The sequence below is a fragment of the Solanum lycopersicum genome, chromosome 7 (assembly GCF_036512215.1).
Source record: "Solanum lycopersicum chromosome 7, SLM_r2.1".
NCBI classification, from domain to species: Eukaryota; Viridiplantae; Streptophyta; class Magnoliopsida; order Solanales; family Solanaceae; genus Solanum; species Solanum lycopersicum.
In genome coordinates, this window is record NC_090806.1 from 63904721 (window position 1) to 64047418 (window position 142698).

Sequence of the window (142698 nt, forward strand, 5' to 3'; positions counted from 1 at the left end):
TACATCACCAAGACTGTCTTAATGAATACTAATAGTATGGCAGACTCAGCCAGCAACTTTGAAGTTGACATATCACTCAATGTTATTAAGTCATATGAAGGATTAGTTATGTATAATAATGGAAATCAGACCTCTCAAATTCCAGCTCTAGGTATAGATAAAATTTTATTGGGGGCGTCTTCAAATGAGCCTTAAGATTTAAATTTAGTCCGACTTTATTTGGACTCCTGACATTGTTCGAATGCCACTTCTTTTGACATCAGCGTTTAAAAAATGTTTTTGGGTGAGTCTCGGGGCGAGCCGTATCAAAAACGCTTCGGGGTGCAAATTGAAGACGTAGTTCCATAAGGCGTAAGTCCTAGAATTTGGGGTGTAAGCCCTGAGCAAAAAACGTAAGTCCTGGGCATAAAATGCAAGTGTCAGACGTTTTAAATTTCTTTCTTCTTTAAATCATATTTTTTATTATGGAGTAATGATACTCAAATAGTAATATCTATCTCAAATAAAATCATAATTATTATTCTTTATATTATAGGTCGTTTATAAAAATATCATTTGTAAAATTATTGAAAGTTTCACTTTTACTTATATTCTTATAAAAAAAATTTAAAATTAAATATATACAGGATCACATTCTATATATCCTTTGAACTTACGTATCTCCACCGATTAAAAAACTTCTTGACATTATATTAGTTGATCGATCACTTGAAAGTGATAGGCTAATTAAGAAGCTATTATTGTCCATCTTCATAAACTATACTGACACTAAATTTGGACATCAAGGAATCGTAGCATGGAAGACATAAAACTCATTTAATTAAATAAAATATGTACCATCGTAAAAACCTAACCATTTTTTTTTCATTTATTATTTATAATAATAATATATATGTAGCGTAGATTTTTATTTTTTTTTATATAAGAAGACAATCTCTATGAATGGACTTTGTGTTCCACTTTTTGGCCTTCTTTATGTCTTTTTAAAACCTTACGTCAACCCATGCGCTAAGTGCTCTCTCCAAACAAATTTGAAATAACTCTCTGCGTAACTATCTATAGATATGAATTCTAATAAGTAAAATATCATTTTAATTGTTGAAATATTGAATTGAAATTATTTATGATGTACTAAAATGTCATTTATAAATATATCATCGAAATTGTTGGAATTAAAAAGTTATCAAATATAGAAAAAAATAAATTCCCATTTGAAACATATTTAAATAGAATTAGAAATTTATCAACAATAGAAAAGGAGAAATTACATAATTAGGTGTATTTTACTATCATATATACTATTATTATTATTTATATTTTTAAAATATTACATATCTTAACACTAATTAGGAGTTCTCTATCATATATTGAGAAAGATATTATTAGATACATGTATTTTTGCTACCTGATACACTAAAATAGGGAGAGAGACAAGTGAGATTTTGTTATGTATTTAAGATACAAATGAATCATACTAGATACATATCTGGTGTGATTCACATGTATGATGAGAGAAATAAATGAAATTTTCATTTGGATACTATGTATCTAAAACAAATTTAATTCATATATCGTGAAATAAATAAATCTGAGCGTACTTAAATACATCTAGACGCATTCAAATAATTTAAGATGCAATCTCTCTTATATCAATATGATAAAAAATAATTTTAAAAATAATTATTAGGGATAATTTAGTAACCGACTTTTTCCTTTCAAATTGATTGTCAATTCTCTAAATAAAATGAATGCCAAAAAATTAAATAAATAAAGTTCATAAAATACATCTATCAACTCGGTGCTCCTTTATCGAAAACCCAAAAAATAAAAAGGATAAAAAACTATTCTCTTTGTTTCAATAAAAAAGCAATTCAATTATGAAGATTTGACATTACACCAATCAAACAGTACATTTCTTTCGGTGAACAAACCAATTTCAATTATGGAAATTCATTTTTACCATCCCAAAAAAAATAAAAATAATTGCAACATATTCGAAATAGTAACATGTGAATAGTTCGATTCATGAATAAAGTTATTTTTAAATAATTTATTCACCTTTTGAATATAATAAAATATCATTAAATTTTTAAATATCAATTTCCCGTGAGATAAGCCATATCTTTAATTACATGGATATAAATTTAATTTTGAAATATTTCATCTTATTCATAAACGATTCGATTATAAATATACTATTATTAGTTATTGGAAGACAACTGTTTTATCTGCAAATTGAAATAAATAAAACATTCAACATGAGGATAATCTGGGATCTGTCTGAACCAGATCTCACCTGCTACATTCCTCTTTGTAATTATAATTAATTCTCTGAATAACCGTAATATTTAATTACTAAACCCTAGCAAAAAGAAAAACAATTTTTAGTGTATGCTTCTTTACTAGGAGGAGAATATAATCCAGCTGTACAATATTTCTTTGTTTTGTACTTAAAATGATACTCACCTTGTCCCAATTTACGTGTTACATTTTATATATTAGCGAGTTAAAAACAATGTAGGTTATCGCTTAAATTCATAACATATAATTATCGAACGAAGTTTGAATACTATCACATAAATTAAAATATGCAGAGCGTAGCTACATAGTCTTTAAGGTATTCAATTGGACATTTTTTATCAAAAAATTATAATGTATATATAAGTTAAATAATATACAAAGTGATTAATTAATATATTCTAAATAAACTTAGCACAAGAAGGTGTTGTAGTCTTGCGATTTAAGATACCTCGAACGAGTCGAACATTTAAGCTTTTGTGAATTTAAATTTCGCTAGCAATAGCTTTAAAGCCTCTTTTTTTTTTCAATTTTTTCATATATATATATATATAATAGTTTACCTTTAAAATTTTTAATACACTCATTCATACAAAAAATTATATTTATATAAATTCCTAAATATTCTTCATAAAATTTCTCACTTCACTACGGAGTATTACTAAATAGGTTGTGTAATATGGGACACATGCATGTTGAAGCTCTAAAATATATACTTAGTTACTTGCTAATAAAGTGTGTGCACTGTAGATTCAAAATTATATAAGTAGCTTTAAATAGGAAAAGCATAGGATATAAGGAGAGAAAAAAAAAAAGATGTTAAGAGTATGATGAGTGCGCCCTGGCAAAAAGTTGCAGCTGGCAACTGACATTATTCACACTATACAAATTCCAAAAACAAATGTAAAGAATAAAAGTAACCAACAACCCCACAACAAGCAACTATAATTTTATTTTTGAAAAACATATGGTACGTAGTAAATTTCTTGTACATATTTTTGAACAAACCTATAAACATATGATAAAATATTTTTGTTCAATACTTTCTATTCATATTCGAAAAGGTTTTGTGTGTATGTTTATAAGCTCACGTTACATAAATAAGTAGATTATATAAACTATAAAATATGTCTCCTCCTATGTACAAATCAACATCAATTTGATCGTGGATGTGACATTTAAATGAGTAACTTATTCACATAATGGGTATTTGAGAATATACATTTTAAAAATTTTGAATTGAAAATATTTAGGGGATGTTTTATAATATGTTCGAATACTCGATCAAAATTTTTAATATATAATTTAATTTGAAAATCTAATTATTTGCAAATTTAAAAGACTTATATTTCACCATATGTTCCTCATTTTATTTTCCTTCCTTCCGCTCTTTGTTATTCATGGGCCAACCTTAGGAAAAAGAATGCTTCCCAATATATATAAAAAGTAATAAATCTTCTAACGCGTTTAGCTTATCGTAATATCTATGATAGTTATTTTAGTATTAATATCATTTTTTCAGTAACCTAATTCATTCATTTCACTACTAAATAATAACACAATAACTACAAATCCACTTAATTTCACAAATCGGGATATGAAAGGATAGAGTACTACATACCTTACCATTATCTCTAGAAGGTAAATAGTTTATTTCCACAATACACTCCCCCCCCCCCCCACCCCACAAAAAAAAAACCACTCAAGCAAATAAGAATACTTATCAAAATAAAAAAACATAACATCTAGTGGCAAAAGATTTAAAGGTGTATATGCGATATATCGTCACATCAATAATTAGATACATTTACCTATACACAATAAATCATAAATAATACTCATAAACTCTACACAAATCGAGTTGTAACCAACCAAATATCGGAATGAGGTAGGAATAAGAACACTCTCACCACCTATTATATTTATATGCGACGTCTATACCTTCTCCTCAATAGTCCGCTAATACCTTATACCTTACCTCATCACATCTCCTTAATATAAAGATATTTATTGTGCGGAATTTGAGATAATACGAGAAAATATAAACGCAAAAAACAAGACAACAGTTTACGTGGTTCACCAATAAATTGGCTACGTCCACGGGAAGAGAGGGAGCAGTTTTATTATGGAGAGGCAAAAACAGAATTACAGAATAGGGTTTCCCATAGCGTCTATATATAGTGCTAAGCTACGCCCTAACAGGCTTGGGCCCAATACAACAACATTGTATACCGTCGGGCCGGGGGCGTCTCCGCCCCCCCGGACCCCCAGGCCAGGGGGCGCGTCGCCCCCCTGGATCCCCCGACTCGCTGACCGGGCAGCGAGACCCCCGTCCTTTCTGTTTGTAGCGGGTCCGATTCAAGGCATTCAACAATATTAATCATAAAAAATACAATATTGCCATAATACATAAATATGTCTTATAATATGGATTTAACGATACGCCAACATATAAACTTCAACCAAACATATAAAATTGATCAAATAAATACATATGAAATACGTGTGTACTTATAAACCTTTCTTGTACAAATTAAAAGAAGTGAGTGTCTTTTTTCACTACACGCGAATAGAATACTTAGCTTTTACAAAGGAAAAAGAATTTCCCTTTTTTTAAAAGAAAAAAAATCTGCTAAAGCCAAAATTAATAACAACTGTACACTGCCATAACCCAGCTGTAATATTCCACGTGTCAATTTCTTATTAGTCAAGTACAAGTACTCATCCTTTTCTCAACAGTGACTACACCTACTGTGCTGTTCCCCACCATGGGACCAACTTTTTTTAAATTCCAGCTAAGCCAATTACTGCTAACGGCTATACTCCTTCCGTACGTTATTATCTTGTCTATTTTATTTTTAAAGTTAAATGATAATAATTTTAATTAGTTTTTTAAGATATATATTTTTGATGATGTTAATATGTAAATTTTTTTTTGTAATTTATAGTACTTTTTATATAATTTTATTAGTATATATTTATTTATTAAAATACTAAATTAATATAATTTAATTTAACTTTAAAAATTAACCAAATTAACTTTTGAAACACGACAATGACACACCAGACGGAGGGAGTAATATTTTTTAATTTTTTCACTATCTGACACATCGACTATCTTGTCCTACGTGGACAATGACGTGTGACTTAAGTGTTTGTTGACGTGGCAGTATGATTTCTCATTTTTGCTATAAAATGCACTCCATTTCACCTTTCTTTTTCATCTTAAACAAAACATATATTCATAAAATCTCTGAAAATTTAAAAAAAATAAAATGGTGAGTTTTAATTGGGTTTTTTCGAGCTTTGTGATGCTGTTTATGGTGGGTTTGGTTAGCTCTGCAAAATTTGAGGAGCTTTATCAACCCAGTTGGGCTTTTGACCATTTGACAACTGAAGGAGAGATTCTTAGAATGAAATTGGATCATCTTTCTGGTACTTTCTTTGAGTTTTTCTTAATGGTGTATTGTTGATTACTTAAAGATATTTTTGGTTGCTTTGCTTATTTGTGAAATTTTAGGTACTGGGTTTCAATCTAAGAGCAAATATATGTTTGGGAAAGTTACTGTTCAGATTAAGCTTGTTGAAGGTGACTCTGCTGGAACTGTCACTGCATTCTATGTAAGTCTAAAACTAATTTCTTTAATGTATATTTTTAAGAATATAGTACCAGTTTTTATCTTGAATTTTTGAAACGAGAACATTGATTTTGGGAATGATTTTTCTTTGGGTTGCTACAACAACACTTATTTAGGGGTAGAATGAAATTTCTAATGGCAGACAAATGTTAGTAGTGTGTCATTATGATTATATCAGATTTTTTTCAGTACATGCATTGGCTTATAATTTTAAGATCTGTGAACCATGTTAAATTGTGATAAATCAAGCATTTAATTCGTTTTTTTTCTTCTAATAGATTGAGTTTAATGATGAAAATCATCTGTTGTTGTTGAAGCTGATTTTATGTATAATCTAATGGACTCTGTTCTTACTTGTGTTTAAATTGCAGATGTCATCAGATGGACCAACCCACAATGAGTTTGATTTTGAATTTTTAGGCAATACAACTGGTGAACCATATACAGTACAAACAAATGTGTATGTCAATGGTGTTGGTAACAGAGAACAGAGATTGAAGCTTTGGTTCGACCCATCGAAGGATTTTCACTCTTATTCCATCATGTGGAATCAACGTCAAGTTGTGTACGTATCTAATTTTTGAAACTTTCATTTCAAGTTCTTGAATATTTTTTCCTTTTAGTAACTTATTTTCTTAAATTTGTTGTAAACAGATTCTTGGTAGATGAAACCCCTGTTCGAGTGCATTCGAATTTGGAGCATAGAGGAATCCCATACCCCAAGGATCAACCAATGGGTGTGTATAGTTCGATTTGGAATGCAGATGATTGGGCTACACAAGGCGGGCTCGTTAAGACTGATTGGTCACACGCGCCCTTCGTAGCATCCTATAAGGGATTTGAGATTAACGGTTGTGAGTGCCCGGCAACTGTTGCAGCTGCTGAGAATACTCGGCGTTGCAGCAGTAATGGGCAGAAGAAGTACTGGTGGGATGAACCTGTTATGTCCGAGTTGAATTTGCACCAGAGTCACCAGCTGATATGGGTCAGGGCGAACCATATGGTTTACGATTATTGCACGGATAGCGCTAGGTTCCCTGTTGCCCCTGTTGAGTGCCAGCACCACCAGCACAAGACGAATCATAACTAGGTGTGGAGGAAAATTGGAGTTCAGTCTTGCATTGTATAAAAAGATTTAGATAAAAAAGAAAAAAATGACATGAACTCCATGTTACATATTTTTTGTGCCACTAGTATGTAAAAATTTTCATTGTCTCTTTGTTTTAATGTTTATGTTAGTTTAATGAAGTATTTTCATTTGCATTTTTCTCTTGGTCAAATTTTACTTGAAGATATTTTTATTATTATTGAACAAGAATGAAATCAACTTAATTGTCAACGTTTGATCATATGAGAAATTGAATCAAATAATGATTATAGATAATAAATTTAAATCAAAATTGTGGGGGTGTACGGAAACATGACCAAAAAAATGTATTTATGTGGACAAAATTAAGATTATGAGGCAATTTTGCACATTTCCATGTGATAATTGTGCATGATTTTGTAGAATTTTTTTTCTTCGTTGGACCCGCTAAGAACTCACGGGCTGCATCATGTCCCCTAGTGGGGACAAGAGAAATAAAATAGGTATAAATATTTGGGTCCATGGTGTCACTTCAAAATTATCCTTATGAAATTTTAACATAACTTTATGTGTTATAGCCATTAAAATTTATAATTATCAACTTTCACATAATAAGTTTGATTATTTTAATTCGAACACTCTTTTGCATGAGAAGATCAACAAAACTCGAATTGTAATATGTGAGTGAGTGCCTTGTATTCGAACTTGCTTTTTACCTTTAGATTGATTTAAACTTTTCTTAATTCGAGTCTGATTCTATTAAAGATGAAGAAGTATTTATCATTCTGTTATGCCTTTACGTTTTAGATGTTCGAGCCAAGATTGGGAAACAATAACGTAGATAGGGACATTAACTCTATTGAGGTTGCAAAGCAAATGAAAGATGCATTAATGTGGCTGTTGTATATCACATCGAATAGTCATTCATATTGAACACGAGTAGTAATTAACCTTTGAATTATTGTACCACAACCCTTCTTTTAAACAAACAAACAAGTGTAAACAAAAAAAATGAAGAAAATTAATTCATAAGACTAGTTAAATTACGTATACCTCTTGGGCATTTACTCTTTTGTTTATGTATGTTTGATAGGTAAAAATATTTTCTTAAAAAAGTGATTTTTTTAAAGAAAAATGTTTTAAAGGTAATCAAATTATAACATATATTAAAAGCATTAACATATATCATTTATATAAAATATTATGGAGGTGTGGGTGGGGGATAGAGTGTAGGTTGGTGAAGATGAGGTTTACAAAGAGTTGTGGATTAAAAATGAGATATATTCTAAAGTGAAGACGATAAAGATCAACGTTCAATGATGCTTATGCAATTTATTTTTTTATTTTCATTTGAAAGATTATTTTCTCATTTAAAAAAAAAATAATTATATAGAAGAGAATTTTTTTCATCAAAACTGGGAAGAAAAATTATAATGTGGAGAATTAAATCCTCACTAATAAAATAAAAATTCAGATTCTCAGATAGAATCAACTGAGCCATTAAAATTAATACTTATTAACGTAAGTGGCACTAATAGTTTTTGTCTGTTGATTCTGATGACCTTTATGCCTCAATAATTCAATGTTAAAAGTCAATTAATCTCTAACTAGATACCCTAATGAATATATTTATCACAAATAGGGCTATTGAAAGGCTCCTACTGCTTGACCTAAACTTTAAAATCTATTTTGTAATCCCAATATAATTATGACATTGCCACCTACTTAAGGAGTATTGATATCCACCAATACCATGCACTAATGTATAAGTGTGATACAACTGTGTTCATAATTATATTCCTTATATAAAATCATAAATATGCCATTAGCTAAACTAATCATTGTATAATGACCATCATTTTATATCCATTTTTACTATGATTAAAGAAATGAATTTTAAATATAATTTAACTCCAAAAGTTAGCTCAAAATTAATCAAAAATTGATCAAGATAATACCAAAAGAGGTTATGTAATTGATACAAAAAGCTGAAAATGAAAACCTCGCACACCTAGCCGCCTGTTAACTTGAACATGAACAATATAATATGATCTCAAAACTGATAAACAAAAATTGAGATGAATCTGACTGTAACATTATTATAAAGAATGCAATAAGAATCATCCAAAATCATATAAATAAACTATTACATCCTTTATCAATGGAATTATGTAAAATTAATCATTATCTACAGTATCTTTCATTTTTTTTATACCTTATAAAGCACTAAAACTCTATTAATAATATAGTGAAAGTAATAAAGAGAAACAGCTGGAGCCAGTGAAATTATTTATTACGCCTTCCAATCAAAGAGTTGTGGGGCTAATTTTTGAAATGAAATGAGTTCTCCATGGAGGGTACTTTTAAACTTCGAGACAAAATCAAAAAATTTAATTTTATGATTTTTGAATTTTACAACGATGATTTCAAGTGTTAATAATCAAATCATAAGTTTAATATTGTTTGTACACATTAAAAAATTTAAAATACACATACAATAATACTTAAACAAACATTATTGAATTCAGTTGAACTTGTAGGCCGAGTACCCTTGCTTTTGGATCATCCACAAAGGAAATATCATCCTTTGGGGAATGGGACAATCCAATGCTTTTGAATTTGTGCTTGGCTGACAACCCCAATTATTGACTTCATTGTGGACCTAATGTTTTATATATATATATATATATATATAGTGACAAAAGATGCTAAGGGGTAGAGGGGTGTCTAATCATACCAAAGGAGAAGCCAAAACTCTTATCTTTACTTCTAATTTGGACCACATCAAATATCATGGTTAAATCAAAAGTGAATTTGAAAAAAAAAATGGCTAATGTGAGTTCAATTTCAACACAGAACAATAGAAATGGGGACCCAATGAATTATTTCAGTGAGTTTGATTTATTGAAAGTGAAAGAAATAACCTTTAATTTAGATAATCAACACCATAATGTAACATTTTATTTGAAGCTATCTTTTAAGTGACTTAGTTCATGGAAACTTAATACTTTCTCTGATTAGTTCGCTTTTATTTGTTACATTCTGCTTCTCAAGAGTTAAACGGCATGATTTTGATCAAAATTATAAGATGTAGAAAAATTGCAGCATATAGTGTTTTTTTTTATATAGTTTGTAATATCTAAATTTTGAAATATTGAATTAATCTAGTTTAGTTTAATTTAATTTCAAATATTAATTTAATTGACTTCTTTAAGTAAAATTTGACAAGTAAAAAGGAACGAACGAAACATTTTTTGTGATGCATATAGGCCTCCCTAAATTAAGTACTTTAAACTAAAAACAAGTTGGAGAGAATAGTAGATTTAATCTTGAAGTACATGCAAGCACACCACGCATGAGTAAGGGGACTTTTGGAATACAAAATTGGTTGAGGCGGAAATTAGAATTTTAATTTTATATGTGCTGAAATTTTATAACAAAAGTTTCAAGTATTAATAATTGGATCCAAACTTAATATGTATACCTTCTTAATACAAACTATATGAACAAAAATTATTAAATTTGATCGAATCTGTATATGCTCGCTTCTTGCTCCACCCATTTTCAAGATACTCAAAAAAAAGATTATTTCACGATTATCTACATAGAATTTTAATATTTAATCATATAATAAACTCCAGAAATTTGTCATGAGTTTGAATATTTTAATTTGACCACAGTATGATTAAACATACAACAATTAATTGGATTGGGCTTCTCATAGGCCCAAATTCAACTTGAATGGGTTGCCACTATGTGTCAAATCAACTGTTAAATATCATAGTTGACAGTAAAAAAACCCAGAAACAAAATTGAGTTATAAATGGTTTGGGCTACTATTTTGTGTTGTGGCTGAGTTCTCATTCAAATGAAAAGAAAAGAACCAACAGGCTGGTCCATGAGGACAAAAAGAAGAAAAAAGACAACTTTCACACATAGCAAATAAAATTTTTATATTTGTACGCTAAAGAAAAGTTTCATAATTGCGCTCCATAGCAAACATATAAATTGTATAATTCGCTATACATATACAATTGAAGCAAATTGTATAAAACAAAGTGTATAAAACAAGAAAGAGAAAGACAGTTGGGCAGAGAACTATATAAAAACGAAATGTATGAAACGAATTGTATTATTATAAGTGTATAGAACGATTATATACAATTTGAATTTGTATAAAATGAGAAAGAGAGAAAGATAAAAGAGACTTGACAAGGAATATACAATTGAATCGAATTGTATAAAACGAGAAAGAGAGAAATTAGATACAAGTTGAAAATTGTATAAAACAAGAAAGAGAGAAAGGCAAAAGAAACTGCGCAGGTGAGTATTTTTATTGTATAATTATAAGTGTATAGGACGAAAATATATGTACTTGCATGTGTATATACAATTTTCTCACGCTTTATACAAACATAAACACAATTTATACATTTCGCTTCTGTTTGTATTAGTGAGAAAAGCGAGGGAGATGAGCGAGATTAAAGAGAGTGGCGAGCGAGATCTGGAAGAGGGGAACAAAAATATATGTAATTATACAATTTTCTCTGCTTTATACAATTAGAAACAATTTTTATACACTTGTGCTTGTATAAAAAGTGAGGAAGCGAGCGAGAGACTGGAGGAAAGTGGCGAGCGAGATATTTGGGAGAGAGGCGCCAGAAAATTTTTTGCAAACGTTTGTTATGGAGCACAATTAAATCAAACCCTAGCTACTCAATTTATTTTTGATTATTAATTTATTATTATATACAATTTTCCCAAAACTAAATTGAGTTTTTGGCCCAAAACACTCAATTTAAACCACATCCTTAAATTATCAATTTTAACGGAAAGTATTTTTTAAGTATTTAAAACTCAACCTATTTCATCCTTCTGTTAAATTTTTTATCAAATAATTAATGGATTCTACACAAAAACATGTACAGGTGACCGTAAAACTTTTTTCACGCAAGGATGAAAGTTGTTGAGTTTAAATTACTTGAAGGATGTGTTTTTGGTTAAAAATAATAATTTAAGGATGTAATTTAAGTTAAGGATATTGGTTAAGAATGTTTTGACCAAAAACTCAAGAAGAACTACTTAATTAAATAAATATTCTTACCATTTCACAAATTCTCTCCATAGTTTGAAATAATTACATATCAATAAACTAATTAATAATTGTATATCAAATTCAAGTCAAATACATCTGAATACATATTTTTTACACTATAAAGTATAAGAAAGTCAATGTATTCGAAAACATTAAATCACCCTAGATACATGTCATAAAGAGAGAGGTGCAAGCGAGAAAGGAGAGAGGCAAACGAGAGAAAAGAGAGGTGAGCGACCGAGTCGGTCATGTATGTGGTGACCGAAATCAATGATAAATTTCAAAAATTCACAAATATGGAAACCCCTTCTCTTAGTAATTAATTGTAAAAAAAGGGAGAAAAATTAGAAGAAACAAACAATTAGCAGTTAGGGCTTGCTTTCAAGCAAGCGCTTCATTAATGTTTCTTATAATCAGTTGATTTTAAGTCAAAAGGATAAACATAAGTTAAAAATCATATATTAAGATTTCAAAATTTATAATATTTAATTTATAAGTCAAAAACCTAAAAATCAATCTAAACAAACTCAAGCTAGTCTCAACTTCAAAATTTCTTACTCTAGAAACAGTATATAGCTACAAAATATCAAATTAGTTGTTTTAGTATTGTTCACTATCCCGTTATTAATATATATATATATATATATATATATATATATATATATATATTTCATATAATGTTATATCCATAGACCATACGAATTTTCAATTTTTAAAGAATTTATACATTACTAAGCATAAATTCTATTGTGAAGGGATAAAAATTAAAGACTAATAATTTAAAAGAAAAAATATCTAATTCGTAAATAAAGTTCCAAAATAGTTTCATGAATATGATAATTTTTTTATGCTAGTAAGTCTGCACAAACTATTTTTCCTATAAATTGGAATTTTTAACCAAATTAAGCCATTATATAAAATAAGTTACCAAAGTAATACATTTCTCTAAAATTTTACAGAACTAGTATAAACGTATTTCACGGTAACGTTTTAGGGTATATTTTATTTTTTAAAAACTAACAACATTAGATTGATGTACGTTACTTTAAGTAACGTTTTACTCGTAAAACGTCATTTTCAGTAACGTTTTACTCCTAAAACGTTACTCATAGTAATGTTTTAGGAGTAAAATGTTACTATGAGTAACGTATATCAATCTGACGCCATCAACTTTTAAAAAATAAAATATATCCTAAAATGTTACTGTGAAATACGTTTATACTAATTATGTAAAATTTTAGAAAAACATTATTTTGATGAATGACTTTATATAATGACTTAGTTTGGTCAAAACCTCTATAAATTGTATAGCTTACTTATATGGCATTGACTTGGATTTTAGTCCATCACGTGCCAATTGAGATTTATTGGATATTTATTATGGGTGGTTCACCTATGTGGACTAATCGATCCAATTTAAGAGAAAAAGAAAATTATCCTTTCCGTTTACTTTTACTTAATATATCAATTAAAAAACTAATTAATAATATAAGTATTTCACCCTATTAAATAATATCTTAGAAAATAATTTAAAAAATAAATATTTAATTCTAAAAAATAAAACATGAAAAAAATCTTTCAATATTTTAAAAGAACAAATAAAACTGAAAGTCTATATTAGAAATATTTAAATAAGATATAGAAATAACCAATATATTATTTAATTTTTTATATTTTAATGGCGGAGCTTTAGATATTTCATTCTTAAAATAATATCCACCATATTTAGCTTAAGATACTTGCCCAAACTTGTTCTGCATGATCAAGAAGTGAGTCCGGAACTTAAAGGATAAAATATTAACAAAAATTTTAAAATGGTATAAAAATTTAATTAACAAAAATGGAAAAATTGCTGGAACAATAATGATTTCTTCACCGGAAAAAGCAAAATCGCTGCTATTGTAGCGATTTTGCTAAATGTGATTTTTTTTAAAAAAAAATAAAAATCACTGCCTAAATAGCCATTTGAATTTTGTGAAAATGATCATCTATTCTATTGAGCCGCTCCCTAGTGTTCTTCCTTTGACACCATGCTTTGGTTCTAAAATATCTTAGTAGTTCGTTATTGTTATTTATGTAAATGAAATTAATTAAGATAGTGATCATTGTAGTTAAACATACACATTAATTAGGATCCCAATATATTCAAGGGAAAGTATCTACTACCTATTACAAGTAGATAAGAGGAAAACAAATCTCTAACCAGCTATAGGGTTCCAGCTAATTGATAGATTACCTCACTTTTAAACTACTTTGAATTTTACAAGTAGATATATATAGAGAGAGTATTCCACTTGCTCCCGGGGCGAAGCCAGTCAGGGACAAGGAGTTCATTCAAATTTTATTCACCATAAAATTATACTGTTTATATTAAATTTAATTTGAACCTAGCTACTTTAACTTCTTCATATATTTGTCTTTTCATATTTTAAAATTTTTACAAAAAATTTTGACTCCGCTACTAACTTGACCTGCAGGTGTGATATTAGATGTGCAGGTGATTGTTGCATCACAAATTAGTAGGGGTTCCCACATTCTTTAGGCATAAAATTAATCCATACCACATGCACAAAAAGCCAATGCCATTAATTGATTAATTATATATCTTTGTGTTTGTATTATTGGTTGCTAATAATATCTTCTTGTCCCCTTGAGCCTAGCCATGCTGCTATCTTGAGAGCACCAATCTTACCTACTCCCAGGTTTCCCATCTATTTTAGTCGTAGTGACAAAATATAATAAGTTCCACTAGTTTAAATTAGATTTTTAATTTTACTTGTTAATAACTAAATCGATTAAATATTTTTATTGATTTTCATATTATTTATTTTGATTCATAACTGGTTAGTTTTTAATTTAGCAAATAAGAAAATGTTTATAAAATAAATATATGACTTTTCCAATAAATTGACTTGACGTGACAAGATAATAATAAAACTTTACCAAACATTCATAAATTAGAAATAATGATAATTAACATGAAAAGAATTATTCAAGTGCAACACAGAGAAATTAAAAGGAATAAGGTTTTTATTTCAAGTTTTGACGTTTTGTATAATATGAAGTTATGCACTCAAAGAAAGTGTATTGAGAATTACAACTAATTGTCTATGTTAATAGTAGCTTAATAGTGTATTAACAAATTCTGTTAGTTAGTTACATTAGTTAGTTACATTTTGATTCCTTTCTAGAAGATTCTCAATCACATGTATATAGTGTATTGTTGATGTATGAAAGGGTAGTTTTTGCCTGGTAGAATCCACAAACACTCTTTTCTTCTCATTCTTCGTTAATCACCATTAATGGCTAGCTGTCCATAGGAAGCTGCATTGCACACTTTTACTCACTGATACAGTGGGTTTTGATATGGTATCAGAGCCACGTTGATTTCTCTCGTTTCTGCATCATCAAGATCTATTTTCGATCTATTTTTGTTGTTTTTCAATTCGTTGATTCATCATGACAGGAACCACTACTGAAGGAACTGCTACTAGAATTGATACAAGCAGTGTTTTCTATGTCCACCCTTCAGATAATCCAGGAATATCACTTGTTCCAACTCAATTTGATGGAGTTGGATACAGATCTTGGAGAAGAGGCATACTGCGAGCTCTATCTGTGAAGAACAAACTGGTCTTCATTGATGGAAGCTGTGTGAAGCCAGTTGATCCTTCTCAATCTCGTCAATGGCAGAGGTGTGATGATATGGTTACTTCGTGGATTTTGAACTCTCTTACAAAAGAGATTGCGGACAGTGTTGAATATGTCAACAATTCCTCTGAACTTTGGAAGGAACTAGAAGACAGGTATGACCAAACAAATGGTGCGAAGTTGTATCAAATTCAGAAAGAAATTGATGATCTGACCCAAGGAACTTTACATATCACTGTCTATTACACAAGGCTGAAGAAGCTCTGGGAAGAGTTGAACACCTTGAATGCAAAGAGCATATGCACTTGTACATGTACTTGTGGTGCCAAGGATAGTGTACACAAATCTGAACAGGACAGATGACTAATACAATTCCTCATGGGATTAAATGAGGTTTACACTGTGATTAGAGGGAATATACTCATGATGAACCCTCTTCCTTCCACTGCACAAGCTTTCTCTTTGTTGATACAAGAGGAAAAACAAAGAGAATACAGACCTGCTAGTCGTACACCTATGGAATCGATTTCATTGAATGTGAATGCTGGTAGAGGATCACAAGGTGGTAGAGGTTACAGAACAAATTTTTCAAGCAATAATGATTCCAACACCAACAACAACAGGAGCACTATAATCTGTGATTTTTGTAAGAAACAAGGTCACATTAAGGAGAAGTGCTACAAGCTGCGTGGATATCCTCCAAGGAATAATACCTTTAACAATAGAACAAACAATGCACAACAACAACACAGGCAAAATGACAATTAGAACTTCAGAGGAAGAAGAATTGTAGCCAATGCACATGGGGAAGAATGCTCACAAGAAAACAGTAATTCAAATGTTGTCATTACACAAGAACAGTATGGTCATATCATGAGTTTGTTGCAGGTACAATACTGTGCACTTCCTCTATTGACTTTGGTATTACTTCATGCAAATGTTCTAGATCAAGTATTGATTTATGGATCATTGACTCAGGAGCTTCAAACCATATGACATATAACAAATCTTCACTAACAAACATTCAAACATTACCCTATCCTATACTTGTTTCACTCCCTAATGGTTACAAAGTTAAAGTGACAGAGTATGGTGATGTACATATTTCATCTAAAATGGTTTTAAACAAGGTCTTACATGTTCCTTCTTTCAAGTATAATCTCATTTCAGTCCAGTCTCTAGTCTCTTCAATGAAATGCATACTTTCGTTTACTGATACAACTTGTCTATTACAGGCCCCTTCAATGAAGAGGCCTCAGGAAATTGGTAGTAGCAAGGATGGCATTTACTACATGTGTGGGAGATGCTTGAATGACACTACTCATACATCTGATTCTGTTTGTAATTGCATATCCCATAGTTGTAGGTGTTCTTCATTTCCAGCTTCATCTTATAACAAATCATCTGTTAAACAATCTAGAAAGGTTCCTGTAATCTTTGATAATCCTTCTACTAATAATACAGATGTATTGAACAGTTGTACATCTCCTGAATCTCTGAAAGATGGTGTGGATTTACTGTGGCATAATAGACTTGGCCATGTACCTTTTGTGAAAATGAGAAATATACATAATATTCCTATTAAGTTTTCTGCTAAACAGCCTTTCACATGCACCATATGTCCAATGGCAAGACAAGTCAGGTTACCATTCACTCCAAGCACAACACATTCTAAGAACCCTTTTGAACTACTTCATATTGACTTATGGGGTCCCTATCATGTTCCTACATATGACAATTACAAATATTTCATTACCTTGGTGGATGACTACAGTAGAGCTACATGGACATATTTATTAAGCACCAAAAGCAATGCCATACAAGTCCTTCAAACCTTTGTTAACATGATAGAGAACTAGTTCCAAACAACTATAAAGTGCATCAGGTCAGATAATGGTTTAGAATTCAATAATAATGAAACACTCAAATTCTTCCAAGCTAAAGGTATCACACATCAGATAAGTTGTCCCTATACACCACAACAAAACAGCATAGTAGAGAGAAAGCACAGATACCTACTTGAAACAGCTAGAGCTCTCCTCTTTCAGTCTAAATTACCTACCAAATACTGGGGTGATTGTATTCTTACATCCACCTACATCATTAACAAGCTTCCTTCCACATTCCTTCAAAACAAGTGTCCCTATGAGATGCTCTATAAAGAAAAACCAAAGTATAGTCAATTAAGGTCATTTGGATGTCTATGTTATCCAACACTACCTAAAGTTCATAGAGACAAATTAGAACCAAGAACCACCCCTCATATCTTTTTAGGATATCCTTCTGGAATCAAAGGGTACAAGGTAATGAGTCTTGCCACAAGGAAGATACAAATCTCAAGAGATGTGATTTTTCATGAGAAAATTTTTCCATTTGTTTTATCTTCAGAAAACAGCATTTTTCCTTCTATTTCAAAACCTTGTTCTACTGATTTTTGTGAACCTTGTGATACACTGTTGAACAACCATTTGGATGTAATTGATGATCATACAACTCTGTCTCTTAATCCTACATCACCATATTCCTCACCAACTACACAAACTGAGTTATCAAATCCATCTATACCACAAAGGAAATCCAACAGAGTAGTTAAGACACCTCATCATTTAAAGGACTACATTCTATCTCTTCCTAAGCTAAAAACCAACTCAAATCCTCTTTCCAACATCAACACCATTTCCAACAATAACCTGGCCTCTAATACATTCCTTAATAAACACCATTACATAAGCCCTGAAGTCATTGCTTCTAAAATTCAAGTATTGGTTGAAAGCATTTGTTGTGACAGTGAACCATGTTCCTATGAAGAAGCTGCAAACTATCCTGCATGGCAAAAGGCAATGGAGCAGGAATTTGATGCTCTACATGCAAATGAAACTTGGGATCTAGTTAAACTACCTATAGGTAAACAAGCCATTGGATGCAAATGGGTTTATAAGGTGAAACATAAAGGTGATGGTAGCATAGAAAGGTTCAAGGCCAGATTGGTGGTTAAGGGATACACTCAAAAGGCTGGGATAGATTACACTGAGACATATTCACCTGTTGTCAAAATGACTACTGTGAGAACATTGATAGCATGTGCTGTGAAAAAGGGCTGGGAGTTGTTTCAACTTGATGTCGACAATGCTTTTCTACATGGTGATTTGCATGAAGAAGTATATATGTCAGTGCCTCAAGGTCTTGATGTAGGTGAGCCAGGTCTAGTTTGCAAACTTAACAAGTCCTTATATGGCCTTAAACAAGCCAGCAGACAGTGGTATGCTAAATTGACTGAGGCATTGTCTTCTAGAAGTTACACACACTCACATTATGATCATTCTTTGTTCCACAAGAAATCTAATTCACTGGTGGTGTTTGTGGCAATTTATGTTGATGACATAGTTTTGACAGGAACAGACACAATCGAGATCAATCAACTGAAAATGTACTTGGATAAGACATTCAAAATCAAGGACCTTGGTAGACTTCACTATTTCTTGGGCATGGAAATACTTGATGTTGCAGGAGGGGTCCTTATTTCACAAAGGAAATTTGTATTGGACTTACTGAAGAAGTATGAGTGTTCCAACTACACATCTTTTTCATCCCCTCTTGATCCAAATGTTAGACTCAGGGCTAAGGAAGGAGCTCCTCTCCCTGATCCTACTTATTACAGGAAACTTGTGGGGAAGTTGAATTTCCTCACCAACACAAGAATGGATATAGCCTTCAGTGTCCAACAGCTGAGCCAGTTCATGCAGGATCCTAGACTTCCTCACTTACAAGCAGCTTTTCACTTACTTAGATATATAAAACAGGATCCTACATTGGGAGTTTATTTGTCAAGAAATTCTGATTGTAACATGAGAGCATATTGTGATTCAGATTGGGCTACATGTCCAGATTCCAGAAGGTCTGTAAGTGGTTACTTAGTATTACTTGGAGACAGCCCTATTAGTTGGAAGTCTAAGAAGCAAGAAACAATTTCATTATCATCTGCAGAAGCTGAATACAGATCACTTAGGAAAGTGGTAGGTGAATTGGTTTGGTTACAAAGACTGATCATTGAGTTAACTGTTCCTCATACTTCTCCTATTGCTGTGTATTGTGATAGCCAAGCTGCCATTCACATAGCACATAATCTTGTCTTCCATGAAAGAACCAAACACATTGAAGTGGATTGTCATTTTGTACGAGACAAGCTGCAGAAGGGGCTGATCTCGATCCAACATGTGCCTACAAATGAACAATTGGCAGATATCTTTACTAAGTCTCTCAATGGTGTCAAGCATGCTGCAATCTTGAACAAGTTGGCTGTAAGATCATTACCACCAACTTGAGGAGGGGTAATGAGAATTACAACTAATTGTCTATGTTAATAGTAGCTTAATAGTGTATTAACAAATTCTGTTAGTTAGTTACATTAGTTAGTTATTTAGTTAGTTACATTTTGATTCCTTTCTAGAAGATTCTCAATCACATGTATATAGTGTATTGTTGATGTATGAAAGGGTAGTTTTTGCCTGGTAGAATCCACAAACACTCTCTTCTTCTCTTCTTCTCATTCTTCGTTAATCACCATTAATGGCTAGCTGTCCATAGAAAGCTGCATTGCACACTTTTACTCACTGATACAGTGAGTTTTGATAAAGTGTGAATTGAAGGTTAAAGAAAAAAATAGTTATCAGCAAAATACTGAAATTAATATTCAATATATATATATATATATATATATATATATATATATATATATATATATATATATATATATATATATATATATATAGGATTAAAGTAGTTAATTACTATATTCTCAATAAGTTATCGATTACTCAATAGCCTAATACTAAAATTTAAAATCAAACTGACAACTTAAATAATTTTTTTATACAAAGCCCACCCCTCTTTTCCCCCCTTTAATGAAGGATCCTCGCCTCGCTTCCTATTCATTTGTGGGTCTGGACCCTATTTTTTTTTTCAATTTCGAGAAGAATGGAAAATTTTTCTCACAGACAATTATTAAAAATCCGTTAATTCAGTAATAATAAATTAATAACATTTTCGATTTGCACACCCCAGTATTTTACCATTAAAAATAATGTAATTTCTCACAATTCCCATTTATAAAATTGACATTATCATTATCAGGTTTAGAAATGATAATGTATCATAAATTCAATAGAAGTTTTTTTGTTTAAAAAATTATGTGCCAAAATTCTTGATACTATTTGTTTTATTTCTAGAATTTAAGAATAAACTATTTATATAATTGATCTAATTTTAAGTAGGTGTTTGGCCACGCATGTCACGATATGGAAGCTGAGATGAGATTAGTGTTTGGACACGTAATTATACATTGATTTTATTATACGATTTCATATCATTAGATGCCATTTCATATTCTTCAAAAATCATAATTTGAAAATTTTATATCATGATTTGAGATATTTATAATAAAAAGTTGATCCACAAATTTATACTTTGTTAAAACAACCCCACATTTATATCAATTAAACATTTATTTTATATGTAAATAAAATTTAAAATCATATCATTACTTTTTAAAATTTCTTATTCTTACCGATATAAAATTTATTATTTTCACTAACATATAGTCACTTTAACTCACACCAATCGATTTCTAATTTAGTAGTAAATTGTTCTCTTAACTTACTCCAACACCTAATTTATTACTTCTACGGTTTTATATCCAAGACAACTCAAAGTAACAATGTTGATTTGTTTTTTTAATCATATGATCGAGAAATACAAGTTCAACATGAGGAAATTATTTGTATTGTGTGGGAGGATTATATTAAGGACAAATACACTACAATTTATATTTAATTTTTTTATTTGAATTAAAGTTAGATGAAACAATTACTTAATTTATTATGCGATTTTATAAATTTTTATTTATTCGATAAAAGTGAATAAACAATTAAAACTATTTTAATAATTTTATAACATATCCAACAAGATTTTAATTTCATTTTATAATTTTATATTATAAAATAATATCGTAATTTCATATTATAATATAATATCGAGCGACCCAAAGAGTCAAAATTAGAGAAGAGTCTAGAAAAGTTTGGCGTCATGAATTTAACTCCATTTTACTTTTTTGAATACTTTCCTTGGGTGCCATTAATTGTTTTAATTGATGTCATACGTAGTAATTAAAGCAGATGTCACTCTCCTAACCCACTTGCCGTCCATTATTTTACGTGTTATTACAGCCCCCACATTACTAATCAAGAAACTTGTTTGTAGTCGTACAATTTATAAAGTAGCGTTTTGCCGTGTGATATTGTATCACGGTATGATGTTGTGAGATAGAGTCAGTATTTAAATATATTATTTTATGCTAATTTTATTTCATGTGATAACATATTCTTCAAAAAATATGATATGGTATAACATGGTGATTTCATATCATGATTTGAGATATTTTGATAAAAAAATTAATCCACATGTTTATATTTTGTTAATATCTAGTAATCATTTATTTCATATGTCAATAAAATTTATAATCACATCATTAATTTTTAAAATTTATTATTCTCATTGACATATAGTCAATTTAACTCACACCAACCGATTGTTAAAGTGATGAAATATTTATGGTCTATGAACATGAAAATATAGTTGTGGATGATATTGACCAACAAATGGATCAAAGTAACAATGTTGGTTCGTTTTCTCAGTCACACGATCGAGAAATGCAAATTCAACTTGAGGAAATTGTTCGTACTACGTGTGATTTATCCTAAAAAGTAGTACACTACAATTTATGTTCAAATTTTTTTATTAAATTAAAGTTAGATGAAACGATTACTTAAGTGAAGAATAAATACAATTAGATGAAACGATTACTTAAGTGAAGAATAAATATCTTTGTAATAATTTAGTATGCAATTTTATAATTTTTTATTTGATAAGGTTGAATAAATAATTGGGTTATTTTAATAATTTTACAACTTATAAGATTTTTATGTTTATGAGAAAATATACAACACAAAAATTTCATATCACATATTCAGATAAAACTTCAATTTCATCTTATAATTCCATATCATGATACCATATTACATTACTAAACGGGCCGTAACTTTCTTACTCTCGAGTTATGTGATGATGTTTGATTAATAATTTTCTTTTTATATGATAAATTTTTTAAATTTATAAACTAAAATAGATCTTCATGGTTAAAATAAAATAATTTGAAATTAAAATTATTAATTTAATTAAATTTAAAATGTATTGTTTTTTTATATTAATTAAAATAAACAATTAAATACACTTCAAAATTTGGAGTGATCTATTAGTTTCATACCTTAAAAACATTTAAGTTTAACTTAAATATACTCTTTATCTTGTCATATAAGTAAAATGCAACCTTAAATTTTCGTCAAAAATTTATGATTGTTTTCAAGTATCTTCTCTCTCAATAATTTTGAGATAAACCCTAATAATTTTTTTGGTTGATGATAAGGGGAACCTGCAATAGCAGAGAGGTAATTTTAAGACCAGAGTAAAAATGCAATAGCTCACAAATCACACAGTAAAAATAATTCACACTAGGCAAACACAATATGACAAGCTTGACTTAAAAGGCAAAATCTTACTTTTACTGGTAAAAAATTTCAAATTTAATACCTCCAAATATAAAAATCTCAAACTCGAGTCATCTAAAAAAAATGATAAAACTAATTATTCTGTATAGGTTAGAATATTTTGTGCTCCCAACCTATTTGTACAATCCTACTTAAAGAAAGCCCCAGCTGGAACTTCTCTCAACCTTCAATTTTTTATTTGTTTTAATTTTCACACCAACACATTCACAACTTGTCTCCTCCTATTTATACACAAACCCCTCAAAATCCCAATTTCAGAAAACTCAATATAGTATCATCCACACTCAAAAACACCTGCAAAAATTCACCCAAATAATGCATCGATTGAGATTAATGCTTTGTTACTTTCTTCTATTCGTAATTTCAGCAAACGCAGGGGAATTTACAATTACAACATACCCAAGAAAAATGATGGTTGAAAGAGCCTTATTGATTGCAGATCCGCCAGCTGTAAAGTCGTCAATCGAAGATGAAAATGAAAATGAACCCTCTTATTCCATTGTTGAAGCTCCAGAAACAGAGCATCATCATTCTGACAAATCTGTTGCTGGTGGAGGGGTTATTATTGGTGGACTTGTAACTGCTATTTTTGCTACTGTTTATTGCTATATTAGAGTTACTAGAAAGAAATCAGATGCACCAGATCATTAGAAGTACAATTTTGTGAATAGTATTTAGCAAATACATACCAAAAAAAAGAATTTTGTTTCAGAAACTTTGGATATATATTATTTATTACATAAATTCAGCTTTCCTGTATGAATTAGAGTTGAATGGTTAGTGTTCGGAGTCTCAACTAAATTTGTATCGCACAATATTAGATCCATCCAGTAGAATTTTTCCACTTTTTTATCAAAGGATAAAACAGTTCGATCAATGTATTAGAACTATATTGGTGAACTTAATAGTTAATTATTCTCTTCTTCGTCCGATATTATTTGTCATGATTTCTATTTTTAGAGTTAAATTATAAAAATTTTAATTAATATTTTAATATGTATTTTTTTTATCATATTAATATGCAAAAAATTACAATTTATATAAAAATTCATATAATTTTACATATTTAATTTTTTTTATTTAAAATGTCAAATTAATATGATCTGATTTAACTCTAAAATTTAATCAAATTCTTTAAAACAAAAAAACGCAATATAACAAATAATACGGAAGTACTACTTAATGTAAATATAGTGTATTTTCGCGGACTGCGCCTTAATTTAAGTGAAGCTGTTAAACGACTGTCCAATGTTTTTCTTGTAGGAAAATTATTTTCTTTCTCCACTAATATATGTCTGTTATTTGTTGAAATTTATTATTTATTTTATTTTATTAAATTATATATAATAAAATTATATTAATTTAGTGTAAATAATTAATGAGAATAAAATTTTTTTCCCTCTTTTAATTTTCTCATTCTCATAGGAATTTATATGAAAAAATTTTACGTCTATATATTAAGATGATAGATATGTGCAAGTTCAAGTATCTAAATAACAAATAAAATAAAATCAATTCATTAAATTTAGGTAGGCTGAGTTGTAGGGGCCTAGTGAAGGAACAATGGAGAGAAGGAAATGAGAAAAATGGATACACTTACGCGTATTGCAATATTTGAGTTGTATTTATTCATTGAAAAATTATGTAATCAAGTGGCTTAAAATAAGTTAAACTTTTTTAATAAATTATTATTTAAATTTTTACAAAAAAAATCATTTTTTTAAATATGTGGATACTTCACTCTATTTTTATCAGATACATTATAACATTGCTTGTGTACAATCACTATAATTAAAATAACTTTTAACACCATTAAATATTAACATTAATAAATAGTGTTAAATTATTTATAGGTATTAGTTAAATGCCATTAGAATTAATATTGCTAAAGGTTTTTGAAACATATAAAAAGAGTGCTAATTGCCACTATAAATATGATCATCTTTTATAGAGTGAAAATGTTTAGTACAAATATATTTGTTCGAAAAATAATTTAATTAGCTCAAATTTAAATTTTTTAATATATATATATGTGTGTGTATATCGGGTGAAAGAAGTAATATATCTATAAAAAATTTTCAAAAAGATTATTATAATTTGAAATATCTCGGAATAAGATATAATTTGCGTCTAAATGGTTGGAGTTCATCTACTTTAATACTTTATTTATTGCTGCCGTTGCTGATGAAATATTTTGCAAGCCCCAATTAGATAAACGACCGACCTTGGTCAGAAAATCTCATTAAAATATATTTTCTTTGTTTCAAAAAAAAAATTATCTAATTTGATTAAGAATAGAGTTTAAGAAAATTGAAGATTTTTAATTTTATAGTTTTAAATTAAAGTTATGTTAAATATATTAAAATTTTCTTTAATTTTGTAATCTGAAACATGACACGTGGAAAGTTAAAGTTAAACTGTTACAAAAAAAAGAAAAACAATCATTTTTTAAACAAACTAAAAATGAAATAATGACATTCTTTTTTAAACAGAGGGAATACTATCTCCTTTCCATAAGTCACTCGTTTCTAAAAATAATTGGATCTTACAATAATATATGTTATTTTATAAAATTTATGCATAAAATATCATATTTTGCCATTATACCTTTATTGATTAATTAATTAATTAATTTTGATAATATATTTATTTTAACTAACCTTAAAAATCTGCAATTAATTAAATAAAAATATAAGAGTAAAATTATGGGACGAAGGGGTACTTTTTTTGGAACGTTGCAACACTAATCTTTCACGTCTCTTTTAATATAAAAAAATAAAAATGAAACGTTTTGCTATGTTATTATGAGGTAATATTAATTGGGAAATCTAACTGGACTCTATGTAGTAAATAATATTAATGAACGAACAATAAAGACCCCCAAAAGTTGGTATAATCTTTTTTTCCTTTCTAAGTCTACTAAAATATATCATCGTAAAATTATGCATGTATTTCAAAATAAATATAATTAGCGGTGCCATGGGTTGGGTGGTGTAACTTGTAAGACTGGGCACCAATTCGAAATGAAATGACCGGATCCAAATGAATCGATATTGAATCGGATCAGAATGATTTGATTAGATTATTGATCGATATTGGGTTGAACTAGACAAAGATTATCGAGATGCAAACTCGATTACATTCCATCCCATTATATATCGGGATAAAATCGGTAGGGATGGAAATGAGACTTAATGGAATAAATAGGACAACAAATAAAACTAATATATATATATATATATATATATATATATATATATATATATATATATATATATAAAACAGAAAATAAAATATTTTGATAAACTTAAATCTTAACTACTTATGTCATTTAAAATTCAAAACTTAAATACTTATTAAATTTAGAAGAATAAAATTCATGCATATTTTCGTAATTCAAAATAAACTTATTGTATTTATTAGCTCTAAAAAACTAATGTGTATATATATATATATATTTTATTTTCTGTTATAAATCCATTTGAATAGTGTATTGTTCATTTGATTCTTCAAAAGTTGATTAAATTCATATATGTACAATTTCAAGGTAATATCAATCTTGGTGGATAACTATGTATAATTTCAAGGTAATCTTTGAGTATGATACTTTAACACTATAACATTTGGATGATACACTTTGTTCTGAGATTGATTTTATAACATTTTTTAAGTTTTTAAATATAAGTATGTTTTAAAGATTTTTTTTTAATGAACTTTTCAAGTTACTAAATTTGTAAGTTAAGTTTATTAAAGTTATTATTTTTCTGTTTTTGAATTTATGCGATAAGTTTTTAAGATTTCAAATTTTGAAGTTTATGTTAAAAGTTTGAAGTGAACTTGTAATTTAAGATGAAAAATATCAAAAATGATGGGAGCCAAAGAGAAAGGTTACAGGAGATTAGCTCATTAATTTCGAACAGTAATCTCAACCATAATACCCCTATTTTTGTGCCTAAGAATAGTGAAAAAAATTCAACTCTAATGGATACTTCAATTGATTGCAGTCAGCATCATAAAGGGTATTTGAGGACAACCAATGGGATAATGTACGAGTATTCACTTAATCTATGTCCAAAATCTCAGAGACATATTTATACTATACTAAAGTCATATTATCCTCATGAACTTATTTTATTAATAATTTTCTACCTCTTTTGGGCCTACGTGGCACAATCTTATGGGTCCAACGCTGGTTGACTTTTGTTTCCTAAACTAATACCACGTAGGTCGAAAAGGATAAAAATTACATATAAAATATGTTCAGGGGTAATAGGACCTTAGTATAGTATAAGTGAGTCTCTGGAATTTCGAGCATAAATTGAAGGAATACTTGTGCATTTTCACACAATCAATTGATGAATTCACCAAGGCACTAGATCAAGGGGATTTGGAACCATAAGAAAATGTGATCTCACACACACACAAAAAAAAATAGTTTCTGTTTGGATTGACCTATTTTAGATGCTTTTAAGTCAAAATAACTTTTAAACAACTTTGAAATGTTTGACTAAAGTTAAAAAGTGTTTACAAACACTTATTTTAAAGCCAAAATAATAAAAATAAATCAAAAGTCATAAATTAAAAATCGTAACTTATAGCTTTTGACTTATAAGTCATAAGCTAAAAGTCAATCCAAACAAACTCTAAGTTAGCCCCTACCATAAGGACTTAGTTCAACTAACACTTATGCTATTGATTCTGGGAGAGGAATTTTTTCGACGGAGATGAGGAACAAATAAGTGAAAGCAACAAAAACAAAAACAATACACATGAAAAACAACATAGTTCGTATGGTAAAGTGACCTAAAAAAATTTGTTTCAAGGAATGAACTAATAAGACCGACAAAACAAAATCATATGACAAAGTCAATAACTTAATCTAGATACAATAAATTCAAAAGAAATGATGAACTAAGTACTAATTAGAACACACGATGAAAATAGTTCACATTAGTTGAGAGTGAATACCAAATTTTTAAAGTTTGTAAATGGAAGTTTGAGTTTGAAAACTCAAACTTTCTTTTTGCTTTTTATGTTTTTTTTTTTAAAAAAAAAAAAAATTAAGCATCGTCACTCGTGATATTATTTTTTTCATGTTTGTTACTCACACTTATTCCTGAGTTTTTTATTTTTATTTTTAATAAAACGCCACAAGACCTTTAAAGAACTCCTTCTTCGTCTTCACAAAATACAGAGCAAACAGAAGAAAATTCATTTCAAGTATGGCTAGTTCTGGATGTCATGCTCTGTTTTTGGTACTCCTCTCCATAGTTCTTGCTTACACAGCAATCAAATCCACCATTCATTCTAAATCAACTGTCAATTACTCAAATTCACCTCAACAATTCAACAAACATGCCCTCACCATGAAAGCTTCTAAAGCTCTTAGAAATCAAGGATTCAACATTATAGCTACTCTACTTCAACTCTCTCCTGAGATTTTCCTATCAACTCCACAATCCACCATCTTCGCAATTCAAGATTCCGCCATTTCCAGGCTCTCTGTTCCTTCTTGGGCAATGAAGCAGCTCCTTCATTACCATATTTCTCCTACAAAAATCCCATTTCAACAACTTTTGAATAAGTCCCAAGGTTGTTGCTTGACGACCCTTTTATCTCAGAAGAAAATTGCCGTCACCAGAATTGATAAAAAACAGAGCATCATCGAGATCAACAATGTCTCTGTTTCTCATCCTGGTGTGTTTCTTGAAGGAAATCTTTCGATTCATGGAGTTAGTGGGGCCTTCTCTGTGTTAGATTTTCATGGAATCGACGAACATATAGACGTTATTCAATCACCAATTTGTGATGAAATGCCAAACGGAAGTGTTACCGGTACCAAGAACTTGGTTAATTGGCCGAGAATCATCAACTGGCTCAGCTCCAATGGATATGCCTCCTTTGCAATTGAATTGCATTCTGTTCTTGATGGGGTTCTTCAAGATTCTGCAAATTTAAGCTTTGTAACAATCTTTGCTCCTCCACATTTGGGATTTTTATCATCTCCTTCACCATTGCTTGAAAGAATCGTAAAGCTTCATATAATGCCCCAGAGATACACTTTCATGGAATTATCTTTCTTGCCGGACATATCATCCCTCAAAACACTGGCTCCAGCCCTGAATGTCACCATTTCTAAGAGCAATTTCTCGCGCGTTTTGATCATTGATGGTGTGGAGATCACAGCACCAGATATTTTCGTGTCTAAGACGTTCGTCATCCATGGAATATCTCGCCCTTTTCACTTGGAGGAGCTATCCATTTCATTCAGATGATAAGCATTTCTGTTACATGTATCTTAAATATGCAAGCAAAGTTGATAAACACCATGTTACATACATGTTAATTTCTAGCTTGCTAGTTCTATCGTACTTATTTCTATGTTGCTCGGACTCTCCAAAAAGATAGCACACCTGTGTAAGATACTCTAGAAATACACTACGTTTGGAGGATCAAACATGCCCCCATCGATATTTATTAAAAGTCCGAGCATCACAACTCTATATCAATTTGATTTTTGCTCTTGGTGAACTTCCAATAGATATTTAAGATCCCATCATTCACAATCACATACAATACCATACAAACTTGTTCGTTACATGAAAACAATATTCGAAATAAAAACTCAACAAACATACAGAATATCAAATAAGTCATCAGTGCATGTCATCAAATTCTCCTTCATTACCTCCTTCGTGGCACGAAATAACGTCTTGATCTTCCTTGTTTTCCTCCTCTTCATCTGGCTTTGTCCAATATCCTAAACCCTCAACGTTACATCTGAAGTTTTTCAGCGAATTGCAGTGGCTGACTTCCAAGTATTTGAGAGATGGCATTGCATTTTGGAATGTCTCCCATGTTTCCTCCAGCCTTGGCAAGAATTTTAAGCACAGTCCTTCAACATTCCACTTATCCTCATTATCTCCCCAAAAATTTTCACTCATGCGGTTAAATACTCGTGAATCTTCGATGCAAAGGTACTGCAGTTGGGGAAGTGAAATGGGGTTTATCCATGCTGGTGTTGTTTCTTTGAGGTAGTGCCTTAGATATAACTCTTCAACGCGTGTTGGTGGTGACAAGTTATCCAGCTTCCTTATGATGTCCTTGTTTTCACAGTCCCCTGCATTGATCGATAACACCCTTAGTAGTTCAAGTTGTTTCAATGCAGCCAATTCCTTGTCATCTATCATGCTTTCCTCTGTTATGTCTAAGTGCAGTACCCGAAGTTGAGTCAGTGCCACGACTTCACTCAGGCGACAAGCTTCTGTTGTTGCTGGACTCGGTAACTTGAACCCGTACAGCTCTTCAAGATTGGCAAGCCTAGAGAGACCTTGTGGTAAGCATGACAAGGATGGACAGCTTCCAACATCAAGAATTGCCAATCTTGGAAGTGTTGTGATTGATGTTGGTAGCTTTTTTAAGTCTTTGCATTCTCTAAGGACTAGTATTTGGAGGCCCCATAGCTTCCTTACGGAGTTTGGAATCTCGTCCAAATTTGCAACATTTCTCAGATTTAAATAAGCTAGTCGCTTTAGTGATGTGATCCATTGCCATAGATCAACCAAACAGATTTTATCTAGCTTGACACATGACAAGTCCAAGACCCTGAGAGTCTTGATTTCAGCCAGAGCGATTTTCCTGTTGAAGCCGATGTAATTTGTTGTAGTGAGAAGAAGTGCTCTTAGCTTTGTGTTCCCATATAAGGACTGAAAAGTTGTTTCCCTTGTGACCCCCAAATGCCTAGAGTTAACCGTGGCTATGTGCCTCCCTCGATTGAAGCAACAAAATTTCTCGTCTTCTGCAACGAGAATTGTCATGTCCCTAACCATATCATGCATCTTGCAACTATAAACTTTGCCATCAAAGCTTCTTCTTTGCACAGCTTCAACCAAGCACCGACTTACGAGTTCAGACAAATGACCAAAAGCTACATCTGTTGCAGTTTCTGTGCCATCGCCACGGACTAATCCTTCCCCTACCCACCAACGAACCAATTGTTCCGCCTCAATTTCATGGTCATCTGGATAGATTGAGAAGCATAACATACACTGCTTTAAATGAGCAGGAAGCTCATCATAACTTAGTTGCAAAGAAGCCATTACCGAGATATTGCTTTCACTATCGGATACCAATTTCTCTCGAAAGTTGTCACATATCCTTGTCCACTCCCCGAGTGAATGTGGTTTTGATGATAACATCCCACCTGTGGTCTTGATGGCTAGAGGAAGACCATGACATTTACGCACAATCTCTCTTCCAACTTCTTCCAATTGAGCATTGCACTTCCCTTTAGTTGACAAAAATGCAAATTTACAGAACAATGACCAACTCTCTTCATCATCGAGCAATCTTGGTCGATGAATTCTTGATTCTGTAGCTCCCATTCTCTTGACAACATCATCATTTCTTGATGTAATTATAATACAACAATTGTGCTCTACAAACTTTGGTAATCCCCTTGAGATTCTATCCCACCATCCATCATCAATACTCCATACATCATCCAAAACAATCAAGTATGACTTATGTGAAAGTGCTTCAAGAATTCTGTTAAGCAAATCTCCTTTGTCAGTTCCGCTATCGTCTCCATTCAACTGTTTCAAAATACCCTTCATGATGAGAAGCTCATCATAAGTTTGAGATACAGAAACCCAAACTTTCTTTTGAAATCTCACGTTCACTTGTCTGTCATGGTACACCTTTTGCGCGATTGTGGTTTTACCCAAACCGCCCATACCTACAATGCCAACGCGATGTGATGAATCGCTATGAGAAAAGATCCATTCTTTGATCTTTCTTGTGTCTTCTGATAACCCCACAATTTCAGATTGATCAAAAATGTGTGAGGTCCATCTTATCCTTCTCCTACTGATGTTTTCGTCACCTCGTGTTTGTTCTGTTATTGGACCAACAAAGGTCCTCAGCTTCTTATGCATTTTCACTATCTTCTTGTTAAGTCCTGTCAGTTTCTTTCCAGTTATGTATCTGAAAGATATCTCCTTTGGAGACGGAAGCAAGCAAGATGGATTCCCTTTCATACTTAGATAGTCTTCGCGGATTTGGCAATCCGTGACCACATTATCTGCTTCATAAATCAGCTCTTGAAGTTCAGATAAGGTTGTCTTGACAAGCTTACTGTTTCCTTTCAGCCTGTTTGCTTCAGTGAGATACGAACGCATGAGATTCAGCTCTTTCTTCATCACCTCAAACTCACTTTCGAATTGTATTGCATACTGAGCATGCACATTCACTTCCTTTGACAAGTCCTTTACGATGAGCTCGACTACAGCTTCCATGATTGCATCTCCCATCTCTTAGCTGCAAATATATCAAAATTGAACATGTAACGAGTGAGCCCTCATAGATGATATACTAAAGGGGGCACAAAATAAGAGTCATGCATGCTACAACAGGTTTTAGAGACATTTATAAAGAGTGCTGCTAAAAATATATATTTAGTGACAATTAAGATACGATCGTTAATTAATTGCTGCTAAAGATCATTTTTGTATAGTGGCACTTGGATGAAATATTGAAAGGTTTTCGGATCAAAGTTTTAGCAAGAATGACACTGGAACTGATTTCTTAGATAGTCACCCAACTAAGAAAGGTGAATTTATGATATAATTATACGTTCCTTGGTTGAATGACCATATGCGAAATCAACTATAGTCACCTCACCGTATTATGGGACTGAACATGTTTAGGAAGTAAGGGAAAATTAATGGTTGAGAAAACTAAATTTATAATAAAGATGTTCTGTAGAATGTAATTTGAAAAAAAATTAGTAAAGGTCTGCTGGTGAGATAATATAACCAAATCAAAGCCTATTGATTTTTTTTTTCAAAAAAAAAAAGAAAAAGTGCAATTGCTTCTTCAAGAAAACTATGTAACCTTGTAGTTTTGATGTTTAATACTCCCGTTGTTTTAATTTATTTGTCTTATATTCATTTATAGTCCTTTTTTTTTACGAGTCTTTAATTTTAAATTTTCATACAACATGTTGAAAACTATAAGATTAAACAATATTTTGATACATTTGATATGATATCGTTAGTTTTAAGTCTTCAAAATAACAAGATTCAAAAGTTGTTTTCAATTTATTTGTCTTATATTCATTTATAGTCCCTTTTTTTTTACGACTCTTTAATTTCAATTTTTCATACAATATGTTTAAGACTACAAGATTAAACGATGTTTTGATACATTTGACATGAGTTTAAGTCTTCAAAACAACAAGATTCAAAAGTTATTTTCAATTTATTAAACATTTAAAATCAGACAAACTAACAGAAACAGAGGAAGTATATTGTAACTTTTCAAGAATAGTCTCAAGATTTCTAACCTCTCAATGCAATTTTGTCCAGAAATCCTGGCAGTATCTCTGCAAAGCTCTTCAACACCTAATAACAAGTCATGAATTCAAATAAAGAATGAAAAATGGAACAGTGAACAGAGATACATATAAAGAATGTAACTCTTTAGGGGAACTAAGTAGATAAAAATTTAAAAAATACTATGACATGTTTTGCATCTACTATTGGCATATGTATAATATCATAAGCTCTTTAATAGTTAGTATGATTTAATAAAAATATAATATAAACATGTTTTGCATCTACTATTGGCATATGTATAGTATCATAAGCTCTTTAATAGTTAGTATGATTTAACAAAAATATAATATAAACATGTTTTGCATCTACTATTGGCATATGTATAATATCATATGCTCTTTAATAGTTAGTATGATTTAATAACAATATAATATAAAGTATAACAATAACGATAAAATCCGTATAATATCGCGAGTGTGATCTGATTGTACGTAGTCTTACACTCTTATCCCTATCTTAAGCATATAAAAAGTCAAGTATGTAAAACATATTAAATACAACGATGAAGAGGTCATATTGAGAAAAATTAATAAGAGAACAAGTAGAAATAAGAAATAATCGAAACAAAGAAAACAACATGTATTACTAAAATCGAAGAAAAGTATGGCATGTTAATTAAACAGCAAAATTAAAATAATCTGAAATAATGAAGCATATATATATTATATGTATTATAATAAGGATGGATAAAGGAATATTTTTACCTAAAATTAGTGATTACAAGTGTAGAGTTGAGAAGAAAAAGAGAGGTTGTGTTTCTTTAAACTTGGGAAGTGCCTATTTATTAAAAAAGGGAGAAAAACTATAACAAAAAAAAGAACCTTTTCTCCTTCAATGTACCAAAAATGATAAATGGAAAGTAGGAGATTCGATTTTGTTTGTGGTCATTAGCAATGCAATTTAGTTATACCACTTTTTTAATTGGCTAAATAAAACACATAAAGAGTTTTATAAGATTCTATTTTTTTATTCCAATGTACAATATTCTATCGATATAGTCCGATTAGTGTTGGAGACGACTAGAAATTTCTCCACACTGTTAAATCTTTTATCTTATTTTCATTTCATATTTAATAATCTTCTGTGGTATTCTTAGTTCCTTAAAGTTTTGTTTAATGACAATGAAAGTATAATTCTTCAAATATTAAATAAAAAATGAATATGCTTGCTCATTAGTTAGATCGAGTTGTCTGTAATGCCCCGTAAGGGAGCTGGGGGCGGGGAGGAGGAAACACACAAGTTGCACCAAATCAATTTGAGAGAAGAAAACGACAAATGATTTGGTTTGATTTAGAAAAAAATCCCATAAAAATTAATTGAATCTTATAAACTAAAAAAGTCAGAACTGAATCAAATCAAAATTACATTATATTTATACAATTTTGTACAAATATTGTACTTTATATGATAAATTTGTAAGTATTTCTTAAACAGTTTCACAATTCATGTTTTTAACATATTCTTTTAAATTTGAACTTACTATTTTGATTAGCATAGTGCCCTGCACAAATGGGGAAATGGTCCAAAAAATTTGTTTACAAAAATAAAATAAAATCATGGTCATTATCTCTTATTAATAGTGATGATTGTTTTACGGGTTTTGATTATCATCACTGTTAATGCCACTATATTTTAGCGTAATGAATGGCTTATTCCACCTTTTTAAAAATAAAATAAAATAAAATAAAATCTTTTGAAAGCTCTATATATTTATGAAAAAATTTATCCGTGTGTGTTTACATCCAATTAATGTAATTTTGATTATTATGTGATTTAATGAAATAAAACACATGTTAATTAATTAAGATTAAGTAAAATGAACTGTCAAAGGGATAAATTACAAAAATACACACCTTTTGTTTCACATATTTCCATTATCCCATATTACTTTTAAAAATCTTCAAAATCCCTTACTTTTTAATGTACCCGACCTGCATATTAATATACCCGAACCAGTATTTAATGTATCCGAATTACATACTAATGTTTCCGAGCTACATATTAATGTATCATATTTTTTTAAATTGTTAAGGGGTTAATGTAATTAGAAACTTATTAGGGATCGATAGATTTTAATTTCATGTTAAAATTATGGGATTTATATAATTTTTCCAAAATTTAGACATATATCATGCATGTATTGAATTGATGTGAACACTCGATGCAAATATTTTTTATCGGAACAAAAGAATTTTTTGTTACATGTTTTATATTGTGCAGTTTACGGGAGAAGTAAACCCCAAAAGAATACAAACCAAATCGATTTTATTTTTTTGCCTCTTATTGGTTCAATTTGATTTATAAATTGAAAAAATCCATGACATTAAGTTAGTTAAATGAAAAAAAAAAATCAAATCAACAATTTATATTCATTCCTATTCAATGTGAAGTCGAACCATTGATATTTGCATCAGAATAGAATACACATATATCACACCCCTTAAGGGGTGACTATTCCTCAAATTAAATATTTTGTGCATGGAACAAAACCTATAATTATTTAACGTAATAATTAACGATATGATATTTACCAGATAAAATAAAAGAATAAACACGATGGGATATTTCACGCAAAGTCTTTAGTCATGGCCCATGACAGAAAATAGAATTTTTTTTTTCTTTTCCATTTTAGTGTACTCGTATTCTTCAATCAATCTTGCAAAAAGTAACTTTAGTAGATTATTATTTTAATGTCAAAATGAAGGTAAGGGGCATCTGATCCTCATGAATTGTTCCATCAATGAATTCTGCGTGCTTCCTATTTAATTATTCCAACATAATTATGATTTGGGGCGTTAAAAATGAGCTTAATTATAGGTAAATTCTCCAAATTATTCATAATTTTAAGATTTGGGCTCAAAATAATTGAATTGTGTTCGATCTTAATAGATCAAGTCTTAATTCATTTTAAGAGAATCCTCAATTGAGCTCAATTCAATCTCTAATTTCAATCTGTTTTAAGATCTTTATTTTCATTGATGTGATGTATGTTACTATATCGAAGATATGAATTGCTATCTATTTTATATCTTTTAGAATTTATCTATTCATTTGTAATTTTTTTTAATTGAAATTTAAATTGTAGTGAATACTCAAACAATAATATATTAAAATAATTGAAATTAAGCGGATCAAATTAGACAGTTCAAGATCCAACCCGTTGTTGCTCATTTGAGCCCAAAGTAAACTTGAGTGGGTTAAAATTTGTTGGAGAAAAAATTGAAAATAACAAAAAGAGAAGGAAAACTGCGGACTGCATTTATTTCTGATTAATTGGAAGTGCGGAAATAACAAAATATGCCACATGATCGTAGACACGTAATTTTTGATCGAACCTATTATTTTACACCATTTTTAGAGCACAAATATTTTTTAAAATCTAAATTAAATATTTTTTATTTCATCTTATTTTATTAAATTTATTTTTAAAAGATTTGAAAACAACAAAAATATAATTATATTTTTTTGGTAAGTTTTATTATGATATTATATTAATTATCAAATAATAATAATAATCTTAATAAAATTACCTCTCCCCCACCTGCACGTTTCACTCCTCCACACTACCAGTCCCCCCCCCCCCCCACTTTCAATATTACTTTCCCACACACTATATACATAGACATAGGGTTGTGCGGAAAATAATATGGATATCTATTCATATTATCAAATATTAAATGAATTGGGTATTTATCTTATTTGAAAATAAGTAAAAAATGAGTAATACTCGTATTATTCAATTTAAAATGAATAGTTAAATGGATATTGATAGTAAAAAAGTTTTTTTTTTTTTAAAAAAAAATATAAAACTCTTTTTACATTTAATTTGGAATAGGGGATGGTAGGGATGGGTGATAAAAAAAATTTAATGATTTTTTTTGGATGGGGTGGGGGGCTGATAAGGGGTGGGGTGGTAGTTGTTTTTTTTTTTTAAAAAAAAATAATGAAATCTTTTTAAAATTTTGTTAATTTTTTTTTTTTGGTGTGGGGTGTTTGGATGAGAACCAAAAGTGCATCAATATTGCAAACACGAGGGACTATTACTGCTTTGTAAAAATTTAAGAATCACTTTGAATCTTAACCCAAAAAGAAAAACTATTTTAATTCTTTCCTCACTATTCACCCCTCTATGAATGGAGAATAGAGAGAAGAGTGATTGGAGAGCTCATTTTCTATTTTACTCTTTATATTTAGAGAATAAAGAGTAAAATAGAGATGGTCTTAATTGTCTGGTAAAATAAAAAAATTTCTATATTTAGAGAATAAAATAAAATATATGATTGGAGATACCCTACGATAAAGTTTGATTTTTGGTATGGAAGACTAGTTTATAATTCATAGTATTGTAGACATTATTAGGGCCTTGGCCTTGCGGAAATGAGTTGTGTGGTCAATGTTGACACGAGTGGCCCTTAATAACTATAGGCCATATTTCTCTAACTTTTTTTTTATCTCTTTAGTAGGGCATGAGTGCAAGGACAATACAAAAAGCAAAGGTCCAATGTAACCCTCGAAAGTTGTTCCTTTTAGAAAAATGTTTAAAGATTGTTAGGTAGTTTTGATTTTGTAATTCTTTGTAATTAGCTTATGGGATATGATATACGATAAAAGAATGTGGAGGTAGTGTAGAGAAAGATAAAGAAAAGTAATTGGTAATCGAACACTGTCTTAGTATTAGCACATTAATGTATTGTTTGAGTTGGTGGTAGTCTAAATCATCGTATATGTCGTAGTATTAGCTTATTCATGTAGGTTTTGATTTTTGGTACTCCTATCGGTAAGCGTTGGTTGTTTATTATGTTTAGTAATACACCACACCTTGTTGTTGATTTTATTGTTCCTTGCATATATATTTTGCCCTATCATTATATTACTTGTCATGTTTTCCTTCACTGTTATTTTTCCCTTTTCAGTATTACTTTGATTTGTTTCACTTAAGTTAGAAGTTTTCGAAAATAATCTTTCTATACTTTCAAGAAATAAAGATAATTAACTTTACGCATACTTTATTTTTTCCAAATTTTACTTTATCAATAAAACTTATAAGTGATCTTAATCGATCATTTCTCGTGTTGTTCGAATATAATTAAGTAAGACCAAGACCAAGACTATATATAATATTAGGGTCCATGTATCTCAAAGTCCAAGTAATGGGAGACTAGCTACTGTCGTTTTCATAGTGGAAAATTAATAGTGGAGAATTGTTGGGGGACATATGCTGATTGTGATATATTCTTTCTTATATCTATATTATTGGAGGAAAAAAAGTAGAAGTGCACACAAAAAAGCTCATTGAACCAACAAAAATTACTTTCCAATAAAGATGGAATTACTTTCACAAAGAGAATTATGAAACACGTTGATCATTATTAGACCATATACAGATTCAGAATTTTTAACAAAGGGGTTTAAATTTTATAATAATAGACTCATCAAGAAGTTACAGAGATTTCAACATCTATTATATATACATAAAAAATTATTCTAATCAACTATAAATAAGAGTATAATTTTCTGTTGAAGGAGTTTAAATGTTGAACCCCCTTAATATAAGGCGGCTTTACCCCGTCATGGAGTCAATTTTTTATTAAAGTATGTTTAAATATATAAGAGTAAATTACTGAAGAAGTTGCAGAGTGTCAACATATATATATGTATGTATTGAATTTTACAACTTAAATTTCAAAAATATCTTCTTCAAAAGAACAGTTCCAACTTCCACTCAATTTCTTTTCTATCTCCATCCTTTTTCTTATAAAGCTGCTTTTAAATACTTGGGGTTTGGTTTTTTTTTTTTTTTTTTAAGTTATTTATAATCTGCTAACTCAAAGAATGATCACCATACAAATAGCGATTGAGTCAAGATTATTATTAAGGGGTTCTAAATACGATAAAATAAATATACAAAGAAATCAAAGGGGTCCAACAATCTACACATATACATAAAGAAAAATCATATATAAACAATAACTTTTTCATCGAAGAAGGTTTGGACACCCCTTGAACTCTTACTAGCTTCGTGCTTGCACACAAATATAAACTTAACTTCTAGGGTTGTTTAGTAGATGATTTGAACACAAGTTAGGCAGGTATTAAATCCACATAATTAAGTAATATCATATTTAATGTTGGTTAGAAGGTAAACTATTTATACATAAAATTAATATTAGGTTAAATTTAAGTTTTTTTAAAAATTAACATAACTAATTCAATTATACATGTATAAGTGATTGAAAAATATATCTACTATTTTATGTGATAGATAACAAATGATGTTTACGTAAAATAAAATATACATTTTCTCATAGTTTAATTTCTACAGTACTAATATTTACATAGCTTTAATCAACTATCAAACAAACTAGGTTTCTTTTCGCAGATTAAATAGCGACCAAAGTTATTGTACAGCTATAGAGCACTAAACGCTAGTGAACACAAAGCCATGTTCGTGGTCCCTTTCTTCCCTTTCTTTTCTAAACTTCAATTTGAGTATTGATATGTTTGCTATAATTATAACAGAAAAGGCTTAAAGATATTTTCAAACTATTCGAAATAGCTCCTATTTATGTTTAAATTATATTTCGGTTCAAAATTATCTTTCTCGACATATTATTAGATCAAACGTATTCTTTGAATTAATAAAAGTGTGTTAAGTGTCACATGGCAAGTAAGCGCCACAATTTCATCCATTTTCACGTTTCTATATTTCATTGAAATGGATGAAATCTTGGCTGAGGTTTTAACCAAACTAAGCCATTATATAAAGTTATTCACCAAAATAATATGTTTTTCTAAAATTTTACAAAACTAGTATAAACGTATTCCACAGTTTCGTTTTAGGATATATTTTATTTTTTAAAAGTTTATGGCGTCAGATTGATATACGTTACTCACAGTAACGTTTTAGGAGTAAAACGTTACTGAAAATAACGTTTTAAAAGTAAAACGTTACTTACAGTGACGTATATCAACCTAATGCTGTTAGTTTTTAAAAAATAAAATATACTCTAAAACGTTACCATGAAATACGTTTATACTAGTTTTGTAAAATTTTAGAAAAATGTATTACTTTGATATACAATGACTTAGTTTGGTTAAAAATTCATTGTTTAAATCTTCCTCGAGTCCTGCAGACTGTAGGACTAATATTCCCCTGATTGGATTAGAAGGGTACGTGGAAGTGAATGAAATCGTGACGCTTACATGGCATCCATGTGACGTTCATATGGCACTTGACACGCTTTTGTTAATTAGAAGGTTATGTTTGGCCCAATAGTATGATCAGGATAGTTTTGAGTCGAAATTTAATTTAAAAATAAATATGAACTATTTTAAATAGTTTAGATATATTTTTAAACTTTTTCGTAATTATTATGATATGAAAATTTAACAATACAAAAATAAACTTGCAATAAAATATGGGAATATTTGATCAAGCTCAGCCTGATTATGACAATTTTGACACTCCCTACAAAATCAATAGCATAAAAATATTGTATAAAAATATTTTTTACTCTTTCTTCGTAAATTATATAGATGAAGTATATACTGGAGTTGAATTAAAATTATAACAAATACATCAAAATGTCTTTTAATCTATTTTAAATATGTTACATGAAAAATTAAAATTATAATATTGTAAAAAAAGAAATGAGGGCAGGAAAAGGCGGGAAAAGTCATTCTTTATTAGACAGACTATACGGAGTACACACAATATGGAACTAAAAACTTATATAGATAGACCTTAAAATTAGAATTCAATTCTTAACTTTTTGAAATCGTTATTTTAAATTTGAGAAAAATATTGTGGGTAAGTAGTATACATGTTCTCTCACCAAAAAGTAGAGTGATTTATTCCTAAATATTTGAGATTCTTTACTAGTATACTCATGAAGTTTGTTGAAGCAAAGATAATTTTGGTCTGATTATTTAATTTGGCAGCTGATTTCTGCATTACTTTACCCTCAGCTCTGAAATCAGGTGAGTAATAGCTTTGACAGACTGTATTTGGTTTTTTCTTCTGTTTATGCTAATAAGACAGTCTAGTACACTAAGCTCTGCTCGTGAATCTCCTAATTCTTTTACAAATTATTTGGCTTCCTGTGATTATAGATCGATTTTCATTTAAGAGTACTTTTAAGGTGTAGCTGAATTTCAACTCTCTCTGTTTTTCTTCTTTCTTGTTGTTGAAAATAAATTTAGTCTAACCTAATACATGTAAGTGTAACCAAGATTAGGAGTTTGGGATTCACAACTTAATATACATAAGAAAAGAAAATTAATTTTCCATTATAAATAGACCGTCTCCGAAAAAGTCAGTGGATTCGTCTGAACCCATGAACCCTTGTCTAGCTTCGCCTCTGGTTGCATCAAACACCTATATTTAAGTACATTCAAATGGAGTATATAACATTATTTCAATTATTCCTGGCAAAGAAAAATATAACCAAACACAACTCATTTTAGCTTCAACTTCATAAATTTTGAGGGAAAAAAATTATTTGAAATCTATAGCCAAACACCTACTTAGTTTATATATTTTGAGGAAGGAAACATGTTGACATGATGTGATATTGTTCGTTTTGAATTAATCCCACATGATTTTCTCCAAAAAGACTGACCATTAGGAAATAGAGATTTTTTTAAGGGATATATGCTATTTTAAAGCCATAATCATAACGATTTAGGGTAGTTACACTCAATTACAAGTGCAGAAAAGGACCCAAAATATCTTCAAATATGATAAACTCACTATATTTGCCCTCCGTTAATATTTCCATTTTTTAGAGGTAGGAGGTGCACGTGCGAGAGTCTGGCTGTAGAGGTAGAGGTAGATTGAAAAAGTATTAGGGAGATGATTAGATAGGACATGATGCAACTTCATATTACCAAGAACATGACTCTAAATAAGGAGTGGAGGACGCGTATTACCGTAGAAAGGTTAATAAGGGTAGAGGATTTTCTTGCCTTGTGACAATTTAGGCTTGTTGGTGGATGTCATTAGTACTTATCGTATCCTTGTAGGTCTTGACATATGTTGTTTATTGTATTTTGAGTATCACACTATTTTGCTATTGTTGTTGTTTCTCTCTTGTAGACTCTATGTTGTTCTTCTTATTAATTGCTATGTTTTCTTCTTCCTTTATTTGAGCTAATGGTCTATCAGAAACAACCTCTCTGCCTCCTACACTCTACCGTCCCCAGACTCCACTTAGTGGGATTTCACAGCGTATGCTATTATTGTTGTAAATCTCTGAGAAGATAATAATATAATTCCAAATGCCGTCAATTTTTTTATATGTATGAATATCCAATTTATCATACTTGTGTTGGAACTAGCGGTAGCTTTGTTCATGAGCAAGACATTAGTTCTATGTAAAATGTTGTTAGTAATTTATATGATCAGTATTTACATTTTGCTCGTACATTGTTACCATAAAGGTATAGGATATAGTAATTTGACATGCCAGTTATTTTAAATTACTCTTATCTTGTTTTCATCGTTCTATGTGTCTGACGAGAAGTTTTGCAGACGAAAAATGTCTGAAGTGTTACTTAATGCGGCTCTTCCGATCCTAATGAAGGACTTGTTTGACAAAGTTGATTCTCAAATTCGAAATGTTGTTGGATTTGAAGATGAGTTTGACAAGATGAAGTCAGAGCTTGTAACTTTGCAATCATACCTGGGAGATTTGGACAGGCACAAAGAGAAGTCCAAGAGTGCTGAGGTTGCCTCTACGAAACTAAGAGAAGTGATTGACAGATTAGATGATTTGGTCAGTGACTGCACAAACCGAGTAGCATATGAAAATATGAGAAAGAGAATTTGGTCTGTTATTTCTCCACGTGGAATGAAATTTCGTAACCAGGTTGGAAAGAAGTTGGCAGAAATCAACAGGGATATAGTGAGTATTCGTGAAAGTTTGAAGATCATTACCCCTATGATTAGCCTATGTATAAGTGAAGAGTCTGGCAGTAGCGGTGGTGGTAGTAGTTGGGGAAGGGTGCGATGGACATCAGACGTGATCGATGAATCTCAGACCGTTGGCTTAGCTGAAGATACCAACACACTGAAAAACTGGATCCTTCCTTTCAACGGATCGTTACAACTCATTGCCATTGTGGGGATGGGAGGTCTGGGTAAAACCACACTTGCCCAAAAGATTTACAACGATAGACAAGTGTGTTCACGCTTTCAGGGGAGAATTTGGGTTTGTAAATCAACTTCTGGTGAGCTTGATATCATGAAGAGTATTCTGGAGCAACTCAAAAAAGATGATCGCGGGTCAGATAGAAATGTGTTGTTGAAGAGAATTCATGAAGAACTTTCGAAGAAAAAGTACTTAATTGTCATGGATGATGTGTGGAGCATTGATGACGGGTGGTGGAGACGGATCTTAGAAGGACTTCCCGAAGCAAAGAAGCAGGGCAGCTGTATCATTATTACATCTAGAAATGAAGAAGTTGTTAAGAGAATGGGAGTCAAGGAAGAACAAATTCATCGACCCAAGTTGCTTTCTGAGGAAGAGGGCTGGTCGTTACTTTGCAAGGTTGCGTTCGCGTCATCCGAGGGAGAATGCAAGGATATTGGACTAGAACGTGTTGGAAAAGACATTCTGAAGAAATGTGCTGGTCTTCCCCTTGCAATCAAGACAATTGGAGGTCTGTTGTCATCGAAGAATCAGTTATGTTCCGAGTGGAAGGAGGTATATCAATATTTGCCTCATATATTGGCAGATGAAAGTAAGAGCGATGATTCTTTAATGGCTACATTGCAACTGAGTTATGATGCGCTTCATCCTCAGCAAAAGCAATGTATTCTGTGTTTTGCAATTTATCCGGAGGATTATGAGATCGAGGTTGATCAACTGGTAAATTGGTGGATAGGAGAAGGATTCATTCACAAGGAATGGACAAAAACTCCAAGAGAAATGGCTCTTGAATGTATATCAAAATTGATAAGTCGATGCCTCATTGAAGCTGTGAGGAAAAGAAACTATGACGGGAGAGTTTACAGTTGCAAGATGCATGACATGATTCGAGAAATGATAATTAGAGTTGCAAGAGAAGAGAGCTTTTGTAGTTTAGATAAGAATAATACAAACATAGCCACAATCAACTGTCGCCGATTGGGTGTGACAGATGAAACATTGCTGCAACCTTTGGATGGAAACTCGAATTTAAGGGCACTTCTTCTCACCAAAGCCAAATACATTGGCTTCACTAAGAAGGTTGCATTGGCTCAAGTCAAGTCTCTCCGGGTTTTAGACCTCTCGCACCTTAAGTTTAAGGAGAGTTCCGAATTTTGTGAAGATGATATGTGGCGTTGGATCACATCTTTGAAACGCCTAAATTATTTGAGCTTCCAAGACGTGGAAAATTTGACCAAACTGCCACGATCCATCAAGAAGTTATGGGGCCTCCAAATTTTGGTACTTGGTGAATGCATCAAATTAGAACAGCTACATAGATCAATCGCCCTTCTTCCGAAGCTGATTGTCTTGGATGTGGGGAATTGTACCTCTCTTTCTTACCTACCCCGCGGAATCTCCAAACTCATCCATCTTCAAGAATTGTATGGCTTCAAGATACCTAATGCTAGGGTATCAAAAGCATGTCACTTGCGTGACCTAAAGGATCTTATAGACCTTCGAGTGTTAACATTGGATGTCGTAGAAGAAAGCATGATAGAGGAAGACGAACTAACAGCACTGGCACAGTTTCAACATCTAAGGATGCTAATTATCAATGCTGGTGATCGTGACGATGAGATTTTCTTAGAGAGGCTGGAGAAGTTTTTACCACCTAAGTCTCTCAAAGAATTGTACCTAAGGCACTTCCGTGGGCGTACTACACCAGCATGGATAGCTCCTAAATTGTTAAATGGACTACAATATCTTTGTATCGAAGACTCATTTGAGTTGCATCGTCTGAGTGATCGTTTCAGGGGTAGTGACGGAAAAAAATGGGAAATCGAAGGACTATGCTTGAAATACTTACCAAATCTAGAAGAGACATGGGAAGAAATCACAAGTGCAATGCCTGGGCTTAAGTATGTTGAAGTAAGCCACTGCAACTCGCTGAAATCGTTCCCGTGTGATGTTGAGGGTATAGAATTTTGGAGAAAAACAGAGTAAGAAGATGATGAGATGAACTAATATCTTAGTATTATTCAGTTTGTTTGCTGTCCATTTATGTTGTATTAGTTTGATGGTATTTCTCATTTCACTTTTGATTTGTAACAAGTGGTGTTGATTGTGGTAAGTAACTATTGAATAGCAAGTGTTGGTTGTAATAACAATTATGAGTGATTATGTTGTATATGCTGGCATTGAGAGTGGTTTTTGTTGTATTCACTGACTAGATGAACTTGCAACTCTTTTCTACTACGACCAATTGCTCTCTCCGTTCATTTTTACTTGTCCACTATATCGACTTTACACATTCTTGAACATGCAAAAATGAATTTTTTGACTTGTCATGTTTTCTCTATATTGTGGTTTTAACTTATTACTACACCAAAAATGATCTTAACGGCATATAATTAGCAGCAATAGCTTAATTACCGTTAAATATGTACAATTAAAATATTACCTTCGATATTATTATCGTAAAAACTTGATTTAATAATTTGAATGTACGGACATAGAATCAATCTTACAATTCTAAAATGGAAAAATTAGCAAACCAGTCAAACTCTCTAACATAATTGTTAAAAATATATATACTTTAAAATAATTAGTGAAAATGTCAATATTTTATCAAATAAAATGTATTCTAATATAATTAATTTACTTTTCTTTTATTTCTCAAATCAGGCCCCACATTTCATTAATTTTACTCCCCAATACGCGTGAAAAAAGAAAAGAAAAGCTCTCATTACTCACTTTCCCCTCTTTCTAGGTTTTTACTCTCAATTTCTCTCTTCTCTCTCTTGAGTTTTTCACCATTGTTCTCTTCTTTCCTTGTGAAAATCACCTCTTCTATTTTCTTTCAATTTATTCAAGAAATTCTCAATTCCTTCAAAATATTTTTCACTCAAGGATAAAGGTACATACATTGTCGTATCTTTTGAGATTTCTCTCTATTATGTTAAGACACTATTAGTAAAATATAAATAATTTTATTTGGGTGCATGAGGATTTCGAAAAACTTGTTGAAGACCAAGAACAATTTCATGTTAGTTTGTTTTGTATTTATAATTTTTTCTTAGAATTTTGTATCCTTTTTCAATTAATATTCAAATTAGTATGTATGCTATTAATATTTGTATTCATTCAAAATCTCGTGTTAGTATAGTTTTAGAGTATTGTATTTGTTCCTAATTGAATCCATCCCAAATGTATACTAGATATGTATTTTATTTATATGTAAAACAACTTCCTATTAGTTTCTTTTGTTTTTTTATTTTAAAAAATTAGAATTTGTATCCTTTCTCAATTTGTATTTCAAATCGTATGTATACAATTAATATTGTTATTCATTCAAAAATCATGTTGCATAGTTTATGAATCTGATATTTGTTTCTAATTTGTATTTATTCTAAAGGTATGTCAACTAGTTATAAATTTTATTTAAGAATGATTACAACAAATATTCACTTATTCCTTTTCAATTTTATATTTCATTCTCACTTTTTCATCATACTTTTTTTTATTTTATATATTATCATACAAAATTCTAAATAAAAACTAGAATAAATGGAAATACAAATAAAATACATATTGAAATAAATACGAAACACAAGATTTTTGAAGAAAAAAATAAATACACATGAAAAAAATATATGAATACAAATATGTTTCTTAAATAACTATAGATTTGCTTAGCATACCTATTGGAATGAATACAAACTAATAAAAAATACAAGTCAAACTACATAAAACTATAATGAATATAATAGAATATAACAGTGGGATGAATACAAGTTAAAAAAGGTTATCTAGAGAGAGAAAAAAAACAAAGTTTGAAATTTCTTTGAAAATTTAACTGATGAGAAAGTTAAGTGATTGTTACCTTTTTCTTAAAAAATATTCTCTCCTTTTATTTTCTCTCTTTTGTTATTAAATAATTATTTTCTTTCAATAAAAACAAATAATAAAAACATCAATAAGATACATAACAAACTAAAATTGACATTTTTACTAAATATTGAAAGTGTTGCTAATGAGCCCTCTTAAATTTTAAAATATTGACATTTTAAAAATTTCCTTTCAAAAATTGGGAGTAACTAAATTTTTTACTTATAAACCTTTGAGAGTTTGTCCATGCAACAAGGAAATGGACATAGTTTGGGCCAAACTGAAAATTGAAACTTTTAGATATTAATTTGGTTAATATTTTTGGATTATAAATTTGACTTTGAATTTTATTTTTAAATTTAGGAATGTCAAACGAAATATCGATTTTAGTATTACGGATTTTTGGTTATTCTTTTGAATATCCGAAAATTCAAAAAAAAAATAAAAATTACACTCAGTCCTATCCATACTATATGTATCTCATGCTAATAAGTTTAATCTCTAAATGTGCAATTGATTGTTCTTTCTGTTGGAGATATGTTTCTTATTTTACTTCGAATTAAGAAAAAGAAAAAAAAGTTAGAGAGTCGCATTTAGAGATTAAATTCCATGAGCTAAAATGATAATTGTGCTAGGAGTACACAAAAATTGTACTTTAGAAGTTAAAATTACTTTCTACGATAAAAAAAATTAATAACAAAATTTTAGATATTTGTCTCTCCATTAGTTTTGAAGCTCTATATGTTAAGTTCGATGTTCATTAATTTCTGTAAAAGTATGCCCGGTAAAATTACAAAGTTGATTATTTTATTTAATAAGAAAAGAAAATCTTAAACAAATAGGTAAAATAAAAATAGAATTCTAATTACCTTATATTACTATATTTGATATTTATATTTTATAAAATAAAATATTAATAACAAAAAAAATTGCCTTAAAGGTATGTGCTAATGTAAAAAAAGTATACACCAACAGTACATTAAAGTTAAACTCTTAAAATAATAGTCCGCAAAAGTAATATAAATGGCCAGTAATTATAATTATTTTTGAGCAACTTTCACTTTTTGCGATGGCTAAATGTGTAACTTTTTCATTTTTTATTTCTGGACTTGATGAAGAGTTGGCTACAAAGGCCCTGGTGGAAATCCTTGTTGGACTTGGGGCCTGGGTTGTTCTTCTACGGTAAGATTAATGAAATATATATAAGTGTTTTAAAGTTAGTACCAAGAAATATTATTTGAAATTGGATATACAAATCTATTTCTATAAAAAAATTCTATAAATTATTAGAAAAAATCATCACCAACAAGGAAGATTTTAAGTGGTCAATCAACCGAATTATTAATATTTCAGACTACGAGGATGGTTACATACACATGAGGTGTGCCAGATGACGGGGAGGATACTATCAATAAGAGGAATGCCACTTGTGTTTGAACCAAAGATAAGAGGGTAGAAGTCAAGAGGATCAATGTTGATTGCTATAAACACTAAAAGATGTGAAGTTCATACACACATGGTCAGAATTAAAATTTGAAATTTCAATTCTTATAATTTATCGAATTTTTTAAATTAATAATTTATCACACATTACAAATGTAAACCAAAGATATTGAACTTGACCGAACCTGCAACTAACACAATGGGCTCACATGCTTCATTTTACCACAATATCTATCATGCAAGCATTGTAGGGGACAAATGGACTCTAAGCCTAAAACCTATCATGATCAATCTCACTTTCATTAATGTCTTTTTCACTTTTAGATAGTTGATAATTTTCCACATAAATATTGTCTTTTCATATTTGCCATATTTTAAAGAGATGTTTAGTAAGGTGAGTTGGATTGTTTAATTTTTGCAGCTAAGTTTGGTCCCATTTGTAAACCAAAGAAGCTGCACGAACGATAGGGATTTAAAAGTTAGCACTATTCAACTACAGGGTACATATAATAAAGGATTGGTCAATATTTGTCAATAAATGTAGAGTACTACTCTCAATGGCACCATGCATGCATCTTATATATTATACAAAATATAATCAAAGTGCTTTTGATTCTATGGTCATATATATTACCAACAAATTAATTCTTCTTTTCATGTCTTACAAATCTAGTCACGTTATAATTGCTTTTTCATGATCCATCATGTCAACACTAGACTTTAGTTCAATTACTTCTCTCTATTCCAATTTATATGATATCTTTTACATTTTGAGAGTCAAACAATTTAAGTTTGATCAGAAATTTTAGCATGGAATCACTAATTTTTTTTTACATAAAATTTATATATTTGTAAACTACGTAAAATACTATGAGTCACAATAATTGAGAATTTAAAATGTTTAAAAGATCTATGAAAAATTTACGGCCAAAAATATAATTTGGAACGGAGGGAGGAGCAATTACCAGCCACCGAGCATCATCTCATCTTCTTTAACTTATCGGACTGATTAATAATTTGAGGTTTATAATAATGATTACTAAGAATATTATTATAATTAATAACAATAACTAAATTTACAATCACATATTTATAATATTTAATAAAATTGTTAGTAATCTATAAACATAGTTTGGGCAAAAATTGATGAGTTTATGTAAATTAGTATCTTGTAGATTTGCCCTTAGCTTGGTTGTGTGGTCGTATTTGGATCCTAAGATCTTAAGTCTAAAGTAGTTGGAAACAGCAGGATTAAGGGTTGTTTGGTTTTTGGATAAGAAATCATTGTATCACAAATAAATTTTAGCCATAATGAAGCCATTAACTAATTGTTAAATATGTTTTTTTAATAGACAATTAGCACTATTAGTAAATATTGCCCCTAAAACCTATAGTCATATTTGAATCCAATGATAGTTAATTGAACACTTTAAAGCTTTAATTTTTTTTGTTAATGTGAATATTTATTATCGCTAAAAATTATTTTTACTATAGTGAATAACGATTTCCGAATAAATGTAGATAAAATTATTTTATCTTATAATTGTTTGAGTTTTTTATTTCAAAAGCTAAAATGCAGTAATTATAATCTCAGTATAACTTGTTACGCCAATCATACGATCCCTTAGTCAAAATTGTTATTGACAACATAACAAGTTCAAACTTTCTACTACTATTAATATATTAAAAGATATAGAAAATAACTAACAAGAGTAGAAGTAGAATGATAAGTACTCCGATTATTCAATTTATCATTAATCAGATATTTCAAATTTGAACTGGTATATATATAAAGTCGCTTTTGTGATAGAGCGCAGCCAATGGAAACTACCTAACCTTGTATAGAAACGCTACATCGACATTGCTTGGTGCTATTTTTATCCACATTTTTCTCAATTGAAGAAGCAAAAACACTTAATTATTCTTACAATAATGTGATGCATGACTTCATTCATGCACAATGCAGATGACTGTCAACTCAAAAAATTATTGTCATGACTCGTGAAAATATAAAGCTATAAAAAACAGAATATATAACAGGTCATATATGGAAAAAGAAAAAGAAAAAAAAAGGAGAGAAAATGGTCTCTTCTCAGTTTTTAAAATAATCCCTCACCTATGGATTTAAGGAAACGATTTCTGTATGAGGTATAAGATATAATAATCTCAAGATAAAATGTAAATATTATTTTATCATGCGTTTGCTTGGAGATATTCGGTAATCAACTAATCATGAGACTATTTCTTCTATTTATTTGTATCCCTCACACTATAATGACCCCTTGGGGATCGTTTAGTTTGAATACAAATTATGATGAAATAAGTTATCTCATAAATACGGTGAGATAACTTATCTAGGATAGTTAATCCCGAGATAGCTTACTCTCAAATTACAAACCTATAGTTTTGATTTTCTTAAAAGTTAATTAAAATTCATGATTTTATTCTCAATTAAAAATTTATCGAACTCTGTCAATCAGATTTAACTTGAGATACAAATTTTGTTAACTTCTACTCTTTTTATTTATTTGTAGAGTCCGATACAACTTTTTGAAGGGTAATTTGTGCCCTAATTAGCCCACAAAAATTTGTTAAACATTTAATGGAGATATTAACTTTTGATGGATTAAAAGGACCAAAATTATTAAATGTATACTTTAAGATATAATTTTGAAACTATTTTTCATAAATACCATAAGGGACCATTTTTATCATTTTCTCCAAAAAAGACAGATGGAATAGTAATACGTATTTTTCAATGAAAACAAGGCTGTCGGATACTTTGTATATTGTTGGTCTTTATAAACAGTCTCTGATTTTATATAGTGACCAACACTGTTCACAAATTGGAGAATTTATTATCAACGCAAAAGACTTTTTTTTTTATATAAAGATCAGTGACGAAGTCTCAATTTTTATCACGAAGTTTGAAATATAGAATGTAACAGAAGAAATGAATAAAAAGAATTTAACATTTACTTATATCTATAAAAAAAATTATTATATATAAATAATATAATTTTTCGCGATAAGAAGATTCGAATTAGTCTTTGTTATACCAAACATTGATAATTGACAAATATAAAAATATTATCATCCACAATAATGGGAATTGAATGTAGCAAATATATATTCCTCCGTACTATATTAGATGAACATATTTTATTTAACGCAATTATTAATAAATTGATTAACTTTTACCTTTTGTTGGGTTTTTTTAAAAAATTGAATAGCTGAGCTTATAGCTCCTTTATTCAATATCAAATAAGTATGTACAGAAAATTAAGACGAGCCAAAATTGAATTAATTAATCTTACCTGATTCAATAAGTAATAGAGTAATATATGATAAATATTTTTAATAAGATATCCATTTAATATAGAATAAAGAAAAAAATAAACAAAACATCAACATCAATAAATGTACAAACAATTAAAAGCTTTTAACGATAAACAAACTATAAATTACCAAATACTATATAGTTAATTATATGAGTGTAGGAAATATTCTTTTAGCCGGAAAATTTAGTCAGGATTTGACCAAGATGATAAAATGACATATTTTATAAGTTGTTATTTTATCTTTTCAAATATTTTTACTCTTTTTGACTTTAGTACATTTTAAATAAAAAATAAATAAAAAAGGATATATTTATTTTTTGAAAAAATATCATAGACGTTTTTAAATTTCTGGCTAAATTTTATGATCGTTCATCTTTAGTCGTTGAGTATTTAATATATGAGAAGTGCTAAATGACCAAAAAATTAAAAAAAATTATAAGATTTTTTTTTTCAAATAAACTAATTTCTTTTCATTTTTAGTTAAAATATATTAAAATTGAAATGATAAAATATTTTAAAATATAAAATAACATAAAAAAAGCATCTGAATAAATTTTTTGGTCAAAAAAGACACTTTTTTTTTTCATAGTACTACTAGTAGTAGGATTTAACAGCGATCCCAAGGAATTGTAAAATGTAAATTACTACAATTATATTCCAAAAAGTGCATCAATATCAAGGTTTGACAAAGAATAAACTTTATGAAGAAAAAGAACATGCTTTTCCATGCTTTTATGGTGATTTAATTAGTATTTTTATTTATGTGTCACTAATCTCTCCATCAAAAAAGGGGTGAAAACACGTATATTAAGAAGTTTGTTACTCTCTAATCTCCACTAATCTTAATTATATACACTACAAATCTTTCCTGGATCACATACATCTCCATGCACATACTCCTATGTTTATTTTATTATTTAATTTCTTGAAGATATATAAAACATTATATTCTAAGTGAACAGCGTTTAAGGGAAATCGATAAAGTAATAATTAATTAATTACCGGAAGACACTAAACTTAATTATCTCGATCGGATATGGTTTATGGTCATGACTCGTGACTATAAATTTGAGATTACGTATAATTTAGGCAATTAATAATAGAGAAAAAAGATGTTCATAGATTAGAATTATTTTACCTAAAATAACTTAATTAATTTTAATTAGAAAAAATAATTCATTCGACTCGTTTTGTTTCATTGTCTAACTAATTAATAATTTTATATCAAATTTCAAATAAAATACACTTAAATACATGTAATTTTGACTTTGAAATACATATTCATATGGAGATAGATAGACGAGCGAGAGAGAAGATCAAAGGCGAGTGATAAAATTTGTATATTTCAAATACATGCAAATTACACTAGCACAACATCAAAGAAGATCATTAGCGACAATTAAAACTCTTTGTATATGTCCCTAAAACCTTTAGCGACATTGGTTGCAATTTTACTTAACTGATGCCAGTAAAAACTTTAACACTCTTTATTATATCAACATTTAATGCTGCTAAAAGTTATTTATACTGTAGTGTTGAGACGTGTATTTGAGATACTAGATATATTTAAGAAAAAATATGTAATTCAAATGAAAAGGAGAGAGGTGAATGAGGTAGGAAAGAGCCATATACATATAAATCTCCTTGAATATTGTCAGGGACAGATCTATTAAGACCCGTGTGGGTGCTACGCCACCCACGAATTTCGACAGAAACTCTATTTATATATAAGTATTTATATACAAACGTGTCACCCACGGAACAAAAGTAATCTTTGGCGCAATAATAGACTATCTACTTGATGGGTTTACTTCCCGGGATTGATTCCAGCTAGCAACACTTTTTGTTTCAATTTTTTTTTCAACTGCAGGTAGCGTTTCCTTTATAATCCAGAAGGCACATTTTTTTTACTCATTAACTCATTATTAAGTATTAATCAATAATTATTTTTTAACAAATTAATTTAAATTCTTTGACTTTTTTTTATATGATTAAATATATGATTAAAAAAAATCTCTTCATCCTTGAAATCCTGATTCTTCATTTAAACTTTTGAACAATAAAAAATTGTCATTAATTAAAGCTTTTGTCTTTCGTTCATCGCCCAATCATGCTCTCTCATTCAGCCACAAGACAAATAATTCTATATTAATCTAAAATTAATTTAATCAGTAAGTCTACTGAGCATTAGAGGCGAATCCAAAATTGAAGATTTTGATGCGCCAATACTATCTTAATTTAGGTAATTAACGAAACTTTTACTATAATTAACGAATAATGTAGTATTTGATTAGTAACTAATGGCTAAAATATGATTTACAAGCTAAACTTAAAACAAATAAGACTAAATCGTAATTCCATGAGTGGTTCCTGTAGCTCGTACCAAACTAAAAAAGGACACCCCTTCACTTGTTATGGTGCACTGTTGATTATATCCTACTTTATTTGAATTTTTCACGATAGATATACATATATACTCGTGATTTATTTTTGAGGTTAACGGATGCACGTGCACCCCTATCAAATTATGTGGGACCGCCTCCGCTTGGTACCATATAGGTCGGCCTCTGCTTGACATCCAGTGACTCTAAATTCTAAATTCGCCTCTAAATATTATATATCTTAATCAAATTACACATAATTATTTTTGATATATTTAAGATAAATACATATATTTAGATTTGCCAGGTACATATATCCAAAGTTCAAATTCATAGGTTGTTTCTTCCTCTTCTCTCCCTTATTATCTTCCATTTTGTGTCTTTAATTTACTTATTTGTTTTATGCATTTCAATTTGTAATCAAAGAGAACAATTTTACCATTAAAAGTTCTTCAATGCATTATTGAACAGTAGGAAAAGGACAAGTGGACAAATGATATTGCGACACGTGCGTAAACAAAACATAATACGGAGGAGACAGCTGCCGGAGACACCGGAAGTTAACCCATGTGTGAACACTACCATTCTCCGTTTGACTTCTGGTCTCTCACCTCACCCACACCATTTTTTTTATTTTTTTTCCGCTTTTTTAAAAATTAATTTTATTTGCTTTAAGAAATTAAATCTAAAAAAAAACCCAATATTGATCATCATAGGAAAAATGATCCATTTAATTCGAAATTTAAAATAATATGTTTTCTGTTTACTTTTATGTAAAAAATTGCTGAATACACCTCTTATATTTCTCCTATTTTTAATATTTCTTTTATTTTTAAAAACCTCTAAAATTTCTTATTTCTTTAAGACATAATACATACATTGAACCTTAAATTTGACTTCAAATTTTAACTTTGACCTCCAACTTTCATAATGAACAAACAAACACTTTTAACTATTTAACTTTTAAATAAATAAACACATGAGTCCTACATGACACAATACACGTAGGACATCACGTATGACAAAAAATGACATGTGTGTCTATTTGTTCTACTTTATACAAATTTAAGTGTCTACTTGTGTACATCCAAAGTTAAAGGGCATAAACGTAATTCGAAGCCAAGTTAAAGGGCAATTTATGTATTATGCTCTACATATTAATGTATTCGAGCTACATAGTTTTTAATGTATCGAAGTACATATTATATATCCAATTTATATTATAATGTATCCGAGATACACTTAAATGTATTTACGCTAGATATTAATGTATCCGATTTATTTTACTTTTTAAGAAATTAATATAATTACAAACTAAAAAAGGATTGATTGTAATTTCTTATTAAAAGTATGTGATTTCTGTAAAATTTACTAATTTTATTTGTCTAATTTAAACTTTCCATGTCTTTTAAAGAATAATAATGAACACTACTTGTATTAATCATGTATAGTCTTACTTTTTGAATTACTATTTTTTTTTTTGAGAAATGAATAATTAATATTGAGAGAGAAATTAAAAAGACAACAGTTATTTTTAAGATAATAAATAAATAAAAATAAACACGGAGATAAATAATGTAATCAACATAATTTATAATATGTAATCGCACTGTAATATGTCGCTTTATAGCATGTATATATCCAGTAGAATTATTTTTGTAAAAAAATATTTTGTCATCACTAAATAGATAAAATTAACAACAGATTATTTATTTATTCAAAAAAAAAAAAAGATTCTTTTGTTTTTCTCATTGTTAGTTTTGTAGGAGTCATGTCCCTAAATTCTCCAACATTATACTAATCAAGAACCAATACCCAGTCCTAAGTTTACGTGACCAAAATTCAGAATTTCTGGCTAACCAAATGTACTTTTTAATTGTTCGTTCACATTTGTTTATTTTTCTTTTTCTTTCGAAAGGGAAGGATTTTATTGACTTAATTAGAAAGTATATTCATATAAGGAGGAACTAATCTAGACGATATAGTTCAATCTTCTTCTCTTTTTAAAAGCTTTTAATAGAATCGTCGTTTGATTACTAAAAAGAAAAAAATCACGATATATTAATTAGAAAGTTATGTTATAAAATATGATTTTTTTTCTATTCATTTTTATTGAACCAATTCAATGGATAAACACATACTGAAAAACATATTTTTGTTTAAATACTAAAAAAGTTTTTAATTTTTTTGTTATGAAAACACTATTATATATTTTTTTTTCTCGTTGATTTAAGTAAAATATTTGTAAGAGTAGCCACTAAACATTTTTCCATGAAAAATAGTTTTTTTTTAGTAGTGTCCCTTTGGAGACATTTGGTAAATTTGTAACACTACATAGAAGATTAACATGACTCCTAAGGAATAACATCATAAACAAAGAAAAGTTTTAATTTTTAATTTTTATTTTTTTAAAAAATATCCCTATGCAAAACAAAATTATCATCAATAATTAATAAATAAAAAGACAATAAAGAAGGGCAGTTTACTAACTTTAATTACTAATGATGCATTAGTCCATTAGACAAAGTGGTTAACACCTAATTATGCCGTCATTTTGACTTGCCTCAGTTGTATCTTTCCCTTACGTTATGATAACTCAAGTTTTAGAATTACAAATTCTTCTTTAAATTATAATTTTTGGTGGTCAAATTCCTCAATTTTTATATGCAAAATTCTAAGGGATAATTACAATATCAAATACTTAGGCTAACTAATTTACAAATATATTAATAAAAAAATACAAATTGTAAATATTTATATCTATCCATAATATATACACTGATAATATATATAATGCATATTTCAACCATATTAACAAATTAATTCATCGAACTATACATATTATAATTTTATTTTTTCAAAGTCTAACCATAATGTCGTAATTTGTTGATGATTTGGATTACAACTAATCCTCAATTTTGGTGTGTATGTTCAAATAACGTGAGCATAAAAACTAAGATCTTTAAAGGGGAAGTGTGATATATACAATATTCTTGTTTCAAAGTTTGAAGAGTACCGTAACTAACTCATTTTATATTTCAACTGAAACAGCTAGAAATAACACACCTTTATGTAGAGAATAATATTATAATTAAATATAGAAAGATGATGACCAATCAACAAAAAATAATTAAACATTTAAAACGACTTTTGACATAGATAGCTTGTAATTCTGTCCTTCCTTTTAAACATAAAATTTTTGTGTATCTCTAGGTTACTTGCCTATGCAAGTTAGTACAATTAATTATTAATGGATTTGTGTAACAAAAAAAAAACAAATAGCCGTCACTTAAAATTGTCAATAAATTTCATGTGAATATATAAATTCGTGTATATAATTAAATATCTGAATACATAATAAAATATTTTATCAGATACTTTCAACTCAAATATTAAACTTTTTTTTTGAGTTATCATATGTTTCTTAAATAGATAAGTTAACCACTTAAACTATATCATTTTTATTAATTACATGCACTAACCTCAAAAAATTAGGATGGAATTCCAATCGAGGCTAAAGTGCATGAAAGAATGTGGTATATTTTACGTAGTTACAACTTATTTACGTAACATACATTTGAGAACATACACTTATTTTTAAATAATAGTAATAGCTTAAAGTATTTAATAAAAATATCTTGTCGTATATAGTAGTACTATTAATTGATTTAAATTATAATTCGTATGCCTAAATTAAATTAATGACAAATTTAATGGTTGTTATAGTGTAAAGGGCACATTAATTTTCTTTTTTAGCTTTTCAATTATCATTTCCTTGGATATATAGATTGCAATGTCAACGCTAGCTTAAATAAAAGCAACCTCAAGTGCAAGTTTTGAAAACAATGGTTACCTTCTCAAATTTCAAGGTGAGCTTTTAATTAGTAGTATTATATTTATTATCAAAAGATTAAAATAAAAAATTAGGAATTCTTCTTCTTTTTATTTGCAATCTTTGTTAAGAATGATATGTTTCTAAGCTGAGATATTTAAGTGTACGAAAACAATAGTACAAAATGTATAAATTATAATAATTGCATCTTGCTTCTTCCAAAATATCTGCCTAAAGTTATGTGGCTAGTACTTCTATCGTACCATTATGATTGAACACAAAGTTGTATGAAAAGAGAAAATCAATTAGGTAATTATTTAGTGCTATAAGGAAAAATTCAAAAGTTTTTATGTGGATTTATAATTTGATAAAATTTTGTTGACATATGTTAAATCAATTCATTTTTTAATATGACGTGGTATTATTTATTTTGAATAAAATTTACATCGTTTTCTTAAAAAATCTCAATCATTATGACATTCTACACATATATATGTAGTTTTTTCAATATTTTTAATTAGTAATGTGAGACTTTGTTCACACCTATCACAATATCTCCTTTGAACTAAGTTTTACTTGACCCATTTTCACAAATCACTATGTCAATTTTTGAGATTCAACGTGTGTTATACCTATATCATCTAAGTATTTATGGCAGTCGCGTGCAACTAGCTTTTCTTGTATATGTTCGTCTCTAACCTTATAAAGTGAACTAAATCGAGCTTCATGTCATCATATTATTCGTTTCACTTAATCTGGACTTTGATATCAAATGTGGAATTAAATCAATCCAAATATACGTTTTAAGATGATGTAATATTATTCTTTTTGTGTTACACCCGCATAATTTTTTAAAAAAGCATCACACCACTAAGAAAGTTGTATATATTTTTTCGTTCTATTTAATTATATTGTCTAACATGAAACTTTATTTACGCAACTAACAAGTTTATCAATCAAAATGGTTGTCTAATGATATTTTCTTTATAATCAATGAATTTATTGCATTACAATTTACTTTGAGTTTTTTTCTCCCCCTGATTTCCTCAAGTATATAAAATGATAAAAATACAATATTTTAAGTGGATTATCTTTTAAGTTGCAAAAAAATCTTGGAAGATTTGTTATGAAGGGTGTCGGCGGAGAAGATATATTACTCTTCAAATAAAAGCAATTTTCTCATTTCTTTTTTTCTCCGTTTACTTTGTGGAATATATAAAAGCCACTAGAAAATGAAAGAATATATTTAAAAAGTTTTTTTTATAACAATATCATTTATTAAAAATAATAATAATTTAATTACTCTAATAAAATATTTGGAAAAATGCCTAAATTGTCCTTAATCTTTGAAATTCGGTATAAATTATTCTTCATTTACCTTTCAAGTAAAATAAATAAATAATTTGACATTAACTTTTAGGCAAAAGAATCTTTTATTTCTAACAGTCAACACTCGGTAAGATATTTTTGGACCAAAAAATTAACGTCAAGAATATTTTTAGCGTGAAAGGTACACGAAAAAAATATTATATCAAATCTTATAGTTCAGAAACATTTTTATTTGTTCTTTTTCATTTTTAAACTCTATACTAAAATTAAGCTAAAACTTAGAGTATATATATTGAAACAAAAAGACGAATATAAAAATCTCTTTGTTATAACGAGATATGACCGTATATTTAAGTTTTTTAAAAACGAGAAAAAAGAAGAGTCTTGAAGAGGCAGCAATGTCATGCATGGGGTTGCCGGTAATACAAGTAGCATCCGTAGTACATGCAGCCATGTAACCAGTCATTAAACTTTACTTGGAATTTCCCCCTCCAATCATCTTCTCCTTCCATTTTCCTCCTATTTTTTTTTTTTGTCTTCAAAATATGAAATTAGTTATGAAATTTGAGCAAATTTTTCTGGTTATTTAGCTTTAGCCTATATCAAAAACACGTTAAATGAATATGTACATGATCATTTTAATCTATATGACGTACACACTATATGAATAATTTTAATCTATATGATATATTTTGATCAGATATGATAGCTATAGATTCATTCAAGACGTATATATTGTTATAAATCGTCCCGTGAAAGGTAAATCGAGAATTGTAAAATCCTATTATTTTACTTTTTAACTCAAACTCATAATCTTAAAAGTCAAAAGCGTTTCACCGAACTTTATTTTGTCTAAGTTAGAAAAGTCAAGAAAATATAAACAAGATATGTACCATTTTAACCCTATACTTTGTTTAACTGTTTCATTGAATTCTTTGTTTCCAATAGGGGGTTCACCCCCCCCCCCCCCAAACTTATCCTCTATATATATTTCTGTCATTTCTCTTTCTTCAACAGAACTTCCAATCATAATTCCACAAAATTTTCTCCATCTCTCTCTATTATTTTCCTTTATTTTTTTTAATCTTATTATAAAAAAAAAAAAAGACATGCCAGAGGCTCCTTTAATAGTTGATGGAAATTTTGATGAAAACAATAAAAAACTTCTTCAATTTTTCGAAGACATCACTAGTAATCCTAATGATGTTCAAAAAACTGTTCTTCATGAGATACTTTCTCGTAATTCTGGTGTTGAATACTTTCAAAGGCATGGTCTTATTATAAATGGCAACAATGATGACTATGAAAATTTCAAAAAAATCATGCCTATTGTCACTTATGAAGATCTCAAACCCGATATCAATCGTATCGCGAATGGTGATCGTTCATCCATCCTTTGTTCTCTACCAATTTCCGAGTTCCTAACAAGGTTAGTATACTTTTGTTTTATGAGTTCATTTATTCTGAGTTTTGTTGAACATTCTAGATTCGCCACTGTGTGGATATAAAGAAAGTTATCATTTCTATGCAATAATTGCTTTTTGGACATATTTGTATTTATTTATTTATGTTTTTTTTTTTAATTTATAGTTCTGGCACATCTGGGGGAGAGAGGAAATTGATGCCAACAATTGAAGAAGAGCTAGGGAGAAGGTCATTATTATACAGCCTTTTAATGCCAGTAATGAATAAATTTGTGCCAGATTTACAAAAAGGCAAAGGAATGTACTTTTTATTTATCAAATCAGAATCAAAAACTCCAGGTGGTTTATTAGCACGTCCCGTTTTAACAAGTTACTATAAAAGTTCTTATTTCAAAAAAAGACCCTATGACCCTTACACAAATTACACAAGCCCAAATGAAACAATTCTTTGTTTAGATTCATATCAAAGTATGTATTCCCAAATGCTTTGTGGTCTTTGTCAAAACACTCAAGTTTTACGAGTTGGTGCGGTTTTCGCTTCAGGTTTTATTCGCGCTATTCGTTTCCTTGAAAAACACTGGCCTATACTTTGTCGGGATATAAAAACTGGAACGTTGAATCCACAAATAAATGACCCTATGGTACGCGAATCCGTGATGAAAATACTCAAACCGGATCCCTACCTTGCTGATTTTATTGAAATGGAATGTAGTAAAGAGTCATGGAAAGGGATTATTCCTAGATTATGGCCTAATACTAAATATGTCGATGTTATTGTTACTGGGACTATGTCACAATATATTCCAACTCTTAAATACTATGGTAATGATTTACCACTTGTTTGTACCATGTATGCTTCTTCGGAGTGTTACTTTGGTATAAATCTTGATCCTCTTTGTGAACCTAGTGAAGTTGCTTATACTCTCATACCTACCATGGGATTTTTCGAGTTCTTGCCCGTTGCTCGTGACGATCAAGGACCAGAAAACTCTAACAAGTATGACAGAGATGATTTGGTTGATCTTGTTGATGTCAAACTTGGACATGAGTACGAGCTCGTGGTCACCACTTATGCAGGTAAATTAACTCTTTATTCAGTAATTTTGCTCATGTTACATGAAATAAAGCCTGAGTGCCACACGGAACATTAGTAAGACTCTAAGTCTGTGACATAAGGGAGTATAAGTCAAAGTTGTGATAGTATACTAGCAATTATATCCCAAATTTACAAGGGAGTAAAAGTGTATACTAGCAATCATATCCCAAATTTACTGTTTTCGTACTTATCTTAGCCAGTATACATATGTTTACAAGTTTTTTTTTTTCAGGATTGTATCGTTATCGAGTTGGTGATATACTTAAAGTTGCTGGATTCAAAAACAAGGCACCTCAATTTCATTTTGTGTGTAGAAAAAATGTTGCATTAAGTATTGATTCAGACAAAACTTATGAAGTTGAGCTACACGACGCCGTTTTAAAAGCATCGACTCATCTTGTACCCTATGGAACATCATTAACAGAATATACAAGTTATGCAGACACATCGACAAATCCAGGACACTACGTTTTGTACTGGGAAATCAACAATGACGAATCCGACGAAACATTAATTCCGACATCAGTGTTTGAAGATTGTTGTCTAACGATTGAAGAATCGTTAAACAGCGTCTATCGACAATGTCGCGTTTCGGATAAATCGATTGGTCCCCTTGAAATTAAGGTAGTTGAGAATGGTACATTTGATAAGCTTATGGATTATGCTATTAGCAATGGCGCTTCCATTAATCAGTACAAAGCTCCACGGTGTGTTAATTATGCTCCAATTATTGAGTTATTGAATTCGAGAGTTGTTTCGAGTTATTTTAGCCCGAAATGTCCTAAATGGGTTCCTGGTCATAAACAATGGTCATCAAGCTAAGCTAAGAGAATTCATCATGTACGAGAGTCTGATTAAAACATTTACGGATGCGTAAATTCAATTTCTTATTTGGATATATGTACGTCAATAGGACCCTCCAATAATGCACAGGATTAAACTTAATTAGAAGTACTGTTTATTTTTTTTTCTTTTTTAATTTTATTGTATGTGTGTTTTTCATGTACATAATTTAAGTTTATGTTTTAATTTTCCGTTTACTTGGTAGTACTAAATTCCAACAATAAACAACATGGGGATTGGATTTATTGGAATTCCCATCAAATTACAAAATGTCCCACTTTGACTTGCTAATTATTATTTTTGTCGGTACATATAATATATTATATATTATATTTACGTTATATTTAATTCAATCTAGAGAAATTTATAGTACATAATTAAGAAGATTATTTCCACCCCCACAAAATTTACCTGTTTTTAGATAAGTGATGAATTTTTACATAATCAAGAAATTAATCATATTAAATAAGTATATTTCGTTTCTTTTTAATTATCATATTATATTTTTCAAAAGTTAATTTGATTAATTTTTAAAAAATTTATTAAATTATATTAATTCAGATATTTTAAATTAAAAAAAATAAATATTTAAAAACTATATAAAAAATATTATAAATTGCAACTTTCTGTATATCAATATGATAAAAAATACATTTTATAATATTAGTCAAAATAATTATTATTTTGGCTCTAAAAAAATCGAGACAACTAGATAATTTAGTGTAAATATATTTTTAGTTGCTCGGGATGCGTGCAAATATAAAACAAAAAAATACTTAGAATATATTAGCGTCACATGGCAATCATGTGACTTGGAATTGAAGAAAAATATTTAGGTGATACTATACTAATTAGAAAATTCAAATTGATTCTTATTCGATTGATCAATTTATTTTTTTACTACATAAAAAAAAAAAAGGAACATCTGTGAAATTAAATAAAATTAATTGTGGGACTTAGATTTAGATTTAGGATTAATTTTAATTTAAAGCATGTGCAACCATAATTGTTGCTGCATACATGTTACTCTTTCGACTGAATTAATACTCTACTAATACCTTAAATTAGTTGTTCAGTCATGCTGCCGTCCCTATGATTTTGTCGGTCTTCCGTTGATCTTTTTTTGTCTTTTGTTGACTCCATCGAAGGAACGTTTTACTTTTCAATGTGAAAAAATTTAATGTATTTTTGTTCTTTATTTTAACAAAGATCCAAATTTTCAATTTCGACAAAAATATAGTTTAAGAGTTGAGAATCGCTATGAGGTCCAATATGATAAGTTGAGTTGGATCTAATCAGAGGCGGATCCACGTGTTTAAAATTCAAAAAAAATTATGTATATCTTTCTTGAGAAACGGTTAGAAACTAAATATAATAAATAGTGTCTCAAGAAAAGCATAGGATCACACTTGTCCTAGACCTAGCCAAAACCGCATATTATTTTTTTTAATCATAAGTTTTGAATTTCAAAAAGACTTAAGTTATTGGTGCATCGGAAATTTTCAAATCCTAAAACCGTCTCTTAATCTGCCTCTAATATACCATAAATTTTGAACCTGATTCAACCTTTAAAAGTTAATGGACTGACTTAGAAATTAAAAGTAAATCTACAAAAATACATAGTACATAAGTTTGGGAAAAGTTTGAAAAAATAAGTAAGTTGAATTTTATTTTAATAAATATGGCAATTATCTTATGTTTTAAATCGTGATTAACGGATTCAGTGAGCTGTGCCCATCATTTGATCAACTTTAGGTTACTAACAAAATACAAACTACGAAATTAAAATAACAATATGCTACTATTATCCATGAACCAACATTATTTTATTTCAATATGAGGCAATAAGGACAAAGACCCTTTATTTTCAAATTAGAATTATTTCCTTTGACATTAATATGATTGAAACTTTATATATTCCTCAAGGTTGAATAAAAACAGAAAAAAAGAATATCAATGTGGAGAATTGACTTTTCAGATCAATTACGATATTTATTTTTGGTTCTAACAATTCTTTTTTTTATATGAGGGATCTTTATGTTTACCTATAAAAGGATCTTCAATTTTGTACATTAAAATAAAAAAAAATATCTTTTTCTATTTAGTTTTGTAAAAAATGAAAGAGTTTTTAGTTCATGGTATTAGATTTGAGTTATAGAAATTAGTAAGCATTATATAAGCTATAATAAATACATATAGATTAGGCCCTAGATTATGTTCCCACATGTTATTAACAAAACAAAGTCTATGCATACACATAAGTTATTGGCCCACTTTTACATATAGTTTATATTTATATTATATAAATATAAATACATAACCTTTCTCGACTATCTTTACTAAGTTTCAATATAGTATCATAATATAATATTATGATATGAAATTATGAGACGATATTAAAATTTTGTTTGGACTTGCTATATGAAATTTTGGTATCATATATTTACTCATAAATATAAAAATCTCATAAATTCTAAAACTATTAAAATAGTGCCAATTGTTTATTCAATTTTATCGAGTAAACAAAAAAATATAAAATTACATAATAAATTATTACAAAACTATTTGTTCTCCATTTAAGTAATTGTTTCAATCTAACTTTCAACCTAACTTTCACTTCTCATTAATATATTTGAGTAAAAATAAAACACCTTTCACGGACTCTTCAAGATTTTATTACTCAACAATCGTGAAGTGTGAGTTAAAGTGATTATATGTTGGTTGGAATAATAAATTATATGTCAGTGAGAATAATAAATTTTAAAAGTGATGATGCGATTATAAATTTTATTTACATGTGAAATAAATGATTAGTAGATATAAATGTGGGGTTGTTTTAACAAAATATAAACTTGTGGATCGATTTTCGTATTAAAATATCTCAAATCATGATATGATATTCCCATATGATTCCATAGCATAGTTTTTAGAGAATATGGAATCACAATCTCATGATATGGAATCATGAGATGGAATCAGCTAAAATCGCATGTCCAAACACTAATTTCATCTCACAATACCGTATCATTGATATGGTATCACATGACTACTTACTATAAGATAATTATATACAATTATTTTTAATCAATCAAAAAAGAATATTTTTCTATATTATATTAGTTGTCATGCTTTGCTTTTTGAAAGTTATGATATGTAAACTTCTATTATTCATCATATACTTTTTATATATCTAAACTTCAAATGTAAAATATTAAGTTGCTCTAATATAATTTAGCCTAAAAATGAGTTGTTGACTTTTAAGATAAACATAACAAATAATTTGCGACAATGAAAATATCTTCTTCTTTTTTCATAATAAATAATAATTTAACTTTAAACATTTTATTTTACCTTTAATATAATGAATTACAACTAAAATATACCTCCACAAGTTTCATAGGTTTCTTTCATATTTTTTTTTGTCTAGTCAAATACCATTAAATTAATTTTCTATCACAAATTAAACTGCATTATTAGTATAAATATATTTATATTATTAGTGTATATTACTATATAATTTAAAACCTCAAATGTGGACTTCTTTTAGCATTTGATATAGAAATTTAGTTATCACCTTTAAGTTTGCTTGAGCAACTTTTCATCTACTTTTATGGAAAAAATATTGTCTTCTTACTCCAAAAAGATATGCCCAAATACACTTATATTATAATTCAATCTTGATCCAAAGTCTCACTTCTTTTCATGCGCCAAATAAGAGTACTATAAAGCAATAATACATCTTAAAGCAAAGTCTCACTCTATACTTAAAATATATAATTTTGAATAATGTAACTACTCATCACCTAATAATATACTTTCTTAATAAGGACTTAGTTGAATTGGTAGGATTTTTTTGTGTATAATAATTGGTTTTGTACTTTTACCTTTTCTTCACGAAATGGAAAACAAGACTTATGTCCATTTTCAATCATCTTTAGAGGATGGTTGATGTGATTGATCAATATAATAATTGAACTCCTAGAGATTAAAAAGAAATAGTGGAATAAAGCTAATTGGATTAAGTAGAATCCTAAGTTCACAAAGCTAATAATAGTTATAATATTTATCTACATTATTCAGCATCTATTATTAAGTTATGATGTAGATAATAATTGTTCTTCCAAGACAAAGTTGAATAAACATAGGATAATACTAGTATATATACTTTGTCCATATAAAGTAAGAGGAAAACTGTTTAGAAAGTAGTTGAGGTTTAAGTCTAATGGAATACTTTATATCATTAAACACTAATGTATGTGGTGCATTTGATGAAATTGCTTTTTTTTAATCAGAGATCGTGAGTTTGAGATTTTTGGTAAGGAGTGTTTTTTCTCGAATAGAAATCTATCTAATGTGAATTCGATTTAGTCAGACTCCAGTATGAATATCGAATGTCAAATATGATACTCGTAAAAGAACTACATTAAGTTGTTGTTTAAAAATAGTTGTTTATTTATATTAAACTTTTTTTTAATACCAAAACAGACAACTCAGCAAGAGCCTTTCTCAACTGTAACAACGTTAGCGACGTCTAAAATTCAATCTTTCTTGAGACAGAAGCAGCGATTTCATAAAAAATATATTTTAAAAAATCGCTACATGAGCAATGATTCCTTAAAAAAAATTAATAAAAGAAAGTTGTTGTTAGTGAAAAAACTTACAATATAATAAAATTGCAAGATTACAATTGAAAATAAAATGAAGAAAGTAATCTCTTCAGGCTGAGGCGCGGATATCTCGCTCTCTTTAAGGAGATTCAAGCCCACTGCAGCAAATGTTTTCACCGGTCCAGCAGTAGTCCTCTTTGACTTGTCCCCTCCAGGATACAACAGCCTTTACAAAGTATAACTCAACAACTCTGGACAAGAGTTGAGTCCAAAGCTCCACAAAAAAAGAACACCTCCCTTCAACTAATAAGAACTCTCTTTAGACTGACTCTTTCACTCTTTGTTTTCTCTTATGAATTGTATGTCTCTAAAACCAAATGAAGACTACCACTATTTATACTACAAGAAGTCTTCCTAGCAATGAATAGGAAGATAATGGAGGTAGTAAATAGTGAAGATAATGGCCTTAGGAGTTACATAGGTTACAATGGGAGTTACATAGGTTACATAAGTTACAATGGGAGTTACATATGTTACAAAGGGAGTTACATATGTTACATAGGTTACAAAGGGAGTAATGGAGGAATTAAGAATGAAATACATTGATGGATAACCAATGCTAATGGATGATGTAGAAGTCATCCATTCTTATAACTCCAAAATAAAGCAATTTAATAGGTTAAATATTAATATTAAAATGCTAATAACCTAACAATCCCCCACTCATTTTAATATTAGATAAGAGAGTATATCAGCTGAAGGAAGACTACTATGCATAATGAAGGTGTGCTCTCCATTGAACCTCCACTTAGTGAAATAGTAACTTTTACTCCAGAGTCGTAGTGGTCTCAGACTTGAACTATGACTGCTTAAGGGAAATAAAATATCACTGCTCACACATAATAATCAAGGTGTTGACATGAGCTTTAACAGCCAGCACGTTATGGCCATGTGCTATCCCGGTTTCATGAGTGCATTTGAGAATAACCCCCATTCTCATAGGAAGCGACCTACTTCCACACATCACATAGGTGAAATCTGTCGAGAGTGCTCCTGTAAGATTAACACTCCACCCATACGGGCTACAGATATTCATTAAGAGTTTTATCAACTCAACTTTCACAAACTACAGGAAATAATGCACTCACATCATAGGGAGGGAAAAAAATAGTGCATTTTTCACAACAAGTCATCATATGATTAGTTTTTCCCTTTGAACCTGGTTATAGGATCTCTAGTCCCCAGGTTGGGTTTCCTCATATATGACTCAAGAATTTGTAGGCTTCAATCCCATCCCCCTCGATGTGCTCCAAACCTTTTCTCTTGTTAAGGCCTTTGTAAGAGGATCTGCAAGATTATCACAAGATTTGACATAATCAACATTAATGGTACCATTTGTCAAATACGATCTTACATTACTGTGTTTCCTCCTTATAGGTCTGGATTTACCGTTGTAATAACGGTTTTGAACTCTACTAATTGCAGCGGTGGTATCACAATGAATTAAAATAGGAGGAATTGGTTTTTCAAAATAAGGAATTTGAAACAGTAAATCTCTTAACCAATTCGCTTCCTCACTAGCTGAAGCTAAAGCAATTAGTTCAGCCTCCATAGTAGAGTTGGCAATTATAGTTTGCTTTTTTGATCTCCAACAAACAGCACCACCACCTAAAGTAAAGACATAACCAGTTGTAGAACAGGAATCACCTGACAAAGTGTTCCAATCTGCATCACAAAAGCCTTCAAGTACAGCAGGATATTTTTTATAGAACAAACCACAATTTTTCGTTCCAATTAAATATCTCATAACTCTTGTTATAGCATGCCAATGTTCATTACCTGGCTTGCTTGTAAACCTGCCAAGTGTACTCCTACTGCATATGCAATATCAGGCCTAGTGCAATCAGTCACATATCTCAAACTTCCGATTATACTAGCATATTCCTTTTGATTTATTACATCATTTTCACTTTCAACAGGAAATAAGTGAACACTTGAATCAAAAGGAGTAGCAACATGCTTGCAATCATGAAAGTTATATTTTTTCAAAATTTTCTCAACATAATGTGACTGGTCAAGGAAAATCCCCTCACATGTTCTTGTTATTTTTATTCCAAGAATAAAATTTGCCTCACCAAGATCTTTCATATCAAAATGTCTTCTAAGAACATTTTTAGCTTCATCATTAACATTCATGTTAGAGCCAAAGATCAACAAGTCATCAACATATAGGCAAATGATCACATGTGAATTATTCCAAGACTTATGATATATGCACTTATCACACTCATTTGTCTTAAAACCATTTTCAATCATGCAGGAATCAAACTTTTCATGCCATTGCTTTGGTGCCTGTTTTAAGCCATATAGGGATTTAGTAAGTTTACATACTTTGCTTTCTTGGCCTGCTTCAACAAAACACTCGGGTTGGTCCATATAAATTTCTTCATTTAGGTCTCCATTTAGAAAAGCAGTTTTTACATCCATTTGATGAATTTGCAAATCAAAAATTGCAGCCATAGCAACTAAAAGTCTAATGGATGTAATTCTCATTACCGGAGAAAAAGTATCAAAAAATTCTAGGCCTTCTAGTTGTTTAAAACTTTTTGCAACTAGCCTAGCCTTGTATTTATCAATAGAACCATCCGGTTTCAACTTTTTCCTTAAGACCCATTTGCAACCAATTGTTTTACAACCCGGTGGTAAATCAACTAACTTCCAAGTTTTATTAGAAATTAGAGATTCCATTTCATCATTTACAGCCTCTTTCCAAAAAATAGAATCATGTGAAGATAATGCTTCTTTCAAAGTTAGAGGGTCGTTTTCAACATTAAACACATAAAAATCAGGACCAAAATCTTTTTCTACTCTAGCTCTTGTTAAAAATACCTAAATAAAGAGAATAGTTTTTGGTTAATTTTCTATGTATTGCTCTTGTGAAAACACTATTACATTTATATAGGTAAGATGGAAAGAAATACGGAACCAGATAAGGAAAATGGTTGTACAGAATATATTACTAACATAATTAGTCTATTTTGTTCCTATAATTATTTTGCTAAATATGGATATTTTCTACACTCCCCCTCAAGTTGTGCACTCGGATTTCCAATGCTCAACTTGCGCAAGACATTGCTGAAAGCTTCAGTACTAACAGCCTTGGTTAGGATGTCTGCCAGTTGATCTTTTGATCGAACAAATGGAAGTTTGATAACCTTGTCTTCTAACTTGTCTTTGATGAAGTGTCGATCAACCTCAACATGTTTTGTTCTGTCATGTTGGACAGGATTTCTAGAAATACTTATTGCTGCTTTGTTGTCGCAAAATAACTTGCAGGCTGTTTTCTGAGGAAAACCGAGTTCATTTAGCAGTTTCCTAATCCATAAGATTTCAGTTATTCCTTTCACAATTCCTCTGAACTCAGCTTCCGCACTTGACAGGGCTACAACCTTTTGCTTCTTGCTTCTCCAAGTGACAAGATTCCCTCCTACCAAGGTGAAGTATCCAGAAGTGGATTTCCTTTCATCTCGGTCTCCGGCCCAATCTGCATCGGTGTAGGCAATTATATCGAGGCTATCATTTTTTCCGAAGTAGATCCCGGTGCTGCTTGTACCCTTTAGATACCTCAGAATCCTCATTACTGCTGTCATGTGATGTATTTGAGGTAGATGCATGAATCTACTCACTATCCCCACTGCATATGCAATATCTGGTCTTGTGTGGGCTAGATAGATGAGTTTCCGTACAATCTTCTGATATTGCTCTCTGTCAGTCGCCTTTGCCCCTTCTATGACCTGAAGACCATGATTTGCTACAATTGGAGTGTCAGCCGGTTTACCACCTAACATTCCAGTTTCAGTTAAAAGATCGAGAATATACTTTCGTTGGTGAATAAAGATCCTTTGCGTGGATCTTAAGACTTCTATACCAAGAAAGTACTTTAAGTTTCCTAGATCTTTCATCTCAAATTCCTGAAACAACTTCCCCTTTAAGGTAACAAATTTCTTCCTCATCATCTCCGGTGATGATCATATCATCTACATATATAATTAGATAGGTGATTTTCTGATTTGCCCTTTTTATGAATAAAGTATGATCAGAATTACTCTGTCTGTACCCAAATTTCTTCATAGCCTTAGTGAACCTTCCAAACCAAGCTCTTGGAGACTGCTTTAAACCATACAGGGCTTTATTCAACTTACATCCTTCTCCATCTTTAAAGTCATGAGAATATCCTGGAGGGGGTTCCATATAGACTTCTTCTTCAATGCTTCCATGGAGGAAGACATTTTTAACATCAAACTGATACAAGGGTCAATCTTTGTTTGCTGCTACAGAGAACAATACTCGTATTGTGTCTATCTTGGCTACTGGGGAAAAAGTCTCTGAATAGTCGATCCCAAAAGTCTGAGTGTAACCCTTGGCCACCAATCTTGCCTTGTACCTTTCAATAGTTCCATCTGCCCGGTGCTTAATGGAGAATACCCATCTACATCCCACCTTCTTCTTCCCTTTGGATAGAATACATTTTTCCCATGTGTGATTCTTTTCCAAGGCAACATATTCATTTTTCATGGCTTGTCTCCACTTCTCATCTTCAAAAGCTTCTTCCACGGTTCTGGGAATGTTTGTTGAGTATAGGGAGGTAGTGAAGGCAACAGCTGTGTTGGACAAGTTTTCATTGCTGATTCTTTCTATGGGGTATCTGGACCGTTGATCTTCATATTCCGGGTCATACCTTTTGGGAGGAACACCTCTCGTGCTTCTGTGAGGAAGCTCATATCTGTTTTGACAATTATCACTAGACACAGAGTCAGTAGGAACAGTACATGATTCAGAATTTACCTCAACTGATGTTGACTCAGGGTGCTCAGTGGTTGTCATTGGAGTGGATTAAGGAGAAGGAGCTGATACAGATGTTTCAGAGTTGACGTCGGCGGTATTGCTTACTTGCGTTGGAGGATCATGGTCCATCATTTCTGGATATATTAACCAGCTAAGGTCATCATTCGTAGTCTCCCCCTGAGGACCAGGCTGGGTATAGTAATAGGAGTGTTCAAAAAACTCGCAGTCAAGACTGGTGTAGATTTTGTTTTGAATGGGATCATAGCATCGGTACCCTTTTTGAGTAACCCCATACCCAATAAAAACACATTTAATGGCTCGTGGTTCAAGTTTATTTCTGATTCTTTTTGGGAGATGAACATAGACAACACATCCGAACACCCGTGGAGGTAGAGAATGATAGGAAGGGATGGACACATGGGAAGAAAGAGTGTCAAGAGGAGTTTGGTATGCAAGAGGTTTGGTAGGTAGTCGGTTGGTTAGATATGTGGTTGTGGCAATGGCTTCTGGCCAAAAATGGACAGGGACATGGGATTCTAACATAATGGCTCTAGTAATCTCAAGAAGGGTTCGGTTTTTCCGTTCAGCTATCCCGTTTTGTTGAGGAGTATCCGGATAGGTAGTCTGGTGAATGAGGCCATGATCAGAAATAAATTGTTTCATATCTAAGTTTATGTATTCTCCTCCGTTATCAGATCGAAGAATTTGAGGTTGAGCAGCAAATTGGGTACAGATCATGTTGTAGAAATTTATAAACACATCATATACTTCAGATTTATTTTTTAGAAAATAAACCCAACTCATACGGGTGCAATCATCCACAAACAAAACAAAATAGGAATATTTATAAAAGGCAAATTCAGGTGCAGGACCCTAGACATCAGAATGAATTAAGGTAAATGGCTTAGAAACATGAGTCGAACTGGGAGAATAAGAGTGTTTATGACTTTTTGCAAGTACACATGCTTCACAATCCAAAACAAAATCAATGTCCTTGAAAGAGGGAAATAATCGTTTAAGATAACTTAAAGACGGATGACCTAGCTGTCGGTGCCACATCCAGATCTGATATTCCGGCAACCCTTGAGCAAGCAAAGCGTTACCCTGTTGAGTCACCTCGTTCACATAGTATAGACCTCTTCGTTCAATACCACGACCAATGATCCGCCCCGTCTGAGCATCCTGTACAATACAATCAGAGGAAGTCATTAGAATTGTACAGTTTAGTTCCTTGGTTAATTGACTAACAGATAAAAGTTTGTGGGTAAGACTTGGAATTAAAAGACAATTTTTTAAATGGATTTCTGATGTAATATCCACATCTCCGGCCTGAGTAATTGGAATAAACTCCCCATTTGCAGTTTGAATCTTAGTACAGGTAGTTGATGTGGAGGAAAGAAAATCGAATGGGTCGTATGACATAGTGTCCGTGGCCCCACAGTCAAAAATCCAATTGGACTTATTGCACATGAGACCCACACTTTGTTTTTCCTTGGGTTTTTTGTATAATTGGGCTTTTGATTTTTTGGGCTTTTGATTAACAAGGGCTAAAGGGTCTGATTTTTTTAGTGCTTCTTGTTTTCCCTCACTTTCATTTCTAGAGGACGGCTCCTCTAGAATTTTCTCTCTTCTTCTTTCCGTCGATTCCTCTGTCTCCATCCATGGTTCACCAGAAACTTTGGTGAACCCATCCTTGTCACTCGTACCTGTTCGCCTGTCGGTAACACTGGTTGACGAAGCCTCGCTGGTACCTGTTCGCCTGTTGGTGACAGTGGTTGACGGAGCCTCGCTGGTCGGTTCTCCTTCTCCGATGGCGGCGTTAGCCTTGCTGCCAGTCTTTGTTACCTTGGTGGCGGCTTTACGCTGTCTTAGGTCCTCCCACCATTCCGGGTAGCCGATGAGCTTAAAACATCCTTCCTTGGTGTGTTTGGTTCCTCCGCAGTGGCTGCATTTGAGGTGAGTTTTGTCCTCACGCCGGAATGATGAATCTGACCGGCTAAATGAAGAATCTGACCGGCTAAATGAAGAATCTGACCGGCGTTGAGTGACAAGACCACTTCCGATCTCTGAGGGACCTCGTTCCAGTGATGAGTTGCCGGTCATTATGCCACGACGAGCAATTTCTCGTCTGATGGTGGCATATGCGGCATCAATGGTTGGAAGGGGATCTAAATTCAGGATGTCTCGCTTTTCTTTGTCAAGTGAATCATTTACACCAGCCAGAAATTGGTACAGCCTTTGTCGTTGTATAAATGAGTTGAACAGTGTGATGTCTTCTGCGCATTTCATTGGGTTCGACATTCGTCTATCAATTTCTTTCCAGAGGGTATTCAATTTGCTGAAATACACCTCTATCGTGTCTATCCCTTGTTTCATAGAGGTTGCCTTTGTGTTCAGATCATAGATCTACAATTCATCTCTGCCGCTACTGAGTAGAGTTTCGATGCCTTTCCATAAATCTCGGGCAGTTTTGTAGTCCAAGAACTGATTCACGAGATCTCCGTCAATATTCTCGATGATCCATGAAATGACCATCGAATCTTTTTGAGCCCATTGCTGGTATTCTGGATCGTCTGGTGAAATGGGGTTGACGATGATGTGATTGAGTCTTCCCCGGCCACCAATTGCTATCTGCATCAGTTTACACCATTTGGTGTAGTTGGTGAAGTTCAATTTTTCCGCGACTCGCACTGTTTGTGAAGTCCCTGGTTCGATGTTGGTTGAATTTTTGTTGAGTGTTTGGAACATTTGAAACAGTTGTTGCATATGTTCCATAGAAATAAGCTGGTTTGGATTTTCCGGTGGGTTTTCCGATGGGTCTTCCATTTTGGTAGATCCCAGTAGATGATGAGTACGAAAAACCGTCGAAGATCGACCTTATGGCTCTGATACCATGTTAAAAATACGTAAATAAAGAGAATAGTTTTTGGTTAATTTTCTATGTATTGCTCTTGTGAAAACACTATTACATTTATACAGGTAAGATGGAAAGAAATACGGAATCAGATAAGGAAAATAGTTGTACAGAATATATTACTAACATAATTAGTCTATTTTGTTCCTATAATTATTTTGCTAAATATGGATATTTTCTACAGCTCTTTTACTTCTTCTTAACTCAAAATCAACAACATCTTTATTTTTTAAAGTTGAAGTAGAAGAACTAGGTAGTGACAAAATATTTTGTTCAATCCTTTGACCCCCACTATTTTTAGTATCAAAAGGAAATTTATTTTCATGAAAAATAGCATCACCAGATTCTACTACAATATTATCTTCAAGATTAAAAAATCTATAGGTTGTACTATTTTAAGCATAACCAAGAAAAGCACAAGTAGTAACTTTCTTACCCAACTTTGTAATCTTGGGATCCATTAGTCTCACAAAGGCTAGACAACCCCAAAATCTTAGATATCCCAAACTTGGCTTGTAACCTTTCCACAATTCAAAAGGTGTCAATTTAGACTTTTTATGAGGCACACGATTCAACACATAACAAGCAGTTAAGATAGCTTCACCCAAAAAATTTAAAGGTGCATGTGACTCAATTAGCATGACATTAGTCAATTCAACTAAAGTTCTATTTTTCCTTTCTACTACTCCATTAGACGAAAGAGAGTAAGGAGGAGTAGTTTCATGAATTATTCCCAATGATCTAACAAAAGAATTAAACTCATTTGATTCATATTCACGGCCTCTATCACTTCTATTTTTTTTTATTTTTCTTCCAAACTGATTTTCAACCTCATTGAGATAAGTTTTGAAATTTTCAAAAGCATCACTTTTATTTTTCATCAAGTAAACATATGTAAACTTAGAAAAATCATCAATGAAAGTGATAAAATATCTATTACCTCCACGAGTTAGAATTCCATCAAGTTCACAAATATCAGTATGAACTAATTCTAACAAATCAGTTTTTCTTTCAACTTGAAAATAAGGCCTTTTAGTGATCTTGGCTTTACTACAAGCCTCACATTTTTTAAAATTCTTTTTAACCATTGGGATTAATCCTAAACTACTCATGATTCCAACATAACGATCATTAATATGACACAAACGAGCATGCCAAAAATTAGTAGAAGAAAGCATATAAACAGAAGTAAAAGATTTATTTATTTCAACATTCAACTTAAACATCCCATCACATGCATACCCCTTCCCCACAAAAATACCTTTCTTCATTATTACATATTGATCAGATTCAATAATTAGTTTAAAGCCTGCTTTATTAAGAAGAAAACTAGACATCAAATTTTTTCTCATAGAAGGAGTATAAAGTACATCTTTCAATGTTAATATCCTTCCAGAAGTAAAACACAATTCAACATCTCCCTTTCCAAGTACTTGAGTAGTGTGAGCATCACCAAGCATGATAGTTTTGGGCTCCTCAAAATGAGTATATTTTTTAAACCAGTCTTTGTCATAACAGACATGACGGTTTGCACCAGAATCAGCCCACCATTCATCAACATTCTCAACTATGTTTATGTCGGTAATCACCGCCACAAAAGGTTCTTCGAGCAATATGCCCACTCTTGCCACAAACAAAGCATGGTCCCTTTTCTTGAACTTGTTGAGGTTGTGCTTGGTGATTTTCACCATTATTCTTCTTGGGAGGTCTACCATTATTTTTCTTGAATTTTTTCTTCTTAGGCTTTAAAGAAGTATTTTTGTGAGTTTCAGGAGTAGCATTATTCGAAGTAATTAAATTTACCTTCGATGTGATGTTGTTCTCTTCTGTTTGTAAAAGTGCATCTTGGCCTTTTGCTTCTTCTTCCATGCGGATTTTCATTATCAAGCGGATTTTCATTATCAAGCTTTCAAGAGAGGTTTTCTTTTGTTTGTGGCGCATAGTTTTTTGAAATTCCTTCCAAGAAGGTGGAAGTTTATCCACTATGCCACAAACAATAAAGTTATCTCCAATTTTAACCTCTTCGGACCTAAGCTCTCCAACAATCATGATGAAGTCTTGAGCTTGATCTACCACTGATTTGTTGTCCACCATTTGGAAACGAAAAAATCTACTAGTTGCATATTTTTTCGCTCCAGCCTCTTCGGTATCATACTTACTCTGCAATGCCTTCCAAATTTTCTTTGCACTAGAGTAAGTTCTATCATAATAATCATAAAAATTATCAGATAGACAATTAAGAAGATAATACCGACACTTATAGGAATCACCATCGTACTTTTCCACTTTCTCTAGATGAGAAATAGTTTCATCATCATTCATAGTGGTGATGTCTTCTTTATTTGGATTTTTCTCCGTTAATACATAAGAAACATTGAGAAGACTTAAATAGAAAAGTACTTTACCCTTCCATCTTTTGAAATGGTTACCATTGAACCGAAATGGCTTGTTAAGATCTCCCATCTTGACATCCGCGGTTTTTACAATTATAGCCATGTTGAATCTCCTTAAAATTGTTTGTGAAAAAACTTACAATATAATAAAATTGCAAGATTACAATTGAAAATAAAATGAAGAAAGTAATCTCTTCAGGCTGAGGCGCGGATATCTCGCTCTCTTTAAGGAGATTCAAGCCCACTGCAGCAAATGTTTTCACCGGTCCAGCAGTAGTCCTCTTTGACTTGTCCCCTCCAGGATACAACAGCCTTTACAAAGTATAACTCAACAACTCTGGACAAGAGTTGAGTCCAAAGCTCCACAAAAAAAGAACACCTCCCTTCAACTAATAAGAACTCTCTTTAGACTAACTCTTTCACTCTTTGTTTTCTCTTATGAATTGTATGTCTCTAAAACCAAATGAAGACTACCACTATTTATACTACAAGAAGTCTTCCTAGCAATGAATAGGAAGATAATGGAGGTAGTAAATAGTGAAGATAATGGCCTTAGGAGTTACATAGGTTACAATGGGAGTTACATAGGTTACATAAGTTACAATGGGAGTTACATATGTTACAAAGGGAGTTACATATGTTACATAGGTTACAAAGGGAGTAATGGAGGAATTAAGAATGAAATACATTGATGGATAACCAATGCTAATGGATGATGTAGAAGCCATCCATTCTTATAACTCCAAAATAAAGCAATTTAATAGGTTAAATATTAATATTAAAATGCTAATAACCTAACAGTTGTAGGGGAAGCGACATAATTTTATTTTAAATTATTTGTGTTATTGAGTAATAATTAACTTTTATCTGTGAATATGTCAGTTCATTTTTAGAAATATTTATTTTTCTTTAACTTAATTATTACATGTTTCACATATAAAAATTATAATGATTTTTCACTTCTCCTTTTTTCTTTTTCTTTTTTTTAAAATGCATTTTACAAATCTGAGATTTTTTATTTGAAATAAGTACAAATATTTTTAACACTATCAACTTTGAATATTATTTAAATAAATCGAAATGCATATAATGGTACATGATTTAAAGTTTGTTTTCAAATAATTTTTATATTGTTTATTGAATGAACTAAGAAGAGAAAACAATGAAGTAATAAAAGAAATTATCCAAAAATCTTTTCCATGTTACGAAGAAGACTTAATAAGATGATTATCTTAAACTATTTCAATGGTATTGATATAAAATAATATTTTTCTATTAAAAAATATTTTCTTTAAAAAAAAAGAACTTAGGACATTGTTAATTTGATTATTCGTGCTGACCCGATTCAACTATCCTTAATGTCATAAGTTTAAGTAATGTAAATATCAAAATAAATTTAAATTCATAATTTTATCATTTTTTTTAATTTTATGTCCGATCAATTTATATCAAATATACAAATAAAATAAAATACAAACAATAAACGTATATTTATTACTATGTCGGCAGTACAATATAAGCTTCCTTAAAACAAAATTATTGGTCTATTTTGCTATTATTAGTGAATTAATCATTGTTTTTCCTTTGTCCCACAAAATATTGAATAGTTGGAAAATTTCTCTTTTGATTACTTAGCTTCATGTGATTGATTTAATTATCTAAAAAGTCTCTCATTTTCTCTCATGTTGACTAATTATAATTTGCTTCGTATACATTTAGTTTTCTTCATATGTGATCTGATTTATTTATTGAAAAGGAAAAATATTATAAATGGAAAAATAAAATATAAAAGGTTCCCTTGTGCATTTTAAAAGAAAAAGTTTGTTCTTTAACCTTCTGACTCTTGTTCTGAAATCTTGTTATAATACTTCATTTATTATTCTTAAAAGAATTTGTTGTATCATAATATGTGATGAATTGAACTATGATTCATTATTTAAACTATTTAACTCAATTCATCTTAATTCAAACAACTATTACACGAGGTTGGATAATGAACAATTTATTTATTCAATCTACTTTGATCTGTCCTATTCAAATTAATTATTTACAAGAATGACTTTAGAGATGGTTGACCTTGAACTTTTGATTTTGCTTGCCTCATATATATATATATATAGCTCAACTTTTGACTTTTGAACTCGAAGACTAATTTACTGAACGTTTAAAATCACCCATTTTTGAAATTACTGCGTATCATTTTTTGACTTTCAAAAATAATTAAAACCAAACAACAATAGTATATTCAAATGATAATGTGAAAATTAACCATCTTTGCCCAAACATAGATATAGGCCGGCAGGAAGTGTGTAGGAAATTAATGACAAGAAGACTTGAACAAAATTAATTAAATTGTTATATTCAACAATATACTTCACTTTCAATGTTTTCACTATTTGTAGATAAAATCGATCTAATTAAAACAAAAATGAAACATGTGGACCTTGAAAATTTTTTATTGATCGAACATATATGCAATTGACTCTTTTATTTTTTGTATTTTTCTCTTTGGAAATGACTTGTTGCACACTTGATCCATTTATAACTTTTTGACTATTTTGATGTATCTAATTGTTTCATGGAAACCGTTTTTAAAATTGTATATATATTTTTGTATTTGATGTATTATATAATATATAGTGATAATAAACAAGAAAATAAATTTGTTTGTTTTGTTTGAACTTAAAAACAAATTAATTAAAATTTGGTATATACGAGTAGTGTTGTGATTTAATTGTTTAGTACATCTTGACTACGCCTATATCAAACTCATGTAATTTTTAATATCTTTTTCTTTACCTTCAAATAGTTAGAGTCTCTTCTCTTATCGATTCTTTCAGCTATTTAATTTTTTTTTCGATTGTCTACATAGGATGAATCACACAGAAGATGATCTCAAACATCTTTATTCATGTGCTATTGAAGGGTGCGACATAGTATAATTGAAAAACGACTCACTCAAATTTAGCTCAAACCGTTTAATTGGCGCCCTAAGCCCATGAAAATGAAACCAATAATGTTCTACAACTTGGGCATTAGCTTTCACATAGAGAAATAATTACCATATTTGCCCCAAAAAACATAATAGAATGGGAGGAGGTGTAGGAAATTAATGACAAGAAGACTTGTACAAATTGGCTAAACCTTTGACAAAACTATTTCATTTGTTATATTCAACTTCCTTTTCAATCACTTCACAACTCTTCACCACCTAAAATCGATCAAAAACAAATTAACATAAAAGAAGAATTCGTGTACTTAGTTTCCGCTATGAACAGAGTTTTAAGAAGGATCAGACCATAAAGGTCTATTGTGTATAATTTTTACACATCAAACTCGTAACTTTCTAGTCATACTATAACAATAATTTTACCAACTACTACAAATTCGCAAAAAAAAATCAAATCGACATGTGGACCATAAAATGGATATGAAAAGCATTTAAACATATGTAATTGACTCTTTTATCTTTTGTATATTTATTTTTGTTGGTTAGAAATGACTTGTTGCACGCTTTCATTAAATAGGCACAAGTACTTAGCTATAAATGCATGAAGCCAAAAAATGTACAACTGTTTTCATGCATGTAATGTCCACCTAAAAATCAGACAACTTCCTTAGTTTCTTCTCAATTGTCTTTGCTAATTGCTATATGACAAATTGACCTCACTCTTGTCTTGTCAAATATATATATATATGGTTTCATAGTCCCTGTGGATTTATTGCAACAGCTAGCTGTAACCACACACTCATAATTTTCTTATACTTTTTTGTCTTGTCTTTAATTAATTTTCAATATCATGAGTAGTTTAATTATTGGATTTTCTTTTCATTTTTCCCAAATATGTATATTGACCAAGTATTTTTTTAGTTGTATGAATAGTGGTCATGAATTCATTGGTTTGATCTCTAGTCTTTGTAACTTTTTTGAGTTTCACATAGTACTAAAGGTCATAAGTGGTTTCTTATATGGTCTTTTTAGTTTTTGAAGTTGAGTTAATTATCTAATTAGAAAAACGTATATATTATATTTTACCAAACGTAAAGAGATTTTAAGAAATTTCCAAATATAATTAGAGTTTGTGAAGTTTGCCTTGTATCCGACAAACAATAATTTTTGAAATTCGTATTGTATCAATGATATATATAACAGTTTCTGAAATTTGCTTTATGTCAGTGATATATACAATAATTCAACTGATATAATATCACTGATTGATACACCGTGAATTTCAAAAATTGTTGTATCACTTATAAAGGGCTTATTTATATGGTTTTTGTCTCATCTTAATTTCAATATGAGTTGCTTATTAGATTATTTTTTTTCTTCATTTTTCCTGATCATTGACTAATATCAGTTGATAATTGGAATGGAATATGATGATTTCTCCATAAGTCTGTTGGTACTTATGGGTTAGCAAAGTTAGCCCAATAAAGATTTGGCCCACCCAATCCAGCTCTTTGAGAATTGGTCTGGATTATGTGGCCCAAATTATTAATTTATAAGAAAAAAGGGATAATTGTATAGAATGACAAACTAATAATATAAAATAAATATAGTAGCTACCCTTTGATTTATTTGTGTTCCATGACAAACTGTTTGCCAGTCCCTCTCTCCCTCATATTCTCGCTCTCCACTCTCCCTCTCTCGCTCGCTTATTCCTGTCGCTCGCCTCTCTCGCTTTATACAATAAAATTGTATAAATTGTGTTTCCAATTGTATAAAGCGAGAGAAAATTGTATAAACGCATGCAAATACATATATCTTTGTCCTATGCACTTATAATTATTCAATACAAATATTTTCCTGCCCAAGTCTCTTTTGCCTTTCCGTTTTATACAAATTCAAATTGTATATAATTTCTCTCTATCTCGTTTTATACAATTCGATTCAATTGTATTTTTCACTGCACAAGTCTCTTTTGCTTTTCTCTCTTTCTCATTTTATACAAATTCAAATTGTATATAATTTCTCCCTTTCTCATTTTATACAATTCATTTATGCCTTTCTCGCTTTCTCGTTTTATACAATTCAAATTCTATACAATTTCTCTCTTTCTCGTTTTATACAATTCGCTTCAATTGTATATGTATAGCGAATTATACATATATAAGTTTGCAATGGAGCGCAATTATGTAAACTTTTCTATAGCATACAAATATAAATTTTATGTTTGCTATATGTGAAAGTTGCCCGTATCTGGGAAAACATAACAAATCTCACTTACCTCCCTAGCTCCCATCACACTCTCCACTCTCCTTATGTAGTATTTGGTATCCTAGATGCACGTAAATTACACCAAATGCGTATAAATACATATATTTAATGTGATTTGCATGTATTTGAGATACATAACAAATCTTGATCGGACTCCCTCCCTATTCCCTTGTCTCTCTCCTTATGACTAATTAAGTTAGGCTTAATACAGTTGATCTCCTCAGCTTGTAGACAAATTCCTTTTTACATATTTATACCAAACTTTATCCTAATTGTGTTTAATACATACCTTATTCATGCCTAACCACGGGCCAATAAAGTATGCCACATGTAAAAACTCGAGCAAATTTTTTTTTTAAAGAAGATACATACTTTACATTAATTGAGATAATAATGTATATTAAGTCAATTAAGCCATGACCATGAAATTCCAAATGTCCAACCATAAGTCTATAAATTTTGATATAATTCAAAAATAAAATGAAAGAACTACCCTTTGTTTAAATCTTGGAAGTTATACATAGCTCTAAGTTTACTTGAACACAATCTTAGCATTACAAGATGCTTTAGAAAACCCCATTATTTGTGATTTGATTTTTTCTCTATGAAGTGAGTCTCTTGATTTGGAAAGCTCAGCTACACACAAGAACATTTCTTGCAACACTTTTCCATGCTTCAACAAAAACTTCACTAAACTAACATCACTTTCACACTCTGAAAATCCATGTATCTTCACTACTTTTAGATGTTGAAGGAAAGAATTCATAGCATTACTTTGTGACTCCCAAAATCTTTCTTCACCTGAGTTTGACAATTGCCATAGGTCCCTATTCCATTTCTGAAAATTTGTACAAGACAAAATGTGTGAGCTAGGCTAAACATCAATGTAATGAGAAATGTATATTCATAGTTTAAAGATTTGTACGTTTGGTCTGAGGTATAAGGTATAAGTTATAGGGACTATTTTATTTTGCATTTGGTTGGAGGTATTAGGTAGACCTGAGATTATTTATACCTTTCTATACATGATGAAACAACTTATCCTGAGATAACTTGTTTCCAAACAAAACACATCCCTAGTCTCCAAACTTATAGTTTTCTAGCGTGACGCTAGTGTTCTTGACAACGTATAGTTTTCTAGCGTGACGCTAGTGTTCTCGATAACGTAGTGTATATATATTGCATAAGATTGAGATAATTTAATTGGTGTGATTTTTTAGGTTTACGTACCTGGTTACTCTTTTGCACGAACAATTAAGATGAATATTTTATTGTTGAATGAATATTTCTTACCCTTCTTTGAATGTTGTGTTCATTGGTAATGTTGAGAATGAGTGTATTAGTAGCTGGAGAACTCCTAAAGAGATTTGCTAATCCTGGAATGTTGTGTTTGTGGAATCCTGTGTGCAACTCTAACGATTTTAGTTCACTAAAAGGACGTAATGATATTCCTGCCAAGTGATTATTCTTCGATAGAATCTGCGACAAAAAATATAATCACGAGAGATCAGAGTTCAAATCATGATACAAAGTAAAACGAGTCATAACGTAAATGTAACAATAATTTATAGGCCTAATGAAAATTTAACAACAACCATTTGGTCTAATAATCAATCAATATTTACAAGAGAATGTCTAGTGATCAATGAACTGAACTAAAAACATATGAAAGACCAAGGCTCGAATTTAAATAGCTTTTAAGTCTTGATAGACCGAGTTACACAATTTCTATGCTAGTGAAAAGGTTAATAAACACCAAGTTATGAGACAAAATTAAACGTCACACGTATAGAAGAGGCCAAAATAAAATATCACACATCAAATAAAAACATAGAACTTGGTAAATGAATAAAAAATATACCTCAACACTTGGATTTTCAAGAACTAATGAATGTGAATGAGAGAGGCCAGACAAGAAATCATTGACACTTCGAAGCTTCATTGTACCAATATCCTCAAGAAGAACAAAAAACCCAACAAAAGCCTCAATCAGACAAGTCAAATCCTCCAAACAACTTTGGTCCGTTATAGTATTATTCGACCAAACAATACTTTTTAGCCTTGGACCAACAATCTTAACCTCAGTACCACTAGTATACGAATCAAAACAACTCTTAACACTCAATTTCTCCAATTTTGGACACATTATATCTAAATTCTCCAATTGAAAACAATTTTCAAGATTTAAATTCGCGAGTACACGACAACTTACATGTAAGTAAGTTAGCCCCGTACAACCATCAAGACTCAATTTTTTAAGCAACGGGAAAGATGTCTCCGTGAATAAATCACGTAACGAAGGTTGTTCGTACATAATTAGACACGATAGTGACAATGAAAATAAATTTTTGAACCCATTTTTCATAATTGATGAAGGTGGTAACCTAAATCCTGGATATTTTGACTTTAAATTAAAAACTCTTAAAGATTCACTAGTTATAGCACTTCTTGGAAAATTGAAATAATCATTAGTGGCTACTTCAACGTCAAGTTCCTGGACATTGTGCTTAACAGCGCCACGTATCAAGGCGTTTAGACGTGAAAAACTCAAATTTGCATGAAATCGGAGTACTCTGATCCCTGAATTTTTTTCGCGAAAAGATAACACTTGATCTATGAAATCAGCACCTCCGGAACTAGTACAATTTGCGTGGAATTTTTTGTAATTGTTACGGACGTATGAGCTGACTTTTGAGGTTAAGTTATAATAACCTGATGAAGATGATGTTGATGGGACATTGATTGTTGTAAAATCGAGATCTGGGAATGTGTGCCATATGTGCCTCCATCGCTTAGAAAGTACGCTAAGTTTGGCGATGGATTTGATTGGAAGGAAGAAAAGAATGTGGTGAATGACCGCGTCAGGGAGATCACTGATGCGGTCTTCACCACATGAAAAACTCGCGTAAATTTCATGAAGAAGCCTTTTTTTCTTAACGGATCTTGTTTCCATTAGAATGATCTTTTTGTTCTTCATCTAAAATATCAGATTGAATTACCCTTTTTCTTCTCTAATTTAGATGAAATGAAAGAGTGTGTTGTTAGGGTTAGTTAAGAGTTTGAAAGTTTCAAAAAGAGTGAAAAAAGAAAGAGAAAAAAATTTCTAAAAAAGAGTGAAATACTACTATACTTAGTGCGGGAAGGACGCTAGAGTTTGTTTTAATTCAAAAACATTTTAAAAATAGTATATTGTTACTAACTTTTAGTATAACGTTTGGTTGTAAATTTATAAATCGAAGACATTAATAAAATGAGATACTTTTCATATTTTAGACATTACCTTTAGTATAATATATTTCTATTCTTATATATTGTAATCAATTTAATACATCGAATCAAATATTAGATAAGAAATAAGCCCATAGCTTAATATTATTGATACACTATATATTCAATTTTATAAATATACGTTCTATCAATCAACTCTTAAATACACTATAAAAAATGGAGTATAATTTTTAGAGACATATTTAATGACAATTAAGCTATTGTTGTTAACAATACGATAAAAGTTTTTTTTAAAAAAAACCATGGTTCCCCTTTTCTTTTGTTTCTTTTTTTTTTAAACCATGGACAGCTTATGCATTTAAATGGATTTTAATAGACGTTCCTGTTTTGGATTAAAATAATTGAAGAAAATACACCGTTATGATCATTTCATTAAACTCGGAGAGATCTCAGATTAAAAAGGCATATTTTTCTCATATGATCTCCAATCTCTATTCTTTAAAATGAATTTAAGTAGTAATAATAATAATGTATAGTGAAACTGAAAAATAAAATAAAAATTACACTATTAGTTCAATGTAACCAGCTACAATAAGATTTTTTTTTTCAAGTTATCATATCTTGCAATTGCAAGAACATTTATTTTCGTTATAATTAAATAATCAAACCTGATGATTGTAAAAATCTATAGACCAATTATATAAACTGATCTTTTAATGTTTTGACATCGCATTAATGAATAAAATTTCAAAAGAATGAACACCTAATTTCTTACTATATCATTTGTGCAAAAAAAAAAATATAGTACGAAGGATAGAGGTTTCTATATTTGTGTTTTTTATGGTCTCATCCTTTTGTGGGTGCTTCTTGTGATGAAATATCTATGGCAGTTTGATGAATTTTTTTTTATAGTAACTTGACAAAATAAGTACAATTCAATCCATTGTATAGCATAGGGATTATGACTCATAATTTGAGCCAAAATGAATATTTTAAACTACGTCTAGTTAGAGACGTCAAAATGAGATTAGTCCATAAGGTCGGCTCATCCCAATTCGTTATTGGGTAGGGTTAAAATATGATTTTTCAAGCTTATTGCCATTTAAAATTAGGTCTTATAAGCCTGATATGACCATATAAGTCCTTGGTCCTAACTTACAGAAATTTCACTAGCTATGATCTAATGTTTTAGATGCACGCTATGTTGTAATAGTATAAATCTTACCAAACTTTGATGTGTCCAAATACATGTATCTCGAGATACATGAACTCAAAATTAGGTGTAATTTATTTTGAATACATTCTCTCATAGTGGATTCGCATGTATCTATGATATATTGATGAATCACATGCCCTTGTCTCCCTCCATCTCGCTCGCCACTCTCTAATCTCGTTTGCGTATCTGGGATGCATCACACCAGGTAAGTGTATGTCGAATATCTATTATCTTAGATACATGTTATATGTTTTGCTAGTGTTATTGAAACAATACCATTATTTGACATATTTAATTTGAAAATTCTCGTTTATTTAATATCATATTATTTTGAATTTGGAAAGAACAAAAACAAGATTGGCCTGCCCCAGCCCGTAACCTTTCTAGGATTGGATTAAATCGAACATTTTCAAACCCTTCCAATGAAGGTCGACCCTCTCTAGCCCATCAAATTGTTTTGTCCACAGAGCTTGGACCGGGTGGAGCTGGACAACCTCTTCTCGAGAACTATATCTATTCATACAATGTTATCGAAGTTGAAATGAAGATATGACTTTAATATAATCTGATTAAAAGTGCATTTAAGCATATTTTAGTTGGGCCTGTGGTTAGAGTTTCATAATTGGGCTGGTGTCTCGAAGCACGCGATCACCTCGAATCGTTTATGGTTAAATTTTTTTTACATAGATTATAAATAATTTCATTAAAGATAAAAATAATAGTTTAAATTAATTTATTTTTAATTATGAAAAGATAATATTTTTACTAAAAACAAACTAAAAATAAACAAATATGACATAAATTGGATATACAGAGTATGTCTTTTGATCCTTAGGAGTTAGGACCAAATTTTTTGCCTTCAATTTTTACTATCACGTTTGTAATTGGTGATCACATGAATATCATAGAAAATTTCAGTAACTAATCTAATTGATTATGATTTCTCACCTATAACCTTAATTGTCTCTACTCTTATAAAAGGGGATTTCCAATTTTTTACATTTTTAATATTTGAAGCTAAATGCATTTCCTAAAATTAAACATTTCATAGGACAATAATTTTGAGTTGAATAAGTTGATACCGTGTAAAAGAAATATATTCATATATTTTCTATTAACTCGAGAAAAAACTTGAATTCTTATCGAAAAAAGAAAATTTTTGGTCATTGAGAAATTAAATAAGAAAAAAATTGACTTTATTACATCTTGTAAGAATAAAGATTAATATATCAATCTTCCCAAACACTACTAATAGGAATCTCTTCGGATAAATATCAGTCCAATTTATATGTTATATTATCACATGATTAAATAAACATCCACGTGATTAAATGTTAATCTTGCTCAATATTATTATTTTGGGTAATGCTTAATAATCAGTAAAATTCGATCAGAATTTGTCCAGAAATTTAAAAAGTCTATAATATTTTTTTCATTTAAAAAATAAAATGATGTTTTTTTCTATTTTTTTTAAATTAAAAGGTATGAAAGTAAAGCATAAAAATATTTAAAAAAATAAAATAACATATTTATTATACCGCTAATAAATATTTGAAAATGAACAAGCAATTAGGAACAGGAAAAGTAATATTATATTCGAAACACACATTAAATTAGTATTTAAATATTTCGTCTTTAAGTATAATATTTTGAGAATACCCACATTCGGACTTTTATATGTTCAATGTTTTATAATAAATTCATCAATTTATAACTGTGAAAAAGAGTCGATATTCACACACAGATAGACATAATTTCACTTCAAATTGTTGCATCTTTATTCTTTACCTAACAAGTCGATGGCCCGGAACAGGATCGGCTAAGTTCAGTAACAAATTAGCTCGGAACGCTCTACTTAGGGGTACGAAAAAGCTAGATCAAACACCTTTTTTAAAATCGAAAAATCATGACCCAAAGGCGAGCCCATATTAAAATAATAACACATTGATTTAACGTCTAATTTTATTTTTAAAAATTCTACGCACATCAGTGTCATTATCATAACTAATTCAGTTAGCAGCCCATTATCCGATTGTTTAGCCAAAATTTTTTTAGAAGCAGCCAGCAAAGCATATTTTTAGTCGCTTCCATCCAAAACAAATGTCAAGAAGACAACAAAGTAAGGTAGCAATAAAAGAAAAAAAAATAATAGGTGTGAATTGTTGAAATTTATCACTTTTCCACTCAATTTACAGTTTTGCTTGGTGAAGAAATTCAATCTTATATTATGTAAATTTAAATGTATAAACTAAAGTTCACCGATCTATAGTATAAAATTTCAACTTTTAGCACATGTATAAATAAATTTAAGAATGAAGTAAAAGAAAAGGTGAACAAACCTAGCTTAGAAGTTGGAATCAATTATTAACACGCAGAAGGGTTGTGCTCGTGCCCCCCTTTCTTGCTAAAGTCCGGACTAAAATCGGACGAGAAGGTCTCACCTTTAGTGTCGGGGTGAGGCCTTCTCGATCCGATTCTATTATCGTTCTTCTTAGGACTCATTTTGTTTTTCTAATTTTTTAGAAAAAAATAATGATTCTTGAAGAAGATAGAGATTACAAAGAGCATGTATATTAGGGTAAGAAACCAAATCCCCAATTCTTGTTTCCAATTTTTTTACCTTCCAAATTACACCATGAAACAAGTCAATAATCAAGAAAAAACTAAGTTACACATAGTTTTCCCTTTTTTATCAGAGTCTCAAATTGAGTTATACAAAGACTACAAAATCAAAAAAAATAAAATTCACCTATCTGAATTAGCTTTTAAATTCATGTTGCAGAGCAATTTCAAGCAAATCTTGAGATTGTTCCATCAATTGAGGACTCAATCTAAACATAAGTACACAAAACTCCATCTGATCAAGATGACCATCTCCATTCAAATCACCTTCTCTTAACATACTCATCAACTCGTCATCTCTCAAATTTTGTAACCCAAGAAGTGCTGAATTCTTCTTCAAACTCTCAAAAGTTATAACCCCTCTTTCCTTATCCATTAATAGCCTAAACCCATTACACAGCTCTCTAATTAAACCATCCCCACCAAGCTTATTTGCCATCATAGGCAACATATCTTCAAAATCATTTGCTTTTGTAGTACCAGCCATTATTATCTTCTTGATTGTTTTTTTTGCCCCCTTTGATTGATGATGATGAAACAATATAATGATGATTTTTCTCTAGATATAGGGGTGGGGGTAAAAGAGAGTGGGTATGGGGATGACAACCAAATCACAGAGATTTTAATTGTTGGTCGGCTTTAGGTTTATTGAAGACTGCAATTGCCTCACTGTTTCTCAGAAGAAACCTGTCAGCCTGTCATTATTAAAAGGGCAATTACAGTCATTTTACATAAGGATTAAAAATCTATTTTTTTTTTGTATTCCATTGTCCCCCTTGACCTGTTCCATACTGCTAGGAGAAATTTTGGGAGAATCTTTATTTTCATTTTTATAATGTTACCTACTCTTTCTATTTCAAATTTATTCGTCTGATTTTAACTTAATACGAAGAGATGGTTTTTTAGCAAAGAACTATACTTTATACGTTGTTATACGAATTTTCTTATTTATTATGTCAAATCTGCTTTGGTTACTTTTTTATGATCGGTTTGATTATGAGATATGGTATTATGATATAGAATCATAAGATGAATTTGATGTTTTGTTTGGATATGTAATATGGAATTTTTGTGCTCTATATTTTCTCATAAACATAAAAATCTCATAAGTTTGTAAAATTATTAAAATAGTCTCATTTGTTTATTCCATCTTATCGAATAAAAAATAATTAAATCGCATAATAAATTATTATAAAGATATTTGTAATCTGCTTAAGTAATTGTTTCATCTAGCTTTAATTTAATAAAAATAATTGAACATAAATTGTAGTGTGCGAGTTTTTAATATAATCCTCCCACATAGTATCAATAATTTCTCAAGTTGAACTTGCATTTCTCGATCATGTGACTGAGAAGACGAACCAACATTGTTACTTTAAGGCATTTGTTGGTCAATATCATTCGAACTAGATTTTCATGTTTAAAGACCATAAATATTTTTATACTTTAACAATCGGTACTTGTGTAAGTTTAAGTGTCTATATGTTGGTGAGAATAATAAATTTTATGTTGATAAGAATAATAAATTTTAAAAAGTAATGATGTGATTATAAATTTTATTTACATATAAAATAAATGGTTAGTAGATATAAATGTGGGTTTGTTTTAATAAAATATAAGCTTGTTGATTAATTTTTGTATTAAAATATCTCAAATCACATAATTCCATATCATGCTTTTTGGAGAATATGGAATCACATCTCATGACATGGAATAATAAGATGGAATCAGCGTGAAATCGCATGTCGAAACGCTGATTTCATCTCACGATATTATATCGTGATATGATATCGCATAGCCAAACACCTACTTAGATTTTGAAACCTTTAAATTTTAGTTTCACCGCTGACTTGTTATGATTTAAGAGAAGGAAAAAAGTTAAAATCTTAAACTAAAAATAGTTTAAATATATTAAAATATTTTTTAATTTTAGTTCATAAACGTGTCAAAGTAAAAATTAAAATGAAAAATCCATCAAAAGAGACATCCTAATTTTTAAAATAAATTATATTGGTTTGATATTTGTTTGTCTTGCTAGGCAGGGAATTGTTTATATTGCTAAGTGGAGTCACATGATTGGTAAGATTGTTGTTGGGTAGCAAGGGGACTTGTGGTGGAAACTTGGAAGCTTGAAAAGGATCCATAGGAAAGTTCTAACAAACTTACCTAAATTCCTTTGTTATGTTCATGAACATCAAATTAATATTATAACTACTCTTAAGTAATTATGTAAGCTTTAATTTAAATTGAAAATAGTACTTCTCAAAAAACCCATTTTAGATATATACTGTTAATTGACTAGATACGATGTTTACGATAATAACTAACACATATTTATATTTGTAATAGTATAAGAGATATATTATGAATAATTTTTCTATTTTTACAAGATAAAAATAAAACACATTTATATCGTTCCCGAGATATTTTGTTGTTGCAGTAATAGTAGAAGAAATATTAATTTTGTAATGATTAAGAATTTAATTTGATAGATTTGACATCACACTAAGCCTTACAAAATTGAATATAAGACTGTTTTGTCTAATATTTATAGTGTCAAAATATGAAAAGATAAATTTTAAAAAGGACAATGATAAATTGATAATTACAAACCCAAAAATCCAAATCAATGTAGTACAACTAGGACATTATTTTTCTTATTTTTAAATGCGCTTTTTTAGAATATTTTTTACAAAAGTACTTTTGAAGAAAAAACAAACCGTATTTGATCAATTTATTTGAAAAATACTTTTGATAAAAATTTGCCTTTTATTTTTTCACTTAAAACGTACTTTTGAGAGTTAAATTACGAAAAAAATAAGTATCAATGTAGTCTTAATATTAAGCTCATATTATAGAGACAAATTATTTTAAATGAGTATTATAATTAAATTTTTATTTTTGTCAAAATTAAAAGCCACATATTCAAATTTTCAAATATTTTCAATTAATTTTATTTATAGATGAATAAAGATAAAGTAAATATTGATATAATATTAAAATGATAATTTAAAAATAATTAAAATATAAAATAAAATAAATTTTTAAAACAATTTCACAAATTAAGTGACTACATACAAAATTAACACCACAAAAATAAATAAATATAGATATATTGATAAATATGCATATATAGCGTAGATAGTTTGATATTGAAATAGATAATTTTTTGCTTCCACTTCTAATTTTTAAGAAGTAGAATTTTTTAGCGTATGCTTTCATTTAAAAGTAATTTTATTTTACTAATTAGCCAAACACAATAATTTTTTAAAAATATATATAATTTCTTCTCAGAATAAAATAATTTTGATCTTCAAACATTAATGTCAAACAGTCTCTAACTAAAGTATATTCTAAACAATGATCCATATATACTATCTTTTACTGAACAACGATTTATAACACAAGAAAATAATCTATTTTTTGTGCATATTATCCATAAGATCCATTAATTAACGTGTATATTATCCAACAAGATCCATTTCTTTAGGCATTCTTGCTTCTAATTATGATTATGCATGCATGCAGGTTAATTAGTTCCTAATTAAACTATTCTATTCACATAATCTTGAGAAGCAGTATTAATAAGTACTCCAAAGGTATTTATTGAGATTGTAAATGTTGGGGTAATAGACAGCTAGAATATCAATTAAAGGATTGTTAATTAAGTTTGATAGCTAAGGAAAACTGTGGCGTTAAATTTACATAATTGCTATCGACATTAAATTTGACCAACGGAATAATATTTAGGAGCGCGTATAAGTAATTTTGAATTTTTAAATATTATTTTGTTATCGTAACAAATGAATTCGGTATGATTTGATATCTTGTAATATAGTAAATTGATAATATTAATTTGTTCAACTTTGACTAAACTTGAATACTCAATAATATAATAAAGAATTATAATTTTAAATTTTCATGATATTTCTCAATTTCATATATATATGTATGTATGTATGTATGATAAAGCAGAAAAGGTTCTATTAATTTCCAATAGATATTAGAATAGACGTTAGTTGACTTGGTCATCCTTCCATTTTTATTTTTCAATATCAACACTTATATACCGTATGTATTTTTTATTATCAATTGCAGAAAAAATTGTATAAAAATATAATTTATTGTAATAATGAACTCATCATATTTTTGAAATATTCTTTTAAACGATCTACATGAAAATAAAGTCATCCTTTTGTTGTTGATAGAAGAACAAGAAAAGGATGAAATTTCCTAGTCAGACAAAGGACATTGGAAACCTCTAGAACTCAAGTCTAGGAAGTTGCCTAATTATTTAATTTTTCTAGTCTTTAGGAAGACCATTTATCACTTGGGTTGGCGTGCAATTTATATATTATTCTAATCTATATTAGAAAATTATTTTTCTGCCTAATAGCACTAAAATTACCTTATTTTTATATAAAGAAATTAGAGTAGAATTAGACTTGTTTAATTAACGTTATTTTGCTAAAGCAAGTTTTAAAATGACTAATGGTTTCAAGAAAGAGAAAAGTGTGCAAAGACTTTACACAAAAATCTTTATGGAGATTTGTCTAATTCATTATTTTGGTCTTTTATTCCCTTCACATTATTAGCCTTCATTTTTATTTTTTTTTGCTATAGAAAAATAGCAGATACGGTTAGCATTGTTCTGATAAGCATCTTCAATTATTCGATTTTCCCTATCAAACACAAAAGAAATGGCATTTTTAGTCACTATAGACTTTAGCATGTTATCTTTTTTTTTAAAAAAAAAATGGGGCCGAGGAAGGAAAGGAGATTACAAAATGCAAAATCGAACTCTCATCAGTGAAAATTCAAATAGTCAACCATCAAGGTGATTATTTTCCGAACTATTAGCATGTTATGTTAATAGATAAGTGATCATCAATTAACCAACTCCAATTTTAAATTTTTAATGAAAATAGATCAAATTATCCAGTATTAAAACCTTAAGAAATGGATCTTGTTGGATAATATGAACGCTAGTCGTTATTTAAAACGTGATCCTAATCAATGCAATTACTCTTTCCCTGTGTTTGGATAATTTGTGTTGTGAGTTTTAAAATAACAAATAAATAAAAAAGAAAAGAGGAAATAAGGTAACTAGGGGGTCTTATACTTGTAGCTATCCATTTTAATATTCATGTTTCAACAAAAATATTTGATCTAAAATAATTATCATTTTAAAACATCTAAGACATGATTTTTTTTCATACTCGATAAATAAGAAAAGAGATTAATATAGTAAAAAAAAACTACAAATAATTAAGTTAAATTACTTTTTTAATTAACAAAATTAAAATATGACAAAGAAAATGAATTAGTAATTAGTAGGACTTGGTCACCTTTCATTCTTGATCTGAATAATGAAAATAAAGCCATCCTTTCTCATCACAATTTTTTGTAGAATTAAAAAGAAGAGAATTTCAAAGCCCCAAAAGGACTTGGAAGTTGCCTAATCATTCTGCTTTGCACGAAGACAAGTTTACTTGGTCATTCTTATCATGCAATTTTTTCCAATGTTGGATACATTATAAACCAATTTTGTTTAAAGCTTTCAAGAAAGCTGTCTCTTGGGGACATAGGTCTCATGTCATATTACTTGGGCCTAGAAGTGAAGCAAACGGAGAAAGACATCTTCATATCTCAAGAAAGATATATAAAGGAGATTTTGAAGTTCAACATGTTCTGCAACCTCATTAACACCCCAAAGGAAAGTGGAAAAAAGTTGTGAAAGTTTGATGATAGAGAAAAGGTGGACTATGTTCAAAAATCTCATGGAAAGTTTGAGGTACTTGACCTGTACAAGGCCAGTTATGCTCTTTGCAATTGTAATAGTAAGTCGCTTCATTACTCTTAAATTACAGCAACACAGTCATTTGAGAAAAGGAGCAACATTTATTGTAGAAAAAAAATAAGACTGATATTTGTAAACCAACACTAGAATAGAGGAAACACAATGAAGAGGGACAAATTAGGGATTTTCAAGGAGTGTAGCTCTTCCCAGATATTCATAATGTTTCATATGAATGAATGCATCAAACAACAACCTCTGGAAGGCCATTAAGATACTTGATTCATGAAACAGAATCATCTTCATTATTATTCGTTTTTTCCTTTAGAATCAAAACTGTAAACCCAGATTTGAATTTAGCAAGCAGGCAGGAAAAAGACGTGATAGAATATCAGTGAAACTCACCGATCAGAGGCAGTGGAACAACATAAATCTCCAAGCGAGTGTAGAGACAGAATCTAGAAAGAACAACCAAGAACAGAGAGCAGTAGTTATTGCCAGATTCAGACTTGTATAAATAAAAGGTACTAGACGAAAAGTCAGGATAGTAGAAGAAAGAACATACAAACAAAGTTAGTAGTGGATAGATGATGCTAAGACCCAGACAAGCTGGATGGCGATGAACCAAAAAGGCTGTAGAAGATTTAGAGCCACAAATAAAACAAGATAGAGAAGTGATACATGGCAAATTACTTTGATGTTAAAAGGCATGGTATATAGTTAAGTACTATGAGAAGTCTAAAATACCCTCAATTTGAATTATATTGGCAATAAGCAGACATGTTGTTCGCACGTGCTTGAATTAACTCTTCTATATCATAGAAATGCTTTCATCACTTGAGATTTTAGCCTGTAATATCAGAAACAAGAGGGAACAAGCAAAAGGAGAAGAACAAAATGGACTATCATCTGCTGCTTCATCAAAATCCCAAATTCCAACAATACTACAATGGGGTTAACCGTCATAAAACTATGATGGAAGGAAATCGAACAACGAATTACCAACTTCATCCATTTATAGGAATTCCATATCCATGCCTGCACATAATACCCAAGACCTGATGAAGTTTATCCCTTTCCCCCCAAGTTTTGTAGGCTTTAAGTAATATCCAAAGTGTTTTCTTTGAGAAGTCCAAATTCACTTTATCCATCTCGCTAAGAACTTTCTCCATTTCAATGAGTCGCTTTTGTGATGAATACATAACCATCTTGCAGTGGTAAAGGGACCTGCATATTTTCCAACCAGCACATTCTGCACGGCTAACAAAATTAGCAAGTTTGTCCACTGCATTGTTTCGGAAGTAACTTGAAATGATGCAATGCATGACACCAACAGTTGTGACGGATGTGTTACAGCTAAAGGCTTCATTTATTGAATTTTCCATCTGGTCTAACAGATCTTCCTTTGCATACAAACATATCAATATGACATTCAACCAAGGCCTATAATCATCTTTAGGAATCAACCTCATCAATTCCTCAATCTTTTGAACTTTATTTACATCAGAACTTTTACTATAAGCACATATCATAGATCGAATTAATGGGATTCCATATCGATCAACATGACCTTTGACAAGCTCATACATTTCTTCCATATTTTCCAACTTACCAGAATGTGCATATCCTCGAAGCATCAATAAATGGGTAGTGAGATCAGGTTTGATACTTCCTGCCTTCATGATTCTATATGTCTTCTCCACATCATCCCACATCCACGCTGTGATATACCCAGCAATTAAATAGTTGTACGTACCAACATTTGGGCAGATACCCAAATCATTTATTTCCCGTAAAGTTGCCGCCATGTGATCTATCAGCATTAATCTTCCAAACACAGAGATCAGTATGTTGTATGTTACAATAGTTGGAGTACATGTTGCTTCCCTCTTCAAGTCTCGAAAAACTGATTGACACTTAACAGCCAAGCCATTGATCATATATGCAGTCATAAGGGCATTATATAAAGAGGTCGACTTGAGTCGCTTGTTAGAAGCCTCCTTGAATAGTTTGGCTGCAAGATCAATATTCTTTAACCTTCCAGCCATAACAATAGCCTTGGAATACTCCTCAACTGTCATGGGACTCCAGCAATCCAATTGTCTTCTTCTCCAGTCGAAAGCCTGATAGAAAATAGTCAAACTTTGTTTACTTTCTCAATGAGGAAAAATTGGCGGAAATCATAGACTTAATATCATCTCTTAGGTAAAAGGCATACAAGAATATTCTTCAACTGTGGCTAGTAGAAAGGCACCAAAATACTATTGATTAATTGAAAGAAGGATTGTTTGATGTTTACCAAAAGAAGAAGAACTACTCGTCTTTCATCCAAAAACTCAGTTCCGTTTTATCCCCCGCCTAATTTACATAATCTAATCATAAAAGTTGTATTCACGCAATAACTCTATGATGTCTCAACTTAATTGACCTTTGCAGGGAGGGCAGATCCATCCTCGTAGATATGAATCCATAACTTCAAAATCATAACAGATAAACGGTAAGAACCTTATTCAAATCCTGGATCCGCTTCTGTTTGCAAAATCAACAAGTCCTCTTTGACCACAACTCAATTCATATATTTGTTTTATCATATCTTTTTTGTTCAAAGATTGGTGACTATCGAGATTTATATAGTTTCTAACATACAAAAGAATAATCACATTCACTTCAATCATTGCAAAACAAAATAGATTCAGTTATAACGAGGATGATATGTTGCATACAGAAAGAGAATCACCTGGACCGCTAACCCGGGCGAAGATTTTAGCTGCTGTAAGAGCTCAACAACTGCAGAACCATCTGCATACCTACTAAACAACGAAACCCCTTTATCTGCTAATATTTTCTCAAACATTTCAGCATCACCACTGTATGCTAACAATTCATCCTTTAAATGTGAAACTTTTTCTCTCATATCTTGGTTGACCAAAGAATCGGCAGGACTCCGCCTGTCTGCAAATAAAGTAAATACATGTGGCCAGGCGGCGGGTTTGGAAGAAGATGATGGCTTGCTTGCTAATCCTCTGATCCACAACGTATTAGCTGAACCTCGTCCGATTGTATAACATGATGAAAACTTTTGGAGAACTGCTTCCTTCTGTAAAACATCATGAATTCTCCATACCGTCTTCATCATTGACAATTGACAAATAAGTAGAGAGGTATCCTAATTTTACATAAAAATACAAAAAATGTAAGCCAACTTTGAGGTTTTCAAACGGCTAAATCAGTTCATTTTGCAGCTTAGATAACAACATCCACCGCATCACTAATTAAATCCAATTTCAACATTTATTTCAAAAGCCGTATACTATTCAAATGAAATAATTCCAAACGCGACGGGAGACGGCGGAAACAGAGCGGAAGCAGGCAGGCGGAGGCGGTGGCACCGGTGCAGAACTTTGTTTGTCTCCGGAGACTTTCTATGTCAGTCTCGGTGAAGTGAGTGAACAGATGAGATTAGGGTTGGAAGCTCAAACCCCCAATATTTTTTCCAACAAACAAATACGTACACAATCGGTATATTTTGTAAAAATTTCATTGCAAGTCCTTTTTATTCTCCCATTTACTTAACACACCCTATATGTTTTGTTTTTCTAAACGAAAAGCCACTATTAGATAATTTTCAAGAAAAAATTATATAGTACTTCTCTTATATTATGATTTAATATTAAAATGCATATATCTAAAATTTTAGTCATACATGAAATTTTTTTTTAAGAGTGTCAATTGAGTCTGTTAATTTGTTGTATTGTGAAAAATTAATGTTTAAGATTTGTTATTTAATAACGAAACATATGCTTAAATTTTAAGTTTGGTGTTATGTAGTTGATTATGCTGGACATATATAAGAATGACTTTCTCGTTAGTAATTCAGATGATTTTTTTTTATTCGCACTATTTTCATTCGAGAGAAGGCTTTCTATCAAATATTTTTTCATATTCAGAACTCGAAATTGAAATTAAATGACATTTTGCTTGTGTTCGTGCAATGTTAAGGGCCTCCCCCTTTTCGTAACATTTTTATCACATTAGTAACAGAGTAAATATGTCACTGCGATCCAATATCATTTTTGGTTACTGAAGAAGTACAAGACTTTTATGAAATTTAACATCATATTATGAATAGGAAAATGTATAATCTTTGTTGAGGATCCATTTTTATAGTTTCCATTGGCAGAAGCAGAGAGAGCACATTCCAACAAACAACAATATCATTTTGCTGATGACAGATTGTACTCTCTCTCTTCTGTCAATAGAATTTCTCACTTTGAATCCTCAACCAAATCTCATATGTAAATAAACTATACTGATAGCATGAAAAAAATATTTACATTGTCAATGTATGTAGCTAAACAACAACAACAACCTACACCTAAGTCTCAAACGAGTTGTGGTTGGCTATATAAATTTTTCGCCTTTTCTTTAAGCCCAACTCATATCATAATATAAAGAAAGAACACTTAGCTAAAGAGTAGTAGTGAGGGGGGTGAAGATTATAGTTACAAATGGTCAATTTATAGTGAAGACTAGAAGAGCCAAAGAGGGGCAAAAGATTTTAATTCTCTGTTGGCTAATATTTTGGAAGGTACTTTGTATTTAGAGAATCTACTAATTAAAGGCAACAATAAGTGAAGTTCATTTTCATGTATATTTATTACAACATCTTATGATATTGGACAGAAGTAACCTGTAATACATACTGAATTTATATGGAATTAGTGTTGATGATAATGAACCTCCAAAGACAAAATTGATGTTATATTTATCTATTTCTAGTGTTATAGATAATGACTTGATGTGACACTGCCAGTAATATTTAGTAGTGGAGGAGAGTTTTATTTGGTTAAAGATGAAAATGAAAAAAAGAATATTTGAAAATTGAAGTTGAAAGAAAAAAATCACTAAGATTGAAAATAATCTTCCACCTATAAGGGTTCTCTTTGTTCTATATTAGTTGTCACGTTTTCCTCTTACATGGTCTTTAAGAAATTAGTACCCGACAAACTAATCTAATAGAACACATGGTTTCTAGGAAAATAATAACTGCACTACCTACCAAACATGTTACTTTCAAGCCATAGAGCTGGATTCCTTTTTAGGATAGCAGTGTCTATTGTAAATCCACAAAGAATCTGCTGCAACTCGTTCACTGTCTTGGTTACGATGCCAAGTATAATAGGCGTGAGTCCTGTTCTTAATTTCAAGAACCGCGTGCCCAAAACTAGCTTCACGATAAGCTGAGTAGCTTGGCTGTGGTTCTGTAAAACTGCACAAACAAAAACCAGACAGAGTCCCATAAGAAAATCTTCTCATTGCGATGAAATAAAAATGAGATCAGACCGAATAGGAGTCTAACTTGTTGGCAATGCCTTCAATATTTCCACCATCCCCAATTGTTATGTATATAGGAGCGGAAGGATCTTCAATTGGTGTACTCTGTCCATTTGTGATGTTGTACATAACATTTGATACTCGTTCCTACGAAATTGTCCATGCGACATATATTACCATTAATCAAGACCTATACATTGGTTCAAGGATGAAATTTTATAGGATAGAGTTGAGGGGCCAACCGAGCGTTCATAAGAATGAACATGTCCTGCAAACACCATGTCAACCTTGTTCTGAACAAACCAGGACTCAAACATTACTCTCATGCTTTCACCTTCCATGTAATGGTAGTTGTTACTGTTGTACCATGGAGAGTGAAGCAGAACAATTAGCCACGGAGTTTCAGTTCTGTTAACCTTGGCGAATTCTTGTTCAAGCCAACTATACTGTGGAGTATATTTACCTGAACAACATTATATAAGGTCAGTTACTACACAAACTGCGACTATTAGCAAAACATGTTTAGAAAATTGAAGTTATGTAGTTATTACCATAGGCTGAATAAGAGGATAGGACTATTATATAAGTCGATGCACGTTTGATTGAATACCAGAGAGGAGATGTACCCTGAGATGCCTTGTAGGGTACATGATACCTATGTGTGTATGGCTTGAACGGAGTATTTTCACCCTAAAAACATCGAAAACACACTCAAAAAAGAGTTCTTTTTTATGAACTATTAGTAACACATTGAAAGGAAGCATTACAATCTCAGGAGCAAAATCAAGTTCATGATTGCCAGCAGCAGTAATCCAAGGTTGATAGGCAGCACTCTTCTCAATAAAACGGCCAAATGTATCCCATCTCACGTTGTCATGAAAAGGGTAATGATCTGCATATGATAAATCACCAACAAACAACATAGCTTGGCCTTTTGGATTCGACAAATAATGCTCCAACGTTTGATTTGAGTCAAAAGTTTGCCCCAAATCCCCTGCATCCAAGTATATCACATTGTAACAGACAAACAGATATAAAATCCCGAGGCAGATATAGAATTTAAACTTAAAGTTGAACTCGTAATAATTCTTGAATCATGCTCACCAATAATGCCAAATGTGTAAGGAACATCTGGTCCAACTTTTGGCGGAGTTGTGAAGGAGAATGTTCGAGTAGAATTATGTTCTCCCAGTTGATATATGTATGTCACATTATACTGCATTTTGACCCCCCCAAAAAAAAAGAAGTAGAAACAACGTATCTCGAAGAATCAAAAGCAACTAGAAAAAACACAAGAAACTATAGTCTATACATACCTTTAGTCGTTTGATTGTGGCATGATGAATATAACCTGAAGTATAATTATAGTATTTATAAGATGTGGTTTTAGCATGAGCTTTGTGTTTGTGATGATGATGCTTGGTGTTGGCCCCTTCTTCCCAAAAGGTGACATAATTTGATTGGCTTTCTAGTGGTGTTACCCATGAAACAATCACACTTCTTCCTATATGATCTCCTTGTGTTATATGAACCTGCATTATTAATTATATACAACATAACACAATACAGTACCATACAATCTTTATTGGAACAATATGCAATAACCATCCAAACAAATTGCAAAATTAATAAATAAATTGGTAACGAACCTGTTCGGGGGAATTATAACCAGGGGAGGAGGAAAATATTGAATTGGCATGTCAATTGAGGCTTCAGATTTTCTGATATAAGTGCTTGTAACACCTCCATTGCAAAAATCAAAAACTTGTAGCAATAACAAAAATATGACAAGCCTATGCATGTTTAGAGTACTGATATTTGCTTAACCAATAAAGACTCTTAATGTTTAGATTTAACTCTAACTAGTGATTATATAGAATCCCTTAATTATGATGAGTTGAAAACAGAATTCTCTTCTAAGAAACCTTATTTATCTCGAATTTTATTTAGGTTATTTTATGCCTCTTCACTTGTTTAGAATTAATTAATCTTACAGTGGTTGACTTGTAATAGACAGCCCAAAAATAGGAGATAGATATGTAGAAGAATTAGAAGTTCTATGGTTAAAGAAGAAAAAAAAAGGAAAATACTTTTTTATGGAGGAATGATTTTTATTTTTGATTTTTGATTAAAATCTATTTAACGTAAATAAACGAAAAGGAATGAACTTATTTGCAGTTCCAAAGTTTTTCTACTCAAATAAAAGAGGAAAATATATTTAATTGTCTTACATTACAATATAAAACAAATAGGCATAATACATATATTAGACTCTAAACTTGAATTTAAATTTTAACTTCGACCTTCAATTTTCATAATGCACAAATAGACACTTTAACTATTCAACTTTTAAATAAATAAACATATGAGTCCTACATGGCACAATACACGTAGTACAACACGTACGACAAAAATGACATGTAAGATATATGTGTCTATTTATTCAACTTTATACAAGTTCAAGTGTCTATTTGTGCACATCCAAAGTTGAAGGATATAAATGTAATTTAAAATCAAGTTAAAGGACACATTTATGTATTATGACAATTCCTAAGCAAGTTGCTAATTTTTTTATAAATAATTTTTCTAATATTTTGTTTTAACGGATATTAGCTTAGTTGAAATTCAGACAATTGTTTTGTTATGCTTGTTTCAGACCATGCTTTGTTTGCGATGCTTATTAATTTTTCTGTAGGGCTTTGTTGCCCTCTACTATCTATTTAACTAGGCGCAGTTGCTTTTGTCTAAGTATTTATTAACTGTTTGTATTTTTTTAATTAGTTTTTAGGTATGTGAATTACATGGTGTCACACGGGCAGATTACTTCATCTAAATTTCTTGTAAGAGGTTAGCTCGGCGTGATGGTAGTCAACTCCTACTCAATTCAGTTTATTCTGCCTAACGTTTTAAAATATATTTTTTTTCTGCCTTAGATTATTTTTCAGACTTTCAATAAGGAAATCAACACATAAATATACGGACAAACCCAACCTTTATATTTATAATTGAAACAATACAAAGGACTCACTCGTTGGAACAACAATTCTGTTCAACTTCGACTTCGATTTAAGGCACAACCACAAGTTGATTGTTGCATTAGACACTTCTTAAAAACCTCACGTTTTATTCTAAGTGTCTTGATGAAATTCCATACTTAATCTTCCCTCTTTCACCTTAGGATAACAAGTCTATCCTCCTTACTTAGCCAAATTCGTCCAACACACAAGGTTGTCCATTTATAGAACATGTGGCAGCCTTGTGTTTACATTGCATAGTGTTGTGACACATATGTAACATTTGTCAAATGCTTAGCCCACTAAATTAGACTTAAGTTGACATCCTCAACTGATAAGGCATTTCAAATTTCAAATTCAAAAGTTATTACAACATGCAATGAATCTGGACACAAGCGGTTACAAAATGGTAACCGCCACATGTGTTTGGCATGTGACTTGGCTGACTGGATCTCGTTTCTTTGCTGCATTTTCCTTCAATACTTTTGACTCTAATACAATGTCTAAACATGTATAGTCATTGCTTCATCAAAGTTCACCCGAATCCATCCGCACATTTTTCATGTCTGCGCACCATCGACGCCCTGTCGTTGCCTTAGCTTGCTTTGGTCATGTTAACTTTTAATCCACTTGTACCATTTCTAGTTTTCTTACTGCGTTTCATTCATAATTGACAATGCTTCAATTTAGCTCAACTTAATTTTTTCGCATTTGACCAGACCATGTGATTTTCGCATGTCAACTTTGTCTACAACCGATGTCGGTCAGCATCCAAGTCATGCCATGGGTTGTTGCCTTGCCAACTCCCATGTCATGTCCTACCAAAATATTTGAACCCATTTGACCATGCCAATACTCTGCTCACACAACGCATGATTGATTCCACCTACATTTGTCTTTAACAAAGTCATTCATGCCAACCCTTTGCCACGTCCATGTCTATATCGAGTCACTTGGTCAGGACCCTTACACACGGGTACCCCATGTTATTGCATAAAATTTTTGAAATAATACAAATGTAGATTTAAAAGGGGAAATGCAAGTTTAACTAATGAATGGTGAGCTTAGCCATCCAACTTAATTATTGAGTATAAGATGATTAGATATTATTTCAACAATTAAATTTAGTGGTAAAATTATAATGATATTCAACTTTACCCTTTGATTAATTATTATATAATATTTCAACGACATAAAGGGGCGGATCCACATGGCTCGGCAATGGTGCATGTGCATTCGCTAACTTCAAAAAAAATGTTGTATTTATATGTATATATATCTTAACAAACTAGCAAAAAAAAGAATATAATTAACAGTGCACCCATAAATAACATAAATGTGCCCTTGTGTAGTTGATAAAAGCTAGTGGTGGCACTTGCAAGACCCAAGTTCAAACTCAACTAGACCTATTTTATTTTTTTATTTTAAATTTACCTTAGCACTAATATTAGTGCACCCAAAATCTTCAAAACCTCGTTCGCCTCTAACGACATATGTAAATATAGGTGACGTTGGCTAGCTAAAAAGTACTTTATGTCTAATAGTTTTTTATGATGTATCTTTAAGAAATTGTAGCCACCTTTTTTTTGTTAAAATGATCAGTTGTTTGTATACAAGGAAATTAGCTGAAATCAATTGGGAAAATGCACACGTACCCCCTCAACCCATGCTCGAAATTTCAGAGACATACTTATATTATACTAAGGTCTTATTACCCCTCTGGACTTATTTCATAAGTAATTTTTTACCCTTTTTTGGCCTACTTGGCACTAGCTTGAAAAAAAAGTCAACCAGCATTGAGCCCACAAGATAGTGTCACGTAGGCCGAAAAGGAGTAGAAAATTATTAATAAAATAAGTTTAGGAGATAATAATACCTTAGTATAATATAAGTATGTTTGAGATTTCAGACATATGTTAAGGGGTACTTGTGCGTTATCCCATATCAATTCTCAGTATCTATACAAACTTTTCAGTAAAATTATTAGACTGCGGATCAAAGGAAAATCAAACAGAAAATGCAGAGTAATTATGGCATAAGAAAAATAATTTAATACTCACGTAACTCACTATTAAACGACCCCTCAGGTTACCACTTTCACCTATGGTTACATCAACAAAATCCCTAAAATCAGCACCAAGTTAGAACATATGATTAATGATTTATGACAAACTACGAACAAGTAGTTGGAAAGATATATTTGTCACTAAGAAGAAGTACTAATGATTATTTGAATAGTATGTTATTATATTTAATATGACCAGTTTTTGGGACCTTCAATTTTTTAAGCCTAATTTAGTGCGCCACTAGTGATTTTGTTGGCTTGTAAATTTATAACCATTGAATTCACAAGGTGGGCCACCAGTAAATTTGTTACAATATTTTAACATATGATCATATTAGTGATAAATTTTTAAGATATCCATCTCTAAAATATACAAAAATTAAGGGACTTATGTAAATCTTACTAATTTAGGAATTAATTGTTTAAATATATTTTAATTTGCAATATAACGTGTCTTATCAAATTTTGGTGTCTTCTGATACGTTCAGATATATGCATCTTGGATATATATGGAAACAAATTTAGATGTAAATTGTTCTAAATACATTCTATCTAAGTGATTCACATGTATCTAAGGTACATATCAAATCTCGTTTGCTTCCCTCAGCTCTCTCGTCTCATTCACCACTCTCTTATGCATTTGTTATCCCATATACATGCAAATTACTCCAAATACATACAGAGATACATGTATATAGTGTGATACACTGGTATCTAGGGTACATACGAATCTCACTCGCCTTCTGCAATTAACATTTTTTATATATATATTTCTAAAGTCTTTAGCGACATTTGATCTAATGACACTTAATTAATATCGATAAAAACATTAACACTCTATATTAATATTCTATTTATTGCAGCTAAAAGTTATTTTTGTTATTATGATATGATAGTGCAGTATGTCTAATTATATAATTGTTTCTTTCAAATAGACATTTTTGACATTTCTTGGCCACTTACGAATGAGATTCCAAATCCATGGAAATAAAATGATTAACAATGCTTTTCTCTGTTTTATAATGCAATGAGTATTTAAAGAAAAGCACTGAGACAAGTTGCAAAATATTTTAACCCTCAACCACTACAGAATTCTAAGCCAAGTGAATGTTAAAAACAACATTTTCACAAATTTGATACACTGTAGAACAGGAAGAAAAAAAAAACATGAAAACATCAACTAAACAGAGAAATTTAGTTTATATTTCTTCCAGAGCTACACTTTTGTAAGTTCCACAAAAAAAAAATTATGACAGTTCTATGCTAACAAGAAAAAGAATAGGAGAAATTAAATCATTTCATCGCGGTTTTGGCAAGGTGATCGTCATCTCATTTATGGATACATCACTTAACTGCTGAGATTGCCAACTGCTACGAAAAGCAGGTTCTTTTGGTTCATGGATAGGCGTTGTTTCGTTGCTTAACATGAATGATACATCAGACATTGTTGGTCGATCAATAGGGATTTCTTGAACACAAAGAAGGGCAACTAGTATACATCTTGTTGCTTTGTTATTGTCGCAAGTTTCTCTTATGGAAGGATCGATCAACTCCAAGATTTTTCCTTCTTTCCACTTATTCCATGCCTAAAAAAAATATTCAAATGAGTTGCACCATAGATTAAAAAAGAAAAACACGAAAATAAGTGAAAGAAAACAGAATTAGGTAATGTCTTGAGTGTTGTTACCCATCCTAAGAGGGACGCGGAAATTTCAGTCATTAAAAAGTCTGAGTTACGTTCACCACTCAGGATTTCTAACAGCAATACTCCGAAGCTGAAAACATCTGATTTCTCTGAAAATTGTCCATATACTACGTATTCCGGAGACATATAGCCACTATACCACATTTGCATAAATCAGTCTCCATTAGAAATACAGAATGACATAAAGCTCCGAGACCACAAATCATAAGGGGTTATTACTTACTATGTACCAACGACTCGATTTGTATTGGCCTGTGTTTGATCAGTTCCGAAAATCCTTGCCATTCCAAAGTCTGATATTTTAGGGATCATCTCTTGATCTAGCAAAATGTTGCTTGCTTTTAAGTCCCTGTGGATGACTTTTAATCTCGAGTATTTATGCAAGTACAGCATTCCTTGAGCAATTCCTTCTATGATCCCCAAACGTGTAACCCAATCGAGTGTAAACTTCAACGAAGGATCTAAAAAGAAAATGAACATCTCATTAACAAAGGGAATTGAGAGGACTAAGAGATTTAAGTTATGTGAAGTCTTAAAACGGAGTAGAAGACGAACCAAACAGAAATTTGTCCAAGCTGCAATTGGACATATACTCATAGATTAGTATCTTTTCCTCCCCTTCAACACAGCATCCTAAGAGGCTGACAAGATTCTTATGCTGCAGTTTCGCGATTAGCTTCAATTCATTCATAAACTCCTCCAGTCCTTGTGATGACCTCTTGCTTAGTCTTTTGATGGCTACGTCCCCGAACTCAGCTAAAAAACCCTGAAACAGAATGCTTAAATCCACATACTTCATAGTCATGAAACAAAAATGAGACGTATGATGTCTCTCTCAAAGTAGCAGCAGTAAAATATCAACGCTGAATTTAGTTTAGCACCTTAAACACAGGACCAAATCCACCTTCTCCAAGTTTGTGTTCTTCATGAAAGTCGTTAGTAGCCTCTCTTATTTTCTGAAGATTGTATTGCAGCAATTTCATATCGTTTTTTTCAACCGAATATAAACCAGACACGGACCTAATGAAAGCTTTAGTTCCATTCTTCCAGCCTAAGCATCAAACAGCAATCCGTAAAGCAAGCCAGTGTAATTTATACGAAATTCGAGTTCAGTATTAGTAGTATATTAGACACACCTTGTCTTCTCAAGTGCTTTCCTTTGAAGATAATGAAAAAAATACTTATAAGAACAAAGATGACAGATATTGCAGAAACAATTCTCGCAACGAAAACTCTGTGTCTGTGAGCTGAATTCCTAGATCCACCATGACTAACTGCATCCAGAAGAAAAGTAAATAAAATTTAGTTTTCTTGACCAAAGACGTGTATAGAATCGTTTGTTAGTAGAATTAGTAAGTATAGAAGTGAAAAATGTACCTGGCTCAGAGCCACGAACTCGAACATTGAGAACTCTGCCAGCAGGAAAGTTGTGTGAAAGGTCCAGTAAATCTCCAAACCAAATTAAACAAGTGCTATTCGAATAAGCATAAGCTGAGCAAGAACAGTTCCTTATACACCGCGTTTCACACTCCTTAATGCTAATATGTCCTAACGAGATAGCATGATCCGGAAACTTCATATCCTCGTCATGTTTCAAGAATATGTCTCCGCCATCACAACTCAATGCTACTTTTCTTACACAACCATCATTCCATTTCCCGTTCTCCCAATCTGTCGAAAATCTTGGTTCAAATCCAGTTAAGCATCTGCATAATCCACTTGATCTAACCTCACAACTGCCAAATGGACCACACTGCGCGTAACCTTCACAAGGAGATTCTGGTAACTGAAGTTTAACTATCCACTTATTAGCACTTCGATGCCAAACCAACAACTGAAGGTAACCATTAGGATGCAAAACAATCCTTAATGTTACCAACCCTTTGGTATAACCATAAGTAACAAAAGCTCCATCATTCCCCGAAACAACAGACATGTACCAAGCAATTCCTCCTATATTCCCTCCAGAGTATTCATTACTATCATCAAACCTAAAATAAATTCTGTTCTGCTTCAATATATAAAAACGCGTCCTCCCTTCAGGATCTATCCCAAACGAGAAATTTCCAGGCCGAGGATCTTCACTACTTGTCCTCGAACTGATCAGAATTCGTTGTCCTGTTTTTCTATTATAACCAACTTTCATTTCAGGCAAAAACGTATCGGTAGGATGATCAAAGCTCTGCCACAATATATCAGACTCACCATGTATGAGCACTAGATTTCCATTATCTAGTAGTGCTCCTACAGTAGAATTTGAAGTTATGGATGAAACATTTGATGACCAAATAAGTTGATCTTTTACGTCAAAAATCACTAAATTCCCATCATTGCCAATAGTGAAAACAACAGTAGAATTCTGAGGAATTCGAGATTCTCTATTAGCAATCCAAACGACTGTTTGTTCAGGGATCGTATTGTACCATATGCCAAGATAAATGAATGTCGAATTACGCGGAGTGAAGAAGCCTAACGCAAAACTTCCATCAGCTGAAATCATTTTCTGATTACCAGTAATTGATTTGCCCATTTTGATACTCTCTTTACTCGCCTGAAGCGTAACGAATGAACAACAAAATATAACTAAAATAGCTACAACACAATCCAACTCCATTATTTTTCCTACTACAGCTCCTTGTGATTTGATCTGGTTTAAAATGCTTTCTTACAACATTTTTTTATTATTAAAAAAACACAAACAGTATCATTTTTTTTAAAAAAAATTGTGGTCCCTCACATAAGAATTTTGACTCTACTTTATGTATCTACCCACTTTGATATAGTTTCTGCATACTAGGAAGATTAACTGAACTGGATATTCAGCTTTTTTGTACCGTTCTCACACTGTAGAGAGATCTGAAACATTCCGTGAATATGAAAGTGATAAATATGGTGATTGATGAAAATGATGACCAATCGACTCAGGATAACAAAGTTATGTGGTTTGTCTACTTCGCGTTGTATGGGATGATGCTTGTTGCATTCAAACTATCACATTGCTCCAGTGTCATAGACACTACTTGTTATTTGTTGCAATGAAAATTCAATTGTCTTGTAGTACAAACTTATAATTAGTTTTGATAGTTTTTAAAACTTATGAACATGAAATATATTTTTTTCTAAAAAAAGTTAAATATTGTTTCCCAAATACTATGGTCAAATACGTGAGAAATTTTGCCAAAGTTTCATCCAAATAATATTCGTCAAAAATATTTAAAAATACGGAAAAGGGTCTAAAATATCCTCAATTTATTGGAAATTGTACAAAATTACCCTTCATCCACCTATTGGCTCCAAAATACCCTTCCCACCCACCTATTGGGTCCAAAATAACATTGTCATCCACTTTTTGGTTCAAAATTGACCACTTATTTAACGGTTTTATATTAAAACTATTTAAATATTTTTTTAAATACGTGGCGCTCAACTATTTGTTATAATTTAACTTATTAATATAATTTATAAATCAATTCACTACCCATCCATTACTAATTAAACCCTCCAAATTAATAAATCACTCACATTATTAATGCAACAACAGAAAAGCTACTGCCAATTGAGTGTTTTTAAAAATTTAAGACGTAAATATCTATAGGAGTAAATTATCATACATTCAAATGTCTAAATAAAAATTATCAATAAACTTAAAAGTGTGACTATGTTCATCTTAATTATTTTTACGTCTCAATTATGTGATGTTACTTCGTATGTAACTTTTTTCAAAATAATATATTAAAAGTTTTAAAACAAATCATAAATATTTATACAATTATATTTTTAAAAAGTGCATGAATTAATTCGGGATGTATCACTTCTTTACCTTTAATCAAAATTTCTAATTCAGTCTTGAAGGAGAAACAATTGAAAGTGTCCTCCTAAATAAGCGACTCAACATAAATTTAATTGGAGCTTCGGATTCGGACTCGAATAATTTTAGATGTCATTTTCATTAATCTATAATTTCATCGTGTTGTAGTAGTGTTTATGACGATTTTGATATTATAGTTGAATTATTAATTCGGGGGGGGGGGGGGTAGTTAGTAATGGGTGGGTAGTGGGTTGGTTTATAAAATAATTCAAATAAATTAAATTATAACCAATAGTTGAACATCAAGTATTTTAAAAATATTTAAATAGTTTAAATTTAAAATCATTAAATAAGTGGTTAATTTTGAACTCAAAGTTGGATGAAAAGGGCATTTTGGAGCCAATAGGTGGATGAAGGATAATTTTGTACAATTTTCAATACTTCAATGGTATTTTAGTCCCTTTTCCGTTAAAAATATGTGGACAAATGCTAGCTTAGTATTTTTAAGAGATTTGTCAACATTCATTTTCTTGATTAACTGAACTTAAATATACCTCGATTTTGCAATATGAGTGAAATATTCCCTTAAATTCTTGTCAAGTTTAAGAATATATGTTTTCAATACTTTTCATGACTTTATTAAGACTTCATGTAGCAATCGGGGTATATAGAGTACTTTTAATGTTGTCAAGTTCAAAAATGAAACCATAGAGTACTTTTAATGCTGTCAAGTTCAAAAATGAAACTAATAGTTGCGTTCAATTTAGAGTGTCTAATCTATTTTCAATTGAATTCACATTAAGATGATGACTCGTACTAGTTCTTAAGGATTCAACGGCCTAACAGAACTTCACAAACATGGATTTTAATGTATATAAAATGGATTTTTAAAAGCGTGTGTGTATATACACATTATATAGTTGAGAGTTATTATTACAAAATCAAACAAGAATTTTCACTTTTTAAAAGTCAAAACACTGTACTAATAGAATTGTAAAATTAAGCTTTCAACCTAATTTACATTCTAAAAAGTGTTTTAAGTATTTAGCCTCTTTGAATATGTCAAATTTCACTTTTTTTATAGAACAGTAACAATAATATGCTCAAAACTTACCTGGCACCTAAGTTTGAACCCATATAGAGAACATGGTGGAAGTTAGTTGAACATGCAAATCATCACCTAAAGTGTATAACATAATGATGTTTTCTGACATGTGATACATATTTTCCTATGTCATTTTTGGCGTTTGACTTTGGCATACTCTGTATAAGAATATAGTTAGAGATTTATTCATTAAATTAAGGAAAACTTACCCAACAAAGCAAATTTATATTATTTAATTACTCATCATAGTTATAGTTTGCTATAATTATTACTCGCGACTAACATTATAAATTAATTACATGGCTGACTTCGAATTTGTATAATTGGGCATGTTTCTATATGTATAATTCGCAGAATATACAAAGACATATGTATAATGTACAATTATTTAACCTATATACATATACAATTCACATCTCTCCCACTCTTTGCCCTCTCTCACTCTCCTCTCTTCTCCCTCTCCCAATCTCGCTCGCCTCTCTTCTTCTCTCAATCTCGCTTACCTTATATAAAAATGTATATGTATAATATATAATTATATACATATACAATTCACCTTTCTCCCACTCTTTCCCCCTCTCTCTCGCCTCTCTCCTCTCTCTCCAGTCTCGCTCGCCTTTTCCTTCCATATAACATGTAGATAAAAATTGTAATTATCAAAATATAGCTATGGAGAGTAATTAATTATTTTTAAGTATCTATATGTGAATGTTTTCCAAAAATTAATGACTTTGTTAATCATTCTTTGAAAATTTAAACTTGACTATTATCACTTAGTAGGCGTTTAAAATTATTTTAAATAATTAAATTACAACCAATGGTTGAGTGCCACGTAATTAAAAAAAATATTATTTAATTATTTTTAATTTTGGTCCGTTAGTGAAGGGGTAAATTTGGACCCAAAGGTGGATGTGAAGGGTATTTGGGGGCCAATAGATGGATGGAGGGTAATTGTGTACCATTTTCAATACTTCAAGGGTATTTTAGGCCCTTTTCCGATTACAAAATGGATCAAAATGCACTTTTTCCAATAAATATAGTATTTTTTTTCTTTTTAAACGCAACTTCTTCCTAATTAAACTATTTTGAGGAATATTATTTTTGTTATCTTTCTTCTAAAATCACTTTAACAAATAAAAATAAAGGAAATACTTTCTTCTTCTTAATCTCATTTTATGAATTAAAATATAATAATTTCATGTTCTCTTTCAATAGATAATATATGTCATATATATAATATCATAGTATATCTATCATTAATTTATATTTATATAACAATAAAAATATTGATGATAAAATAAAAAAATATTTTCATTTTTTATTTTTCTAAACTAAAGTAAGATAAATATTTGCTAATTTTTTTCAAAAAATATTAATAAAAAAAAATGTGTCAAAAAGAAAATAAAGATATATTTATTTGAAAAATAAACTTTTTTGACCTATTAAGTAACAATAAGAACATTTTTGATAAAAATATTGAAGACAAGAACATTTTCGGACCAATCCACAAATGGGGGGATATTTTTGTTCCTTTCACATAATTTAAGGGTATTTTTGAATTAAAATATTGACAACAAAATTTTTTTTTTAACCAAATTATAAATGGAAGCATTTATTCCTTTCATATAGTTTAAGCATTTTAACCTTTTTTTTTCAATTTTATATATGCAAACGTGTCTTGAATCCAAAACAATAATGAAATCTAGGATATGATTTCTTGTTTATTATTTCTTCTAGTGAGGTCTTTTCAAAATATGAAATATCCTAACAATAGAATGTAGATATATTAGGTGATTGGTTAATATGCTCAACGTTTTCATCATGGATAAATTAATGAGGTTTTCATACAAACCTTAATGATTCTTAATTGCAATTATTACTATTGTGTTTAGATTGCTAATGTGGTAGAAATTGTTCATAGGCTTGATTTGCGACCGTCCAATCATTTTATTAAATTCTTCATTGATTCCCTACTTATTGGTCAAATTAGGATACAACAACATAAATCGTAAATAACAATGTGACTAAAAATTATTTTTATCAAAAGTAAAAAATATATATTTTAAATTTGAATTATTATTTCATATAGAAATATGTCTTTTATCTAATTGATTAAAAATAAAAGTACGTTAGTATTAATTATAACACAAAAAATAATACTCTCTCCGTTTCATTTTATGTGATAATATTTGATCCGACACAGAGTTTAAGAAATAATGAATGCTTTGAAATGTTTACCAAATTGCCCTTTTTAACTCACTTTTCTCTCTCCTCATAAATGTATTAGAAAATTAAGTGGGATCAATACGTGTAAACAAGAAATTATACCTTTAAATACTTATTGTTATGAAACTATATAAAATCGGAAGAAGAAGAAGTAGGGGAAGAGAAAAAACTTCTTATGTCTCTTGAAGTATATTCATGATTCATAGATCTTCTTCAAATCTTATTTATAATGAAGAAAACCCTTTATTTATAGGGAAAACCTTACTTGGTCCCCAAGTAGGATTCCTAACCATATCCTACTAGGACTCCACATAATTAGACATTCACTATAACACAAATATGTTTATAACACTCCCCCTTGAATGTCGATAGATTATGTGCCTCGTTAAAACCTTACTAGATAAAACCCAGTGGGAAAAAAGATCTAGTGAAGGAAAAAGAGTACACATATCTAATAATACGCATTATGGATGCCTCATTAAAAACCTTACAAGGAAAACCCAGTGGGACAAAACCTTGTGAGGAAAAAAGAGTACATCGCGTATTAACTCCCCCTAATAACAACATCAATTCAGAGATTAGAATCTTCGTCTTCCAAGCTTGTGCACCATCCTTTTGAAAGTTGTAGTTGGTAGAGACTTGGTGAATAAATCAACAATAATATTACTTGAACAGACCTCTTGCATGTTGATATCACCATTCTTGGGAGCTTATGAGTGTAGAAAAACCTTGACGAAATATGTTTTCTTCTATCTGCTTTTATAAATCTTCCCTTCAAGGTCAAAGATTTCTGCAAGTTCCTTACTTTAACTTCTTTAAGCAAATAATATATTGCCAAGAGCTTCAACTCTAGTTATCAACTTGCATAACAATATTTGTATATGCTTCATGCATTTTGAATCGATTTAATCCTTATGAGGATGATAAACAAGTTTTCCAAAAACTTGTATATGCTTTAGATTTTGAACCCATTGGATATTTAATTTTGTCAAGCAATAACATTCAAGTTAGATGTATGACATCTTTTAGTGTCTAGATTGCAAGTCAAATAAGCTTTACGCTTACCAAGATGCATCATTCCACTTTTCACTTGATAATTATTTCTACACAAGCATGCTTTAATAGATGTAGAATTCATATCCTCATAATCTTTTACAATATTGCGCGCTACTGTATCAAAGATATACCATTTTGTATCGATTCACAATACGACAAAACTTATTGAGATCTCATCACTTCATTATTTTTAGGTAGCTACCCCTCTCATGAGGTCTCATAAAGTGTTATGTCGTAGGCTCTCCAAGAGCACATTATCTCCTTATTATGATCATTTTGATTCTTTGATCCTCCCCCTTTTTCAAGGATTATTTTATTTAGAATTGATTAGTCTATCATGCTTCATTCATGTCATAGACGTTATCCCTTAAGGGACATTCAATGGATGTATTTACGACTCTTGTGTTGCTTCTAATCTCCTCCCTTATGTTAGACAAACTAACATATATCTCAATCTTTTGGAGAATTTATCTTTGTGCATCATTGTATATTCATTGATTATATACCATATATCAAAATAATCAGATGAAAAATATTTGGTCCATGACCATAAATCAATTGAAAGAAAATTTGATCATAATTTATCGGTCTGATGCGTATAATTACTTTTATATGCAATATCGTATTTCATATCAACATATGAAACTTTATTTTCATAAACAATGATTTTACTATTTGAGACATTTAGTGTCACATCATCTTGAATATTTATTAATATTATCAAAGATAAATTGTCTTGATTACATATTCTGAAATTGTGTTCTTAACTCAATTATTTTTGCACAAACAATTTTGTGAATATCAAACTACATGTTGACAACAAAAAGACATGTGATTATCTTATAGATGCATCTTTTTATCATATCACATGATAGGTGAACTGTCACGACCCAAATCAGGCCGCGACTGACACCCACACTTACCCTCTTGTGTGAGCGAACCAACCAATCTAAACCTTAACATTTCAATATAATATCAACAGAAAATAATGCGGAAGACTTAAACTCATTAATAAAATCAATAACTATTATTATCCCCAAAATCTGGAAGTCATCATTACAAGAACATCTATGATCAAAGTACTAAACTAAGAGTATCCTAAAAAGCTAAAACAAGTAAAAGCTAGTCCATGCCAGAACTTCAAGGCATCAAGACATGAAGAGGAAGATCCAATCCAAGCTAGAAGCATTAGCTCACCCTGAAATCCGGTGTAATGAAGACTGGCTAGAGTTGCGGTTGAGTTGAAGACGATGGCACGTTTGCTGCACTCCACAAATAACAAAGAAGAAAACATAAAAGTAGGGGGTCAGTACAAACACAAGTACTGAGTAGGTATCATCGGCCAACTCAAAATAGAAAACAGTATATACCAAGTAATATCATAAAATCAACTATGATACTCAACATGTAGCATTTACAATTACCATAACCCTTGGTTACAACACCAAGTTCATCAATGAGGACTCACGCCTCCTCATCATACTCATTTTGGATTTAGGTTCATTAGATTGAGTATATTAACATCTTTCAAGATTCATTATCTTTATTCCTCTCGTGTCGGTACGTGACACTCCGCTCCTCATATACTATCCTAGTGTCGGAACGTGACACTCCGATCCTCATATACTATCCTGGTACCGGAACGTGACACCAGATCCATATTCTATCCTGGTGTCGGAACGTGACACTCCGATCCTCATATACTATCCTGGTACCGGAACGTGGCACCCGATCCATATTCTATCCTGGTGTCGGAACGTGACACTCCGATCCTCATATACTATCCTGGTACCGAAATGTGGCACCCGATCCATATTCTATCCTGGTGTCGGAACGTGACACTCCGATCCTCATATACTATCCTGGTACCGGAACGTGGCACCCGATCCCCTAATCTCCTTCTATCAATTCATCAAGCCTTCTTTCTTACCAAGGCATCATCAATCTCATTATTTTAGTTTATCACGCCTTCTTTTATACCAAGGCCTCATCATTAACAAAGAGATTAGGGTTTTTCAAGATTTGGGATTCAATAACTTCATCATGCTTATATAATCACAATTATATAATTATATTCATGCAAGCATACAAGTAAGCACATAGCAGGGTTTACAATATTATCAATACATATCATTCGCTATTAAGAGTTTACTACGAATATCGTAAGAGAAACCATAACCTACCTCCACCGAAGACTAGTGATCACGCAAGCAAATTCCCAAAGCTTTGTTCTTCTTCTCTCCCTGTTCGTTCGTTTTCTCCCTCTCTTGTGCTTTCAAATTTTCTTATTCAAACCCTCTTTCTTTTACCCTAATTAGCATATAATTAAGAATAAAAGGTGGCAACAATAACTCACTAATTAACTTAAGGTTACCTCTTTTAACCCCCAAGAAATTTAGTTATTAATATAAACCCACGAAATATATAATTATAGCAGGAATAGTCCAAAACGCCCCTTTAAAACTTTACCAGAAATCCGACTCCGACTGGATTAGGCAACCTGTGACGGCCCATCGCGCCCGCGACGGTTCGTCGTGTAGGTTCGTCAGAGACTCGATTTCCTTAAGGAGTCTGTGACGGCCCGTCGTACCTACGACGGTCCGTCCTGCACTTCCGTCACGACGTTTAGCGAATCATTCCCTGTACCAAATTCTCAAGAGTTGAAGTGTTTTGAAACGGTGGATCACGACGGTTCGTCGTGCCTGTGACGGTTCGTCCTGCAGGTCCGTCACAGAGTTCAGAGAGTCAATTTCAGCACCCAAATTTCAGAATTTCTAAGTGTTTTGGGACGAGACACCCTCGACGGTCCGTCGTGCCCATGACGTTCCGTCATGGGTTCCGTCGTCTCAGCCTGTTTTTCCAGAAATAAAATCTGCTGCTCAAACGACTAAACAGGTCGTTACATCTGATATGATGGAGAGTGGAACCCATGCAACCGAACAATTTCTGAGATATAGATTTTGGCTAAATTCTCTGCATTGTAAGTCACCTTGACCGGAATGAAATGAGCAGACTTAGTTAACCTATCAACAATCACCCAAATAGAGTCGTACTTACCCATCGTCTTTGGAAGACCAACCACGAAGTCCATTGCGATTCTCTCCCATTTCCATTCCGGAATGGGCATTCTCTGAAGTGTTCCTCCGGGCCTTTGGTGTTCATACTTTACTTGTTGACAGTTTGGACATTTGGCAATAAAATCCACAATATCACGCTTCATTCTACTCCACCAAAAGTGTTGCTTTAGGTCACGATACATCTTGGTTGCACCAGGATGTATAGAATACCTTGAACTATGAGCCTCTGTCAGAATAGTGTTGATCAAATCATCGACACGGGGTACACATATCCTTCCCTTAATCCTCAAAACACCTTCCTCATCGATTTGTGCTTCCTTAGCCTCTCCTCGCAATACCTTATCTTGGATTCTGCGCAGTTTCTCATCATCAAACTGTCTTCCCTTAATCTTGTCAAGGAAGGAAGATCTTGCCTCCACACAAGCTAAAAATCCTCCTTTCTCATTTACTTCTAATCTCATAAGGTCGTTAGCCAGAATCTGAACTTCTCTAGCCAATGGGCGTTTAGAAGCTTGCAAGTGAGCTAGACTTTCCATGCTTCCCGCCTTTCTACTTAAAGCATCCGCTACAACATTCGCCTTCCCCGGATAATACAAAATAGTGATGTCGTAGTCCTTCAGTAGTTCCATCCATCTCCTCTGTCTCAAGTTCAAATCTTTCTGAGTAAAGACATACTATAGGCTACGATGATCCGTATAGACCTCACACTTAACCCCATATAAATAGTGTCTCCATTGCTTTAATGCAAACACTACCGCGGCCAATTCCAAATCATGAGTTGGATAGTTACGTTCATGAACTTTTAATTGTCTTGAAGCATAAGCAATCACATTCTTCTCTTGCATTAGCGCTGCACCCAAACTCGAACAGGATGCATCACAATAGACAATGAAATTCTTACCTTCCACTGGCAAGGTGAGAATTGGTGCAATAGTCAACAGAGTCTTGAGCTTCTGGAAGCTTTCCTCACACTCATCCGACCATACAAATGGAACATTCTGCTTAGTCAAGTTCGTCAGTTGGGAAGCAATAGAAGAGAATCCCTTGACAATCAGCGATAGTAGCTAGCTAACCCAACAAAGCTCCTTATTTCTGACACATTAGTAGGTCTTACCCAATTCTTCACTGTCTATATCTTAGAAGGATCCACCATCACTCCATCCTTAGAAACCACATGCCCCAAGAAGGACACTGCATCTAGCCAAAACTCACACTTGGAGAATTTGGCATAAAGCTTTTTCTCCCTCAACATTTCCAATACCATTCTCAAATGCTCTTCATGTTCCTTCTTGCTCTTTGAGTATACCAATATGTCATCAATGAATACGATATCAAAAAGATCCAGATATGGCTTAAAAATCCCGTTCATCAAGCTCATGAATGCAGCAGGGGCATTCGTAAGGCCAAAAAACATCACTACAAATTCGTAATGCCCATACCTGGTTCTAAAAACAGTCTTTGGCACATCCGTTGCCCGTATTTTCAATTGATGATAACCGGATCTTAAGTCAATCTTAGAGAAGACACAAGCACCTTGTAACTGATCGAACAAGTCATCAATGCGAGGAAGAGGATACTTGTTCTTTATGGTTACCTTGTTCAACTGCCGGTAGTCTATGCATATCCGAAAACTCCCATCCTTCTTCTTCACAAACAAAACCGGAGCACCCCAAGGAGATGCACTTGGTCTAATGAAGCCTTTGCTCAACAACTCTTGAAGTTGGGCTTTTAACTCTCTTAACTCCGCGGGAGCCATTCTATAAGGGGGTATAGAAATGGGGCGAGTACCCGGTTCAAGATCAATACAGAAGTCAATATCCCTATCTGGTGGCATACCAGGAAGATCTGCAGGGAACACATCCAGAAACTCACGGACCACCGAAACCGACTCAATCGAAGGTACTTGGGTAGTGTCATCCTTGAGATGTGCCAAGAAAGCTAAACACCCTTTACTAACCATTTTCTTAGCACGAAGAAAGGAGATGATACGCACCGGATTGGAAGTGTAGTCACCCTCCCACACTAACGGATCTATCCCAGGCTTGGCTAACGTCACCGTTTTAGCATTACAATCCAAGATCGTAAATTGCAGAGAAAGCCAAGTCATACCCAGAATTACATCAAAATCAACCATTTCTTGAAAGGATTTTGCCGTAGCCACTACCTGTAAGGCTGAAATCCGCAACTCTGATCTCAACCCCTTCACAAAATGGCGAATCCGCTCTTGTGGACTGAAACAAAGTTGGGTGGCATACCTTGATAATGCACGAAACTTAGCCTCATATGAAGTAACCGACATCCTACCTTGCTCTAGGCTCAAGAACTCATCTCTTTTCCTATCCCTCAAAGTCCGGGGGATATACTTCTCCATAAACAAGCTAGAGAATGAGGCCCAAGTCATAGGTGGTGCCTCTGTTGGTTGACACTCAACATGTGACCGCCACCACATTTTGGCGTTCCCTTGAAACTGATAACTCACGAACTCAACACCAAACCTAACTACTATACCCATCTTGTGTAGTAGCTCATGACAGTCAACCAGAAAATCGTAAGCATCCTCAGATTCAGCACCCTTGAAGACTGGAGGTTTCAATTTCAAGAACTTACTGAAAAGTTCATGCTGATCATTTGTCATTATAGGCCCAATAGTCAGACGTAGAAACGTGTCTATGTCCAATGAGGCATCCATACGAGGAGCCGTAGTGGCTGCATGTTGTACCTCTGAAACCGGAGGTGTTGGTGTAGAAAACACTGGAGGTGCCTGACCCTGATCAGACAACCCACTAAGATAAGCGAGAACCTGATTGATCATCTCTGGGGTAGGTTGGGGTGGCAATTCCTCATTTTGCACTTGCTCATTCTCCCCTTCCTCACCCTCTCTTACTACTTCCTCAGTCGGTGGAGGAGTCACCGCCCTAGCATCAGATGGGCTAGGTGTTTTTCCTCTTCCTCTAGAGGATGTCCTCCCACGACCTCTACCACGGCCTCTTGCCGTTGCTTTTCCTCGAGCCACAGCCCCAGTGGCTGGCTCAGTTATATCCTGCCTTGCTGGTGTTGGTGTTGGCGTAGTCGTTGCTCTAGCTCTAACCATCCGCGAAGGAGAGTGAAGATGGTCAGATACCAATTTGTATCACCTAGATACCAATTGGATTCAAGTAGTAGCACGAAAAAAAGAAAGAAAGAATGAAATTTTCCTAAAGTCTTATAGCCTCTCAAAGAAAAGTAAAGGTGTCCCCCTACCGTTCCTTAAGACTCTACTAGACTCGTTCTTGTTTGATGAGACCAACGAACCTAATGCTCTGATACCAAGTTTGTCACGACCCAAATCGGGCCGCGACTGGCACCCACACTTACCCTCCTGTGTGAGTGAACCAACCAATCTAAACGTTAACATTTCAATATAATATCAACAAAAAATAATGCGGAAGACTTAAACTCATTAATAAAATCAATAACTATTATTATCCCCAAAATCTGGAAGTCATCATCACAAGAACATCTATGATCAAAGTACTAAACTAAGAGTATCCTAAAAAGCTAAAACAAGTAAAAGCTAGTCCATGCCGGAACTTCAACGCATCAAGACATGAAAAGGAAGATCCAGTCCAAGCTAGAAGCATTAGCTCACCCTGAAATCCGGTGTAATGAAGACTGGCTAGAGTTGCGGTTGAGTTGAAGACGATGGCACGTTTGCTGCACTCCATAAATAACAAAGAAGAAAACATAAAAGTAGGGAGTCAGTACAAACACAAGCACTGAGTAGGTATCATCGGCCAACTCAAAATAGAAAACAGTATATACCAAGTACTATCATAAAATCAACTATGATACTCAACATGTAGCATTTACAATTATCATAACCCTTGGTTACAACACCAAGTTCATCAATGAGGACTCACGCCTCCTCATCATACTCATTTGGGATTTAGGTTCATTAGATTGAGTATATTAACATCTTTCAAGATTCATTATCTTTATTCCTCTCGTGTCGGTACGTGACACTCCGCTCCTCATATACTATCCTGGTGTCGGAACGTGACACTCCGATCCTCATATACTATCCTGGTACCGGAACGTGACACCCGATCCATATTCTATCCTGGTGTCGGAACGTGACACTCCGATCCTCATATACTATCCTGGTACCGGAACGTGGCACCCGATCCATATTCTATCCTGGTGTCGGAACGTGACACTCCGATCCTCATATACTATCCTGGTACCGGAACGTGGCACCCGATCCATATTCTATCCTGGTGTCGGAACGTGACACTCCGATCCTCATATACTATCCTTGTACAAGAACGTGGCACCCGATCCCCTAATCTCCTTCTATCAATTCATCAAGCCTTCTTTCTTACCAAGGCATCATCAATCTCATTATTTTAGTTTATCACGCCTTCTTTTATACCAAGGCCTCATCATTAACAAAGAGATTAGGGTTTTTCAAGATTTGGGATTCAATAACTTCATCATGCTTATATAATCACAATTATATAATTATATTCATGCAAGCATACAAGTAAGCACATAGCAGGGTTTACAATATTATCAATACATATCATTCACTATTAAGAGTTTACTACGAATATCGTAAGAGAAACCATAACCTACCTCCACCGAAGACTAGTGATCACGCAAGCAAATTCCCAAAGCTTTGTTCTTCTTCTCTCCCTGTTCGTTCGTTTTCTCCCTCTCTTGTGCTTTCAAATTTTCTTATTCAAACCCTCTTTCTTTTACCCTAATTAGCATATAATTAAGAATAAAAGGTGGCAACAATAACCCACTAATTAATTTAAGGTTACCTCTTTTAACCCCCAAGAAATTTAGTTATTAATATAAACCCACGAAATATATAATTATAGCAGAAATAGTCCAAAACGCCCTTTTAAAACTTAACCAGAAATCCGACTCCGACTGGGATTACGCAACCTGTGACTGCCCGTCGCGCCCGCGACGGTTCGTCATGTAGGTTTGTCAGAGACTCGATTTCCTTAAGGAGTCTATGACAGCCCGTCGTACCTACGACGGTCCGTCCTACACTTCCGTCACGACGTTCAGCGAATCGTTCCCTGTACCAAATTCTCAAGAGTTGAAGTGTTTTGAAACGGTGGATCACGACGGTTTATCGTGCCTGTGACGGTCCATCCTGCAGGTCCGTCACAGAGTTCAGAGAGTCGATTTCAGCACCCAAATTTCAGAATTTCTAAGTGTTTTGGGACGAGACACCCTCGACGGTCCGTCATGCCCATGACGTTCCGTCGTGGGTTCCGTCGTCTCAGCCTGTTTTTCCAGAAATAAAATCTGCTGCTCAAACGACTAAACAGGTCGTTACATGAACGGGCCCATATTCATCTTTTATACTTTTCAAAATTTAGAGATTTAATCTCAACATTAGTTGATTCAATCAACTTTATCACGAGAACAAACAACTTAAAGAATTCTTAAAGAATCTTCTAGTTTTCAATGTATGTCCATTACTCAGTATGCACATCTTTAGGATGCCTAAATTATTCATGTCAACTAATAAAATTAGTAGTACTCGTAAACTCCAAGTTTACTTACGCCATGTGCCTTTTGCTTTAGTAAATTTCTGATTTACTATTATATGAGTAAATTTCAATTTTATTACTCCAAGAGTAATTTTCAGATTTATTTCTTCTCAATTACTTCACCCTTTAGGTGAGTCATGATCCCATCATTGAATGAACTAATCTGAAGAAAATTGTGCATGTAACATATTATTTGTGCCAATATTTTTGCAATCTTTCTCATGCCTAGCACGGTGGCTTACACCTCCTTTAGTACCTCATTCAATATCTATTTGCATTATTTAATCACTTGTCTTCTTTCAGACATATTATGCACTATAACCATATTCACTTTACGTAATGAAGCAAATTCAGTAAATTTCATGACTTCTCATAAAAAACACATTAGTTTTTTCTTTAGTCATTATTATATCATCAATATGGTGCATTGAGACTCACATTCAATGTCTTATCCATATAAAAGTGTCTTAGGTCAAAAATCGATGGATCTTGAACCCAATATCTTATCATCATGGTGCATCAGGACTTTAACCCAATGTCTTACCCTCTTTTTGCGATTGGACATAAATCCATCGTCTTATTCTTTAGGTGCGATAAAACTTAAATTTATCGTCTTACCCACAATGAGGCTCAACCTCAAGCCTTTGAAAATAATTGCAATGTTATCATTTTTTATGATCATTAATATGATTATATATTATAATTACACACAAAATTGAGACTAATGATTTCTTATAATCAGTACTAGCAGTTAATAGATATAGTTTAATAGATCACGTACCTCATGTAGAGATTGAAAAGCTTATTCAATTATTAAAATAAATTAAGAAATTCTCTTCCCAATCGATTAAAATTAAACGTATAAAAAGTCAACAAGTCTCCTTAAATACTTACTTTAGATGGTACCTCCAGATCTGTAACATAAATAATTATAACATAAAGATAAATCATACTTTGAAGATTTAAGAATCTTATTGCATAACTTATGCAAGATCTCTTTTGCACTTTTCTTGTCTTCTTCATAATTATTTAAGAATAGAACAATCGTGCTGATAACGTGTTATGAAACTATATAAAATCAGAAGAAGAAGAAGTAGGGAGAAGAGAAAAGACTTCTTATGTCTCTTGAAGTATATTTAGGATTCATAGATCTTCCTCAAATCTTATTTATAATGAAGGAAAACCCTTTATTTATAGGGAAAACCTTACTTGGTCCCCAAGTAGGATTCCTAGCCATATCCTACTAGGACTCCACATGATTAGACATTCACTATAAGACAAATATGTTTATAACACTTATCATATAAAGAAATGTGATATTTTTTTGAGGCTCATAAAAAAGAAAATGGTATCACATAAAATGAGACGAAGAGAGTATTATTTTTATATATTTACTAATATCATGATCATATATAGTATATCTAAGAAAAGTATGTTTACGTATACATACTGATATCAAATATTTAAAAAAAAAATAGAATATCTATTAAATATTATAACATCAAAAGTTTTAATTCAATATAAAATAGTTTAATATCTACCATATCATATCATGCTTACGGATGGCTATAATATCAATTTTTCGTACCGAAGACCCCAACTCCCTTTTCAGACTGTTTGTCGTGCATATCTGTCGAACTGTTATTCTTACAATAACTTGTATTTATGAAGTTAATGAACAGAAATAGAAACAAGATGAAGCAGAAAAAATTTAAAATAGAAGAATTAATCCAAGTCCACAGAAACTACTGTGTGTCGTTAAGAAATTTAATCCCCTCACTGTACCCAAGGTTATGGATTAATTTCTCCCAAGATAAAATGGATTAAACTTGTTAAAGAAATAGCGGTACCTCAAACTTCTTTAACTTCAATGAACTGAAGAACAGCAACAAGTCACACAGACTCAGTCGATCGACACTTTGATTTTATTTTGAGAGAAAAAATAAATGCAGAGAAAGAAAATTTTTTCAGTTTTTAAAAAGTCAAAAATTGACTTCCTTTTATAGCCATTCTCAGCAAGGAACATGTCTTTTCGGTGAAATCTGTTCAGACCCATTTTATCCAGAAAGTTATGCCTTTTGGAAAAAATAACAACTTTTTTGAAAAATTGTGTCTGTTAGGAAAATAACTACTTTTTGAAAAGTAACGACTTTTCGGAAAAGTAACGACTTTTCGGAATGTTACTGTTACCCGCAAATTTATAAGAGATAATATTAACAGGATTTATTTGATTTAACAAAAATTGATTAAATAAATTTTGTCCAAAAAATTTATCAATCAATCACATCATTTGCCAAATCCAAATCCAAATCCAAAGAAATGACTTTTCATTTGCACTTTGCAAATGACTTTTCATTTTCTCTCCAAAGTAGTTCCCTCACTTTTGATATTCTCTCTGTTCTTTTTCCATTCCCACTTGCTAAAACCCAACAGAGACCTCATTCATAACGCCACTCTAGTTTTTTCGACTTATTATGGGGGTTTTTTAAAATCAAATTATTATTTTTCTAAAGTCTAAAATGTTCGATCAGTATTTGAATTGATATAGAATCACCTTTCATCTATTTATTGATTTTAAAATATCTTTAAACGTTCATATTCAGCTCAAAAGTATCCTCAATATTGATCGTTTGATTCATATTTGCCCTTATTTTTAATAGCTCTCTTAAAGTAAAGTTATTAAAATTTATTTATTATATTGCTCAATGTCTGTAACAACCAGTTAGTCAGTTTGAGCAGTAGGATCATTTTTGATAAATACTTACTGGGTCGACGGACCACGCGACGGATCCTCATTGTCACGACGGACTGTCATGGACTCCGTCGTCCCATACTTGTGCAATTTCTTCTGCTGCTCTCTTCACTACCCTCGACGGCAAGTATGACGAACCGTCATAGGCACAACGGTCCGTCGAGCGTCTTCGTTCCAAAACACTTCAACTCTTGGAATTTGGGTACTTGGATTACTTCTCTGAACTTCGTGACGGACCTGCAGGACGGACCGTCATAGATACGACGGACCGTCACAATCTGCGTAACCCCACACCTGGTCGGACTTCCACTAAAATTTTAAATAGGTGTTTTGGACTATTCATAATTATAATTATGAAATTAGTGGGGTAAATTTTAATAACTTATTTAGTTGGTAGTTAAAGAAGATAATAGTGGAATAAATAGTGGGTTATTTTTATCATATATTTTTATAAAATTGATTATATGATAATTAGGGTAAAAGGAATCTGTAGAAGAAAAATAAAAAGAGCAGAGAGAGAACGAAGGAGAAAGCGTGAACAAGAGAAGAAAGCAAGCAACTTAGACTTCAGATTGAAAAGGTTCATAGGCACTGAGGAAGGCAAAGGCATTGGAGAGGTAGCTTGCTTGATTTCGGTTCTTCAGTGGAGGTAGGTTATGGTTTATTTCTATATGATAGATAAACTCTAAATAGTGATCGATATGTATTGAGTGTTATTGTAAAGTCTCCTAAGTACTTGATTGTGTGGTTTGTGGTTGGCCTAAAATTATGAGAATGTTGAATTTCTAATCTTGAACCCTCTCTATTTAAAATGACGCCTTGAATAAAGAAGGCTTGATGAAACAAAAAATGAGATAATTGGATCGGAGTGTCACATTCCGACACGGTATTATGGGACCGGAGTGTCACGTTCCGACACGGTATTTATGGGATCGGAGTGTCACGTTCCAACACGGTATTATTGAATCGGAGTATCACGTTCCAACACGGTATTATGGGATCGGAGTGTCACGTTCCGACACGGTATTATTGGATCGGAGTGTCACGTTTCGACACGGTATATGGGATCGGAGTGTCATGTTCCGACACGATAACATTAAAGGAAAGGAATCTTGAATTATCTTAATATACTCAAATTCAAAGAACCTATTCCCAAATGAGTATGGTGTGGAGGCATGGTGTTGTTGTCAATGGTTCATGTGTTTGTTGCTTGTCACCTGTTAAGTATTGTAGTTGATTTTATATTATTATTCGATATATATTGTTTTCTATTTTGAGTTGGCCGATGATACCTACTCAGTACGTGTTCCTTGTACTGACCCCTACTTGTATTTTCTTCTTTGTCATTTTGTGGAGCGCAGCAAGTGTGCCATCGACTTCGACCCGCCCTCAGCTCTAGCCAGTCTTCAGTACATCATAGTTCGGGGTGAGCTATTGTTCCTAGCTCGTGCTGGATTCTCTCCTTCACGTCTTGATGTCTTGAATTTCGGACATGGACCATCTTGTTACTTATTTTGTTTTCTTAAATATTCTTAGACTTGGTAATTTGAGGATAGATGTTGTTGATGTGATAACTTCTAGATTTTGGGGATAATAAGTGTTAAATTTTAGAAGCTTATTTACTTGGCTACATTAATAAGTTTTGGGTCTTCCGCATTATTTTGTTAATTATAGTTGAACTATTGGTAAATGTTGGGGTTTAGATTTGTTGATTCGCTCACCTAGTAGGCTAAGTGTGGGTGCCACTCATGACTCGTTTTGGGTCGTGACAATGTCATTGATCCAAATTTTAACCCTTCTAAAATAAATAATTAAAATGATGATTTTAAATTTTCTATAAAATCACTTATGGTTCATATTTTGACCCGACATACTTGATATTGAAAAAATAATTAATTTCATGATATTTTCCTATTGACATATTTTAAATTGACTCAATTTATTTACTAAAAAAAAAACTTAACTCATAAATAAGGATCCAACTAAAATCCATAATTATCCTGACTAAATGTCCACCTAATAAAAATATTTTCTTTAAGACAAAATTTTCCAAATTTTTTTTGTTATTTATTTTCTCTTTTATTCTTTTTATAATCTCTTGTGTATAATTATTTAGGATATCCTAGACTCAAACTTGAAATGAACTCGCATATTTATATTCGTTTAGTTAGTATAATAGTCATGACGGAATGAGGGTGTGGATAAGAGAAATAATTATTTTTATTTTTAATTTTGGGTACATACAAAAGAAAAATATAATATTTGTATATATTTGCTAAATTATGTCATCTTATATTGAACTAATTATTTATATATGAATGCATCATTATTTCTTTTTTTTTCTCTCTCTTGTTTGTCATAAATAAAAAAATATTAAAATGATGCGCAAGATTCAAATAGAATTTTTTATTTTTGGAAGAGATTGGCAGTGAAGGACCGGGGAGGGAGGAGTGTAGAGAGTAGATGCCTAACATTTTTATAATTTTAAAAACTTTCTATGAAATTCAAAATCAATTCAATCATGTCAGCTTATATATTAAGTAATTTCAAATTATTTTAACGGAAAAGGGCCTAAAATTCCCTTAAAGAGTTGGTACGATATTACCGTTCATCCACCTAATGAGTATGATTCATTAGACATAAGAGTATTTTTAGCCTAATATGGACGACAGGAATATTTTATGACCGATAGGTGAATGGAATATCAATTTAAATGCTTGAGGGGCATTTTAGGCCCTTCTCCATTTTCAAAATAATTATTTGTTATTTTAAAAGTTTAAAATAAAATTTATTTTATTTTTGTCTAGAACAATATAAATGTCTCAATTATGAGAAGATAACGCATAAATAAAGCAAATTTAAATAAAAGAAGTTGTATCTTAAGATATAAATAAAATTGAATATGCTTTTTCCTAGATGCTCTATAGGAATCCATCGCTATTCCTTTCCTCCACCGATAAAGGTTCATCCCGGCATAATACATATATATTGGATCCTAAATTTGATTTCAAATTTTAATTTTGACTTCCAACTTTCATAATGCACAAACAAGTACTTTAACTATCTAACTTTTAAATAAATAAACACATGAGTCCTATATGGCAAAATACATGTAGGACACGACGTAGAACAAAAAATGACATGTAGGACATGTGTGTCTATTTGTTCAACTTTATACAAGTTTAAGTGTCTACTTGTGCACACCCAAAGTTAAAGGGCATAAATGATTCGAAGCCAAGTTAAAGGGCATATTTATGTATTATGCCTAAATAAAAATACAATAATGAAAATTCGTCCTAATAATGAGTACTCCCTCTATTGCAATATATGCCATACTTTTCATTTTTCGATAGTCAAACAATTTAAGTTTGATCGAGATTTTACTCATATAATCTTCAATTTTTTTGAAATTAAATTTATAAATTTATAAACTAGGTAAAAAGTACTACTTCCTCCATTCCATTTTATACGAGTTACTAACAAAATTTAAGAAAGAAAAACTTTTGAAAATCATAATCTAAAATAAATGATATATATTTATAAAAATCATTTTATTAAAAGCAAAATGCACATTTTAGTAAGTTAAATTATTATTTAGTAGTAATATGTCATCTTTGTAGAAATGACTAAAAAAAGAAAGTTATTCAAATAAATTGAAATAAGGGGAGCATAAGTCACTTAAATTGACCGTTTATAAAAAGTTTATAATTAATGATAAACTTATTTGAATTTCAAAATGTAAAAAATATCACATAAATTAAGACATGAAAAATATAGCACGTAAAAGAAATATTAACACATAATTGAGACACGTGGATGGAGTATTATTGACCCCCTCCCAAAAAAATATAAAAGGACGAAAATCTTCACTGGAAATTACTCTAATTAATTTGACAGCTAAAACATCCAGATAAAGTTTGTTGGCATATTTTGCTGTTACTAATTTAGTACACAATTGAAAAGGATTATTATCTTCCAAGCAATGACATCAAATATTGGCAAACAAAAATTAAGGTGACATAATCAGAATTAGCTAGGAAAAACTGTTTTAAAATTAAATTAGATAATATACACTCTTTCCATCTCAATTTATATGGTAATATTTAATTAAAAGCAATTTATATTTGAAAAAAAGAAAATCAATAGTTCATATTATGAATGAAGGCAGTGAATTACAAGAGACGATTGTCACCTCTCATCTTACCATAGTAGGTTTGAGCCATTAAAAGAGAACTTAAAATGAAAATTTAGAGAACTCAAGATACACCTTTTTGTTTTAGTTTTTTTATTTTATTTTAACTCAGTATTTTAAAAATAATGTTAAGTCTCGCCTTAAAGTTTGTTGGGACGGGGCTCTAGTAAAACGTCTCAAAACTTGTTTGTGGCTTAGTTTGTGAAACTTACATCCTTAGTGTCCTATATATGTTCTGTAAAAACGTTTAACGTTCGATGTTTCGAACTCGCTTAATAGATATTATGTAAATTATGTGTTGAATTAAATTTTTAGTTAACATTAAAAATTTCCTATGTTACTTGTAATTGTTTATATTTCCTATGTTTTTGTCAATCTAGTGCCCTCCACGATAATAAAACTGCAACTTAGTTTGTTCATCATTTTTTAGTTGTTCTTTTTTTTTTTGTTAAATTTTTTTTTTATGTATTTTAAACAATTTTTTAAATATGATTCAACTTTTTTTAAAAAGATAAACTTAATTAATTTTTATTTATGATTTATTAGATCTAGAATAATTAAGAAACGCACATTTAAAAATACGAGGGACTAATATATTTCACATGATAAATTTATTATGGCATATATAGGAGTGTTTATGGACGACATGAAAGAGTAAGGAAAACTAGCTGCTATTAGCTAAAGAATGAATCATAAATAGGTCATCAGATTGAGTATCTTATACTTTGACTAATAGAGAAACTGATAATTGACTAATATATGAAAAATCATCAAGTATTGAGAAGTTAATTATATCAAAGAACAAATATTACATTCAAAAAATTATATAGAAGATAAAATTCATTAAAGAATGAGAACTTTACAATTTTTCAAGGTTCTTAATATATGTGGCAATATCAAATTTCTAATATTAACATATTCTAAATGATCATTCATAATTTTAATAACGTTATGGATTAACGTGCGAAGAGTGCGAAACACAGATAAATTATTTAGTTTGTAATAAATAAATACTACTTAATAATTTTTTCAACTATAGAAATAAGAAAAATTACTATATACTTATACTATGAGGATGATTATATTCCAAAAAAACACTTAGCAAAATGTTAATGTTTGGTAACACTGTGAGGATGACATATATTACATAATATTTTTTTAAAAAATATATAGTGAAATTTTACTTCTTTCACTTATCATCACTTATCATTAGTCATTTTATTTTTTTCATATGTCTGAAAATTTTCACATTTTATTATTTAGCTATTTGAAAATTATTTTATTTTTTCATGATGAATTGATGCTTTTATTATTATAAAAGTAATAAGTTTTATTAACTATTTTTTAGGGGGTAAATTGCATAGTATAATAATAATATATTATTTATTACTATTCTCAGGTAAAATAAAATTAATATTACTAAATTAAAGTTTTTTGGTAAATAATTATAATTGAAAGAATATAGGACAAGTGTTTTTAAGTGATTAATACAAATTGTTATAGAGTTACTTTTATTTTTAGATCAAAATGACCAGATATCGTTGAAGCATTTCAAAATACATTAAAAGTTTAAATGTGGGGAGAAAGTGACATTTCTTTAGTAGTATTTTTACATCACTCAATTTTGTCAGCAAATCTAACCAATAAATTTTTTAAAAAATATCAATACAAAAAATGTCACCAATGGCCTTCCCTCATGAGGTTATGAGCATAAATGGTTGACACCTTTTAAGTACAATTTTTCTCGTAAATATTCATACTTGAAATGTAGTATGTGCATGACACTAATAAGAGTTATTATAAATATTTTAATATTTTTTCTTTATATGCAATCTATCTTTTACAAAATATTATTACTCAATTAATACTTGAGTAAGACTATCATATATAGAGAGGTATCTCCATTTGATTGAAATTACATAATAAGTAAAAGCTAAAAATTATTTTTGAAATAGAGGATTTTATATCCAAACTAATAATTCAACGGACTATGTCAATGCCCGTTGTTATCAAAATAAGAAAGAAACTCCTTCGTGAGGATAAGAGAATGAAAAATGAAAATAAAGAAGAAATATCATACAGAAATCATGCGATTTTTTCATATTATTTATTATTATTATTGTCTTTTTCATAACTTTTCGTCATTTTTGACTCATGGAAATCATAAGAAAAACTACGAGTTAATTGTTGAATGATTTGTTATATATACTTTGTTCATCAACTCCTTTTTATGTGATACCTCGTATTTCGTTGAATTTTAAACTTAATCAACTATTGCAAAAAATCCTTGAGATTTCTTAAGAAGAAGAAGAGTACAAAACTTAAAACAATTGTAGTTTAAAAGTGAAAAAGAAGCCCTCTATTTATAGTAACAAAGTCACAACCTTTTGAAAAAATTACAACTCTTTAAAAAAATCACAACCCTTTAATATGAAAGAACATCTATTTTTAATATAATACAAATAATTAAACTAATAAATAAAATAAGTTGAATATTTTTTATTGGGGCTGTTATAGTAATTCAATATTTAAGCTTGAGAGTTCATAAAGGTAGTGTGTATATATATATATATATATATATACATATATATATATATATATATACATATATATATATAGATAGATAGATAGATAGATAGATAGATAGATAGATTGATACTAGTAATAAGTTTTATTGGCTTTTTTAGGGGGTATATTGTATAGTATGATAATAATATATTTTTAGAAATAATAATTTTATTATTATTAGAAAATTAAGATATTATAATTGTTTTGCACCTCATGACAATTTTATATCATTAGATTTATTATACTTGTAAAATCATATTAGAAATTTTATTTTGCTCGACTATTTTTAAATGATGTTTGTAATTATTTTAAATTATTAATGTATTTTTATAATTTTATGTTATTATATTATTTCACTATATTGTAAATTAAAAATCTTAAATATTGGAGCTTAGCAGTGACAGAGTTGGAATTTTCAATAAAGGGGTTCAAAATATGAAAAAAGATAGACGTACGAAGTAGTCAAATGAGGTTCAACATCAACTATATATACACCTAAAAATTATTTTAATCATATATAAATAATATAATTTTTCACCAAAGGATTTGGATGAGCACTAACTCCGCCAGTGGGGCCTACGCATTATCACGTGCTTATTTAAATGTCTTGTCTCACCCCTGCTTTTTAGAATACTATTTTAACTCGACGTGAAGTTAAAACACATAGAAAAAACTTTTAAGTTTTAAACTAAAGATAAAATCTTAAACACGTGATATGAAAATTTGAAACGAAAAGTTTGCTAGAAAAGGAAAGAAACTCCGAAATGAAACAAATTAAGTTACAACAAACTAATTGAAACGAGAATCATTAATTCTATATAAAGAGAAGGAAGAACATGAGGTATAGTTTGGAAAAAACAATGGAGTTGGATAATTTCTTACCTCTTTTATTGTTATTTTCTCATGTTCTTGCTTACCTATTCTTCCTTGCCAAAACTGTGTCGAAGTTGGCAAATCAATCACTGGTAATCATAAATTCATTAAAGAGTAAGAAGTTCTTAATATACACGTAATATCAAATTTTCAATATTTAAATATTCTGAATGATCATTCATAATTTTAATGACGTTACAGATTACCGTGCGAAGTGCGGGTAAGTTACCTAGTTTTTTAATAAATAAATAATACTCAATAGTTTTTTCATCTATAGAAATAAGAAGATTAAAAGTAACTCAAATAACAAATTTTAGTATCACATATTTACTATATAGTTATACTGTGAGGATGATTATATATTCCATAATATTTCTTTAAAAAACACATAACAAACTGTTATTGTTCGGTAATACAGTAAGAATGACATATATTATGTAACATTTTTTTTCTAAAATACATAGTGAAACTTTACTTTTTTATTTATCATTAATGTTTATATTTTTGTCATATGTCTGAAAATTATCACATTTTATTATTTAACTATTTAAATGTTATTTTATTTTTTAATGATGGACTGATTCTTTTATTATAATACCAGTAATAAGTTTTATTGCCTATTTTCTTTTAGGAGGTGTAATGACCCGGAAGGTCATTTTTGGAAATTTTAAATATTAGTATAACTTGAGTTAATTAATCGATAGTTTATGGGCTAAAGTGATAATTTATTTAAGACCCTATACCATTTAGACTATATTTAATTAAATATATGGGTAAAACCTATCACAATTAGTACTTAATTAATTCATAAAAGAAAAAAAAGAAAGAAGAAAGACGGAACGGATGAAGAGTTTCGGCATCTTGCGAACTGCTACAGGTAATTGCATCAAGTCTACATGTTCAATAATTTATACATATATATGCATGCCTGAAACTAATATTATATTAAAATGGGAGGGGAATGATTTGTCCATAAGGTTGTAGGCTAAATAGGTGTCAGATACCCATTACTATTTACACTTAACTTTGTACCAATTTTTTTTTTTTTTGCCTTTAATGTAGTGATGATTTGGCAGCAATTGCCTTTAGTTTAGAATTAATCCTTAGGAAATAAGAGTTTAGATATTATGAATAGGATACAGTATTGGTATTGTGACGGAACATTTGTATGGTTCAAGATTTTATCTGAAGCTTACTGTTGCCCGAATTGCTTTTCATCATTTAGAAGTCAAAAGACATATTTGTTTCAACTTGGCTTATTAAAAATAAAAATAATAATAATAATTAAAACTTGATCCTAGGCTTGAAACTTGAAATTTTGATAATTGAAATATCAATTGACCTTAACATTAGGAGCTTGATTGTATACTCGAGTAAGTTTTTGAGTGAGTTTAGAGTCTAGACTAGAGACAAAGTGATGTAGATATCTTTTCGTCTTGAAATCTTATTATGGACAATTATTTGAATAGATTGCTTTAAATTGGAACTTCAAAGAAAGGGGAAGATTCAAGTTCCGAAGTGATTGTTCGACTACTTGAGGCAAGTGGATTTCTAAACTCTTGTTAAGCGTACGAAATTCGTGTATTTCCTTGTGTGATGTTGAGAATGATTTGGAGACTTGATGTTTATTTGTTGGTGTTGTATTTCTTATTGTAAATTGTGCTTTGTTATCAAATGGTTATCTCCTCCTTTTCAGTTGAGCATGTCATTTGCATTGTATCTGAGACATGGTTGTGGTAAGAGGATGATGTACTATTTTCGAGGGTCGTATCGCGCGCCTCGAGGGTCGTATCGCGCGCCGCGAAGGTTACTATTTATCGAGGGTCGTGTCGTGCGCCGCGACAGATGCATGGACAGATATGTCCCCCATGGGTCCCGGACTGAGAGACAGCGGGTGTGTATCGTTAGGGAAGACATGCATCACTATACTTGACATTGCATCTCATGGAATTACACATTTTATTATTGATGAACTTGAACACGTGTTTTGTTGATCTTGTGATTGTTTCTCTGTGAAGCTTGTGACTGTTGAATATTGAGTTGTTATTGAGAATGTGTAAACTGATAGAGTGTGGTTATTGAGTTGTGTGTTTGGTAAACTTTAAACTATTAGACTGTAGCGTGGAGGTTTAGATATGGTGTAAGAAGTGCCCGTATTTTGTTCACTTAACTTGTGTTTAGAGGTTTGCTTGTTGGGTACCGCGTGGTTTGGTACTCACCTCTTGCTTCTACAAATTTTTGTAGCATACGAGCCTGGATCTTCGTGATACCTGTCATTCTTTTCGTTTCCGAGGCATCTTGTGGAGGATTGTGAGGTAGCTGCTTGTCATCTCAGCGAACTTTCCTACTCCAGTTTATGACTTTGTTTTTTACTTGAAAGACAACTTCATGTTAGATTCCTATTTTATTTCAATTCTAATATTTACATTAGAGGCTTGTGCACGTGACAACCTGATTTTGGGGATTGAATTAATATGACTTGGTTTCATAATAGGAATTGTAGTTGGATTGTCATTTACTTCCGCACTTTGTTAGATATTTGGTTTTAGGCTGACTTGTCTTGGTGGGATAAGACAAGTGAAATCACACTCATTTTTGGGTCGTGACAAAATGGTGTCAGAGCCCCAGGTTCATAGGTCTCACGTGTATACAAGCCGAGTCTACGTAGAGTCTCAAGGATCAGTACGGAGACGTCTGTATTTATCTCTGAGAGGCTACGAGGATTACTAGGAAACTTCTTTTTGTTCATTCTTTCTCATCGTGCGTAGTCACCTTCTTTAGTACTGAGTTGTTGTATACTCTTTTGACAGATGACGAGGACTAGAACTAATGTTACTGGTGGTAGAGGGGAGGCACTTCCCGAGGCAGTTGTTGAGGCCCCAGCTAGGGGTAGGGGTAGATCTCGAGCTAGAGGTCGTGCTAGTAGTACGACAGTAGCCAGAGGTCGTGGACGTGGAGCAGCACCATTGAGAGGTAGTGCTAGAGAGGTCTCTACCGAACCTCAGATTGATGACAGAGAGGACCAGGTTCCTCTAGATCCCGTAGTCACCCCTTTGCTTCAGGATACGCTATTGAGGGTGTTAAGTGTGCTAGAGGGCTTTTCTCAGGGTGGTGGTGCAACTACCACACCACATGACTCTCGTACTAGAGAGGGGGCTCAGACCCAAGAGCAGCAACAATCTCCGGTTGCTCAGGATGCGGTGGGGCAGCTACCAGTAGATCTCGCGGTTCATAATGATATTGCACCAGCAGTTGGGGGTCAAGTTGCATCGATGGCTGTTCTGACAGAGGATGAGCAGCGTAGGTATGAGAGATTTCGAAAGATGGACCCACCTCAGTTTCAGGGTGGGAAGAGCGAGGACGCTTATGAGTTTCTAACTACCTGCCGAGAGTTACTAGAGGTGGTTGGATTAGCTGAGTCACATGGGGTTAGATATGCTACACTCCAGCTTCGTGGACCAGCGAGAGACTGGTGGAGGACTTATTCGGGGGTTTTACCAGTTGGATCTCCTCCGGTGACTTGGGAGCAGTTTGCTAGTGCATTCCAAGATCGTTTTATCCCATGGAGCGTGAGAGAGGAGAGTCACTTGAGGTTTGAGAGTCTGAGATAGGATGGTTTATCGGTTACAGAGTATGAGGCGCGTTTTTGCCAGTTGTCTAGGCATGCGTTGGCCATTATTCCAAATGAGACAGAGAGGATCCGCAGATTTGTGAGGGGATTGACTTTCTCTATCAGGTCAGCTGTGTTTCGGACATCTAGGGAGGGGACTTCTTTTCAGTCCATTGTGAGCACCGCCAAAGAGGCAGAATTGATGGAGAGAGAGGAGTTTGGGGACCTAAAAGGGCCCGTATATCAAGACAATTTCATGGTGCCTCATCTGGAGGTAGGGGATCACAGAGAGTGAGTGGTTCTTTTCAGCAGCGGGGACCTATTCATGCATCTATGCCGACATTTGAGGGTGGCCAGACATCTAGGGGTTCTTATAGCTCGGGTCAGAGCTCGTACGGTTCACAGCAGCGACCTAGGGTGAGGAAATTATAGTGGGTTTTTAGGGTCCACACAACAGTTCCCAGGTCAGAGATTTTGTTTTACTTGTGGAGATCCTGATCATCTAATGCGGTAGTGTACTTCACAAAGGGGTCGTGGTGGGCCTCGACCTAATTCTTTATTCCAGACTAGACCACCAGCACCACAGGGTAGAGGTCGTGGCAGAGTTCAGTCAGGTAGAGGTGATAGAGTTTCTAGTAGTGTTGTTGCAGCTCAACAGAGTGGGGGTAGAGGTACCACCCAGGATGGAGGTGGACGAGGAGGCCACTGCTATGCTTTCCCCAGGAGACCTGAGGCAGAGACCTCTGATGCTGTTATTACAGGTATCATCCCAGTATGCCATCGACCTGCGTCTGTGTTGTTTGATCCAGGTTCTACATTCTCTTATGTGTCTACGTATTTTGCTGCTAAATTTGATATGATATGTGATAGCATGACTGTCCCTATTCGTGTTTCTACACCCGTGGGTAAGCCCTTAGTGGTGGATCGAGTGTATCGATCCTGTCTTGTTTCTTTGGCTGGGTATGACACTTAAGTAGACTTAATCATTCTGGGGATGGTGGACTTTAATGTTATCTTGGGTATGGATTGGCTTTCTCGTTATCACGCTGTCCTTGATTGTAATGCTAAGACTGTGACTTTAGCAATGCCTGGTGTTCCGAGGGTTGAGTGGAAGAGTGTTAGCGGTTCTTATCCTAGAAAGGTCATCTCTTTTATCCGTGCTCAGAGATTGGTGGAGAGGGGGTCTTACTTAGCTTTTATTCGGTACACTAGTGTTGAACCACCTTCCATGGACTCTGTTCCTGTGGTTCAGGAGTTTCTCGATGTATTTCCTTCTGATCTTCCAGATGTTCCTCCCGATAGGGATATCGAATTTGCTATTGATTTGGAGCCGGGCACTAAGCCTATTTCTATACCTCCATATCGTATGGCCCCAACAGAGTTGTTATAATTGAAGGATCAGTTGCAAGATTTATTGAGTAAGGGTTTTATTCGCCCTAGTGTATCACCTTGGGGTGCCCCTGTATTGTTTGTGAAGAAGAAGGATGGGACTATGAGAATGTGTATTGATTACGGACAGTTGAACAAGGTAACAGTTAAGAATAAGTATCCTCTTCCGTGTATTGATGACTTATTTGATCAATTACAGGGAGCATCATTGTTCTCTAAGATTGATTTGAGGTCTGGGTATCATCAGTTGAAGATTAGGGCATCAGATATCCCTAAGACAGCTTTTCGGACTCGGTATGGGCATTATGAGTTTCTAGTGATGTCCTTTGGATTGACTAATGCCCCTGCAGCATTCATGGAGTTGATGAATGGGGTGTTTCGACCATACCTTGATTCTTTTGTGATTGTTTTCATCGATGACATCTTGGTTTACTCTAAGACTGAGGAGGACCATGTCCAACACCTGAGGATTGTACTTCATAGGTTGAGAGAAGAGAAGTTGTATGCCAAGTTCTCAAAATGTGAGTTCTGGCTTACTTCTGTGACATTCTTGGGATACGTGTGTCCAAAGAGGGTATTAGAGTAGATCCGGCCAAGATTGAGGCAGTTAGAGGCTGGACGCGACCTACTTCACCTACCGAGATTAGGAGTTTTGTGGGATTGGCAGGCTATTATCGACGATTTGTTCAGAGTTTCTCTACTATTGCAGCTCTATTAACTAGATTGACTCGACAGGATGTGCGTTTTCAGTGGTCTGATGAGTGTGAGCAGAGCTTTCAAAAACTCAAGACTTTATTGACTTCAGCTCCTGTGTTGACTCTACTTGAGGAGGGTGTAGACTTTACAGTGTATTGTGATGCTTCAGGAGTTGGATTGGGTGGTGTGTTGATGCAGAAGGGGAAAGTGATTGCTTATGCTTCTAGGCAATTGAAGTCCCATGAGAAGAACTACCCTACTCATGATCTAGAGTTGGCGGTTGTGGTATTTGTACTTAAGTTATGGCGTCATTATTTGTATGGAGTGCATTGTGAGATCTTCACTGATCATCGGAGTCTTCAGTATATCTTTAGCCAGAGGGATTTGAACTTGAGGCAACAGAGATGGCTTGAGTTGCTGAAGGACTATGATGTGACCATTCTGTATCATCCAGGAAAGGCCAAGTTGTGGCCGATGCTCTGAGTAGGAAGACTCCTAGCATGGGGAGTCTTGCAGCGCTTAGTATTGAGGAGAGACCATTGGCTAGAGATGTGCAGATATTAGCTAACAGTCTTGTCCGCTTGCAGATTTCAGAAGAGAGTGATGGGATGATTGCTTTTATTGAGGCTCGGTCTTCTTTAGTCGAGCAAATTCGAGCACACCAGTTTGATGATGAAAAATTATGTCTCATTCAAGACAAAGTATTGAGAGGGAAAGCTAAGGAGGTTGTCCTTGATTCTGATGGTGTCTTGCGGATCGGAGGCAGAATTTGTGTGCCCAGGACAGGCGATTTGATTAGATTGATTCTTGAGGTGGCCCATTGTTCTCGGTATTCCATCCATCCGGGAGCGGCGAAGATGTATCATGATCTGAGTCAGCATTACTGGTGGTGTGGGATGAAGAGAGATATTTCAGACTTTGTTTCGAGGTGTTTGACTTGCTAGCAGGTCAAGTGTGAGCACCAGTGGCCCGGGGGTGTATCTCAGAGGATGCCTATTCCTACTTGGAAGTGGGAAAGGATTACTATGGACTTTGTTGTGGGTTTTCCTACCACAGTGGGTGGTTATGACTCTAATTGGGTTGTTGTTGATAGGCTGACCAAGTCTGCCCACTTAGTCCCAGTTCGGGTAAAGTATACAGCAGAAAATTTAGCCGAACTATATATCAGTCAGATTGTGCGACTACATGGAGTTCCTATTTCTATCATATCAGATCGAGGTTCACTATTTACTTCTCACTTCTGGAAGGCATTACAACATGGTCTGGGTACTCAGTTAGATATGAGTACGGCATTTCACCCTCAAACAGATGGTCAATCTGAGCGGACCATTCAGGTATTGG

General features: G+C 31.5%; 12 protein-coding genes and 1 non-coding gene across 18 annotated transcripts; 7 read left to right on the forward strand and 6 right to left on the reverse strand.

Moving 5' to 3' along the window:
- Positions 1–5520: 5520 nt before the first annotated feature.
- Positions 5521–7199, forward strand: XTH16 (xyloglucan endotransglucosylase/hydrolase protein 9). Its single transcript, NM_001310479.1, has 4 exons — positions 5521–5733; positions 5819–5919; positions 6308–6501; positions 6591–7199. Exons 1-4 carry the CDS (start codon positions 5574–5576, stop codon positions 7024–7026), a joined length of 891 nt encoding a protein of 296 aa, NP_001297408.1. The 5' UTR covers positions 5521–5573; the 3' UTR covers positions 7027–7199.
- Positions 7200–15577: 8378 nt separating this feature from the next.
- Positions 15578–16132, forward strand: LOC138337558 (uncharacterized). The gene has a single exon (XM_069287480.1). It carries the CDS (start codon positions 15578–15580, stop codon positions 16130–16132), a length of 555 nt encoding a protein of 184 aa, XP_069143581.1.
- A 7512-nt stretch (positions 16133–23644) lies between these two features.
- Positions 23645–24422, forward strand: LOC101267719 (uncharacterized). Its single transcript, NM_001365516.1, has one exon. It carries the CDS (start codon positions 23704–23706, stop codon positions 24037–24039), a length of 336 nt encoding a protein of 111 aa, NP_001352445.1. The 5' UTR covers positions 23645–23703; the 3' UTR covers positions 24040–24422.
- A 3956-nt stretch (positions 24423–28378) lies between these two features.
- Positions 28379–31861, forward strand: LOC101244600 (fasciclin-like arabinogalactan protein 21). The gene has a single exon (XM_004243779.5). It carries the CDS (start codon positions 28611–28613, stop codon positions 29661–29663), a length of 1053 nt encoding a protein of 350 aa, XP_004243827.1. The 5' UTR covers positions 28379–28610; the 3' UTR covers positions 29664–31861.
- Positions 29933–34606, reverse strand: LOC101267424 (disease resistance RPP13-like protein 4). 2 transcript variants are annotated; one of them, XM_004243382.5, is made up of 3 exons: positions 34490–34606; positions 33734–33791; positions 29933–32706 (listed from the first exon to the last, which is right to left on the reverse strand). In XM_004243382.5, exon 3 carries the CDS (start codon positions 32697–32699, stop codon positions 30045–30047), a length of 2655 nt encoding a protein of 884 aa, XP_004243430.1. In that variant the 5' UTR covers positions 32700–32706; positions 33734–33791; positions 34490–34606; the 3' UTR covers positions 29933–30044. The 2 variants fall into 2 exon arrangements, with proteins under 2 accessions (XP_004243430.1, XP_069143157.1); XM_069287056.1 differs by lacking the exon at positions 34490–34606 and having other exon boundaries at positions 33734–34473.
- Positions 34607–41474: 6868 nt separating this feature from the next.
- LOC101267136 (disease resistance RPP13-like protein 4) lies at positions 41475–46137 on the forward strand. The gene is made up of 2 exons (XM_004243381.4): positions 41475–41765; positions 43318–46137. The coding sequence occupies exon 2, from the start codon at positions 43325–43327 to the stop codon at positions 45920–45922; it is 2598 nt and encodes an 865-aa protein (XP_004243429.2). The 5' UTR covers positions 41475–41765; positions 43318–43324; the 3' UTR covers positions 45923–46137.
- An 11131-nt stretch (positions 46138–57268) lies between these two features.
- Positions 57269–57367, forward strand: LOC112939990 (U6 spliceosomal RNA). Its single transcript, XR_003247601.2, has one exon. It is a non-coding gene; the product is annotated as a U6 spliceosomal RNA (small nuclear RNA).
- Positions 57368–61150: 3783 nt separating this feature from the next.
- GH3-17 (protein GRETCHEN HAGEN 3-17) lies at positions 61151–63765 on the forward strand. The gene is made up of 3 exons (XM_004243380.5): positions 61151–61561; positions 61723–62633; positions 62885–63765. The coding sequence occupies exons 1-3, from the start codon at positions 61242–61244 to the stop codon at positions 63472–63474; spliced, it is 1821 nt and encodes a 606-aa protein (XP_004243428.2). The 5' UTR covers positions 61151–61241; the 3' UTR covers positions 63475–63765.
- Positions 63766–83895: 20130 nt separating this feature from the next.
- Positions 83896–88102, reverse strand: LOC101244303 (putative F-box/FBD/LRR-repeat protein At4g03220). The gene is made up of 3 exons (XM_004243778.5): positions 85334–88102; positions 84766–84951; positions 83896–84310 (listed from the first exon to the last, which is right to left on the reverse strand). Exons 1-3 carry the CDS (start codon positions 86447–86449, stop codon positions 84005–84007), a joined length of 1608 nt encoding a protein of 535 aa, XP_004243826.2. The 5' UTR covers positions 86450–88102; the 3' UTR covers positions 83896–84004.
- A 2369-nt stretch (positions 88103–90471) lies between these two features.
- Positions 90472–99902, reverse strand: LOC101266044 (pentatricopeptide repeat-containing protein At2g30780). 5 transcript variants are annotated; one of them, XM_069287057.1, is made up of 5 exons: positions 99073–99902; positions 97083–98458; positions 96901–96968; positions 96741–96793; positions 90472–91233 (listed from the first exon to the last, which is right to left on the reverse strand). In XM_069287057.1, the coding sequence occupies exons 1-2, from the start codon at positions 99469–99471 to the stop codon at positions 97343–97345; spliced, it is 1515 nt and encodes a 504-aa protein (XP_069143158.1). In that variant the 5' UTR covers positions 99472–99902; the 3' UTR covers positions 90472–91233; positions 96741–96793; positions 96901–96968; positions 97083–97342. The 5 variants fall into 5 exon arrangements, with proteins under 5 accessions (XP_069143158.1, XP_025887846.1, XP_010323785.1 ...); XM_026032061.2 differs by lacking the exon at positions 90472–91233 and adding an exon at positions 96371–96671; XM_010325483.4 differs by lacking the exon at positions 90472–91233 and having other exon boundaries at positions 96371–96793.
- LOC101266533 (calcium-binding protein KRP1) lies at positions 90675–91025 on the reverse strand. Its single transcript, XM_004243379.5, has one exon. The coding sequence runs from the start codon at positions 91023–91025 to the stop codon at positions 90675–90677; it is 351 nt and encodes a 116-aa protein (XP_004243427.1).
- Positions 99903–100395: 493 nt separating the features above from the next.
- On the reverse strand, positions 100396–103476 carry LOC101244016 (purple acid phosphatase 5-like). The gene is given in 9 exon segments (XM_004243777.5): positions 100396–101604; positions 101695–101816; positions 101912–102132; positions 102221–102359; positions 102437–102663; positions 102774–102885; positions 102986–103201; positions 103319–103344; positions 103347–103476. Coding segments are annotated over 9 exon segments (1383 nt in total). The 5' UTR covers positions 103471–103476; the 3' UTR covers positions 100396–101408.
- Positions 103477–107929: 4453 nt separating this feature from the next.
- LOC101243729 (G-type lectin S-receptor-like serine/threonine-protein kinase B120) lies at positions 107930–111105 on the reverse strand. The gene is made up of 7 exons (XM_004243776.5): positions 109831–111105; positions 109590–109727; positions 109335–109504; positions 109009–109219; positions 108677–108914; positions 108436–108586; positions 107930–108334 (listed from the first exon to the last, which is right to left on the reverse strand). Exons 1-7 carry the CDS (start codon positions 111065–111067, stop codon positions 108047–108049), a joined length of 2433 nt encoding a protein of 810 aa, XP_004243824.3. The 5' UTR covers positions 111068–111105; the 3' UTR covers positions 107930–108046.
- Between the last annotated feature and the right edge of the window lie 31593 nt (positions 111106–142698).

Bases quoted from the DNA above. Each gene is read 5' to 3' on its own strand.
- XTH16 (NM_001310479.1), top strand. From the start codon at position 5,574: ATGGTGAGTTTTAATTGGGTTTTTTCGAGCTTTGTGATGCTGTTTATG. The intron at 5,920-6,307 runs GTAAGTCTAAAA...TTTAAATTGCAG, and splicing joins GAACTGTCACTGCATTCTAT to ATGTCATCAGATGGACCAAC. The intron at 6,502-6,590 runs GTACGTATCTAA...TGTTGTAAACAG, and splicing joins TGGAATCAACGTCAAGTTGT to ATTCTTGGTAGATGAAACCC.
- LOC138337558 (XM_069287480.1), top strand. From the start codon at position 15,578: ATGACAGGAACCACTACTGAAGGAACTGCTACTAGAATTGATACAAGC.
- LOC101267719 (NM_001365516.1), top strand. From the start codon at position 23,704: ATGCATCGATTGAGATTAATGCTTTGTTACTTTCTTCTATTCGTAATT.
- LOC101244600 (XM_004243779.5), top strand. From the start codon at position 28,611: ATGGCTAGTTCTGGATGTCATGCTCTGTTTTTGGTACTCCTCTCCATA.
- LOC101267424 (XM_004243382.5), bottom strand. From the start codon at position 32,699: ATGGGAGATGCAATCATGGAAGCTGTAGTCGAGCTCATCGTAAAGGAC.
- LOC101267136 (XM_004243381.4), top strand. From the start codon at position 43,325: ATGTCTGAAGTGTTACTTAATGCGGCTCTTCCGATCCTAATGAAGGAC.
- GH3-17 (XM_004243380.5), top strand. From the start codon at position 61,242: ATGCCAGAGGCTCCTTTAATAGTTGATGGAAATTTTGATGAAAACAAT. The intron at 61,562-61,722 runs GTTAGTATACTT...TTTAATTTATAG, and splicing joins ATTTCCGAGTTCCTAACAAG to TTCTGGCACATCTGGGGGAG. The intron at 62,634-62,884 runs GTAAATTAACTC...TTTTTTTTTCAG, and splicing joins CGTGGTCACCACTTATGCAG to GATTGTATCGTTATCGAGTT.
- LOC101244303 (XM_004243778.5), bottom strand. From the start codon at position 86,449: ATGAAGAACAAAAAGATCATTCTAATGGAAACAAGATCCGTTAAGAAA. The intron at 84,952-85,333 runs GTATATTTTTTA...TTTTTGTCGCAG, and splicing joins TTGAAAATCCAAGTGTTGAG to ATTCTATCGAAGAATAATCA. The intron at 84,311-84,765 runs GTAAGAAATATT...ACAAATTTTCAG, and splicing joins AACACAACATTCAAAGAAGG to AAATGGAATAGGGACCTATG.
- LOC101266533 (XM_004243379.5), bottom strand. From the start codon at position 91,025: ATGGCTGGTACTACAAAAGCAAATGATTTTGAAGATATGTTGCCTATG.
- LOC101266044 (XM_069287057.1), bottom strand. From the start codon at position 99,471: ATGATGAAGACGGTATGGAGAATTCATGATGTTTTACAGAAGGAAGCA. The intron at 98,459-99,072 runs GTGATTCTCTTT...ATTTTCTATCAG, and splicing joins CGCCCGGGTTAGCGGTCCAG to GCTTTCGACTGGAGAAGAAG.
- LOC101243729 (XM_004243776.5), bottom strand. From the start codon at position 111,067: ATGGAGTTGGATTGTGTTGTAGCTATTTTAGTTATATTTTGTTGTTCA. The intron at 108,915-109,008 runs GTTCGTCTTCTA...TTTTCTTTTTAG, and splicing joins CTTGGACAAATTTCTGTTTG to ATCCTTCGTTGAAGTTTACA. The intron at 108,335-108,435 runs GTAACAACACTC...TATTTTTTTTAG, and splicing joins CCGCGTCCCTCTTAGGATGG to GCATGGAATAAGTGGAAAGA.